Consider the following 144,179-nt stretch of genomic DNA (forward strand, 5'->3'; position numbering starts at 1 on the left):
TATTTTGGACAGCGTTTCTCAATTTTTTTTCAGCAAAAGTTACAACAAAAAATAGTATTATCACGCAGAGATATACTTTTAGGTGCCCTACCTCAAAGGGAGAATGAACTACTCAATCACCTATTGTTGATAGCAAAATATCACCTGTACTCAGTCTGTTTCTTTAACAAGAAACCATCTCAAAATAGTAAGAAATAAATGGAGACTGCCCTTTAACATATATATCAGAGAACCGCGGCTATTATTTCACGGGTTATTTTATTTCGTTAAACACACGGACGATTATGATTTAAAGTCACTGCAATATTTATAGGTCAGGAGTAATGAGAAATGAGTGTTATACTCAGACACGACATTTCATATCAACTCCAAGAAAAAAACGTTATTGCATTCTATAAATAATACAGATTGTACGGCTAGGTTCAGAAATTGGCAAATCTGAAACGCATGCGTGTTATTTTTCTGTGAAATGAGTTTACTGTTGCCTGACGTGCAAAGATTAGCAGAGAATACATTTCCCAATCGTGTGTATAGGAGAACTATTTGTCATATTTTGCATTCAGACATATATTTTGAATTCTATACGTGTACCTGTCACGTGATATGTTGAGATTTTACAACGACAAAACATTCGGTGGTATGGTTTGGCGAAACAAAACAATTTCAAGAGACTGATGCAACCGTTCTCACGTGATCATTTTGCTATCAATTTCACCCGTGAAAGCTAGGTTGAGACAGTTATACCATCCTGATACTGGTTTTATGCAAATCATTTCGTTCCAAATTTCATCCTATACAATACAGGTTCACTCTTGAAACATAGTTTTAAAACAAAATCTTCTTAACATGTAACAAAAAACAAATTATGCAATAAATATGCAGATTTGATTAATCAATATGCAAGAGGTTTATTTTCACTATATATATGCCAGATTTCATCAAGCTTCTACCCACCAATAACCATAATATATCATTGCCATCAGAGGCAGCCATATTGGATTTCGATATTTAACGACGATAGCATTGTTTTCTTGATAGAAAGTTTTTTTTTTTTTACGATTGTAGTGTCACTTACAATTTCCACAGAGTTATGCCATGGATCGAATGAATTCAATTAGTTGACCTATTTATAAAAATGGGATGCTACATAGTATAGAAACATAATTTCATAATTGTTTGAGAAGTAAAAAAATACTGGACATTAAAAGGCATTCAGATCAGAACAGTACACATCGATTCATGAACAGTAAGAAGATGGTGAAATGCAATCATATGGAGTGTAGACGTCACTCAAATAAGCCATTCTTTAAATTTTTAGCTCGTTTATACTTCAATTTTCATCATTAATGTGATGGGGAGTAGTAATTTGACGAATAAGAGACTACGAATGTGAAATCATTCCGTGACTTTCTTTACTATGATTTGTAAGAGAAATTTACGTGCTGTTTACACCTTTAGAAAATGTCTTCAAATGCTAAACGTCATTGTATCTTCGTCTTACATATTCTGCGGATACGTTCGTATTGTCCCCCAAATATGTCATCGGATAAGTTACTCGCAGCAGGAGAATATAAATAATTCTCTCGAAGTTCAGGTTACCACAGATTTTCATTATTTACATCCACGGAGGTAACCTTATGAACATTGCTGTATATGTTAATCCATGTGGCAATTATATCGTCACTCGCACTCTCCGCTAGTAGCTTTGGGTCACCAGTGTTATCAATCAATGTCGAATTTATCTGTCTGTCATCGCTATAGGGGTCAGAAATATGTACTTATGGTGGATATTTTGAATTTATTAAACAGCTTTACTATGTGTTTCGACTTGTGTGTGTGTGTGTGTGTGTGTGTGTGTCTGTCTGTCTGTCTGTCTGTCTGTCTGTATGTATGTGTGTGTGTGTGTGTGTGTAACTTAATGCATTGCAAACAAAATATAAAATGTATAAAAAATTTGTAATTGTTCGTGATTTTTGAATCAACGGATACTTATAAAGTTTGATTTCTTATGTTTACTTGCATATTAAACATCAAAATTAAACTCGAGGCAAGTTATCAAACTATTTATACATGATTGTGTTTTAATATAACTTAGGAGAAACGAACGACGCATGTGCAGACTGGATATGAGGTAGTGATTTATTGTGTCTACATAAAGAACCAGTTCCTGTAAGTACAATTACAAACTTTTAAAATAATTTTTCAGTTGTTGTATTGCATTGCAAAAACACTCACACACACACACACACACACACACACATACATACATACATACACACAAACACACATACACACATACACACACACACACACACACACACACTTAATTACAAATTTATTTCAATTTCTCATCAACATGCCAAATTTGATTGGGGAAAAAGGTGCGATCCATTAATTTAGTTATTCATGTATCTATCTAATGATCTACCTATCTAGCCATACATATTACATTAGACAGAGTTTCGTGATAGATACTGGTGTACTTTGTGCACGAAATAAAACACCGGTACGGTAGTAACAAAAGATGAAGCTCAGATTGCTCCAGAAGGTAGGTAGATCATTCCCTTGTGGTTACATTATTGATAAACGTACGTATACTTTCTCCTTCTCCAGATGGGGTTTATAAGATACTAGTAGTCAGAACTTTTGGAAACCCGTCTGAGTTGAGGTGTGGAGACCATCCAGTTTCCATGTTTATATATATATATATAAATAACACAGTATCAAGTAAGATACACAGAAGCGGTTACAAACTGTGTGTAACGGCTCCTGTGTATTTTACTTGATACTGTGTTATTTATACCGCTCTACACGTACATATGTATTGAGCACTGTTTACTCCAGTATAGACATATTACATATACTGAGTTTATACACACACACACACATACATATATATATATATATATATATATATATATATATATATATATATATATATATATATATATATATATATATATATACACACACACACACACACACACACACACACACACACACACACACACACACACACACACATACATACATATCACAAAAGCGAGAAAACTCCAAGTTACAGCTTATGACATAATTTATTGGAGTACGTATATATATATATATATATATATATATATATATATATATATATATATATATATATATATACATATATATATATATGTGTGTGTGTGTGTGTGTGTGTGTGTGTGTTTAATGATAAAGAAAAAGGTAGATATAAAAATGAAATACCTCAAAATGCGTATTTTCGTAAAATGACATCTTTACACTATTTTAAGAAACGCCGTTATTAGATGTAATACTCTATTTTCTTCTATACCCTATATGTAATAATATGTTAAAGACTCTTTCAGGACATGGACGTACACACAGTAAATAGCCAAGACAGACTGAGACAGGGATATGGACGCACAAACACAAACGTACAAACACAACTATATCGGCAACACACTCGCGCTGTCTCATCTCTTCTGTGTGTGTGTGTGTGTGTGTGTGTGTGTGTGTGTGTGTGTTCATCCACCTGCCTCTGTCTGTCTGTCTGTCTGTCTGTCTGTCTGTCTCTGTCTCTGTCTCTGTCTCTGTCTCTGCCTCTCTCTCTGCCTCTCTCTCTCTCTCTCTCTCTCTCTCTCTCTCTCTCTCTCTCTATCCCCCCTTCCCTTTCTTAACTCATACAGATGGTGGTTGACGAACGCAATTTTCCTACATTAGCCTGTCAAGCATAAACATGGTCTTGGAATTACCAAAAGCCTGCAAATCAGTAGTCACATCCAGGTCGTGTATGCAACTACAATAAAATTTATTCTCTTCCACATGCCAGGTCGTTGGAAGTCAGCTTTTGATCAGACACAGATGTGAGTGATTGACAGGTGTGCCGTTAAAAAGCGGTGTTAAAGATTAATTGGCTAACACGGAAACAAATTAGCTTAAAGGAGTAAGTGTGAAGATAACGTAGAAAGGGTATGAAGATCGAACATTGAGGGATTCTTGTCAACCATGACATATCCTCGTCCATGTATAATTAGATACGAGATAAATCTATGTGTTACATGATCCCTAATCCAGAAAATTGCTACAGCGTGTCTCTGTATGACTATTAATTTCTACAAACGATTGAAACAATACTTGAAACGCGGTCAGATATTAAAAACAAGCGAGAAGCAAAGAGAAAGGTAAGTATATTCCAGTAGTATATACAGAGAAGGGGTAATGTTTGTAATGTACTACAAAACAAAGAGTTTCAGGGACCGTTCAGTTTCTGATGATTATGTCAAGTCTGTCTCTGTCTTGTTAAGTAATATTTCCAGCCCAACATACTATTAATCCAAAAGTGAAAACAGTGCTCAAAGTTGAAGTATAAAACATTTGTAGTAGATCTACGCTAAATTAAAAGACCTCAGTTTTCTCAAGCAGTACAACCGACTGTGAAGTTTTTTGACAATGGCATGTGTGTTCTGTTTCCATGAAAGCTTATCATCGAGAGTCATCCCTAAATATGTATATGTTCCAACTCTATCAACAACTTCACCTTGATCAAAATATATTCGTACACAGACGGCTTTCTTCTAAAATCGATAATCATTTCCTTGGTTTCCTACATTAAGTTCTAGATAGTTCCGGTCACACCAGTTTACAAATGTACTTATTTCTCTTGTCTATACGCTATGTCGTCGTCGTCTGTTATCAGTCCAGTCAGTCTAGTGTCGTCAGCAAACTTAGCAATTGGGCATGTCTCGTGCGAATTTCTACAATCAGCTGTATATAAGGAAAATAGAAAGGGAGACAGTACTGTCCACTGTGTATTTGTGTATGGAGTGTCGGAGAGCACATCTGGATAAACCTTCATGTGCTGTGATCGATTTGTAAGATAGTCCAGTGTCCATAAAACAGTTGGAATATTGAGATTCATATTTAAAGGTTTTTCTGCTAGTAAATTTGGCTGTATTGTATTAAAAGTGATTGAAAAGTCGAAAAACATGAGGCATACAAAGGTTCCTGGCGTGTCTAAATGTGAATAAATTTTGTTTAAGACGAATATAACAGCGTCTTCAATACTGCATTTACTTCAACATGCAAACTGTATAGGGTCCATGAAATCAGACACTATGACCTGGAGGTGTGGGAATATTCCAAGAACTCTTTCAAATATTTTCAAAAGAGCAGATGTTAATGCTACAGGGCGGAGATCATTCATGACCTTGACAGTCTTTTTCTTTGGAACTGGCACAAAAATAGTACACAATATTGAGCTAAGTTGTGCAGCACATTACTTCACAATGACAGGCTTTATTTTATCAGGACCTGCAGCCTTGTTTGCTTTGGTTCTCTTCAAATGTCGCCATATTTCTTCCTCAGTGAGAATGATCTTCGATGGGGGGGGGGGGGAGTATTGAGTAGAGTATCTATAAGATAAAATAAATAAGCCTTACATAATGCTACAAACTGCCTGCAATATGCAAGAAATAGGTTGATCATGATAATTAACCCTGAACGTCAAAGTAAAGAGCAAAGGTCACTGCGTAAAAAGAAAGATTGTATGTGGTTATATGTGGTTAGGCATTTGAATGGCGTCACTGTGTATTACAGTTATTGATATTTACTACAAATATGGCCGCCATTCTTTCAAATTTGCATATATCGCAAAACAAAGCGACGTGCATATGTCACCTTTGTGCCAGGTTTGAAAGAAATCAGATATTGCGTGTCTGATAAATAACGTATTATGGACGGAAGGACGGAGGGAGCCAATTGCAATAGTCCCCCTTCAGGGACACCGTACTGCTTAATTGATATTCTGTACAGTCACTGTGGTTTGGTAGTAAGACTGGTACCCGGCACTGGTAATGTGTTGGTGAATGACGTTTTACTGCAACACTTCAGTCTGGGAGGAAGTGGGGGGGGGGGGGATTTTATACTTGCAATCAATTATGAGTGTGTGTGTGTATGTGTGTGTGTGTGTGTGTGTGTGTGTGTGTGTGTGTGTGTGTGTGTGTGTGTGTGTGTGTGTGTGGTCAACAGATATACAATCGTGCAATAATAAACAACACACAGTTGATGGCTTTGTATGACATTACCAATGCTTTTATCAAATGTATTCAGGTCTTTCCTGTTTCTGATAAGAATGACCTTTCGGGTTTATCAATGCAAGGCTGAATTAGATTGAACATTGATCAAAATTCTGTATGAATTAGTCGCTAAAATTGGATTGGAATTGAAAATCAGCACAAATAACACCTTTACAAAAAACGTATTTGAAGGTATGACAACACTCTAGATCTGTCATAGTCAATTGTAATCTGTCACATATACAAACACATACATACATACACACACATATACATACATACATACATACACACACACATATACATACATACATACATACACACACATATACATACATACATACATACATACATACACACACACATATACATACATACATACATACATACATACATACATACATACATACATACATACATACATACACACACACATACATACATACATACATACATACATACATACATACATACTTACACGCATACATACACGCATACATACATACATACATACATACATACATACATACATACATACATGCATACATACATACATACATACATACATACATACATACATACATACACACACATACACACACATACATACATACATACATACATACACACACATACATACATACATACATACATACATACATACATACATACATACACACACATACATACATACATACATGCATACATACATACATACATACATACATACACACACACACATACATACATACATACATACATACATACATACATACATACATACATACATACATACATAAATACATACATACATACATACATACATACATGTATACATACATACATACATACATACATACATACATGTATACATACATACATACATACATACATACATGTATGCATACATACATACATACATACATACATACATACATACATACATCCAGCCTGCCTATCTATCTATCTATCTATCTATCTATCTATCTATCTATCTATCTATCTATCTATCTGTCTGTCTGTCTGTCTGTCTGTCTGTCTGTCTATCCACCCATCCAACCACCCATCTATCCATCCATCCATCCATCCATCCATCCATCCATCCATCCATCCATCCATCCATCCATCCATCCATCCATCCATCCATCCATCCATCTATCTATCTATCTATCTATCTATCTATCTATCTATCTATCTATCTATCTATCTATCTATCTATCTATCTATCTATCTATCTATCTATCTATCTATCTAAACTTCCTACCTGCCTGCCTGCCAACCTTCAACTTTCAGTTTTGTGGCCCCGTGACAAAAACTAAGTCACATGTGTATATATTTGAGTGTACATATGCTATAGGTGTCAGTATGTCCACGGAGGCTCACTGTACGCTAAGTCGATCAATATATCCATATGCTGTCCACCACTTCATGTGACATCAATTTTTATTGCATTCAACAGTCTGTGCACAGCTCCAGCCCGCTAATCCGGGTCAGCCAACCAGCATCAAACTTTGTTTCCACTGATAATAATGAAACATTGTGTAAAATCACTACGCTTACTGTAGTTGTTGTTAGACGACAAAACGCTAATCGTATTATCCGATTTACTCTAATACCCATCTCATATGACGAATCCTATTTTTTTCTATACAGCATATAAAAGCTTATTCCAAGGCAGAGAAATAAGAGGCTGCAAATAATATAATTGCTTAAAACTTTTACGTTCTATATGCACGGTCACAAGAAGTACAGGATAATTTACAACCAGATTAAAAAAACAACAAAATCATGATCTATAATGCCGGGTTTAATTTGACACTATACTAGTCGAAGATAAATATTGACAAAATCCTTGTGTCACGAGTATTCCAGCTGAATGAAGACAAATATCGGAGAATAATTAATATACCTGCTGACGCTTACTAATGATTTAATAAGATTGAGATAAACATTGTAAAAAAAAACACCTCTCTGAAAGTTTTTGTCTAATATGTTGAGCAACACTGAACTAATACGAAGACACGTTATTTTGTGACATACAACATCCAGTATACGTCGCATATTTTTGTTCGAACGCATTATACCTATTTTGAACGCAGGTAGTGTGGGTGCCATGTTGTAGCATGCAGGGACAAATATCTCATTCCAACTCATTGCAATATCGCACATCTAGTTAACACCAATTTGGTCACACTGACATCCATATTCATATTCATATTCATATTTCATATTTCACATTCGTTGGTAGTTTATTTGGAGTGTCAACTGACAATTGCAGCACTTGTCAGAAAAAAAATCTGTAATATTATGCAAAAATAGGTAGTAACAAGTTCCCATCTGAACTGTCAGCCATTTTACTGAATGTACTAGGTATAGGCAGGTGAATGGTAACGTCGGATATGTTGATGATCAAACTGTAAGAACCTGTTGTAATTATAAAATGACACGTCACTTTTGTTAAGTAGAATGAAATTTCCATGGTACAAATGCATCCCAACACGCCCCTTTGGAAACGGTCGAAATCATGGCAGTCAATTTTGTATGTCATTGAAGGCAGCGTGAGGTGATGACACTGCGGTGGCGCTGTGCATGACCCACACCACCTGGTTTGAACGCGGACAATTAACTTGGCATGTCAGCTTGTGATTGGTATACTGATTGTATTTCGAGAACTAACTACCCCGGATGATTTCGTCTGTTTATGCTAAACTTAGCTACTGATTCACATTCTCATCTGCAGTATTTGGTTCATCACATCCTAGTAAAAAAAGTGTAAAGATTCCATTCCCATTCACAATTACTTCGTTTACGTCGCATTTGTAGTATGATTCAGATTCCAGGGATAAGTCTGATACATTTTGCCAGTACTTCGGGTACTTCCATCTGCGCGGATATCCTGTATTAGTTACTAGTTTGGCTTTACAGCAGGTGTTATATTTATATGGAAACTTGCATCGAGATGTTTATAATTCAAATATCTAGAAATAAAGATCAGTGGAGGCTGGAGGAGGAGGAAATTATTTTCCGTCTCGGAACGGTAGAGTCAAATGAAATTCGAATGAATAAACTTTCGCCTTGTTAAAGATATTCAGAAACGTCGGAGATTTCGCTAGTTTAAGTTTTGAAATGGATTTTATTTAATTTACCGACATTGTGCCCGTGTATAGTATGGAATGTAATATATGAAGTATGGTGTACACTACGCTTGACATCGTGTATACATTCATGAAACGAAAGCGTTGCGATGTTTGCATTTCAGTGCTCTAGAGGAGATAGTAGATATGCCACTAGCTCCAATGTGATGCAATGTGACGCGATGTGATGTGATGTGATGTGATGTGATGTGATGTTGTGTGGTGCGATGTGACGAGATACAATGTGATGTGGTGTGGTGTGATGTGGTGTGGTGTGACTCGATGCGGTGTGGTGCATGGTGTCTGTGGTGTGGTGTGATGTGATGTGATGTGATGTGGTGTGATGTACCACGATGTGATGTGATATGATATGATGTGGCGTGATGCGGTGCAATGTGATGGTGTGACTGATGTGATGCTATGGTGTGGTGTGGTGTGACGTGGCGTGACGTGGTGTAGTGTGGTGTGCTGTGGTGTGCTGTGGTGTGGTGTGGTGTGGTGTGGCGTGGCGTGACGTGACGTGATGCTATAGATGCTAAACTAATTAGATATGTGAACCGATGTAAACAACGTCTACACGAGTCCAAGCCATGGCAGTTGCAATCACCCAAACCATGACAGTTGCAATCACCCAAGCCATGGCAGTTTCAATCACCCAAAACATGAAATTTCAATCACCCAAACCATGACAGTTTCAATCACCCAAACCATGACAGTTCAATCACTCAAGTCATGACAATTTTAATCACCAAAGCCATGAAGTAAATCCTAGCAAGCAAAACTAAAATAAACTTTTGTTTTAAATACACTGGGGGTTTGGAGCGGCTGATCTTTCAGCATGTTAAATACGTTGGCTCTTCAAGGCTTCCAATAACTATCAAATATTTAATAAAAGCCAGAGGCGTACACAGAAGAGAAGACACTGAATACTCTGTGATGGATATTTGTCGTTTACCTGACTAGCCAAGCAATGTCGAATCAGCCTTGAATAAATAATTCTCAGATAACAGGCTTTTGGACCTGCAAGGCATCCTGCATAATGTATGATTAGCAGACGAAAACAACGGGCACGTAACTGTATCTGTTTGTTGTGTACTGCACCAATTATCAAGGACAGTGCGATATAGTGTCTACATGTATACACATATTATCGTGGATTTACACAGCTACCTACACACATATAAATTCTTTACAGTTTCCAATAAATTAATTGTCTCGAGGTAGAATTCTTTACAAGGAATACTTTCCTCAACAGCGTAAATTCTAACTCCATGCACAAGTCTATATTTCAAATACTGAATTGAAACTAAGGGGCCAAGACCTGTGTGCATTACAACAGCTTCTTTTTGCAGGGGCCAAGACCTGTGTGCATTACAACAGCTTCTTTTTTGCAAGATCTCCATAGCTCCCAATTTACTTGATTAAAATAGATAAAAAGCCTTGATGATTTTAAAGTCTTCAAGAAGTTAAACCTATGTCTATGTCTGCAACTGTTTCAACAGATCAGTGATTTGCTTGATATCAAACTGTGTTATACAAGTGATTGATTACTGCAATACCGCATCAGAGATAACTAGTCAACGAAAAAGTCTTTTCGAGTGCAATGATGCATAGCGTTGTAACACTAGAAAGTTTTTTTGACAATAGATAAATAAAATGCCAAAAGTAGATTGAATTGGGTCTATCGGGGATATTTCTAGAATCAAATTTGCACGTCGTGTACCAGTGGTTGACCGAAACCCACAGGTATCGATATCGTAACATAGCCAAATATGTGTGTTTGAATAAATATGCAAATTAATGTGCATTCATATTATGCATAATGCTTGATTCCGGCGTATTCCAGGGGGGCTGTACTCCTGGGTAACCTGACCACCTTTCAAATATATATTACAATGCCTTACCTAGGTAGTCTATGTTAGTATTCTATCCATTCAGTTAGATTTGCTAGGCTTGATTACATTTGATGTCAGATCTTAATTGTAATTTCATGGAGGATTTCCATCTGTTAACTTTCAACTCCTGGTAGATTAAGAAGATAATGTGATAAGTTAGCAAACGTGATGATACCTCTAATACAAGAAGGAAATTAACAGTAACCATCGACGATCATTCAATTGACCGGTCACATGTCCATACCCACATGCAATAGCGATTTGTGATGAGAAACAGGTACAGAACGGTGCACTGTGTTTGGAAAGTAAAGTGACAAGGAGGCGCAGATCACAAGTCTTTCCATATATACAGAGAGAGACACAGATATAGATCTCGGGTAGGTAGGCTGGCTGACAGACAGACAGACAGACAGACAGACAGACAGACACATAAATACATACATGCATACATACACACATACATACATACATACATACATACATATGTACGTACGTACCTACAGACAGACAGACAGACAGACAGACAGACAGACAAACAGACAGACAGACAGCCATGTAGACATGGTGGATGCTTGACGTATTCTCATTTTTAGTTGATAACCTATCACTGTTGTTATCTTTGTGAAAGTCAATGCCATTGTGATGTTCTGTGGATGTTGTCAAAGTTCCTAATCATATATTTGTTTAATTTAGGAATGTTCTCATTCTTTAGACTGTCTATTAGTATTGTTATCTTTGAAAACAACACCGTCATTTAAGTGTTTCTATGGGCTCAGGCTTGGTTGCTAGGTATATTTGTCTCCATTGTTTGAAATGCTCATTCACTTGAGTAACTGTCACTGTTGTTGTTTTTTCTTTGAAAAAGACACCGCTAGATGATTTGTTGATGTTTCCATGGGCTTGGTCTTGGGGCATGACAGTGTTCATTGTTCAAATAATCTAATCTAATCTAATCTAATTTTCTTACATAGCGCATTCCATATAACTATCACAATGGCACTTGACATATTAACCACCCATAAATTCCACTTTGCTGTTGCTATGCCACAATTGTCCCATTGGATAAGACTTTGGTGACAATGATGATGCTACATGCCAAGTTGCAAGTTGATTGCTGCTTTGGAAGACGATGTCGAAGAAAATGCAAGATGGTCAAACGACGTTGACATATTGGATCGTTGCACCAGAACACACGATTCCAAAGCAACCTTTGAAGTTTTAGAGGTTTCTGTGAAAGGATGCTCGAGAAATGTTTAATGAAATATCGGCAAAAGAAAAAGGGGAGGACGAAAAAGAAACTGAACAGACTCGATTGGGGCTAACTTCATTGGCTATCTCAACAAGAAAAGATACTGAAAAGAAAGATAAACACACTTAATCACCAGCATTTCGAAAATATGCCTAATTGATAATATGGTTGAATTTCTTTAGAATACATTGCACTGTGCCTAGCAATTCGTACTACCAAACTATCAATGGAGACTTTGAATGTTATTGCATGGCAACGCATCACAGCTTCTCGCCATTGCTGCAAGACAACTCCAATGACATATTACATGCAACGAACTACTTATTGTACGACTGGAGAGTACAAGGGCTGTCGGACAAGCCGGGTATACCAGGCAAAGAAAGGACAAAGTGAACGGTTCGTTGAACTCAATCATTACAATATTGCGTGCATAGGTCTTGAACTTAATTGAAGAATATTATGAAAAACAATTACGGTGAGCTACGGTTACTCGTCTCCATCAACTAAATTAAAATGCTAATACAGTGAAGTAAGTGGTTGTAATTTATTCTGAACAAGCCCGTCGATAAGGTACCGATTACGGTCGGCTTGTTTCTTCAGATCTAAAGAAGATCGCGATGCTACTTCTGTCGTACGTGTATATGCGAACATGTAAATAATACGAGGTGTGAATTCAATTTGTATCAGATAGAGTATGAAGCACTCGGATTATAAACGTGCGTGTTCGCTTCAATCCCTATCTCACCAGCCATTCAGTCTCTCCAATTTAAATGGAGTTTTTTTTGTGTTCTTCAATGCATGAGTGCTTGAAATCATAGGCGTTGGAGACAGACTCTCCAACGTCTACCAACGTCTATGCTGAAATGTATGTTTACGAGAAACACTAAGGGAGCCATCATTATTTACGGCCGAGAAAGGGGGGGGGGGGTTACAGGAATTGCCGTGAAAAAAAACAATAATTTAGTAACCCCTCTTCCTCGCTGGAGAAAATGTGACATTTTCAACATTTATTCGTAGAGTATGACATCTATTCACTCTTACAAACAGTATTCCACGACTCTGTGACTACAAATATGCTGAGACCACGACTGAACAAGAAAAGACGCTATAAGAACAGTTTAAACAAGAAATATTATGATCTAAACGATACAGTATAGAAAACAAATATAAAATATATCGACACAATGAAATACAGTACCAACACAATTTATGACTGACACCAGGTCCATTAGTTTTGTAAAACAAGACCTCGGACCTGCGCTCGGAAGATTGCCGAACAAAAGCCGAGGATTACAGCACCATTCTAGGGCAAAAGTATCAAAAGTAATGTATATTCCACGGCTAATCCTAAAACGTTGTGTTGCGATGCGTAAGCGGAAGGTTATTATGTAGGTTTGTCTGTCTGTCTGTAGGTTATGTTATAGGTTTGTCTGTCTGTCTGTCAGTCTGTCTGTCTGTCTGTCTGTCTGTCTGTCTGTCTGTCTGTATGAGTGTCTGTCTGTTTGATACATGAAGGAACACCATCATGGGGCTTGCTTTTCTGCCCTTGTAGATGGCATTCCGTGTACATCTGGTCTATAGTGGTTAGAAGGATATGTAAACACGCTCGCGTGTACGCGCGCGCATGTACACGTACACACCGTATAAATTCAATTATGTAACAGACAGACAGACAGACAGACACGCATGCACGCACGCACACACACACACACACACGTACGTACGTACGTACGTACGTACATACATACATACATACATACATACATACATACATACATACATACATCGTTGGATTCATGAAGGTATATCTCCTCTCACACTCCATGTTCCATTCAAGGTACAGGTCTACATTATACTTATACTGTCTGCAGTAGATCGTAAAATGTCAAAAACATTTCATAGCGTGGCTTGCAACATTTCTAGAGATTTTGGTATTCATTGGTGAGTATATTGACATAGCAAGTTTCGTCACCTTCATAATTTCATACAGCTCCAATTCAAAGAAAAACGTGACATTCATGTAAAATATATCGTTGAAGTAACACTTCAATAGTGCCTAGCAGGTAGTTGAAATGAAATTATTGTTGTATTTACAATTTGCGTTTTGTTGTCACTCTTGCATGCAGCAGTACGACTATTCGGCTTCGCATCACTACACATTGCTCTGTGGTAGCTACGGTAAAGCTGGGACAATTACAATAATAAATGACCAAATGAAGCAACGGTTTCTTGAACTTCATTTTGTCGTCTGGAGGTTGTATTTAATAGTGTGGGTAACTCTCTGTCAATCACCCCGTCACACAACTATCATCAAAACATTACTTGTCAATACTCTTGCAACAGAACTTTGTTAATCAAAATGTGATTCCCCATTACAACAGTAACGACGTACAAAAGAACGAGTTTACAGTGACTGAGGGATGTAGATAGCTTTTCATATACCAAATGTTAAGCTTATATTCAATTGGATAGAGTATTGTGATCGGCAAGTTAACGGCAATCAAGTAGCAGGCTATAATGTACATCACTGAGCTGCCTACACGGTAATCATTTTATCATACACATTTATACATGTGATTCGTATAGGGTCAAAGGTCAAACATTGGGGATACTGAAATGCATGCTATCTATCTTTGACTCTTTGACTTCATTTGACTTTTGTATTTATAGCACGTAAGACACTGATTAATGGCAACAAGCAAGCACATTTCACTTTTGCCATGCGGTCATATGTAATTATCGACATACTTGTCTGCCGCTTGAGGGCGGCCATCTTTACGGCATTACGTTTACCTGCATTAAACGTTCGGACTCAGAAAGCTACGTCTCCCTGGCCATGTTTATTAGTGGTGTTTCACAAATTTGTCTGAATAAAAGCACACAATGATTGACTATGTGAAACTAAAAAAGATCACGTACGAAGACAAACTCGGGTCCGATGGGTTTGTAAAAGTGTGGAAATCATGGAACAGCCAAGTCACCAGGTACTTCAAATTAAGATAACCCTTGAGCACATCTCGGTCCGTATATCTAGTCGGCCATCTGAAGAACGATGGCCTACGTACTGCATGTGATAACGTTCTTCGATGGAGGGTATCGCAACGAGTGCGACGTATCTGTTGATGTTATTAGTGCTAGAGGGTTTAATACTTAATAATCTCTTACGTACAGCGCTATACAGTGATTTAGGAGGTTCATATAATATTTACAACTAAATTTGTATCTTTGGAATACTATTCTCTGAAAGTACTCGAGTAATTCTCCGAAAATGGACATTTATATCATTTTTATTGTCCGTGTTAGTAGAACTTGACAGGCTCGTGAGCGATTGCACGGAATTGTCATCTGAAAGTGATTGCTTCGAATGCACCATTATCTTCTGTGGATTGATAATTTCGCGTGCCTAGATCGCCTATCTCAAGGAGTGTGCGCAAAGGAGCAAGCGTCCGTGGGTGTTTTCTCATTATGGACATCATGATCAAATTAGTAATTTTTCATCTCGTTTCGACTTAATTAGGTCTCTTACTCTTTGGGGAGATTTTCGAAGGGCTGGAAATACGAATGTATATACAAACCACCAAACTCATTTAGACCTAAACGATTTAACATTCAACAAACGACTTCTAACTACCCAATGGCATATATATATATGTACATACAACGCCAACAAATACACTGCTCGTCATGCAAACTCCGAAGTACAATGAGAATGCAAGATAAAAAAACACACACAAGAGAAAACTAGCAAAACGTTCAGGCGTCGAAATCGTGCTTAGGTGAAATTTTAGGCAGTCACTCACATGGAATGTTACACTAGTTTCAAAAAGAAAAGACCCCAGAAAATCCTGCAGGTACAAATAGTATGATACCATGCTGTAAAAAAGAATGCAAATTGTGGGTCTCTGCTGTTTATAAACTAGAAGTGAATGCGAAGCCTTTGAAATAGCGATTGAAAAACCCAGACTGCTTGTGACGCCATTTGGGTTAAGAATTTGAAAGACTTCGATACAAACATTCAGAAACCAAATCTAAAAGATGAAAACGAGCGCAATATCAGTATTATTAAGATATTGGTATAAAGCGTAGACAATTTTTCAAAATGGTGATGCGAAAACAGACATTAGCAGATGCACAGAATTTATGTAAATATATGTGAATATGGCATATGGACGTAGCGTGGCAAATCAATCTCTTGAGGTTTTCCAGGTCAAACAAATACTATTATGTATGCCTATTCGGCAAAATTCGATCACAGAGCGAAAATCCTGAGAGGAATGCTCACTCAGGCACCAAAAAAAAGTAATGTGTTTGGAACATGTGCGGTACAAAGTACTGGTATTATCATTTCCATGATTGTGTATGATCTTTTTTTTCGAAAAAAAAACAACCCGCAATGATATCAAGTTAGATTTTCATGAATATTCAAATTGCCATCAGACCATTTTGAGTACTCCTTTAGTCCTGCGCTGTTTGCCAATATATACAAATTTAATATCATATATATATTTTTCAATACATACATGATATTACACACACACACACACACACACACACACACACACACACACACACACACACACACGCACGCACGCACGCACACACACACACACAATCAGTATTTCTGTCAGACAGAAAGACGGCCAGCACTATATACTTTTGATGTGTTGTCAGAGATAGGCGAAGACCTTGAAGTGTCCAGTAGAACTTTGCTTAGATACGCACGTGTAATGTAATGTAGAGGCGCGATATGTAATCCGAATCCTTATAATACACTTCCTGCATGATTACTTCTGCAATCAAATGTCGCCAATACAACTTCACGGACAAAAAGATGAGCACGTTTTGCCTTCTGTAAGGGAAGGTTATGTAGCAGTTATAGCTGTCTGTCTGTCTGTCTGTCTGTCTGTCTGTCTGTCTGTCTGTCTGTCTGTCTGTCTGTCCGTCTGAATCGATATCACAAAGAGTACAGCATCGATAGTAGCTCAGTACAACAAACTGTTTAAAATTTCACTGTTATTAAGACCCATTCTCAGTTCAAATCAAAGGAAAAATGAGGGAGTCCACTATACAAACTTTTAAAATTAAGATCAACTTGACACTCAAAATAAAGCCATTTTAGGATAAAATATGGCCGCCAAGTTGTGTATTGATTTTATGGGGAAATAAAAGATTTTCGCTTTTCTTGAAAACAAGAATGTAAACCCCCATATTTCTTTTCTTAACTCAAAAGAACCAGGAATAAGTATGGCAAAGTTTGGAGAGGATTTAAGAACACTGAGGGGAAATTGGTCCTTGATGCGTGAGGAGTAATCTACCTTGCATGATGGTCCGGAGTCGGGGGCGAAGTGGATAGTTAAACTAACTGTGAGCAATGTGAATTATTTAACACAGCAGCACTAGTGATAACATGAGTAGATTTAAGCCCTGGGAGCAACTGTACAGTTACAGTGGGCTTCACACAACCGTCCAACTTGAACGCATTTGGCGCTACAGCTAAAACGTACGAATGATACTAGTACTGGGATTGGGAGCCGTCTTTCTGTCAGGCATAGCGTTTCTTGACGTCAATCCGGCGCTGCCCATCAATGAAAAGAAATGGTTTGAGTTCCAGTGGTTTTCAAACATTCAATTAATGTTTGGTCATCACTTCTTCCACTAATGGATATCCCCTGAATGATTCATCTCCAAGGTGTACTTTTAATGCATTTTTTGGATGTGTTCTGTGGGTGGTGTGCACGGGTGGTATTTGTAGTATTCTCGTCTAAAAAGTTAAGGTTATCATTCAATCTAGTAGTCTAGTTCCTATACGACGCGTTACGATTACTAACATCATCTCCACGGAAATTGACCGAATTGTTTGTATAGGCTCTGATATCCCTTATTTTAAAGTACTTTATCCTTAACGGCTCGGCGTGTATGCGCAATTTCACAATGATAGATTTTTATGGATTTTACTCAGTAAAAGGAGTCTTCAGTAATTACAGGGGGAGGTCTGAGGGAAATCGGGTTCGGGTTGTTGCGTAAAATATTACCCTCCTCCCCCGATTCCATCGTGCTAAAAAGTAACCATAAATTTTCTTTCTATAAAACATGACCCTCCTTCGTTAAAAATATTTGTAAAATACATGTTTTAAATGCTGTCAGACAGAAAAGGACACTAGTCTAGTCCCAAAATCAGTGGTTAAACCACCGCTGCAACCACGCTGAAAGTCTTAAAAGGGTATTGGTTATTTCCTAACTACTGCCACTGTAGAGAATTTGTGTGAGATCGATACTGTATTAATCAATACCTGTGTTTGGCTCCCATTGGCTGAGGTGAATTACAACAAATACTAGATAGGTACACTCCCGATATTGTCGGGACCAAGGTGAACATCTCCACAATATTATCCCTAATATCTTACCCACCTTTTCCCATTCTACTCTTGTAAGACCTACTGTGACTTCTCTCCTCACATCACACCTGATAATTAATTCATTACATGGTTGTCACCAGTGATTTGATTGACATGGTCTGATATTACGGTACCGAACTTTAACACTAACCTTCACCCTACCCCAACCGTACGCTACCCCGAACCGAAGTGGCATCAGTGGGATGCCAAATTCCCTCATAACATGTAAAAGTAGACAATATAATGAGTCAAAGTAAAATGTGACCCCTCCCCTTATCCCATTTTCAAAAATATGGCTCTTCAAAGAGAACCTATGTGTAAAATGTGACCCCCTAATTCCCCACCCCCTTGTAATTACTGAAGGCTCCCTAACTTTATTTGTATATGTGATGCAAGTGTGAACAATAGTCGTGCCAGGCAGACTAATGAACAAGCCTGTTGGCTTAAGCTTGCTAATGAAGTGCTTCACTTCAGCTCAGAATGGGGGTTAAAAAAAGAGGATACATTTGAAACCGGATGAGCTTGAAATGCGCACAACGTACAAACTCAATCACTTCCCATGTCTGCAAGAAGCAGTATTGCAAAAAATATTTTAACGAAATAAAGGTCCAGCAGATTTTACAATAGTACATATTCAAAGTACAGTAGATTTTACAATAGTACATATTAAAAGTCCGATATTTGTTGCTGAGCTAATCTACTAACAGGTAACGTCAGATTTACTGTCCCTGTCTTCATCTTTCCACGTTTTGATTGCCAAATAACTAGCTCTCTCACTACTTGCTCACTTCTGTAACAATAACCAGCAAATTGGGTCCACCTGTGGCTTAGTGTTTCCATGTACCAGTCTTTGTTTGTCACATGTTGTGACCGGAAAATGTTGAGTGCTTCACGTAGTAGTTGTATGTAACATCCGTCCAATCGTTCTTGTATACTTTTTTTGTGGTGATTGATCATGCATGTTTTTGCGTCATAAATTAACTGATTCAACTACTGCTCTGTAAAATCTATTGTTAATTATTTTCCTGCACAGGTGCAGTCATAGTATTGCGTATTGAAAAAAAAAACGGTTGAAGTATACAGGAAATACAATTGAATAAGTATAGGGTGGTGCTCAGACCACTATTATACGCTCTATAGTGGTTCTGAGGGTGGTGTTAATTGACTCATCTTGCATTGCGCTCTCTAGCTATAGCTTGCATATTGTATCTTTTCACACCCCTTGCTATTCACACATTATGTACCTATATGAAGATTGCCAAGAAGTCCGGTTGATTCCGAAAGACAGTCCACAGCCCTTGAGATAAGTCTCGACTGTCGACGACTGTGGCACAAAGAAAGTCCACAGTATGGGGTTTTGTTTAAAGATCTACTAATAATTGAGATGTTAGTAATATGCATATGCATGATGCCAAGAAAGCGTCACTATACGAAATTATCACGGTTTTCTTGCCGAGCTTACTTTCCTGGTGAAATTGTCACTGTCTAGTCTAGTTCCTATACATTACCATTTACACATCCACTCACAGTATAGTCAAAGTTGTTACTCTAGAAGTTTAGTTATATAAAACCACGTTGGCATCCAGACTGGTCACAGTCGAGCAGCATATCTGCGTCGAACCAAATATTGACGAAACAAGAGCAGTGAAAACCGTGACGATATGAACATGACGCCTATATGACATGTCATTAGGAACGCGATAACAACCCCTCATGCCATTTTAGCACTGTCGAGACGTTTTGACGCAGGAAGTGGAACAACTTCAAAGTTTGAGCGTGTCATGTCAATCATGATAATATGTGTGTGTGTGTGTGTGTGTGTGTGTGTGTGTGTGTGTGTGTGTGTGTGTGTGTGTGTGTGAATGTATCAATGTACTGTAAAAAGTTACTTGGACCCATATGCTAGGCGTGGGTTTTTGTTTGTGCGAATCGTAGGAAGATATTAGTATGAACGTGGGAAGTTGAATATTCCACTGAGCCGGAAGGAAAATTAAAATAATTTACGTTGATCAATAATATACCGGTGACTTTTAAATGACAATCACTTGAAACATAGCCTGTTTACGGCGCTGTCGAGATACATCGTTAGCTGGTCATACCTCCTAGCCTTCGTATTCTCCAAGGAGGTATGATCAGCTAACAAAGTATTTCGACAGCGCAGTAAACAGACTACTAGAAACATTAAACCAAGTGACATGGCGATACAGAAGTGCAGGCCGTAGTGTGTCCGTTGTCATGACAACATTCGTACTTAGGGGTACTTCAATATCGACCTCATAGAATCCCATTTAAAATACCAACTATGTTACTGAGCTCATCCGTTGTGTCCCAGACCACTACATTTAGTGGTCTGAGGTTGTGTTGAATTCTAATCAAACTTCTTGAGAAAGCCCGCCTAGGTGCCGCATCTAGTTGACAACTAAAGCAATTGTTGTTCTCATTTTATTCAGATGCTAGTAGTATAGCTTATCCACTGCCTAGTAGATGTAGTTTCAATATCGAAGGAACGATTCTGCCTAAAGATGGCGGCGGCGATGATGATGATGATGATGATGATGATGATGATGATGATGATGATGATGATGATGATATACTATAACAAATTCATAAAATAACAGTTTGTGTGACTTTCTCCTGTAGTCGTATGTCAAAAATGATGCACATATCGGATCGTTCAAGACCCTGTAACATCACAACATGAGTAAGCTATTTGCTCATTCCCCTCCAAAATTGTCCGCTCTCTGGAAAATAAAGTTACAGGTTTTTGCAAGAACAGCTTCGTTGACTGCACTTGTCTGTATATGATAGATGAGTACATAGAAACAAAACTAAGATATAGAGGAAGACGGTATCGATCGTACAGTAAACAATTTATTTTATATTGTCCTGGTCAATCAAACGTTTATTAATCTATCGTAATGTTGTAGGCTATACTAGACTTTACAGGTTCGCTCAGTGCTTGATCAGCAGTTGAAATAACGTGAAAGGTGCCTATAGGTGGCGCTATACATCGAAGATTGTCCGTCTGTCTCATGAAAAGACGAAAGCAAAATTATCAATAACCATAACTGTAAAAAACAAAAAAAAAGTAACTATGGCAACAGTTTACAATGACAGCAACAAGATAATATGTAAAACAGTTGCAAAAGTTACAAAAGATAGATAGTGATGATTTAATACAGCTCTACATTTCTACGGAAAAAAATTACATTCCAACAAACAACTAAAATATACATTAATTTATTTAACATAATCACGGTGCGTCCAATGTGGCATGTGGAAATAAGAGATGGGGGGGGGGGTGAAGTACGTTTGTGAATATCAGTCATCGTTATGAGCCGTGATATTAGTAGGAAATACAAATCGGATATACTAACACACCTCGTGTTATTTCCTATACTGACATCTAACATCTCATACACTTTATCAGTAGTCAGAAATAGACAATAAGAATACACCAGCTGTTCTGTAGCTACCCAGGCTATATAATAAATGGAAAAAAACGGTACAAAGGTATATTTTACACATGCACCGGCTGCAACTCGAGTATTATATTTTTTTCAATCAGACAACCAACAATATAGTCACTGAAAATTGTTTAAAACACCAGTAATTAGACACTCTACATATTAATTAGGAGTTAGTTTTATCCATATCATGTAGGACACTGTTAAGTTCGTGATCACATTTGGGGTGCGGGCCCAAAAATACATTCGATTGGATTTATTTTACCATTGTGTACAGCCACACACACAAGTTTACTTATAGATGATTCTATACACCCATGGTGTACAATGTTACGAATGAGTCATTTAAACTAAGTAGTTTTTAAAAAATAAACAAACTTAATTTGCAGCTAGTTCAGCTTTAATATCTGTTAGGATTGCCGAGTGGCAAAAAACCAAAACAAATGCCTTTGCCACGCTGTTAATAAGAAGAGTGTCGTTCAGTTTGACTCTACCGAACAATGCAATAGGTTTTCCTCAGGTACTCCGGTTTATATAGTCCATATAAAAAAGTGCACGGGACACGAAATCGCCGTGGCTCGCCTGCATTTTCTGTTGGGATGTACGTCACAATCACTTGCTGATTCGACTCCTTTTCGCAGCGACAATCATCACTTCAAGTTGATTTTGTACATGCGCATTCTCATTTTTAAATAAGTACCGAAATCATCAAAACATGGAAATGTGTTCACACCATTTCAACAAAAGTGCGAGAAAAAAATGCCCTCAAGACAGCAACATTGAAGACACGGTAATTTCTAGAGGCAATACATAATTGTATAGTGTGAATAATGTATCGATGGAATATGTGAATGCTTTTAGATCTCATTTCGTTGACTGAAATTGTACCAAATTGTACCAAAATCGTTATACGTAGTCACGTACTCTTCTTTTAGATCATACACAGAAATATCTGGGACTATTGTCAATCTGTGATTTTTGAACAGTCAAATTCAGATGATTTTTATGTACCAATAAGATAACTTTTCCCCAAAGGACTATTATAGAAAATATTATTCAAATTTTGCACGTTTGATCCAGAATTCACTACATGACATATCTACAAGGACGCAGAGAGGTCAAACATTTACGATAAAGTTCCAAAACAACTGAATCCACGCACATGCACAACGACAGTATTTCAGAAACTAAGAGTTTTTTTAAGTAGCGATTGAATGTTGCGACATGAGAAGATTGGATGATTGCATATTACTGCCACCATAGACAGTGGAAACTCTATTGTCTATGGTGGCAGTATGTAGTATTGGTATGCAGTGAGACGAGGTATGAAGAACGACTGGTGAGGAATCAATATATCGCATACTTATAATCTACTCAAGTTGAAATCTAAAGAAATTGCAGACAAGCGCTTCTTTTCTGGAAAATGTGTGTTTTTCACATCCTGGCAGTCTGAGGGTGAGGGACAACAAGTGTGGGTTCAATTTACGGCAAGTTTCGACGGTGCCGTAAAAGAGGCCGTGGTTTGCGACGATGTATTCCACCCCAGTCAACTGTGGGTGAGAGCAGACCACTTGTTTGGTTCGTCCTGTGTAGGGTCTATGGTCCTTGTCTGTGTTTGGCTGTATGAGATTGATTTAAAGGCCAGGATTTCAATCCCAGCTTCTCTCATTAGTGTTATCTTATCATTGGAGCCATGAGGATTACAGAGCATTATTCTTTTGTTCTGAACCAACTTTTTCTATAACTCTGCCAGACAACTGTTTTTCACACCTAATGTTTAATCCTTTTTCAAAGTGGGTTTTCAATCTCACCTTTCAAACCTCAGGCCCCTATATCATCAGACCACTATCGAGAATTATAGAGAATTCTCTATAGTGGTCCGAGATATCATATTCTGAGTATAGAGTGACTGTTTCCTTATACAGAAAGTCGCTAGCCTCCATATCATGAACCATAGACCCTACGTGGATGAACAGACTGTGAACATGACATTAGCCACGGTCGTTCATATAGCCTACTTTCATGTAGGGTCTATTGATGAAGAAACTGATGACCCAGTCATGGCATAGACCATAGACAAGTAAGAAACTTACTTTGCCTGTGCATATGGAAAAGGATGTTACCAGCTGGTTACTATATATACAAAAGCGGGAAGTCGAAAAGACAAAGACTCGATAAAATGGACGGCTTTGGTCTTGCAACACCTTCCACCCTTCCTGTTAACAAGCTGTTCTGGAATTCCATGATCTTCCATGGAAAACCAGGATGTTCATAAACCGAACAGATGGGGATTACGTGTTGACCCGCCACCCACGATAGTTCCATGCCGAGTTTGACACCGTGTTAGTAGTGGTTTGTGGGTTATAGTTTTATACTTCCATGGCTGTACCAAGCACTGTGTGCACAGTAGAACTGGAAATATAGGGGGGTGACTTGCGATAGCCTACAATACTAGTGTCTTACATTAGCTAACTAAATTTGAGGAAATAGAAGAGCTGTCACCCCTTTCCCTCCCCTCCCCCTCTCTCTCTGGTGAAGCTTGGAGGAATTATACTGTCAGTATAATTCCTCCAAGGGTGAAGCATCATTAAGTTAATTGCCATGATTTTTTAATTTATTTTTATAACAGTATTCTAGAGAGGTTGCGCGATGCAGGGTCGGTTAAAATAATTTTCACGGTTCCCTACGAAACAAATACAGCCACAGACCATACGTCTATGGTACAACTACGATAAAACCAGCCTTACACTTGATTGTTTCAACTCTAAGTAGGTAAAATGATAGTCTTGCTGCTAGACGTTCGGGCTTTCTTTCGATGCTATAACTATAAGCGAACGAAGTTCGCATGTGAGGGCTTGCTTCGGCTGTGTGTCGTATTTTATCGGAAGAACATCCGAGGGCTAGCTGATAGACTAGTAAAATGATCCTGATAAGCACTACTCGTACTACACGGATGGAGGCCTGAGGTGGTTGCATATGAAAACAGCAGCCGATGAGATGATCACGTGACTTTCAGTTTTATGCCGGTACTCATACTATAGGCTCAGACAAAGTTTCTTCCTCAGACCACCAAACAAAGCTTGAGATAGCTGCAATAATTGTAGCGTTTTGTTGCGGTTTTGTGGGGTTTTTCGTCTGTTTTGGTGACTTTTTAAGTTTTTGTGTTTAACCCGCACCTAGGTGAGATTATACTATATACGTGGTCTCCAACGTCTATGATTATACCTCAAACCACTATTAAAAAGAATCATAGACTTTTAGTGGTCCGAGCTTATATGTGTTCTTCATTTTCTTGGTCAATGCTACTACAGACAAGTAAGGCGTAAAGGTGTTAAAATCCGCCTATTGATAAATCTAAAGGATGTACTCCATCTGTGTCCAGACTTCTTTTAGTGGTCTGTGAGGTTCTGGAAACGGATGTACGTACACTGCCATGCATCGTCGCAAAGCACGGACTGTTTTACCACTTTTATTTCGAAGTTTAGCGGCAGAAATAACAGCTGTGATTTGCGAGAATGACTGCCATGTATCTTGTGCCATCATAGATGTAGGGGCTTCACACTTGGAAATTACTAGTAAGTCCGATCCAGGGCTATCGGATTATTAACTCAAACCCCTAAAAGTGGTCTGAGGTAATAAGAACGCCAACGACAACTCTGAACTACACACAACGTGAAATTAACAATACTCAAGGTCATGTTGATGATGGTGTTGAAAGTGTTTCATTTTAAGGCCCTGAGAAAGACGATTAAAATATTGACGTGTTTTAGTAAAAAACAGAATCATACCTCAAGTACAATTTTATCTATCAATCACACGAATATTGTACTAAAGCGATTTTGTCTTGGAAATGAACAATAGGGTGTTTATCCCAACTTCCCGTCCCGTACTCGATCAACAAAGGTGTTTACACCACACCACACCGGTCTTTTTCTGCTAAATTAATGGTTATTTCAGTGTCTCCTGGGAATCCCTTCTCTGCGTGCGTTTTCCCAGTACTTTCTTTTTATAGTTATTTTTTAAAGACTAGTGGTAAACATGTTTACAACACCGCATAACATTGACTATAAATTTAAATACAATCACTAGACCATTGCCATTTTGTAATGTTATTCATCTAAAAATGTCCACCTACAATAAATATATATCCTATGGGAATCTCCCATAGTAGTGGGGGTAATCGAGTCGTAGCAAAGACCCAGAGTTCAAGTTCAATAACAAGTACAGTATAGGGATGAATATAGCTCTGGATGTATACGCTACGAGAGGGGAGAAAAAGTGTCGAAACCCCGCAGCGTATACATCCAGAGCTAGGAGGGGAGAAGATGTACGTGTCGACACCCCACAGCGTATATATTCAGAGCTAGAATGAATACATAAACCTTTAATTCCATTTTTTTTTTTTAAAGTTAGCTCTGGATGTATGTGCTGCGAGGCTAGGTTCGACACGTCTTCATATCATAGCTCTGGATGTATACGCTACGAGATTTTCGACACGTCGTGTCGAACCTCGTAGCATATACACCCAGAACTAAAAAAAAAAAAAAAAAAAAGGTGTGTAAATCGGCACAAGTACTATATCGTTTCATTCTCACTGTAATAAAGTTTCGCCCAAGCGCGATAACTTTGGCAAGTGCCAAGCTATTGTGTACGACATTCAGTCAAGCGGTATGTAAATAATATAGTATTGTTTCCGAGTATTGTTACAGTATAAATGATCACACTCAGTCCGAGGTTCACACCATACAGTATCCACGGGTGTTTTCAGCAATCAAAGTTATTGTACCGGTAGTTTTCACAGGAAGGGTGGAATGCGGTTTCCAGCTACCACAGAGAAAAACGACAAAACTGTTGTCTGCGGCCAACCCGAGGTACCAAAATTACTCGTGAGACAGTATGCGTGAAACCCGCCAATTATTTTTCACACCTGTCGATGCTAGCCAATCAAGTTCGCGCAAAGAAAGATTAAGTCCATTCGATTTCAAAATTGAGAGGTAAGTTCGCAAATGAAGTAAAATCTTAACCACAATTTCCGTACATAAATTATTGAATTTCTTACCACAGAAATGAAAGGGTTGGGCGTACACTATGCTTTTGTTTAGAGTAAACTGGCAATTGAAAATATGACTTTAACAATGTCTCGTTTTTATCCGCCATTATTTTGGACATCACCCCTCTGAAGCTATGGTATAGTCCGATAAGCTTGGTCTTCAAACTTTATCGCGAGATACTGATCTCAGAGAGAAATCCTTGCATGCGTCTAGCATCTTCCTCCCAACATACATAACTACTTGTCAGCTCTGAACAGAGTCAATCATTCCCAAGAAGAAGAACAACGACTTTAAAAAACCGCGATGAAGCGCAACGGTGTTCGCGTGGTAGCAGCCCTTCTTCTGCTTTCCTTGGTCAAGGTTGATGCAGTTTATCGAAATTTGTTTTATTATTTCGGCGATCGAGTGGGTGATCGTGCATTGCCAAGGGGAGATATGGAGACGGCGGTGTTGTCTCTGTCAACTCCAATCAGTTACTTTGATGACGTCCATTACACTGTTTATGTAAGTATTTTTTTTACATCATATTTATCCAAGCATCTACCAGTTGTTCAGATCGATTGTCGGAGAAAGACGAGATAAGCGGTCGTCCGTTCCTACCAAATAGAGAGATGGTCCGGGGAAAGACGACTCACTCTGTGGTTGCTGAGTTATATAGAGGCGCCTTATCTTTGGACAGATAACTTGTATCACCAGATCAGTTCAAAACATAGCAATGTTTCAAGGTCTAAGAACAATTCGTTGTTCTAACACAGTATTTTAAGTTCTTTATTTTCCTCGGTTCGACTTTAAAAAGTGTGAAATTTTCACGTTTGAAAACTTTTTTTTTTTTTTTTTTACACGTAATCGTTATAGCGATTTTACGGTCTTAGTCTAAGATTTCGATTGAAAACATTTCATGCATTGTCGCTTTGCGATAACAGAAAACAACAACAACATTATATAGTATGTACAGAACAAACGATTATCACTTAAAAAAAAAGTTCTGGTTTGACCTCACATTATAGCTATTGTATGGTAATTACCAGTACGCAAACTGTTGACCTGATCTGGAACGGAAGTTCAACAAGTGTTTGTAATGATCCCATGAGGTTGATGAAAGGAAGCCCGATAAGTAGGCGATAAGTACGCGACCACACGAGATACCACTAACAAACATGCAAGATACATTGCATTGGTGTTTGCTTGGTGATGCACTATGTAAACCACTGACATTGTACGCTTTTCATGGATGGGGTCGGGTCGGGTCCGATATTAAAAGTAAAACCCTAGAGGTGGGAAGGTGTCACTGAATGAAAATGTCGATTTCCAATCTACTGATCTGTAAATCAATCACCTACAAATAACCCACCTTTGTAGTAATGATAAAACGCGCCAATTTCAGTCCCTTGTTCCAATCAAGTTAATGGTTTTGTGCGTGCTGCCGCGACTTACGTTGCCATAACAACAGTGTACATCGCTGCGCAAAGTACAAACTATGGCCCAGGCTGAATTTGAAATAAAACAATTCAATCTCTTTACTTTTATGAAATGTTGTATATTTTGAATACCAGTGACATGTTCTTTGTCTGTGGATTTCACTTTGAAAAACAAAAAATAAGGAAATACATACTTACAGCATGTATATATTACATCTTAGTGGTCCGAGATTACATACAATACATCCATGACGATTTACATGTAGGAAATACTGTAGACAACACTGAATGGGTGTCTGTGATATGATATTTCTTGCTAAGGATCAAAGTTCACATACACCATATTTCATTTTTGAATTGTCTTTGTTCTTTGTGTATTCTCCTCCCATGGTCAAGTACCCCCTTATATCGGTCTATTTCGTGTAGGGTCTATATATGCTTATACTTACTTGTTTATTTTCCAACCAATAACCTTGCAAGTATGAGTACAGTGAGTGATATTGACTATAGTAGGAATGGCAAACATAAAGTAAAATACATTGTGTTGTTTACCCCAGCCAGTGTATAGGTATAACTTAAGTTATAACCATGGAAGTATTGCCATCAGTGATGCTTCCATGCATAACAAAATGAAAGAGACAACGACAATGGGGTAATGAAATGAATGCAAGAAAGTATAGGGTCAGGGTATGGAGGTAGGAAGGACCTCCATGATCCAGGTGATATAAACATGGCATCTAACTTACTTCAATGTAACAATGTAATCATTTCTTTTTATATACATCCTTGGTGGTGTGCCAACATAGATTTTATTTGAATAATTTGGCCTTTGGTAATGAACTTGGGTCTGTTATTAACCTTGACTTGACAAACAACAGTTTTATTTATCATTCTTCCCTAGTTGAGGTTTAATTGTGTCTCCTTTTGTTTTCAAAATACTTTAACTATAGGACCTACACAAATGGTGTAGGGAGAATCTTGTAACATTTTATAGTATTTCAATTTGGGTATTTAGTATCCCCCATGAAGTTTGACAATGCCAAAGATAGCCTGAAAATACAAATTGTCAACAATTCATCATTATTGGTTAATACTCAGACCACTGACATTAGGTTAATACATAGACCAGACTCCTCCACCACCAACCAAAACATTTTAAAATTAACAACAATGACTCCCCAGTACCCAGTTAATTGTTGTATCACAGGATAACGGTTAATGAATTAAAACAAAACATTTCATAATATTTACATGTAATGTTAACTATTATCTAAAACAGTGTTTCATGCTACCACCATCAGTTATTTCATTTCTGTGAAAATTAATTAATCAGCAGTGGGTTTGAAATTACTAGAGGGTTTGAAAATGTGATGACAAAGCAAGTATGATGGGTAGCCTTCTTGGTCAAAGCCAAGGGAAGCAGTAACGAAACAACAAGATGCATATGAAGAACTACGGTATGAGTATTGGTTTATTGTGGGGTAGTCAGAATTACTACTGTGGTAAATAGTAACATGGCTGTTTAAAGAGAGTAATATGAATGAAGAGAACTCAATGGGAACAGTGAAAATAAAGCAGGGGTGCAAGACCAATGATAGCAGGGTGTAGACCATCAAAGCATGATGCAAATTATTGGGTGGTGATCAAGCCCTGCTAAAATCTCTAATGGATTAAGTTAATTCTATGTATTGCATTTTTTTGTTCATTTTTTAGTTAAACACCGATGGTATCCTAACCTTCACGCCAGGACTACAGGGTTATGCACCATATCCATTTGGTACTGACTTTGTGGACACCAATATTAAACTTATTGCACCATTCCTGGCAGATTTGGACAACAGGTAAGATGGGTACATTGTTGTGAAGTTGGCAGGTGGCATATTTGACACTCAGTTTGATTTGTTGGCGGCCCACCTCAGATGTGTCAAAAGAATTGTTTAGCAGAGTTGTAGAAAAATTGGTCAAGAGCAAAAAAATTGTCTCATATAGTCCTTATGGCTCTACTGATATATTAAAACTAATGTTATGACAAGAGGATTTTAACACAGCTCTTTTATTGCCTTTATTGAATCAATGTTATGCAAGTGAAATCACACCTTGGTGTTTTTATGTCTTTCATGAGATTTGATTGTGATCCGGAATCTCAGTCTAACAAAAAAAACACTATTTAATGATGTAATCATGATTCTTTCATGAGATTCTGAAAGTGACGCAAAATCGGAATCTTACCAAAAATCCCTATTTTTTAATTCATTCACGCTTTCAAAGTACATACAGCCAAATAAGTCTAAAGACAGTTTCAGCGATAGGCACATTCAGAATGAAATCACACATTTAGTGGTGTAAAATTTTGACCTGATTCCTTACAGCAACGATCAATCAAGTGGTAACATATGGTATCGTGAAACTGACGATCCTAACCTGAGGGACAGAGCAAATCAGGAAATCAACCGCCTTTCTGCTGGTGCTGATGACTTCAAGGCAACGAGTTTACTGATTATAACATGGGAAGATGTCACCCTCTACCGAAAAGATGGAGTCCAAGCTGTAAGACTCTCTACAATTTTATTGAGAATATTTCCTCTAAAATTATACATTGTAGCCGTACAGCAGTTGTATTATATTGTAAACAATTGTTACATTAACCCCCCCCCCCCCCCCCCCCCACCAAAATAAAGATTGAGAAAAGGTTATCCTTAAGTTGAGGAGCATTGTCGTAAACCACAGCCTCTGTCATGGCACTGTCCAAGAGGCAGAAATAACATCTCTGGTTTGTGAGAAGGGTTGAGAGGCTGCTCTGAACTATACTGAATATCAGCAGATTATACCGCCCTCTAGAGGTAACTTTAGAAGTTGTCCCAAGGATCATTGACCATGACAGATTGAAAGTTCAATGTTGTTTACTAAGTTCAAGTGCTTGTATTTCCTAACCTGTGTTTCATTGGTTCAACTACGCCATGGCAATGTGATAAAAGGGTAGGTGAGTTACTATGGAAACAAGGTAGATCTAGAGAATCAGTTAGGTAGCACGATGTTATAGTTTCAAACAGTGGTTTAATGTTATGACTTACAGTATGAAACAAAATACATGACACTGATAATACACACATATCAATTCATACATTTTATCTTGTCTAACCCAACTTTGGATATGTGTCACTGTCAGTGATGTTTATTTGTTTCACAGCGAGATGAAATGTATTCTTGTATGATGACATGCAGGTTATGGGTCTCTGTATGTTGTTTAAGAATTCACTGAAATTAGTGGAGAAGAAAAAATATTGAACTGTGTAATTTAATTAATTTGCTATACCTACCTTGTTTCCATTGTATCATTCTTGTAAGGCAGTATGTCATTTTGAAACACTCTAGTTCTAAGGCATAAAAGAAACTACTGTACATGGATACAATACAAGAATCATGAACATACAGTGGTTGATACGGCCCAATTTTAACATCACAGAGAATGCTATCATATGCATAGCAATAATTTAAATAAACTTAATATATGTTCGTTGCAATATTTTGACTTTTAAAAAAATTATGATTCACAGCGAATTACTTTCCAAGTTGTGTTGGCCAGCGACGGTAGTAATACATATGCCATATACCTGTATGACGATGGTAACCAGTACCCAGACTTGTCAAGACTCAGTGACGTAGATTGGCCACAGATTGGTTTCTATGCTGGTGATGGTAGCAGATATTTTACCCTAGAGAAGAGTATGACAAAAGATGTCTTTGAAGAAAGCAGGTAAAAAACATAGAATTTATTGTGTCTTTTGTTGGATAAATGCCCAGTTTGATATTCACATTGTTTTTTTGCATTGGTACACTTGAGATTACTTGCAGCGGTGTGTGTGTGTGCATACTGGTGGTATTTGCACAATATATCATTTACATATATGTATGCAAATGGGGGCAAGATAGTTTCTTGTACATGAAATCATGTGATTGCATGATATGATTTTTTAATTAAAATTTGCTGTTTTGGATAAAAATATAAATGTAATATTAATAGAACCGCATGATGTGTGGAGTGTCAGTATGGGTTACTCAGGGGTATTTGTACACCTACTCTCAGTGTTACTCAGGGGTATTTGTACGTCTGCTATCAATGTTACTCAGGGGTATTTGTACACCTGCTCTCAGTGTTACTCAGGGGTATTTGTACACCTGCTGTCAATGTTACTCAGGGGTATTTGTACACCTGCTGTCAATGTTACTCAGGGGTATTTGTACACCTGCTGTCAATGTTACTCAGGGGTGTTTGTACACCTGCTGTCAATGTTACTCAGGGGTATTTGTACACCTGCTGTCAATGTTACTCAGGGGTATTTGTACACCTGCTCTCAGTGTTACTCAGGGGTATTTGTACACCTGCTCTCAGTGTTACTCAGGGGTATTTGTACGTCTGCTATCAGTGTTACTCAGGGGTATTTGTACACCTGCTCTCAGTGTTACTCAGGGGTATTTGTACACCTGCTGTCAATGTTACTCAGGGGTATTTGTACACCTGCTCTCAGTGTTACTCAGGGGTGTTTGTACACCTGCTGTCAATGTTACGAGGAGAAAAACACATGTTACCCTAGACAAGTTTGAAATTGATCAAAATATTCCTTTTTTTCCAGACAATCTAATGTAAACACACCAGGATTCTGGCTGTGGCAGATAGGTATGCCAAACATGCTGGATAAGAACATTGTAGATCCATCCATTGTCTCTATTGATGTATCATCTGGTGATAGTGACACTTCTCAGTCTGGTCCTGAAGGTACGACAGAAAGACACTTTAATACTTTATATCCCTACCCATATTTAAATCATGGTACTAGACTAAACAGGAAAGTTTTGAATGTCACTAGACACCCCCCCCCCCCTCTCTGTTACAGGTATTCTTAAACCGTAAACCTAACTTGTATACTGGTGAGAAGATATTTTCCATCACTCTTTTTATATACAAAGCACCTAGTCTGTGACATGACATCACTACCATTCTAGAGACAGCGCCCTCTAGTGATGATGATATTTACAATGTTTCCAGGAAACCAAGACGAGGCTTTTTAGTTGATGTTCAGTAAGTCACAAAAGTCATTTTTCACCACCTCTACATCACACAACTGTACTCTAAAAATGACAAATGTAAAAATTATCTAAATCAGCCTTGAGCAGACCTGATAGAGGTGGTGAAAGTCACTTTTTGTGATGTACTAATCAACATGAAGTGTAAGGCACATAGGATGAAATCAGTGTTGACTTTCAATGTTCCTCTACAACACTAACAAAGCTGTTACATTGTTGAATTTAGTACTCAGTAGTAAATGGCTACTAGATTTGTGCCTTAGCAAGCTTTTCCTCAAAATTTGAATTGGCTTTGTAGTATATACTCCTTGAAATCAATATTAGACAAAATAAAAAATACTATGTTTCAGATAACCAGACTCAACTGACTCTAGTAGTTGAAGTCATTTTTTTGCATCAAAAAAGGTAAAATGGTAACAATTTACTTCTATTTTGCCTTACTGAAGATTTAATAGAAATATTTAGATATCTTAAACAAATTTTTGAATGAATCAATACATTCAGCAATGTTATTCTTTAATATCTGTAAATACATTCGTTCAGTGCTTCATACAATAACATGAATGATTTTTTCTGACTTTCAGTGGATATTTTTGATGTGGATGTCTTTGATATTGACAGTGACCTTGACCAATGTAGTGAATGTCATACCAATGCTAGATGTGTGGCAGGAGGTCTTTGCTGTGAATGTATCGAAAATTACTATGGCAACGGTTTAGTTTGTCTGGAGGAGGGTAAGCACATGATATGACGCAAGGCCTTTTAAATGACCAGTTTACAAAAGGATTAGAATTTAAAAGTGTGCAAGACATGTAGACCTGTTTGTTAGTCTGTAAAGGTACACTGTGATGGTGCGCCCTCACAGTGAGAGAGAAAGACATGTAGACCTGTTTGTTAGTCTGTAAAGGTACACTGTGACGGTGCGCCCTCACAGTGACACATCGGTCAACCCCTCCCAGAGAGAGAGGAGGCCGGTGAGGGTGAAACGACACGACGTATCTTACAGTCAGGCTGTTTGGTAGAGCTATAAAAAAAGTTGGTTCAGAACAAAGGTATAATCCTACTTAGTCTGTATGGTTCAACTGATAAGACAGCACTAATGTGAAAACCTTGCATTGAATCATTGGCCTTTAAATAACAGATTTATATAAATGACTTCTATGTAACATGTACAATGTCTTAACTATTGTCAACTGTTGGTTGTTTGATAAAAAAAATGGTTCTCCAGTTTACAGCTACTAGTGTGGTTTTAATACAGGTCCTCCCCTTTACATCATAGGTGTACCACAACGTGTCAATGGAAAGCTGTCTGGTCGTGTAAATGGCGTTCAGTTAGATAATATAGATCTACATTCATACACTGTGACTAGAGAAGGTCGTGCCTACACCGCCATCAGTCGTGTTCCAGCCACTATTGGTCTCTCCATGCAGGCTCTTCAACCTATCAATGCTGCCATTGGCTGGGTATTCTCCATGGCAACCGGCAAAGGCAGAAATGGTTTTGACATCACTGGTGAGTATGCAGTGAAAGACTGTAGTGACTGCAGTTTCAGAATGAAAAGTATTTACAGTAGTGTAATGCATGTGTGTGTGCTGTATATACAGATGTGGAGATATTTTCCATAAACATTTGACCGCTATGAAATTGTTGGTAACCCCTATGAGTAGGTGGCAATTATTATTCAATTCACAAAATCCCACCTGATTTGTTCCAAACTTTAAATCTTAAAAATATACAGATCACAAAACTGTCATTTGATGTTCGATGTATTTCACGGTCAACTCATTGATTCGTTTCTGTGAAACACAAGTAACTACTCGTGAGCAAATGTTTATCATACTTGTTACAATTACTTTTCACAAGTTACTGTTATAACTATAATGATTATGAAACTCTCTTCATCTGTACACAGACTAGTCTAACAGTAACCACGACAAAATTAAAAAAATTTCAACAAATTGAAGTTATCAGTAACTATACACGCATATAGTTGTGGCACTTTTTTGATCCGACTGTTATCTTTCGCAGTAAGACACGATACAAATTCAGTTAATGAGTCAATATGTTGCTCAAGTCAATGGTTAAAATTTGTTGTAAGAGCACTGTAAGAGCATATTTGGAGAATTTAATAAACTCACTTGGTTGTTATTATGTAGGTGGTAGCTTTACACTAACTGCTGACGTACAATTCGAAAATGGCGATCGTATGACTACCAAGTACCGTTTCGAGGGCGTTGATGACGCAGGCTATAACATAATGAGTGTTGAAGTTGATGGTACTCTGCCTGCCATCACACCATCTGAAAGAATTACAGTGGACGATTACAAGGAGACATATACTCGTACATCTCCAGGTTAGTTCACAGATTATGAGATACACAGCAGTTTTTTTTCCAAATTACCCCTGGAATACACTGTGTGCAGCTACAACAGTTGAACAGTTGAAACTAGTAGCCGACTTGCAATCTGTACGTTCCCATTTCAAGCCTCACCACTATCATTGTTTCTGAATGACTACAACTTACAAGGCAAAGTCCAGACACGCTTATTTCTGCCTTTAATACACTTGTATATTTATCTCTGCTGTCTCAACTTAAAGATGATTTTGGGTGATAGACTATCGCCTCAGTAACTTACTGCACTTGACACATGTTCGGCCATTTTGGAGATTTCTTACAAGGGGAAAGCTCTCAATCTCTTTGTCTTCTTATCTCACTTGTTCTGGAAACATTGACTGTCCACTATACCAAAGGAGGCTTGTGATTTTTACAATGAGGGCAATTTAGCATACATTTCTAGTTTCAACATCAAATGTCATGATGTGTGGGTAATGTTTCATAGACATATTGAAAGTTATGCTTCACCCAAAATAACTATTGACAGAAACTTGTTATTATGCCTCAATCATCAGGTTACATCAAGTGCTACTCAGAGAGAGTGCTACAACTTCCAAATGGGTCTCTCAGGTTTACTGTGGATCAAACCATTGAGTATGAGGAGTGTGTAGGAGATGCACAGCAACAGAGAGAACTCATCAAGGCCATGAGAGTCAGCGTTAAAGATAATTATGCCACTTATGACAGAGATGAACAGATCTTACGATATGCCATGGCTAGTAAATCAGCACCCAGCACAGGTAAAGACACAGTAATCTTACGATACGTCCCGTCTGGAAGTAAATCAGTACCCAGCAAAGATAAAAACAAAGTAATTTTATGAATTCAGCTCCCACTACAGATACAAACAAAATAATTTTATGAATTCAGTTCCAAGTACAGGTAAACACAAAAAACAAAGTAATTTTATGAATTCGGCTCCCAGACAAAAACAAAGTAATTTTATGAACTCTAAATATTGTAAGAATATATGTACATGTGTAACAAAGTAATTTTATGAGCTCAGCTCCAAGTATAGGTAAAAAAAATAATTTTATGAATTCAGTTAAAAGTACATGTATAGGTGAAAACAAAGTAAGTTCATGAGCTCAGCTCCAAGTATGGGTAAAAACAAAAAACAAAGTAATTTTATGAACTCTAAGGATGAAATATTGTAAGAATATATGTACATATATAACAATACTGACAACATAGCATGCTGTTCTGTTTTGAACATGTGACAACCATTATACCAAGCACAAACCAAGTAATTTTCTTTGAACAGAAAATATTTCGTATATACTCTGTCGTTCTACATCATGACAATCCATGTCTACATCAGTGGTTCTGTGGTGCTTGAAATACGAGTCAAATTGCCATTATTTTTCCAATCAATTATGCTAGAGGAAGTAGAATTTTATTATTTCCCAATATTTTTCCTTCATTCATCTGTAAAATATTCATGACCTAAGGGTTTGCCACTACTTGTCTAGTGACTCGTAGTTACAGGGCCCCTTAGGTCGCTCGTATTTTCCTTGGCTGAGCAAAGAAAATGTTATGGAATAATACCTAATTGTTCATTTGTTGTTTGTTATTATATTATTAGGAAGTAGTCAACAATTCTGCCCTTGTATTTGAAAATGTCACAGAGCGAACAAAAAGTTTTGGAATGTTTCTTGACGGGGAGATAAATTCACAAATGATTTGTCTGTAAAATGTTTAAATATGAGACTCAGAAGAATGTGTCTCTTGACTATTGGTGCATAACTAAGAGATTGGTGTTTGTATTAGCATCTATATATTTACTATGATGAGTAAAACTGTGACATTCAGTCACTAAAATGATGGTCAGACTATTCACTGAATTGTAAAGGTAGTGTGAAAATGGTCGTATATCCTTAGGAAAGCTACCAATTTTCCTGTTGACCAACAGACCCTCGATAAAATTAACACCCCCCCCCCCTCCATTCATATCCTGTAAAACATAAATCATAGAAATGAAATAGTTTCTGATAGAACTGACTTGGAACTCGATCTACATTCCTTCTACCATGTATATTATTAACATTTTCTGCTTTCATTTGATATGTACAGAAGTAGTAGAACCTGTTGAGCCAGAAGAACCAGAGATTGATCCATGTCAAACCAATAACTGTCATCGTCTGGCACAGTGTATTAGACAAGATGATGTTTACTACTGTCAGTGCCGTACTGGTTATGAAGGTGATGGAATCACATGTGTTGGTAAGTTCCAGTACTCATTAGATCTTGATTAAAATTCCCTGATTGACGGAAAGAATAGGAGGGTGCTGAGTCAATTTTATGTTGTACAGACAATCCACAGACGTAAACAGTGTTTATTCTTTCACCACTTTAAGTACTTTAAATCTTGTATAAAATCTTTGATTAAGGAAAAGAATGGGGGGGGGGGGGGGAGTCAATTTTATGTCATACAGACATCAACAGTGTTTCATTCTTTCACCACCATTAATGTAAAAACAAGAGAGTCCACAGACATCAACAGTGTTGTTTGTTTGTTTTCCTTGCAAGATCTTAATGAGTGTCGCATTGGTAATGGTGGTTGTCACAACAAGGCAAGATGCGTCAATCAAGAAGGAACCCATACTTGTGAATGTTTGCCAGGTTATACTGGAGACGGAAGAGAGTGTACACGTACGTATATTACATTTTAATATGTGCACTGTCTGTGTTATTTCATATCACCCCAAAAAAGTGTTAGCATACACATCTAAAAAATATCTCCCTCTATACGAGATGAATCAATCCTCACCACTAACAGTATATGTATACATTATTTTCTCTATCCTCAGGTGAGCAAGTAACACCAGGTACCGGAGCTTTCCTGTTGTACAACCAAGGAATGGGAATGTATCGTTTACCTTTGAATGAATATGAAGCAGGAAGTAGGATTTTGCTCAGACCTGGACACATTGCCATCGGCATTGGCTTTGATTGTCGGGAAGAACACGTGTACTGGACAGATTTAACTTCAAGAGCAATCATCAGGGCCAAATATAACGGTGAAGAAGTCGAAACACTTATTGAGTTAAACAGTATGTGTTCTATTTTTTATTTTACTTTCTCTAGACCGATAAATACATGTGGATATACCTCCATAATACAATACAATTTAGGGTGTGCAAGTTTCTCATGATGACTTTCCTAGCTAGTACAAAAGGAAAGGAATTTCTATGTGTTGAGCATAGTCCAGTGCATTACTATGTGTATAGATGAGACTTCATAAGTCACTTGATAACATTTAGGTGAAGTGTGCCTTAATGGTCGCCTCCAAACTCTGCCACGAGTTTTATGTGGTTTTTTTTTTCAATCCTAAAATTTGTACTCTACATGTGATATATACCCTCTGACCAATTGAGAACTTAAATTACAAATTTGTGTTATGGAATAAACTGCTATTGGAATCAGAAAAACTTTGACTGCACTTGCTGCATCTGGAATGTGTTTTGAAGCAGTTTTGTTAAATGTTATTGACTTAATTGTAATAGTGTTCAGTTTTATGTCTGCTGTAAATCTTCTCGACCCTCACAAAAAAAGGCTTTTCCTTATGAGGCTATCGAGTCTGAATGAAGTTTATTATTATTGGACACACTGATCCAATGTAAATTGATTGAGATGTTAAACCTACTCTTGCCATTTTGTTTCATTAGAACAAAGCAGTCCAGAAGGTGTAGCCATTGACTGGATTAGTAGAAACATGTACTGGACAGATTCTGGTATGGATACCATAGAAGTAGCTAATTTGGATGGTCTCAATCGCCGTGTTATTATATCTGATGGCTTGGTCAATCCTAGAGCTATCGTTGTGGACCCTGTTGGCAGGTATGTAATGATTTGTGATTATCATACAGAGTTTCTGGGACCCAGGCACGTTGTGTCGGACCTCTTGGCAGGTATGTAATATGTTACTTGGGTGAAGTGTCTGGGACCCAGGCACGTTTTGTAGGTCCTCATGGCAGGTATATAATGCTACTTGGGTGAACAGTGTCTGGGACTGGGGTATGTAAATGTGTGCATCCTGGGTGCACAGTGTCTGGTACAAGGGTATGTTGTGTAGGTCTTGTTTGCAGGTATTTAATAGTTATTTGGGGTGAAGAGTGTCTGAGACTGGTCACCCATGTGCTTTGTGTAGGTCCTATTAGTGGAAAAGTGTTGCAGTACCATTACTTTGTGTTTTTGCTACACTTACACAGTTAAATCACTGTAATACTGTGTTAAAAAATTGTCCTTGTATTGTTGTGTGTAGTTACATGTACTGGACAGACTGGAACAGAGAAGCCCCCAAGATTGAGACATCCAATTTAGATGGCTCTGACAGACACGTTCTGGTGGAGGATGACTTGGGAATACCAAATGCACTGACTCTGGACTATGTCAACCATCAAATCTGCTGGGCTGATGCAGGTATGTGGATTGATTCATCACTAAATGATTCATCATTGTTACCTCTCCAGGCATTACATAACCACTAGTGAATACAGAAGTGTACACAACACTGCACTGAGTATTGAGACTTTCAAATCAAGACTAAAGACATACCTTTTCGAGAAAGCTTACTTGTGACAGTACTGTAAACCTGCATATTTTCACGACTAGAAAATTTTGCGATTTTACAGTCTTCATGTAGTTCACAAAGATTAATTTTCACTAATAACCATACTGGTACATTGCATTATGCAGAAATATATATTTTCGCTACTACTTATTTTCGCGTTTTTGTTTGTAGCGAAATTAGCGAAAATAAATCTTACACGAACATTTCCAGGTTTACCGTATCTATTGTAAAATACCAGGGAGCATCACTTGATGGATACTAGACACTATATAAATCTCTTTATTATTGTTATTATTTTATGAACGCATTTAGACTAAAAATTTCCAGTCTCGCATAGTACCAGTGGAGCCACAAGGATTAAATTTGATCATAGGAATATTTTTAATTAAGGACCAAATTTTTCTGTACATGTACTTCTACCAGAGAACTACTTTCCTCCACAGGGTCACATATTATTGCTTATATTGTTGTTTTCATAAGGAAAATATCAAATGAATCCTGCTACTAGAAATGTATCAATTTACATTCTGTACAACGTTGAATACTCAAGAATAGTCGAAGCCCAGTGTTTTATACATATGGAAATAAGTATCTGTACATGTACATGGACTATCAAATCTAGCATTACTATTTCTAAACATGAGTATCTTACCGGCAGGTAGTCATTATAGGATGTACCATTCATACAACTCTTCTTTCGATGTCTTTTATATAGGCAAGGGTACTGTTGAATGTATCAGTCAGAATGGAGATCCAGCAACTAGGTACACAGTCACTTCAGAAGCTGAGTACCCATTTGCTTTGACCAATGCTGAAAACAGACTGTACTGGACTGACTGGGAAAGGTACGGCAAAGTATACAATGTGTAGTATTCGTTCTAGCCTGTTACACTATTAGTGTGTAGACTACCAGGTATAGAATAGTTTTTACTATAGCGTAGTTTGTTGACTAAAGTACTACACTGTAAGACACGTCTTGTTGTTCAGTTACTATCAGGGGTTCTCAACCACTGATAGCATTGAACGACACAAGGTGGCAGCATACAATATAACCTTCGTTTAGGTACACTGATCTACAGTGATGCAAAAGTACTGGCCAACTCTATAGACTCTTATTATCAATGGTAAGTAGGTAAAATGTGTCCCCCAAGGTGTTTTATTGAGATTCCACACCAAAATGATTTATACAAGTACAAGTCATGGACATCTGTGCAAGTTTTACCACATATCCCTATCTCCGTAACCAGGGTTCCAAACCATAGCAATAATGCTGATGGTGATTATTGCAGACACTTGGTCATATTCCAAAATATATTCACAGTGAACAAAAAAGATTGCATTTTCCTGCAAACTGGATGGTTGATTGATATAAGCATGTCATCATGTGTGTGTGCAAACACTACAGATAAAATACGTCACAATATACAGTGTGTTGTCAAGATAGTAATCTTTTTTAGTTACAAATCCTCCTGTAAAATATTAGCATGAGACCTCCAGAGACTGACAACATTGCGATAACAACTTATTACTTATCACAGGGACAACATACAGAATGTTAACATAAATGGTGGAAACTTGGGCAGACCAATGCAGCCATTACTAGAAGGGAAAGGAAGACTTTATGGACTCACTGCTGTCACTACGTGCCCCAGTGGTAAGTCGATCATCCAATCATTGATAGTATCACTGCCATCACTTCATGCCCTAGTGGTAAGTCGATCATCCAATCATTGATAGTATCACTGCCATCACTTCATGCCCCAGTGGTAAGTCGATCATCCAATCATTGATGGTATCACTACCATCACTTCATGCCCTAATTATTCATCCATTGACAACCATACTTTTACTTCATTATCTTTATCAAATAAAATGAGTATTTAATCATTATAGACTGCAAACACTCCATACGTACTTTCTATGTGTTGGCATGTTGAAGCCACACACATACTTCATGACAATCGCCACTATAAATGAATATGAGTTCACCTTTGGCTTTTACTGATTTTTTTATCTGTAGGTAGTAATGCATGTGAAATAAACAATGGTGGCTGCAGTCACCTATGTCTTGCCCTACCTGGTGGCCAGCACACATGTAAATGTCCCAGTGGTCAGCAGGTTAATGAAGTGCCCTGTGTGGAATGAAATGTAAGTAACAGCACCATATTCCCCCTCTCCCATTCCCTGCATTGAAAGATGTAACTCACCCCACCCCCATTACCCTCACCTACAAGACTGGAAAACCTACTCATCCCTATCATTACCCTCATATACAGAGGCATTAACAAGACCTAACTTCTATACTGGCACAGAATCAGAATTGCTTCTACCAAAAAGTGAATATATCCCGAACATGTCCCAAATATGGTCACCTACAGGACGGAGATCTCTTGAAATATCTTATAAACTAGTTTGATGTATAAGAATACAAGACATCACTCACTTTTATCATCCTCTGTGTATACAAAAACCGTCCTACCAGAGGTGGAGGCCTGGCACACCAGGGATAGGATGCCCTAGCCATCCTACCAGAGGTAGAAACCAGGCACACCACGGATAGGATGCCCTAGCCACCCTACCAGAGGCAGAAACCAGGCACACCACAGATAGGATGCTCTATCCATCCTACCATAGGCACACTGGGGTTAGGGTACCCTATCCATCTTGCCAGAGGTAGAAGCCAGGGATAGGATGCCCTAAATGTAACCTGGGCTAGTAAATTATTTAGTTTCACAGTGAAATGGGTAGTATACAATACTGATTCGCAAACTCAGCAATAGTTATCAAATACTTACTTACCCCCAATTTTTTTTTTTTTTATCTTCCAGGACAACCTTTAAATATGAACAAGCATGAAGATTTTTGAATATAATGATTTCATTTACTCTATTGAGGTGTTGGTTTCTTTAATTAATTTGATTTGGTTTTTTATGTAATTGTCTTTATTTGTTTGTTTGCTTTTGATGTACTTTTATTACATATGAAATATTTTTAAATGATTTTTTCGAAGAAACAAAAACAAGTCCAAATGTACTTTTGTTAACGAGTCTTGTTCTTTATTTACACTAGCAAAGCTTTACTATCAAACCATAAATACGAGATGTCTCCAAACCAGTGGCAAAATTAATCCCATGTACATGTACATGTACTACTCCAATAAAAAGAATTTAAAAAAAAAGAATTCATAATTTGTTGTCTTTACTGTGGTTGTGTTATATTAACTTTCTTTCAGGATTTTCTTCTACTGAGGCAGTAAGAATTCATAAGTCATCATTGTGTTGGGGTCAATGCCCTTTGATGTTTTAAATGTAAAGGAAAACAAATCCAGTCAAGATGCCCAGAACGTTGATGAAAAATAATAACACTCTTATCGTCCTACTTTTCCGAGTCGTTGATCAGTTTTTGGATTGGCCGTGATAGATTGTACACCTACAATGGTTTCGTTTATTTTAGTTTGCAATTCTCGTAGATCTTGGATATGCAACAATCGTAGAACTTTGGCTGCTTCCAACAACGCAGGGTCTGAAAGACAATGAAATAAAACTTTGCAACCTATTTAGAACAAGACAAATTTTTTTTGATAATTGACAAATGTCCTGAAATGTTGAATTCCTTCTTACTTCAAGTAAGAGCTTTACACAAGAGCTGATGTCTACTGTCAAATATGCCCGAAATAGTCACCCGATTAAAAGAATTGTGTGGTTTTGCCACTAGGAGCACTGTTCAAGAACAACTTTTGGACACTGTCATGACAGAACATCCACAAAATAAATTTTGTATTTTTGGTTTGAGTGCATACAGTTTGGTTTGCGCTTATTATAATATCCATGGTTAAGGTCTTACCTCTAATTTCAAAGCCAGCATCAATATTTTTTAACTGTAGTTGAATTCCCTGTGATAAAAAAACAAAGAAAGACACATCTTTTAAACTTAGCAAATCAGTAACTTCAGTATAAGGCACGTTAGCATACCCTGCACAAATATGGATAAATCGCCATCATTGATATTTGTAGAGTAGGTTAAGATCCTCCTCGGTATTGGAATTTAGAAAAGTCCTTGGCCTAGGTAGCCTTTTGCATGTTAAATTTATCGCAGGAACTTATCTCTCTGGATTTTGTGTATGTACCACTTCCTTTACTTTAACAATTGAATATGTATACTGAATTACATGGGAAGGATACTAAGTACCTTGTGAATTCACATTCTTTAGTAACTTAGATGTTAAATGTCATAAAATGCATTGGTTTCATTCACTTTCACTTATTAGAACAGAGTTGGTTTTTGATCCAAACTTAGGTGGAAGTGACATACAACACTTGCTAGACAACTTCCTGTCAACAGCTTCTATTTCTATTAGTTACTGTAACAACAGTATCGGCATAAATTTAACATTGACTCTGTACTCACTGTATCCTTGTGTCCTGCTTTACTCAAAGCATCTTTTGACAGCCTTTCTTTGATAATAATTGTGATAGCTTTTAACAGGACTAGTGGATCTTCATGCCTTGGCATATTCAACTGTGTTGCTATGGATACCATTCCCGATTTAAATTCAGGACTACTTACTACCAAAGAAAATGACATCAAGAATATACAAAATTAACACTGATACACTTCTCACTGCAATAATCCATTTTTATTCATAGGACCATTCAATTTCATTGACTCTTTTAGTGCCACAATTGGTATGGCACAATATAGAAATTATGAACTGACGGACAAATTTCACTGAAAAGCAAAGTCCCTTTGTAATATGAAAGTTTGCCTCTGGTCACTTTCAAATGATTAAAAGAATTTAGGGATCCACCATCACATTTCCAAATGAAATCGTGAATATTTTGAGTTAGCACAGTATTTGGCAGCCATATTGGACTCTAAATTGGTATCATTTTGATGACTTCTATTTCAAGCATTTGAATGGCGACCCTGATTTTTTTCTTGACATTGAAGGGGAACACCACTCCAGGAAAGAGACGTATAAGCGATGATTCTCTTCAGAGTAAAACATCACTCTCATGAATATTCATTGCTCAACCACTGATAAAACGATGCTCAAATCACAGTTATATCTAAATCATGACAATTATGGTTGGATTTTGCCTAACTAAAGTAGCGTATGACATCAATTCCTTTGTTACGTTCACTGAAGTGTGAGTAAGACAACGTGACCACTACAAAACGGAATTCTTACCATCAATATGATGGAATGGGTCATCACTAGCAGCCTTAGCTTTCCCATCTGGCCCTCTCTCAATGGGCTTTGCCGTTTTAAATTTTTCAACTGAAAATAATGAATAAAGAAGAACAATGCAATCTGATGTTGAGGGTGGTTAGTTGCTTGAATGTCCGTTACAATGGTTATTCAGCAAAAAATTTCGGAGAAAATAAAGGTTAGAAGATACAATTTTTTTCAACTGACAATAACGAACAAAGTCAGACAGTTATTTTAGCAATCTGATGTTCAGGGTGGTTAGTTGCTTGAATGTCCTTTGTGTTACATGATTACTGAACAAAAATTCGGTAATGATATAGGTTTCAAGATCAAATTCACCAACTAACTGCTCAAACCATCAGATTTTAATTTATCTATAAATGTCCACATGTAACTGTCACATGCAAGAATATCTACAACCACTCTCACAATGGCTATCAAAACTTGGCACTGAGGTAACTGAGAAGTATTGAAAACAAAAAATTCTGACTAAGAAGGGTTCTAGATTGAGTTTGCAATCATTTATAGCACTGAAATTTTACAATTAATGTAAAAAATGACGTGGAACTTTTGAGTATTTGAGGAAGTATAACTGACTGCCACCAGTCAGAGAAATGTGTGACAAATAATATCTTACCATCTTCTCCATACACCAATCGAATTGCATGTCCTAGTAGCCAATCAAACGTAGCTGTTCTCTCTGCTGCCTCAATAGGACAGTGTAAATCTTTCAAGTACTGCAACAAATCATCTAACTTGTTGTCAATAAATGTAAATGAAAGCTGACAAAATATTCAAAGAATATGGGTATATATCTTTTTATTGGTTTAAACAGTTACAGTAAATTTCACTGTGAAATGAAAATCTGACAATTACAAGTTTTACCATGAGCAAGTTTAAAGTATTGGGTTTATTTCAATCAATCAATCAATCCATCAATTAATTAATTAAATTTCTATAGCACCGATTTCCAGAGCAATGTTCTGTTCAGTAGTACTGAAAGGCTAAAGCACATATTTGATATGTAACCATGTACATGGTTTAGTCTCCGACATAAATAATGAGATTTCATTTCATTTTTTTTACTCTTTTATCATAGTTAACATTCTACTCAATGAAATACCAATAACTGTAGTCAAGGTGTGTACAACTTCTCTAATGAATACAGATAAAATTCCATCACAAAAGGTAACAAATACCTGTTTTAGTGCTTCTGGCCAGCCACTACTTGATATGTTTCTAAGTGCCTCTCTTTCTTCAATCTTATACAGTCTTATCTTTTGGTCTTCTAGCCAGACAACTACGTTCCTCCACTGTTTTTCATCTGTTAGGGTGAACAGAATCCATGATGAGTAAGATGCCTTACATAAGATTTCTTGCACATACCATGGAGGTAGTATCACAGCCTACCACCACACACACACACAGGCTAGTGAGTTTGGATGAAACAGCAAAGAGCATTTTCAACATTGATAGATAGCAAAGACTACAGATTAGCTGTGGCCAACATGTATGTGTAGCTTAGGTGTTTTTAAAAAAAAATATATATATTTTTTGTTCTTTTTTTTGCTCCGATGCTTAAACGCTAAACTAACGAGTGCAAATCCCAGCACGCCAGCACGGTAACGGTCGTCACGTCGGTAACGAGCTACAAAGCAACAACCCCAAAATAAAAGAAAACTAGCGTTACAATTTTGCAGCTATCAGCTATGGAAATCTATCATTTTCTATATTGACGGAACACACGTTCTTGCTGTAGCACATGACAAAATATACCATGGTGCTCTGCAAACCAGTAGTTTGGGCGTAAGCTTAATTTTAACCGCACACAATATTTATCATGGGGAACTTGTATTATTGCAGACAGCTCAGCTGAAAACTAGCAGACGTCAGCAAATTATTCAACATTCTTCTTCTTAACGAGCACGCATATATGAAAGGCAAATTGTGTAAAACAGTAAAATAAAACTCAAGTACGTTCAATGAGCTTACCCGATAAATCGCATCCATTTGGATCGTTATAAGCTAACGCAGCAAGTTTTCTCTTGAACATCTCTCTCAGTTTTCGATTGGGTGTCCAATATGGCGGCCTACAGTACAACACGCGAATACCCACAATGCTTCACGCATAAGTTTACATCCAGTTTACATCGCAGTGTATCACCCCCTCTGTGTTTGTCTGGGTATAATGAAATTGGCCATGTTTGTGAGAAATGGGCATTCCTTTTGTTTTTAAATTAGATAAAACAAACTTCCAAACACAGACTTGGTCTATCTTGTTTCGCATTATTTTTTCAAGTAACATGTGCGAGGTGACTCGGGTGACCCAATTTTATTTTCTTGATTTTATCTGAGAATGGCTAGGAATTTTCTAAAAACAGATCCTAGAGTTTAATAGCAAAAGTTTAAAGAATTTATTTTCGAGATTCATACTGTATCAAAGTGGCCATACATGGATGACAAATTGGTATTTATGTTGGATTTTTTATTTTTTTTTATTTTGATGTGATACAACACAATACCAACTCCTTCTTTGTAACTAAATAATTGCAAAAAAATTTAAAATGTGTGAAATATTTATATTGACTTACAAACACAGACTTGGTCAATCCTTTTTCACATCGTTTTTTCAAGGAGTAAAACATAGTAGAATTGTTTTAAGAATTACAAAATCCCAAATAAGCCCCCCATTTACCATCCACATGGCCACTTTAAGAGGAAGCACAGATTTATGTGTGTGTGTGTGTGGTGGGGGGGGGGGACAAACTATTTATTATGAATATATCATATTAGCTGCAATTATAAAACATGTAACGATCAAATGTATGATTTTATTCCATTCTTAAAAATACTTGTCTGCAGAGTAAAAGTATAAATAGTATAAACATTAAAAACTGCCATACTTTAAATATTAGTTCAATAAATAACATACAATGTATACTATAAAATTTTGTTACGTCATGTGAGACTTAGTATTACCACACAGGTAGTATAATATAAAATTCCAGGAAAGAACTTGTATATATTGTATGTACCAGGATATCACATTTTAAAATGGAAAAGGTGTCATAGTGATAAAATATTGATGGCAAACTTACAGTCACCAACACTAAATTACATCTAAATGTAAAAATTATGCTCTTCTCTTTCTTATCAAAGCTGCCAAAATGTTCAAATAATTAAAAATCTCCATTTTTTTTTTTTTTTAGCAGTTTCACTTTCAAACCTTACAATACCATTCACACACAATTTTTTTAAAGCATAAGTTGTGGCTTTAAGATTTGACAAAAGTGATGGAAATCTAATTAACATTATAAATTCAAGTGTCAGCCACTACAACAAGCATGCAATAGAGTTGCATTGTCTAGTCTTTCAGTTAGTTGATAACATTAATTTAGGAAAAATGATGGCTTGTTCTTTCAAGTACATAATGCTCAGGTTTCATATCTGTACAGTAAACATGGATATTTTCAACTAAGACTTATTTTCACTTACTTTGCTGGAAAACAAAAACATGAGAATAGGTAGTGACTAAAATGACACTTTGTACATAAACAGTGTACCAGGCTTAGTAATTTGTAGAAATGAATCTGTGAGAACTAGTTGAAGGCTATGAAATCACAGCATTTTATAGTGGTGAAAATATCTAAGTTCACAGTATCTGCAAAATCTAGAAATATTGATCAGTGATCAGTGACATTGATCAGTGATTCAGTAAATTCTGACATTTTCACATTCCCTATTCTCTCTTTTCTACTATGTGGTAACTTGCATAAAATATCATCTACTTTTAAGGAATAGTTAGTAATCACTTAACATCACTGAATCATAGCTGTCTTCATCCATTGCAGTCACTTGGAAACCTTCCTCTTTACTGTACATCATTAATTTGTCATCAGTCTCCAGTCTGATCCCGTACAGAGCTGAATTTACAGCAATATCATAGTTCACATCACTTACTGCAATTATACCGCCTTCTTCTACTGCTGCCATACCAACAATCCATTGAAACAAATTCTTCCAAGAACAGCTTGGCAATGAGCAGCACATGAAATTGCCATTGGAGGTTGGATTTTTGATCTGCAATCAAAGAACATACTTGGTGTTAACACTAAAATTGAATATACGTATCAAAAACAGTTAAAAACATCAAAGAAAAACCCATGCAATTTATACAAATTTTATTTGTCAACTGCTAGTCCTTATTAAGGCTGGATCAGAATTTATGATTGGGGGGGGGGAGGAGCTGGGGGAAAATTATTTTGGTCAAAATTGTTTTTGCAAGCCCCTTCACGCTCTCAAACAATTTCATGCCCCCCCCCCCCCCAATGAACCAAAGAATGTTAGTAGTTCCCCCCCCCCCCTCCCTCCTCGGCCACACATATTTTAATGCATAATTATACAGTAACCCCCTTCTCCACTTAAGAAGTGGAAATCAACATCAGCGTCCATACATAACAATGAGAGATTTCTTTACAACTGTATTATGGGCTTTGCAAAAGAGGTCTCACATTGGCTGTATTACCTATATACTTGGAGATACTTAGCTAGCAGGGTTTTCTCTTTCAGTCTTGATTGTGGGCAGTAACAGTATCCCCCGTGATAGCTAGTGGGGAGGATGTGGGAGCCCCTCCCACAGTAAGCATGTAGGAGGCCATTTAATGGCATAAAATTTCAAACCATACACAATATCGAATTCCATAGACTACTTGAAAATTGTCTTCAATACCCCAATTTTACTTGAGTCAATACATTTTTATGCAACTGTATGGCTATATTACCTACACTTTAACTTTTATTATTATTAAATGTATGGTAGGTAAATGAAGTGTACAATTTTGCAAAGTACAAGGTAAACGACTGCTCATGAGGTACAAATGTTCAAAAAAGTCTTGAGAGAGAGAGAGAGAGATAGAGATTAGAAAGAGAGATACAGACAGAGGAAGGCATAACCAAATGCATTCGCATTGCTGTCACCAACTCATCACTGAATCTAGGTTTTAGAAGGTATTGTGGCAAAGCCGTGAGACATATTTTAATTTACTTAGCTTACTAAACAACCTGCTCCTGAGGTTTAATTAGAGCAAAATAATTTGCCCCCCCCCCTTTCAGACCATCAGAATTTCCACAGCCCCCCCCCCCTTAACCCACAATTTTTTATGCCCCCCCCCCCCCCCCCCATTTCTCCTCAGGAAAATTTCTGCCATAAATTCTTTCTAAAGTAGAGGGACAGATACAGGGATATTTTTGCAACAAGGTGCATGCCCTGGGAGGTATTCCATCATAAATCAATTTTGAGTCTGAGACAGTGTTGTATTTTGTTAGCAAGGTTCCAATTTACATCAGTTGTAATATGTTTTCGTAGCCACATGAAATATTGTGAGGTTGGGGACCTTTGAGTACAGATAAATATGACCCCCCCCCCCCCCCCAAAAAAAAAAAAAAAAAAAAAAAATTGAAGCGAGAAGGTCGTCTTGACAAGTGAGGCATTTTTTTTACTTAAAACAAAGCTATTTTTTGTGTTGTCATGGTTGCTTGGGGAATGGATTTGAATTCTTAAATCATATCTTGGATTACACTGACCGAAAAGTCAACCGCGATTAAACTGTTCCCATGTCATGTAGCAAGGTAACGTTAATGAATAGAGGTGTTTGTTTAAAACCTTACCGGCAGTAATGACCTCTGATTTGAACTTGAACTTGAAGCTCAATTTCCATATTATATCATTAATATCATGCATATATTTTACAGTAAAGGCGACATATACCTTTATATTCTTAGTTCTATCACTACATGATGGGGGCAGATATGATAGCGAATGGTACTCCGAAATCGGAGGAGATTTAGGCTGACTTCTGTCGATACTTGAAATCTTGCCAACTGACGTTTCTGCTTCCGACGATTCTGGCTTGGGAGCAATTTGTATTGGTTTACGGGACTTCAAATTCGCAACACTTTGCTGCATTTTCTGTTCATTTAGCGACGACATTTTCATCGAGGATAACTCTGCTTCTTCTTGTGCCATTTTCTTCATTCTTGATCGCTTATTTTGAAACCAGATATTCACAAAATGCGTTGACATTCCGATTTCTTTTGCCAATGTATCTTTCTTTTCTCTGTTTGGCCACTGTTCCTGTTTATACAAATTTTCCAGTTTCAAGAGCTGGTCAGCAGCAATTATTGTTCGTCGTCGTCTCTTCATTTTCGTCTGTGTGATAGCTTACTGTATTCCGTCTCGGTAACGCCGGTACCTTACTATTTTGAAAAGATATTCTGACTAAATTTCTGTCGTCTGCTTCCACACGACGCCAGCCATTTATAGAAATGGTGACACAAATTGGCCTGTCAATCATGACGTCATAACGGATTGAAAGTAGCTTGCGCGTGCGCGTATGTATGCCTGGCAAAACTTTTTGGCAAGAGGCAGGCGCACAAATAATTTATATATTGCCTACGATATATTACTATACTTGTACATGACGCAAGCTTCAGGCAACTTTTCCTATGTTTATTAATACAGTGGTTTCTCGTATTTCGGAGTTTATATACCCCACTCCATGTAAAGAAATACATGTAGCCTATTTGAGTCCCGGCCCGGATTTGAGTCATCTCGTTGTCACAGTCTAGCCATGAACAGATAGCTTTTTATATCTCAGACTACTAAGGGCAAAGAAACAAATTATTGGTTCCGGTTACCCGACTCCACCTAGTTTTTCACATCGACCCTAATTTTTTTTTCGTATTCGAGAAAAAAATAATAAAATCGCGAAAATTCCCGCAAGAAATATATAAGCTTAGTGGATGCGGAAACTGACATCAACTTAAAAAGACAATATAAAACTGTCCTTCCAATTCGTAATGGCTGTACATCTGATGAGAAGAAACCAATAACACAGAAACCATATGGGAAACAACGGAAATCACAACCACCTGAACTAGACACTGACATATAAAAAAAAATGAAGTAAAAACATCTACTTATCCCACCTATTCTAAAATTGCCAGCGTAATCGGAACCACACGAGTCTCGTAACTGTCAAGTTTGTATAAACAGACAAGGCTACTCGACTAATTAGTGGGTAGGCGGTGAGATTACCATTCATCATTTAATCACATTAGTGCGTTACTGGTCACATGTAAACACTCATATCTCAACAACACGACAGTGTGAGACAATTTTTTTTCTTTTTGTCACAGAACAACTTCTCCTTGTTCAACTTCTCGCGCGACATCTCATCCGCCGAGCTCATTCGTTCTTGTAAAAACATGCACAGACAAAGAATGTATATGAACCAAGAAACCAGGAAAACCTACCCCTCCCCCTTCCCCACATGATGTCACAAGCCGTTGCGTCCAAAAGGATGATCAAACATGGTTCCTCTGGGAAAGAGGCGTACATGTATGTAAACGCAATAAACTTGAAACTACCTGCAATTTTACAAAATGTGACCATAATTTCAAAGATTGTCGTGTCTATTACTGTACAAACGCCAGATGTGGCTATTAAATTCGTTCAGTCCATCATGCTTCGCTATTAAAAATTTCCGTATTTTAGTAAATGCATGTGTAGGCTATATGAAAAATACGGACGGGAATCGGTGTTAGGATTCGATCCGTTGTCAGATAGAATGGGCACGGTGGAATAATAGATCCAGGGATAGGCCAAGTTTTGCCTAAAAATAAGATATTTGTCAATGCTACCTACGAGTATAGCGTTCTGTATCTACCAATACACACACACACACACACACACACACACACACACACACACACACACATACACACACACACACACACACACACAAAATTGATATTGAACACTGCAATAGCCTATACGGAATTTATCTCATGAATAATTCATTAAACTTAAGATCACAATTTACACATTTTTAAAAAAAATCCATTACACCATGATCACAAAAAAAAATGTTCAATACATATATATATTTTAAAATCACCCACCAAATATTTGCCAAAAATAAATTACTCAAAATTCAGGATCTATTAAAAACATATACACTGCATTGAGACAACACACAGGCTGGTGCCATACATACACCAGTACCGACTTTTGTGTTTTAACAGCTGCTACAGGAATGGTGTTAATAATACTGGCATGTAGTATATATGTAGCTAACTAGTGAACTATTTAGTAGTATACAATCCCATCAAATACACAACATGTTAATTTACTCATGAAATAGTTGATTAAATAAGTTCCCCTATTATATGTAATATGTATATATATATATATATATATATATATAAAAGCAATTAGCCTAGATTCTATTCGATGCTTGCCGCTATTATCCACAACTCTCAAGATGTGGATTGTTGACCATAGTCCAATTCAATGACAAGCATATAGGCTATACACCATACGTATGGAGTATCAGGCTCCCATTATACCTCCATGCATGTATATACGTTTTGTTATTGTAATAGTGTACATTCTTGTGTTACCTGTTTACTTATATAAGCTATTATTCTTTGGAGCTTTATAAGACAGTAATCATTTGGACACACTTTTAAAGTTTAACACAACGTGTGTGTACATGATTCGTTATGTACACACTCAAGGTAGCCCCTCTCAAAACAGAACCACACGTGTTCTCTCATGTCGTTCTGGTCCAAATCAAATTAGTCACGGTGACGTAGAATGGAAACCCCTCTCTCACCCGAAGCTAGGGGTAATACTGATGACAATTCTCATCACAGCTTTTTAAAGATACTAGCATCGATGTTATATTTGTAACGATTTGTAACGATTAAAAAAAAATCGGCATCAACAGCTTAATTTGTTATATGTCCAATGTCAAGTAGCGTTTTAATGGGCATGGAATTGGCAGCGAGTCAATTGCCCAGGGTAGTCGCCCCAAACCGATCGATTCTCGTATCCTACAGCGACAAAGGTGAAACAGTGTCATGGGTGATATAAACAAACTTTCAATGTCGTGAATGTACTCATCAGTGAATTTATTCGATTTTAAAATCCGAAACTGTTCTCTAATTCCTTCATCGATATGGACAATGGATCTTAATAACAGGTCAGCGCATTCGTACATTCTTTCTCTGTCCGGTGCCCACTGTGTCCTCGATTCGAACAAACAGTATTCGAGGGGAGTTTTGCCTCTCACATCTTTTACTGTAGGAGTGGCTCCATACATGAGCAATGTTTTAACACATTCAGTGTGTCCCAGTTCGCATGCCAGGTGAATAGCACTTTTAAGATACCCATAGGATCGACATCCTTTGCAATTGATGAAAAATGCCGTGTTGAGTCTCACACTCGGTGGTTTGACGCTCTTCTTTCGAAACGGTATTGGCGTTGACGTTGTGTCCAGACTTGTTCGTTTCTCACCTTGGATATGACCTTGATCTAGCTTCGGACGATAACAGGTTGTTGAGTACAGCAGAATTTTATCTAATATCTTTGGTCTGTTCCATTTCACAGTTAGTAAAATATGTGGACAACATCTACCCTCCATATCCAGCGCTTGGCTAAGTTGATATCTTAACAGATATTCGACGTAATAGATATTATCGAGTTCAATAGCCATTGCCATGGCTTCAGCTGGCGTCGACAATTTGGAATTTTCTCCCGGGTCTTCCCAATCATATGAAACATGTCTTCGTAATTTCTCGATGTGTTGTGTGGGTTTGTGTTCTCTGATAGCATTAACCAGTTGGTAATAATTCGACATCTTCGGTGGGAGCCGTTTACAGTTTCACACAGAGGTCAACAACAGATCGGTTATAATTAAATTGCTCGGCTGTATTGTGACCGTACTAATAGCTTATGAATATTCATTATCCATACAACTGTACTGTTGTGATGACGTAATGAAAAAAAGGAAAGTACACCACTAAGGCTTAAAAAAATAATTGTGTGGTTCCGATTACATTCAATTTTAGAATAAGTAGGGTAGGTAGATTTTTTATATTTTATTTTTTTCTTATGTGAGTGTCTGTCTAGTTCAGGTAGTTATGTTTTCCGTTGCTTTCCATATGGTATCTGTGTTATTGGTGAAAGACTTCATGATTTTGGCGATTTTGTTATTTTTTCTCACCCCCCCCCCCCAAAAAAAAGTTTAGGGTCGGCACGAAAAACTAGGTGGGGTCGGCTAACCGGAACCAAACAACTTTTTTTTATTAGGCCTAATCTTCATTCTCCGATCGATAGAAAAATGATACCCTTTCCTTCGCATTTGCCAACAGTTTTTTGTTAATTAAAATACATACACATGTTATCTTAAAACAGTCTCAATACAAAAGGTCAACAAACCATTGATTTAAAAAAAAAATAAGACTGAGAACCAGAGAGAAAAATGAGATAACATTTAAATCACATGACCACGTATTACTGCTCAGATTGTTGTTTTTCTAAAGAAAATATCACACGAATCCTGCTACTACAAATGTATCAATATACACTCTATATACTGTATAGTGTTCTTTCCATCAAGATAGAAGAAATGTATAAATAACACTGAACCCATTGGCATGGCAACGAATTTTTCACCACAGTAGGTCAACAAATTGACACACAAATTTTAAAAACAAACCACTTCGCATGAATTGTCATAATAACACATGTAATTGTCATAATAACACATTTTAAATTTCACCTCCCCTGACTGTGGCGAAAATGTCCAGAAACTGCTCGAAAACGTATCTGTCAAAAAAAACAACCCACATGGTATCGACGGTATCTCACCTAATTAAAATTACTGGAAGAAGCTGTGGTAATACCATACGAGTGGAAAACTGCAAAAGTTTGTCCTATTTACAAAGAGGGGTCAGCTTTAGACACCTCTAACTACAGATCTATATCATTGTTATCGATTTGTCTGAATACTTTAAAAAAAATTATCCTTGAACACTTGTTCAGTCATTTAATTAAAAGTGATTTAATTAAAAGTCGTTTAATTAAAAGTCATTTTAATCTCCCCAGTGTCTACCAATCAGGTTTCAGTCCATCTCACTCCACTGTAACAGCTCTCATCGATGTCACAGCGTATATGTTAGATAATGCTGACTATGGGTCTATACACAGGTGTTGTCTGTAGAGATTAAAAGGACGTTTGACACAGACAAGCTTTCCAATATCGAATAACGCGAAAACGAACACCTATTTAAAAAAGTATTTTTTTTTATAATAACAGGAACCAATGTGTATCGATATAAATGAAGTGACCTTAGATTTTCAGCAAATTGAATACGGAGTCCCAGGGTTCTCCCAAGCTTGAGAGTAGTCCCGGTCGCTAATTAATATTCATGCTAATTTGCATAATTAATATTCAAATACATGGTGTATGATCAAAGTTGCTAACGAAAAAGTTAAAACCAACTTTTCTTTCTCTACAGATTAATAACTCTAATCTCAATCTTTGCACATCGATTTTTTCAATCACAGTTTTTGATTAGTTTTCTCAGAAAAGCTAAAGTTGTTTCAATCAAACTAAATATCCAAAGACGACTGCAGTTTCAAAACTCTAAAAACATTCAGTGTAAGTTTGTTAGCTCTATTATATAAAGCCAGGAATGACCTGACCTATCATGTATAGTTCAAACATTGGCATGATCACCACCCCTCGGGGATCTGCATATTGGATTGGTGATCTGAGATACTTTATATATTCAACTTGAGTAAATTTGAATGACTAGCGCCACCAGGCGTTGGAACTTGGCAGTAAGATTGTTTGTCACTCAGATCGACTTTATATCACTAACAACAGCCAATCGAGGCAAAACCTTCGATTTCGCCAAAAATTCATCCGAAAATCAATTTTTGACTCAAGATTTATAACATATCAAGTATAAATTTTTGTTGAAATTTGTGTAATAATAATTCTGTAATTGATATCATTTTGAAAATAAGTTATCTGATTTTACTTATTCGTTCGGAACATATATGCCAAATTTTGTTTTAATATATGCCATCACGATTAGCCTAATATGGTCAAAATTTACCAACGGGATCATCACGTGGCAAAATTGCACACAATGTTAATGTAGGGTAAATTATCAGTGTAACTTATGGCATGGTAAGTTAAGATGAAAGATGCTTTCATTTAGATAAGGGATGTAGCAAGAGAGGAAGAACTGACAAGGTATTTTATTCAACCAATAAAGAGAGTGAATATTCAGCCGGAAAAGGAGTCGACCTAAGTTATTCTTAATTCAGGCAATTGAACAGAAAGAAAGAGAAAATTAAGAGTTGGTCCGCTCAAAAAATGAAAAAAAAGAAAAATTCCAGAAAAGAGCATTCGTGGTCAAATCATTATGATCATTGCTTCCTGTTTCCCATACGACATACCAAACCGACTGTAAAGCATGAAAACTCTAACTCCAAAATGAAAATGTTTTTCGATAGCTAGAGTGTTGTGACTCATTCGCATAAATGTGTGCGATATACAAAACAGATTTTGAAGTGAGCCCTCAACGCCCAAAAAGGTACGCGGATGTCGAGACTCTATCCTTTGCCCGGATGTAATTAAACACAACAAAACAAAAAAAACACAGCTTTACTGAGAAATCTGACGTCAGCTGGTTTATGTTTCACTCTTCAAAGTGAAAGTTCGCCGAAGGCTACGATATAATGAGTCAGAATACGAAGAAATACGGGCTCTGAATATTTAATGTCCGCAGTGTGTTGTTTAGGCGTGTCTAGATTACAGATAATTACCTGAAAAAAAAGCTTCGTAGAAAGAAAGCATCAGCTGTCTTACGTGGAAGCTAAACTGAAAATGATAAACATACAGCAAACACTTAAGTTCGTGTTAGGACAACATGAACCGAAAGTTTCATGATGACAATGCTATTTTTTTCAATCTTTTTAACCCGCAATTCATCAGAACTGAAGGCATCTTGACTGAGTCCGTTCCCTGATAAGTTGAAAAAACCATGAAACATATCACTATATGCAGCAGCAGTCTTCCCTGAATCAGTTTAACCTCACAGACTGGATACAGCCGTTGACTAAACTAAACCAAACTAAATTTATCTGTTTTATTCTCTATATGATTGTTCATTTATTGTTTACAGTTACGTATATGGATTGGTTGGTGTTGAACAAGAATTAACACAATTTTATATTGTTGTATACATGTGTGTGTGTGGGGTTACACCAAGGAATGTACATTCAAAAGCAAAAACATAAATATTACATTAATTTCGTGACCATTTCATAAAAAGAGCCAAGATTAATGTTTCCTGACACAGTACTGGAGAGCCACAAGAACCTCATATTCTAAAGATCAATGACAGGGATAGTAGGGGCTGCGAGCACGTATTCTCACGGTATATATTTGAAGGTTGGTCCACCATGGATTCCCTTACTGGCCACTGGTCTCACATCAACCCGTCTCTGCCCTGGTGACGGTTTACAGTTAGCAAATTTTGAAGTGAGCCCTCAACGGTCACTGGAAAATTTTGGCACAGCAGCAGTTGCATCATATGCGCATCACGCAAGATATGGCGAGACTATACTGTAGTTATGTGCAATTTTTTATCAAACAGCTTTACTGGGAAATCCGAAGTCAGAGAGCATTCATTTCATTCTTCAAAATGAAAGTTCACCGAAGGATACAGTGTCAGCAACTCGAATACTGAGAAATAGAACATCAGATTGCTCAGCCTGCTCTTTGCACACGTTTCGATTATTAATGAATCTAGGTACTACTACTAGGTTGCACGTGATGCATTGTTCAATGGTTTCGTAGAAAGACAACTTCATCAGGAAAGGAATAATCTCTTTTAAATGGAAAGCAGACATAGCAATATCATGACAGATTGTTACATCATGTAAATTAAATAGGCGGTACGCCTCAATGTCCTTGGAAGAAAATATGTGTTATTGGGACAAGATGAACTGAAAATTTAATTTGAAAAATGACATCATGCAGTCGCATTTAATACTTAGAATCCCAAAATGAAAACAGACAGTTTGTAGACATTTTACCGACAAGTAATCCAATATGCACTTTCAGGACCATCTTTCGGGTAATGCAAAGACAAAAGATGGAATGTCGAATCTTACCTTGCACCAGATAATTGGGTTCTACTACTACTACTACTACTACTATTAAGAAACAAAATGCCATTTTGGGTTGAGATGTAAATAAATGTTTATGATTTCATGAAGAAAGTTGTAAAACGTGATGCGACGATGTCGTAGCGTTAAGTTTGTCAAAAGCTAAACGTAAAGAAGAAAACCTGTATGGCTATATTTTTTATATCGATGTGACAAATAAGCCCAATGGGCTGTGTGATGTATTAACTTTTTATTGGTAATTTGTAAATGTATATTCACATGTCATGACCACTGTAATAATCAACTCGTACTAAATACTACATGTTGAACTTCAGACTAGTAACTATATATACAGCAGTTTCTCGTCCAAATGCATTTGGCATTATCTGTCGTTAGAAAAATTAATGCATGTGTACTTTTTTTCTTTTTCTTTTTTGAATCAGTGCCCCCCCATCTAGTTTAGTCCCCACGACAGAAATGCAAATACCCACTACCCGTAATAACGACGACACAGCACGATTACACTTAGAGACATTCACAACCATAGGCTACCAGACTTTATTTGAATTGCACACACAGCGTGAACAAAACATTTCCGTTAAAATATTATTTTGAACGGCTTGCATTCTTTGAACAGTTTCCAGTTCATACTCAGTGAATGAATACAGAATGACGTCACAACGCATGATTTTACGAAAACATAAATAACTAAGATTTATTCTCGTAGGAAATGGAAAAACCCCATATCCATTGTTTATGATCTAACAGAGTCATAACAATTTAGAACTATCTACACAAGCTGTAGTATGATAACATTTGAGAAATTTCAAAATGAAAGGAAGGACAAGAAAACATCCCTGTTAACCTATATCTAAATGATGTCATTTATTTATATTAAGCCACCTTTGATTAGATTTATCATAGTACGGGTCAAGAATACAAAAATACAATAATCGGAACCTGATTTTAGCGAAACATAACAAGGTCCCCTTCTGTAGGGCGTTATGTCCCATTCTGTACGAAGTGCGCCCTCAACATGATTATAGCTACAGTGCAGTTTATATATGCATACGTGAACCTGTGAACTCGTGTCAGCTGATATATAAGGTGGTGTTCAGATTTTGTGAAATGAAAGCAGTTTCATTTATCGTAGCGATACAGCGGACACAGCATCACGGTGAAGCAGAACTCACGCCAAGATGTCGAGTTCCGATATTGTTCAAACCATCCTTTTTACCTCCGAATCAGTCGGAGAGGGACATCCAGGTAGGCATAATTACGTCTTTTAAAAATAACACTGTCACAATGATTCATTTACATTTTCATTTACATTTTACAGAGACATGTCATTGCACTTGGAAATTTGCGAATAGATAGTGTTTTTCAAAAGAAAAAAAATGTTTCTTTTAATGAAGCTAGTATGTTATATTATCCAAAGTCTGACTAATAAATTAAGCTAACTAAAGTCTTATGCTACTGATTTACACTTTCTGTTTGATCGTTCACAATTTCGCCGGCGACGTCTTCACTTAGGAGGAACTCACTATAACGTTAGCATTATCATATCAACATATATTAGCATATCAACAGTGGGGATGGATTTTTGAAAAGAAAATACTAGTATATAAATATAATCCCACAAGCTATAACCAAATACTTTTTTAGCAACAAAAAATAAAACGGACACAAAATACATTTATAAGTTTATTTTTCGGGGAACACAAAGATGTCGTGCCTCTGGCAAGGATTTATGAGTGAGTGTGAAATCAGTACTAGTGAAATACCTTGGAAGTCACTTTAAGCAATAACAAATTAGAAAACAAGAATGACATACTTCTCATAGTGTGTTTTTTTTTTCATCTCATGTGATGGGATTTTGAAATTATTTTTTTTTGCACGTTAATAAACTTAAGTTAATTCAAATCACAACGGCAAATTTAGCAAAAGAATGAAAGACATTCATTCAATGATTATGAACATGAATTTCAATTCATTGAATATTCGAAAAGAAAATTAAAACGAAAGTGAAAGTAAGAGACCTCTTCTATCTGACAACTAATTCTCTACTTGCCCTGATGCGTTTGGAGCCTGTGTCGCCACCTATGGTCAGGAATACGTTGTAAATGGCCGCGTACGTGTAATGTCAAAATGAGTTACAATACCTCGAGTACTTAAAAAACGTAAATAAACATATTTCAACCAAGACTTCCCACTTTCGTGAAAATTTAAAATGTGAGTTTGAATAGCCAAACGTCGGGTTTTGTTTTATACACTGTGTCTGTATTTAATACATCTTTTCTTAAAAATTCAAGTGGTTGAAGTTGGAGGCGAAAGAATACCTAAAAGAGAAACAGAAATAGTTTCCTACTTTGACTATACATGTACATCTATATTGAAGTTGAAAAGAACGTGATCATCTACCTTGGTCGATTGTGTTAAAAGTGATTTCTTTTGTTAGCGTTCATGCTTAAATAAAGAGATCAAATTCCTCATGGTTGTCATCAATTTTAAAGTCAACTTATAGTATATTTACTTTTTAAACAGCAATTTGCTCATGGAACCATATAGCTGGCCTGTGAAGACATGAAAGTAAATATACTAACAAAATTCACAAAAGTATGGTGTTCTTCAAAATATAGTTGAGAGATTTCAATAGCTAGTGTTTCAAAACGTTAAAGTGATTGTATGTATTCGTTTCAGATAAAATGTGTGACCAGGTGAGCGATGCTATTCTAGATGCACACTTGGAACAGGACCCAAATGCTAAAGTTGCATGTGGTAAGATAATTTTTGCTCTCAGTTTTCCTGTTAAAAATATAGATGCGTTCAAATATACATGGTATATGATGTTGTGTCAAGTCGATACTGTAGGCGTCAGCAAAGGGGAGAGAGAGAGAGAGAGAGAGAGAGAGAGAGAGAGAGAGAGAGAGAGAGAGAGAGAGAGAGAGAGAGAGAGAGAGAGAGTGTGTGTGTGTGTGTGTGTGTGTGTGTGACTCGTGCGCGCGCGTGCGTGCGTGCGTGCGTGCGTGTGTGTGTGTGTGTGTGTGTGTGTGTGTGTGTGTGTGTGTGTGTGTGTTGTATTGGACTGGTTTTATGTATTTAAATTATTTTCTGTTTAGAATCCTGCACCAAAACTGGCATGATTTTAGTTTGTGGTGAAATAACATCAAAAGCAGTCGTAGACTATCAGAAGGTTGTACGTAGTACAGTGAAGAGAATCGGCTATGACGATGCCCGAAAAGGTGAGTCGCGATACGTTCAGGGGGTTGGCAGTGGGGCGGGTTACGCAGGCAGTTATACGAAGAAAGTAAGTGTAAAATGCGAATGTCATAATCCAGTCTCCTTTCACAATTACGCCTCAAAAGAAAAATTAAAAAAATGAACGCGAAAATAGCGTCATGTTTACCTTTTACAAAGTTATTATGGTCGTTTGTACGTCGCGCTACACAATGTCATCGTAGCCCTACGTATACATACTTACTAACGCGTTAGAATGAAGGGGTGGATTTCAAATCAGGGCTTATTTTTTATTAAGTTTCAAAGTTTATGAAAAAAGAAAAAATATCCCTAAGTTGGCCACACGTATCCATCGTCAAATTACAACCTTTGGATATATTTGAATTAAATCACTCGAATTTGACTATTTTTTGTTATTCGATGTAAATCATCGTAATTGTCATAGTTTTGAAGTATGCATGGAAATAAATAAAAATATAAAAACCTTGTGTATGATTTTACGGTACTAATTTAACTATTTGTGTTATTTACTAATATCCGATGTTGTTCCTTTCTTCAGGTTTTGATTATGACACTTGTAACGTCCTCGTGGCCATTGAACAACAAGCCCCAGAAATCGCTCAGGGGGTACATATCGACAGGAAGGAGGAAGACATTGGTGCTGGAGACCAAGGGCTTATGTTTGGATACGCAACAGACGAAACCGAAGAATGCATGCCATTGACGTTGCTTCTTGCCCATGCCCTGAATCGTAAACTAGCAGAAAACAGACGTAATGGTACGATGCCCTATTTACGTCCCGACTGTAAAACTCAGGTAAGTAGCTTTTGAAAGAGGGTAGTTCAAAAAGTCAACGTGAAAGAGGATACCACCCCAACATACTAACACACCATAGAGTAAATCAATTTGATATAATAATATCTGACAGTACATATAAGAATATAACATCCCGTGAATACTAAAACGTAGTGCAACATAACTTGATAATGAAACCCCAATCAGTTCACGTATGGACAGCGTGTTCTTCATCAGGGTGAATCGTCCTACTTATTGTTAACAGGCTGCTGGGGGTGGGGGGGTGGGGATGGGGGCGGTCAGTTGAGTACAACAATATAAAAGAAAGAAAACAATTTCAATTCATGACCATACTTTTAACAGTTTGCATGCCTTAGGAATAACAATAATTAAAGTCAGAGAAGGAATCTATAAACCATTTGTTTCATAAATGATCACACATTTCGACGATAAATTATATTTTGTCCAGATACGTGTTTGCTTAAAGTGTCGCCTTACCATCATTGACGTTATAATTTTTTTCCGGTCCAGCCGCCATTTTTTTTGTTATTTAGACTCCCAAGAAAATATATGGTTGGTACGGTCATGGGAGTCATTAGAATATGTAAATGGATGGCTGGCCTTACGCCAGGCACTTACTTTCATGCGTGTTCGAGTATATCATGACTATGACGAATCATCCACATTTGGAGTTCACGTGGAGACAGCGTGTTCCAATGATTGTGATTGGTAGACCTGTCTTCAAGGACCCTTTTGTCAACAATTTCCTGCTTGCCTATAAAGAATTGTTCAGAATATTGTTTTTTCACAATTCTTTCTTCTTATTTTCATATACTTTCTGAACTCATCACATATTACAATATACAATATTACATTATGATATCCCATACGACCAGGACGATTTCTGTTAAAAGAATTTGACATTAAATCGCCCGCTTTATTTTTTTCATTATTCGCTCGGACAACGGTAAATTCATGCTGCCTTCTGGCCAAAAGTGAAAGTACTAAAATCGAGAAATATAATTCAGCAGAACACACCATGATTACAAATTCCTGCTTTCCTAGAAAGAGTTGATTTTTCCTAGAAAATTTTGTATCTCACAATTTTTTCTTCTTGTTTTCTCATAATTTCTGAAAATTTGAATTCATCACGTTACAATATATTTATACAATTATATCATTATATATTTAAATTGCCCGCTTTATTTTTGCATTCGATCGGTAAATATTTGTAAATTTATGCTGCTTCTAACCAAAAATGAAAGTGCTAAATAGAGAATTATAATTCAGCAGAACACACCATAATTACAAATGATGACGTCGTTTGACATTCAAATATTTTACATATCACATCACATCACATCATAGTCACTTTATTGTTACAGTAGTCAAAGGCCATAGTCCTAAAATACAATTTCAAGCTTACATAACCTAATAAATTATGTTACAGTTCCATTAAATTATTGACCTGATTTTTAATGAGTGATAAATAAAGGCTGCAAGTCTCTATTTCATTTGTTTGATCAGATGATAACAGTTGAGTAAACTTTTCAAAAGATGGCGGCTGATAGAAGTATTGCGGGGTGTATTTTGATCTAAGGTTTACAAAAAAATTCACATTTCAATGGTATTCGTCCTCGATTTCATTTGAATCACAAAGTTCACAAAAACGTTCAGTTCTATCAATACCTTGTCTTCTTCCTGTCTCAATATACAAACATTTAGACGAACATCTAAAACGTGCTGGCATTGTCCTATGACTAGCAATTCTTACAGTACTTTGTCAAGTATATTTTCAGGTTGAAGTAAGGACCTAAGATTTCTATATGTATATAATTTATCTAGCATTGAAATGTCAGTACGCCATACACTTAATAAACATGATTTAAATCTAATAACACAAGTATCGACAAATGGTTTATAACTTATCCCAAAGGCAACGAAATCGTGTATTATGCAATTCGTTCAGCATGGTGCATATTCAAATTTTTCAGGCAGTTCGCGTTTTTAAAAAAAATATTCTCCCTTTTCTTTTTTACTTTCTTAGTCGAAATCTCAATAATATAAATTTTCACAAAACTCAAGGGTTTCAAGGTTTACCATGCCATTTTGTGTTTAAATAAACTCAAAGGAAATTAAGACAGAGCAAACCTTTGATATAACATTTTCCATGTTTAATTTGTCGGCATAGGAGGAGTCTTCGATGGCGGACTTACATGTACGGGTAGGGGGAAGCAAAGTTGGGGAAAATTGAACATTCCCCGTGAAACTGAGTGTATATGTTACGGTATTGGCCAAAATAACTTAAATGTGCAATTGTTATGGTTCTATTTGACTACGTTGTACAGTGAAGATCATATTATTCTGAACTGTAGTTTTTGATTCAGTAATAGTCGTGTTAAATGTATCCCAATAACAGCATCATCCACCCCCAACACCACCACCCCCACCCCCACCCCCCTCACCACCACCACCACCACCACCACCACATAAATAAATTTATCACTTTACTTTTCTGTACATCACCTAGGTAACTGCAGAATACAAAATTGTGAATGGGGTTTGTTTCCCCCAACGTGTTCACACTGTTGTAATTTCAACTCAGCATGATGAAAATGTCACAAAGGAACGATTACATGAGGAACTTAAAGAAAAGATCATAAAAGAAGTCATCCCCAAAAAATACATTGATGATAATATAAAGTACCATCTCAACCCATCAGGCAGTTTTATCATTGGGGGACCAAAGGTGAGCTTTCCTTTTTTCCTGTTATATCTATTAATCAGCTTTTGTCAAACAAAAATCATTGAACTTTAAATTACCAGTATATTTGTTTCTCCTGATGAACTGTTTCAAACTCGCAAATACTGTGGAAAAAATCATCGAATACTTTAAATGTGTGATCCTTCTGATCAATTCTAAGCTCATCTTCAGTTTCAAGTCTTCTCTACACTCTTCTCTGTTCTCAAAATCGCTTTCTTTCACTAAGCTGTTTTCAAAGCTGTTCTCTTGAAGCCCTTTTTCTGTTCTCCAAGTTGTTCTCTGCTCTCTAAACTGTTCTGTATTATGCATCCTGCCGACACCCTTCCTTACTTTAATAACTAAGGGTACTAAGTTACCTAACTTTGTATTTCCACTCGAAGACACTTTCTTGCATAGTGTTTCACAAAAATTAAAGTATGTGTTCATCTAAATTCTATTTTGATTATCCCAAATAATCATCTTGTAAGACTACGTACGACACTATAGATATCGCCGGAATATTTATTTCTCGTTATTTTGGGTAAACTTGACAGGGAGATGCTGGTGTGACTGGGAGAAAGATAATCGTAGATACCTATGGTGGCTGGGGAGCCCACGGAGGCGGTGCATTCTCCGGCAAAGACTACACCAAAGTGGATAGATCTGCTTGCTATGCAGCACGATGGGTTGCCAAGTCTCTTGTCAAGGCTGGCTTAGCCAAACGGGTTTTGATACAGGTATTTATTTTACGTTTTCTTTTAACGAGTTTCTATCACATGGTGACTTCATAACAAACGGCGAACGACTTCCATCAACACAAATGTTGTCAGATGTCCATTGCAAGCAATAGTCGCCATAGTTATAATTCTCACAAAGTCTTCGCTACTACACCATAGCCGATAAAATACCCTCGAAAGAAGATGGGAAGAGTTGTTAATGACAGTATAATTAATCTAATCAATAACTTGACCTGCACGGTTATGATATACAACGGTCAGACTCAGTGAAACTCTGCAAATAATTGCCGCAAGTTTTATATTACAAAATGAAGTGATATTCTGATCAAGTTATCAAGCCTGTTTGCTAGTACACACAGAAGTTCAATACAAACGGTATTTCCGATTGAGTACCTTTCACTTCCTCACCATTTATATTCCAGCTTTCGTATGCTATTGGTATAGCTAAACCACTGTCCATCTCTGTATTCCACTATGGTACGTCTGATCGCTCCGAACAAGAACTCCTGGAGATAGTGAAGAATAACTTTGATTTGAGACCCGGTATCATAGTCAGGTATGCGATACTTTACATTGAGATATCATTTATTTATAATGTTCACTAAACAAATCAAGTATTATTTTATACTTCATTCTGTTATTAAATGGACTACAGCGATCTGGTGTTTGCGGCCAACAACTTCGCCATGCAACAGTCAGAGATGAGAGGTGAGGTGGGATGAATCAGGACACTGTAACATCTTAGTGATTGTTGACATGAACTTGATGACTAAACATTACCCTACGTAGTGATGATCGAAGTCCTGTTCACTTTAAGTTATAATATTTCATTTTCACTAATTTGAACTGTTAAGATGCTTTGCTCAACTCTATACCCGGATCTACACATACGATGTGTTGCTACAATATTGTAAAAGAGGGTGTTGCTGGAGACTCGTACCATGGTAAAACTGACGACATGTAAAGTGCATACTGCTCGAGATTTCCGAATTTTAATATCAAAAAAGTAAAAAAAACTATGGCAACATATACATGTAGATGTAGAAGCTGTACGCTAAATGGTCATTCTGACATAACCATTGTTCATTTACATTCTCATTACAGAGACCTGAATCTGAAAAGACCCATCTACCAAAATACCAGTGTCTATGGTCATTTTGGACGTCCAGAATTCACCTGGGAACAACCTAAGGAGCTTGTATTCTAAATCCACTAATCTGTTTGGAATACGACTTTTCACAACCTTTCCAGCCAAAAAGAAAGTCACGTCGCTTTTGTTGTTGTTGTGATATGGTTTATGAAGATCCTATATTTTGTGTAATCGTGTATACCTAATCGGACAATGCTTCATAATTATTAACAGTATAAACACTTACAGAGAGATCTTTCAATGTGTGGTGCTACGACTTATTGCTGCAATATCGTTACCTTCATTCACAACATGTTGTGTATAATAGCAATTGCCAATTTGTGTTGAATTGACGAGGGACATGAAGTTGAACTTTTAACGGTCGTGTATTTAGACGAGTCCATCTTGTTTATTTTTTTTTCATTTAAATTTCAATGTTCTATTTTGATTGGTGGTTACTTTAAAAAAACACAACAACAACAGCAGCAACAACAACAACAACAACAACAACAACAACAACAACAACAACAACAACAACAGTGGTTTCTTTGATTTGATTTTAACAATCTTAATCCTGAACATTCGAATCATATTTACATCATTATGTCTAGGATTTAAGAAGTAGAAATAAAAATAGAGTTGCAAATTCAAAGAAAACAGTGATCTGGAAATTAAATTCCAGTCATTTATAATACGTTGGTGAATTTGCTTTAACAAAAAAAAATATGCGCTCTTCATATATTCATGAGTATATATGGATAACATTTTATTTGATTGGTTTATCTAAGACTTATTGACATGTTCAATTTTGTGTAGTAGTTGTAATAGGGTTCATGAGTAGATACGTCTTACCAGTAGAGTACGAATTATGTGATGACATAAATACATTATCTATAACGAATTATAAGCATAATTATGAATATGACATAAAGTAATATGCTATTGTCGATGTCATCTGAATCATTTGATAATGGATAAGCTTAATAAAGGCATCTCCATTTTTTAAAAAAAATTCTCATCAAAATATTTTCGTTGTGTAAATGTTCCTTTCAGCGACTTTTACTTTTTACTTTTACACACAGTGCATGTCAATAATATATGTGGAAGCAAATAAACACTAACGTCCATATAAGGAAATTTGTGTCTCTGTATTTTTTTTTTGTAAGGAAAGGATATTATGGTGTTCAATACAACGACCTTAGAGAATAGGGTAGGTAGGTCGGGATTTTAATTCATTTTGTATCTTTTTAATTTTTATTTTTTAAATTATTGCTTCGACCCAAAAACAAGCAAAATGTTGGTCAGAATACCACTTCTGTGATAGTTTGATGAAATTTGTACAGATATTACTGGGGAATAAAACCAGACTTGCACATGGATGTTTTAAATGTTTAAAACAATGTTTAGGGTCGGCGGCTTAAACTTGGGTTGGTCGGGTAATCGGAAACACACATTTTTGTTGTAATTTTGCCTTTTGGAAAATTTCATCGTGCAATTAAATTTCATATGCTATTCAAAATTAGTATATCAAATTAAAATCATTTACATATCTATAACTAAGATCAGTCAAATCAACGTTTGATGGCCAGTTCATAGATTTATATCACAAATGAACTTGGCAGCCACTCTTCACATTATACTTGCTGCATTCGATTCATTTGAAATTTTAAAATTGGAAATTGGTCAGTTACGATTAATGGTTTACTTTCATGCCCTTTTCTTGTATCTAGTTTGCTATGTGTCAAACGGGTGGGAGTCAGAAATAATGAAGAACTGAAAGAGATATAAAACTGTGGTCAGATAGTCGTAATCAACCATTGACTGACACATACGTACATGCATGCACAGTGCGGTGGCCGAGCGGTTAAGGCGTTGGACTTAAGTTCCAATGGACAACAGTCCTCGTGGGTTCGAATCCCACCCGCACTAGTACTTTTTACTAACACTAGTATATAGTACTCCTGTGTCAGTGAATACCTTGTGGGAATAACAAACATTTTGATGAATTGAATTGAACTTTTTTTCACCAGAAAATGAGAACATAACATAAAATAATTAAATCTTCAAGGGAATACACTGGGTGTATTTACTTGGTTACGTTTATTTTATTTTGAAACAGACTTATATATGTTATTTCGACCGTGATAGTGACCGGTGTATCGTGTGTGGAAATTGAAAGACCTGTCCAAACCTATACGAAAATGTGTGGGCAAACGTACAACTCATGTGGGTAAACCAACAAACATTAGTTCCTCTGGACGCGTCGACGACATTTACCCGATTCTTTACCCCCACTAGATTTTTTCACTGACAATTCAATATTATATCCGATCAAACGTTATCTCCCAAATCAAAAGCACACAAAACGAGTGACGTTATACAACACAAACCGCTATTACTGTCAACAGTTGAATGAAATAACTTTGAAGTTAAGGATTATATTATTTGGAAATATAAAAATATTCCTGTGTGTTGACATAAAATACACAAGAAGTAGTAGTAGTAGTAGTGGTGGTGGTGGTGGTGGTGGTGGTAGTAGTAGTAGTATTTGGGTTTCAGTAATGTTGAACAGTATACGACACAAACCGTGGGCTGTCTGAGTAATCTTGCTTTTTTTATTAGTATGGTTGAGAAACTAGAAAAAAACTGATCTAAAGATGCTTGCTGTCATTTTGGAGTTAATGATTGTCTCATTCAGATGGTAAATTGATTTGTAGTCAATATACTACATGTCTCATAGTACAGTAGTCAATCCACACATTGGAATCTGACACATTGTAACAGTATTGTACATAGCCTCGTGACGATTAGTGGCATGACCGAAACCTTTCAGTTTCGACCATGGTGTCATTTTCGACGAATTTCTTCTGTTAATTCATTTACTTCGAATTCAACGAAATGGATGTACAGTGTAGACGGTGATTATGCTTTGGCATAATGCAAATGTCAGTATAGGTTATTCACCATGGTGATAAAGTGCTCCTAGTAGACCGTTGACATTAAGTGAACCCAATGTGTCCGTATGGATAATTTATACAATTGTGAAGGTGGCAGGTTAGAACAAATACTTAAGAATAGTTTTACCTGGAAATTCAAACTGAAAGTGGACATTACAGTTCCGTCATATTTCACTGACGGTTAGTGAACCCAGATGTCCTTCATGGTATTTCATGTAAAGATTACGATGTAGAACTGATACGAAGACTCCGATGGTCAATTTTTACCTGGAATTTTAAAGTGAAACCATACAGTATTTGAGAGTTCATATTCCCAAAGTATAATGGTTGACAAGAGAGAGAGAGAGAGAGAGAGAGAGAGAGAGAGAGAGAGAGAGAGAGAGAGAGAGAGAGAGAGAGAGAGAGAGAGAGAGAGAGAGAGAGAGAGAGAGAGAGAGCTTGCGTGCGTGCGTGCGTGTGTGTCTGTGTGTGTCTATATGTGTGTGTGTGTGTGTATGTATGTGTGTGTGTTTGTTTGTGTGTGTCTGTGTGTCTGTGTGTGTGTATGTGTGTGTGTGTGTGTGTGTGTGTGTGTGTGTGTGTGTCAAATTGAGAGTTACAGCCAGTTCAAGTGTTTACACATCTAAGACCACCAGCTGTGATGACATTATAATGACACAAGTCGTTACTGTAGCTGTGCTGTGCTGTGCTGTGCTGAGCTGTACTATGTTTTGGCGGTCCGGTGGCTTCGTCGTCAAGGGTCACAATCACACTCACACAATTACTAACTCACAATTATTTCTAAGATATTCTATCACAAATTGTACAAATTTTCTGAGAAAAAATAGTTTTCAATGGAATTCATGCCTATTTGATTCAAAAGATTGAAGCAAAATAGATTGTTCCCTTTTGCTGTTACTCCTAGTACTGTTCGATACGTTGTGATTATGGCTGTGAGGCATTTTGATTCGGCGAAAATGACGTCATGGAAATTCCACTTCTTTACTGATGTCATGGAAATTCCGTGCTATTTTGGGTCATGGCAAATAAAGTGGGACAAAATATTGTTTACATGTCACATGATTACAATATATAAGAGACAAGCGTGTCACTCATTTGTTATAGGCAATAATCTACTGTACAACTTTGTCTCAAGTGTAGACTAGACATCACGTGACCCAGTCATATCCTGCATAATACACACTTACAAAAAGCCAATTCATTCTATCTTTCGTTCGTTCCACCAACTCACTATTACTCTAAATGAATCGCCCATCTTGTGAACGTGACATAGTAAACCAAGTAAACACAGTAAACCAAGTGACATTGACTCAAATACTAGTATATACAACAAATTCGAAGAACATTTTAGGTTACCAACCTCCGGTAAAAACAGGGTTGCAGTTAGACTTCACGGTGTACTGCATTGGTTACATGTATATGCTCCACTTTGCCATCGTTACAGTAAATCCCTAAAAAGAATGGAAGTTTCACCAAAGTATTTGACATAATTTTAAAGGCCATGATTTCAATCTTATGTTCTCGCATTAGTGTTGTCTTATCAGTGGAGCTCTTTATTTCGTTCAGGACCAAGTTTTTCTATAAATCTGGCAGACAACTTACTGTTTCCACACCTAAATTTTAATCCTAATTCAATTCTAATCCTAGCCAGAGCTGTGTCTTTAGACCAGTAGTCATACAGCCATGATTCAATGAACTATCATAATCCAGAAATACTTGGTAATTTCTGTTTTAATTATATTGATTCACCCTTCATTTAGGCATCTCTAGTCTCTACTCTCAACCCTGTGTTATCTATTAAGTCATAAGGTTCCTGTGTACTATACTGTCCATAAAGTGTAATATCAATAGTTTTCCCCATCTAATCTAAATTCCGTGTATACTACACCCCCTGGATATTATCACAGGCGTTGGCATGGAATATGCTTAATCGAAGTGTTTATAGTCTGTACCATTCGTCTGGACAGAACCAAAAATCATCTCTCAACATGAAAAAATATGTTTTCGGTGTTATCAGTTGCAGTTACTGCCCATAAAGCTGTGCATTAATGTTCATTATTGTTACTGCTTGATTTACATATCTCTACTGGGCCTATTGGCATGTCAAAGAGTTGTACAGGACATCTGCATAAAACAGCAAATAAACCGACCTGTGATGTATTCATATACATGTATTAATTAAACAACGGAATCTAAAATGAAGAGTGAACGAGAATTTTAACAATTAAAGTGCACTTTCAGCAGGAGGTCGCAACAACTATGAGAAACATGTCGTGAGTGTACATGGAGAATCAACGATACATAATTCCCAACATCCAGTTTTTTCCGAGTCAAAAGTATGAATACTTATCAGTGCGGTGGCCGAGCGGTTAAGGCGTTGGACTTAAGTTCCAATGGACAACAGTCCTCGTGGGTTCGAATCCCACCCGCACTAGTACCTTTTTACTGGCACTAATATATAGTACTCCTGTGTCAGTGAAAACCTTGTGGGAATAACAAACAACATTTTGATGAATTGAATTGAACGGTTTTTTTCACCAGAAAATGAGAACATAACATAAAATAATTAAATAGACAATAGCTAATAATGTAGTACTTACAATAAATATTTACAATAAAATGATACTATATGTTTCTGGTGAGGACCATGGATATAGTCCACTAGGGACTAATTTAGTCCATACTCCTGACTAATAATTGAATTGATAAATACTAAACAGGGTACAAACATAAAAAAAAAGATGTGAACAATTAACTGTGTAATTAGTTATTGTTTAATGCAATACAATAATACTGATACATTTGTGCATAATTAGCTCCATCATAGTTTCATACCACATATGTTGTCTCTGTCATTGTGCAGAGCCTTTATATTTCGAAATAAGTAATTTAGGCCTAAGGTAATACAGGGTAAAAAAAATTATCTGGCTACTGCTATGTGCTAAATGGTACAGTTAAAATGAAAACAACACTATTGTAACAGAGAGAGAGAGAGAGAGAGAGAGAGAGAGAGAGAGAGAGAGAGAGAGAGAGAGAGAGAGAGAGAGAGAGAGAGAGAGAGAGAGAGAGAGAGAGAGAGAGAGAGAGAGAGAGAGAGAGAGAGAGAGAGAGAGAGAGAGAGAGAGAGAGAGAGAGAGAGAGAGAGAATCTGCTGCACGAGACCGTAATGTACCAACTGGGACATTGCAGAGGTGGTTTCGTTGTCAAAGGTCACTATCACACTCACACCGTGACCAGTTCACAACGCAATTTTTCATAACATGTGCTACAAAAATACTCCATCGTTTTCAATGGAATTCGTGCCTTTTTGATTCAAAAGAGTAAGCAAAACAATTTGACCCCCTCTTTCTGTTATTACTGTTCGGTATGTGATGATTAAGGATGTGTGGCATTTTGATTCGGCGAAAATGACATCATGGAAAGTTCCCTTCTATACTGATGTCATGGAAATTCCGTGCTATTTTGGGTGATTTTAAATAATTATAGTTCATACAATGGGACAAAATATTTGTTTACATGTCACATATTTACAATATCATGAATCACCCAAGAGGCAAACATGTCGCTCATGTGTTATAGACAATTAAAGTCTACCGTACAACTTTGTCTCAAGTGTTACAAAAGTGTTGTTTTCAATTTACCTGTAACATTTAGCACATAGCAGTAGCCAGTTGATTATAAAATTATGTTTCATTATTTTTTACCCTGTATTACCTGAGGCCTATACTACTTATTTCCAAATATAAAAGATCTGCACAATGACAGAGACAACATCTGTGGTGACTAGCACAATAACAATATAACTTTTCACATTATTTTTTAAAGATAACAATTCACACAAAAACGTGAATTTTGTGGAAAAATGACGCTAGTGTACATTGAGAATCAATGATACATAATTCTTAACATCCAGTTTTTTTCCGAGTCAAAATTGTGGATACATATCAGTGCGGTGGCCGAGCGGTTAAGGCGTTGGACTTAAGTTCCAATGGACAACAGTCCTCGTGGGTTCGAATCCCACCCGCACTAGTACTTTTTACTGGCACTAATATATAGTACTCCTCTGTCAGTGAAAACCTTGTGGGAATAACAAACAACATTTTGATGAATTGAATTGAACGTTTTTTTCACCAGAAAATGAGAACATAATTATAAAATAATTAAATAGACAATAGCTAATAATGTAGTACTTACAATAAATATTTACAATAAATGATACTATATGTTTCTGGTGAGGACCATGGATATAGTCCACTAGGGACTAATTTAGTCCATACTCCTGACTAATAATTGAATTGATAAATACTAAACAGGGTACAAACATAAAAAAAAAGATGTGAACAATTAACTGTGTAATTAGTTATTGTTTAATGCAATACAATAATACTGATACATTTGTGCATAATTAGCTCCATCATAGTTTCATACCACATATGTTGTCTCTGTCATTGTGCAGAGCTTTTATATTTGGAAATAAGTAACATAGGCCTAAGAGAGAGAATCTGCTGCACGAGACCGTACTGTACCAACTGGGACATTGCAGAGGTGGTTTCGTTGTCAAAGGTCACTATCACACTCACACCGTGACCAGTTCACAACGCAATTTTTCATAACATGTGCTACAAAAATACTCCATCGTTTTCAATGGAATTCGTGCCTTTTTGATTCAAAAGAGTAAGCAAAACAATTTGACCCCCTCTTTCTGTTATTACTGTTCGGTATGTGATGATTAAGGATGTGTGGCATTTTGATTCGGCGAAAATGACATCATGGAAAGTTCCCTTCTATACTGATGTCATGGAAATTCCGTGCTATTTTGGGTGATTTTAAATAATTATAGTTCATACAATGGGACAAAATATTTGTTTACATGTCACATATTTACAATATCATGAATCACCCAAGAGGCAAACATGTCGCTCATGTGTTATAGACAATTAAAGTCTACCGTACAACTTTGTCTCAAGTGTTACAAAAGTGTTGTTTTCAATTTACCTGTAAGATTTAGAACATATCAGTAGCCAGTTGATTATAAAATTATATATCTTTATTTTTTTTACCCTGTAGTACCTGAGGCCTATACTACTTATTTCCAAATATAAAAGATCTGCACAATGACAGAGACAACATCTGTGGTGACTAGAACAATAACAATATAACTCTTCACATTATTTTTGAAAGATAACAATTCACACAAAAACGTGAATTTTGTGGAAAAATGTTGTGAGTGCACATGGAGAATCAACGATACAAAATTCTTAACATCCAGTTTTTTCCCAGTCAAAATTGTGGATACTTATCAGTGCGGTGGCCGAGCGGTTAAGGCGTTGGACTTAAGTTCCAATGGACAGTAGTCCTCGTGGGTTCGAATCCCACCCGCACTAGTACTTTTTACTGGCACTAATATATAGTACTCCTCTGTCAGTGAAAACCTTGTGGGAATAACAAACAACATTTTGATGAATTGAATTGAACTTTTTTCCACCAGAAAATGAGAACATAATATAAAATAATTAATATACAATAGCTAATAATGTAGTACTTACAATAAATATTTACAATAAATGATACTATATGTTTCTGGTGAGGACCATGGATATAGTCCACTAGGGACTAATCTAGTCCATACTCCTGACTAATAATTGAATTGATAAATACACTAACAGGGTACAAACATCAAAAAAAGATGTGAACAATTAACTGTGTAATGAAAAAAGGAAACAAACACAGAGAACAGAAAACAGAAAACAAGTCAACTATGTAAAATTTGTGATCTTAGTTTTGTTTTGAAGGTATATCGTTTCTGTTTATTGTTTAATGCAATACAATAATACTGATATATTTGTGCATAATTAGCTCCATCATAGTTCCATACATCTGTTTTAATATCTCATAGCTGTTGCTACCGCCTACTGAAAGTGCACTTTAATTGTTAATTCTCTTTCACTCTTCATGTTAGATTCCACTGTTTAATTAATACATGTATATGAATACCTCAATGGTCGGTTTATACGTTGTTTGCAGCTGTCCTGTACAACTCTTTGACATGCCAATAGGCCCCGGTATAGATATGTAAATCAAGAAGTAACAATAATGAACATTAATGCATAGCTTTATAGGCAGTAACTGCAACTGATAACATCGAAAACAAGGACACCTGGTATTTTTTCATGTCATGAGATGATTTTTGGTTCTGTCCAGACGAATGGTACAGGCTATAAACACTTCGATTAAGCATATTCCATGCCAACGCCTGTGATAATATCCAGGGGGTGTAGTATACACGGAATTTAGATTAGATGGGGAAAAACTATTGATAGTACACTTTATGGACAGTATGGTACACAGGAACCTTATGACTTAGACAACACAGGGTTGAGAGTAGAGACTAGAGATGCCTAAATGAAGGATGAATCAATATAATTAAAACAGAAATTATAAAGTATTTCTGGATTACGATAGTTCATTGAATCATGACTGTATGACTACTAGTATAAAGACACAGCTCCGGCTATGATTAGAATTGAATTAGGATTAAAATTTAGGTGTGGAAACAGTAAGTTGTCTGCCAGATCTGTAGAAAAACTTGGTCCTGAACGAAATAAAGAGCTCCACTGATAAGACAACACTAATGCGAGAACATAAGATTGAAATCCTGGCCTTTAAAATTATGTCAAATACTTTGGTGAAACTTCCATTCTTTTTAGGGATTTACTGTAACGATATGCAAAGTGGAGCATATCCATGTAACCAATGCAGTACATCGTGAAGTCTAACTGGAACCCTGTTTATCCCTGGGGTTGGTAACCTAAAAATGTCTTCGAATTTGTTGTAGATATTTGAGTCAATGTAATTTGGTTTACCCTGTCACATTCACAAGATGGGTGATTCATTTAGAGTAATAATGAATTGGTGGAACGAAACATAGACCGAATTGGATGTTTATGCGAGTGTATTATGCATGATATGACCAGGTCACGTGATGTCTCGCCTAGGCTTTCAAAATAGCAACACTTTCTTTGTGTGCATCGGCGAAAGGACAGAAATGGGAATGTAAGCTTCACAATTTGAGAATTAAGTTTCATTGCCGCAGTATTTAATAGATAAAGGAATAATAACTTTTGGGGAGAGAGAGAGAGAGATAGAGAGAGGGAGAGAGAGAGAGAGAGAGAGAGAGAGAGAGAGAGAGAGAGAGAGAGAGAGAGAGAGAGAGAGAGTGAGAGAGAGAGTAGTCATACAAAACAATTAGACCTCGTCTTACCCTAATAGTACAATCGTCACGAGAGAGAGAGTCTGTTGTATTGGACGGTTTTATAAGACAGACAGACATAAGCAGTCACACGCACACAGACGCACACATACACACAATGAACACATAAACAGAAGTAGAACATATTACCAAAACTCCTAACAGAGAGAGGGAGATAAAAAGGGGAACGCTCATGCATGCAATCAAGTCCAGTCAGGTATTCCAAGTCTGCATCGACGGACATGGCAAGATAAAGAAGGGATAAATATAATCAGGTAGCAACACAACATTAACATATGATTAACATTATGATTAACATATTAAGGACACGTCGAGTCCGTTCGATGAGTATATCGACTTACAGTGACTTTATTGTCAAAATCTATCAAGTTTACCAACTACATTACTATTAAGACAAACTATATATGTACGGTTGTGCAGTTCAACAAGATAATAATCACAAGAAGTCAGTGACAACAAATCGATAATGTACAATAATTCGATAAAACAGCATACATACAAAACCACTGTTGCGGGCACTGTTGTACGCGATTAATTGAAGTTCTATTCACACTATTGTTGTCAATTAGACTGTATTCGTCGTTCGGTTTACGTACACTGTCCTGAATGATCTCCTGTTTGATTTTTGAAATAGTTTACGGTGTCAGGGACACTGCTTATGAGGTTAAAAGGTACATGACCTGATATTTTAAGCTAAGCTAGGGAGTCAACCACTTCTACTAGGGTGGCTAGGCCGATATGTGTGGGCAACATTAACCAAAAAAAGGAGGGGTGGGGCTATAATGTTATCTCACATTGGAAAATTTACTCTTAACGTTTATAGAGTTTTTTGATTATGTTATTTTAAGCGTAGTTTAGAACTTTGAAATTGTGTAAATGTATTTTCATCGAAAACCATGTATCGGAAAACTATGACCCACTAATTCTCAGTAGTGATAAATATTCGTGCTTACAGACAGATTGAATTCGTAGAATTCTAAATTGTGAGTAAATTTAGCTGAGCAATAAATGGCACGTAACCAATTATTGTGCTTATACTGTGGCTTTAACACAAATACTTGGCGACCGAAAAGATCATTAACAAATTTAACAAACACAATATATTCAATCTGAAAATGTTTCACATCGCGCGGGCGGGGTGGTGAGGGTGGGGTGGTGTTTATATTTGAACATGATTTAGTCTTAGTGTACATCCACCACTTCCGATTCACCAAATAGCATTCCCTGCTGACGTTATTCTTCTTAACTTGTTCAAAGCCCGTGACTTTCTTTCGCTTTAGATTCTACACATAAACAAACCTGTTAGAAGCTGATGCAACTCATGGAATAATGTGAAACTCTTTTCTCTAAATATACATATCAACAATGCAACATGTTATTGTATTAAATGTTAACCCCAATGAAGCTCGAACGACTTCAAAATTTCCCTGACTGCAATATTGATACATTTCGGCGTACGTTATTACAGTAACTGTAGTACAAATAGTATCACTGCAATTGAATACACTTTTGATGTGCCTTTAAGGTCAAATATGGGCATAACTGTTAGGGCTATGGGCAGATTTTACAACGAAGAGTGTTTGAACCACTGACATGTATTGACTAGCAAGCTCACTGTCGTTTTTATCTTGATCATTCCAACTTTTGAACCAAATTGACTTGTAAATGTATCCAACTCTCGACGCATTCCTGCTTAAAAATTAGCTTTCATCAACAAACTGACAACACTACTGCAAAGTTACTTGCATCTCTAGAGAAATTCCGACACAGAGTATGACCGAAAACGATTCAGATTGATATCCGTGTGGACTAGCTATGAGAACGCTACAATATATTTGATAATAGAATAATCGAATTCTAAACTTTAAGTTGAGAGTCTCATCTAAAGTGTAATTATCACAGATGTGTTCGCAGAAGTTTGATATATACTACTTACTTTTTTGAATTCTTTCAATGTTTATAACTACTAACTTGGCTATGAATATCTAAATGAGCTGATAAATTTTAAAGTTAATAATAATCGACTAAATTAATTCACTACATCAATATACTAGATGAAATACATATAACGTGCTTTCATTACATCGAAATGTTCAAAGATTTATTTCAAAACTATGTTGTTGTTGTTGTTGTTGTTGTTGTTGTTGTTGTTGTTGTTGTTGTTTATCTTCAAATTCTGAGGTCAATCTTCTAAAGATAGTAAATGTTTTCTTCAAGTAGTCCTCAGCCTCAAAGTATTAGGAATCAGATGGTGAAAATTTGCATGCAGACCATCTGGAAAAAGAATGTGTACAGTTAATATACAATACTATGGAATACATGACAAACATTCAGTCATCTGAAGTTTACAACAATTTCCTATCTGTGCATATATAATATTTGCAGTGATTATTTTTCAAGTAAATATCCACCACCCCCAGAACCAACCCCCCCAGAACATGAAAAAACACCCTTTAAGTTTAATGTACGAGAATCTCATTGTGATGATGTCAGGAATGGTGACTAGCTTTTGAGGTTAGAGTGGATACGAACGTTTCAAGACATACGGCAATAGTAAATAGAAAAAAAAAAACGTTTATATTTCGATTTTAAATTCTTCATATATTAAGACTTGGCGCATCAGTTTTCAATGACTGTCTGTTTCCAACAACATAGCATAACAGCCCGAAAACTATTTTCCACTTTCCGAAAAGTACACATTTTTAGATTATTTTCATAAGAAAGATTCATAAATGAGTGTACGGTATCAATTTTGACATTTTTCCATGACAATTTTCAAGATTTTGTTTACTGTAGTCAAACCCTTTCATATACTGCAAAGATTCCAGTGAAACAATGAAATCAACACACTGCAATGTATCTTTCAAAATATTTCCATCAAAATGTGTTAAAATTACATCTGAATTAAGATATTTATTAATTTTAGCAAATTTCCCTCATAATCAGTAAAATTGAACCTGTGTTAGTTGCAGGACTTGTCCTGAAGCTGAAAGGGGTGTGTCAGATGCAGGAATTGTCCTGAAGCTGAAAGGGGTGTGTCAGTTGCAGGACTTGTCCTGAAGCTGAAAGGGGTGTGTCAGATGCAGGACTTGTCCTGAAGCTGAAAGGGGTGTGTCAGTTGCAGGAATTGTCCTGCAGCTGAAAGGGGTGTGTCAGATGCAGGAATTGTCCTGAAGCTGAAAGGGGTGTGTCAGTTGCAGGAATTGTCCTGCAGCTGAAAGGGGTGTGTCAGCTGCTGGAATTGTCCTGAAGCTGAAAGGGATGTGTCAGATGCAGGATTTGTCCTGAAGCTGAAAGTGGTGTGTCAGTTGCAGGATTGAATTGCCTAACAGTTTCTGAAATTGTTGCATAGTTGAACTGCTTATAAATGCTCTGCATGACACAAGGATCCAGTCAATAAACCACACTCTAGAATTGGTTCAGGATCGTGGATTTTATAAAGTAACCTATTATTTATTTGTTTTCTCTTTATTTAGTTGAGTGTTGGGGGGGGGGGTGTCATATACAGGTGTTCTTGGCTTATACCATAGACAACACTGGTGCCTTTGTAGTGCTACCAATCCATCTTCATTACCTGAAAAAAGGAAAGAATATATCGAATTAATGTCCTGTTTGACATATACACTGCGAGAAATATTATATCAATGTGTATGTGACAGATATTATTTCAACAAATTAAACATTGTTAAATTTGTTCACGAGAAATTCTTTACACAATACATGTAGTCTTCCAAAGATTTTCACAATTATTTTAGTCGAATGAGTCATTCCTACTCAACAAGGCAATTACTAGCAATGATTTATGTACTCCAAAAGCCACACACAAGTAGGGTCTGTTTCACATAAAGAATGCACCACAAAAATATGGAATAGACTACCATTGAATATCAGGAACATCCACGGCCCCGCCAGTCAGAGTTCAAATGAGAGTTTAAAAAAATATCTATATTCGATTAATACAAATTGGGCATATCTGTATGCTATGTCATAGTGTGTTAATTTGATGATCCAAGATTTAGTATGTCACATTTGACATATGGCAGTTATGCCGAGATAGTATTTATTGTCAATGTCAAATGTACTGTATTTATATCACTAGTTTAGTTGCAAAACAAATATTTTCATTCCCCTTTCCCCTTAGTTATTGATATACATATTCATCTTGACTAGTAAATGTGTTTTGTTATGTTATGTACATGATATATATTTTTGGAATAAATAATTATTAATTAGGAGTCCAGATTTTGACTAATTGAAATTTGAGAAATAAATTCTAAACTATTTCACAAGGCTATCTTAACTTTTGATTAAAAATGATGTGTGGGATTTTTGTCTTTCAACAGTGAATTTGTGTCTTCATATGATAATATAAGATACATGTACTACTACAGTACTTAGTGCAGTTGGGAAAATGATGCTAAAATATATGTACAATGTATCTTGACAGAATGGTAATGACATGTAAATGAATGCATGATGTGCACCTTTTGAATGTAATGAATTTCCTTTGGTGTGAATGGTTTGTTTACCAATTGATCCAAGCCATTGCATGGAACAGAATAGTAATGTATAATATTTCAGGCAGGCAAACACCGCGTCATAAAGCACCCACGTTTAATACAGAAGTATGATATTTATATCTATAAATGAGTAGTACTAATAACGTCAATACGAATGATAAATACAAACACCGTCAGATAGAACTTAGAACGACTGCAATACAAACAATGGAAGGATTGTCATGATGACTTTCTACTTTGCATAAAACAGGTACGATTTCGCTGATAAAGTGATATGACGTTTATCCACAAACTCAATCATACAACAACTTAGTCCTGCTTGCATACGTCTATAAACAGGACAACTAAACTGTTTGGCATGTTACTTACCGTGCATTTCTCATGGACTCCTCGATCCAAACACACGGCCATCGCGTCGTTTTCCAAAACAGAGGTCACGTATATTACGTAATGCTCACCAGTACCAGCTGGGTTGCATGGTCTGGGGTTGCATATCCGAACAAAAGGAGTCTGGGTAATCAGGATTAGTTCATGTTATGCACAGGTCATATACGAGTAACTGAACATGATAACGCTACACACACTGTGACACACACACACATAAAAATGTTTCTTCCGTGCATGTTAAGACGCGTTTCATGCATTTTGATTCGATCTATTTCAAAGTAAGATTCTTCCACGCAAGCAGTTTTAAGTTATATGTCTTTGGGCAATGACTGCAGTCGACGAGCCCTTCACCCTTGATGCTTGTGTACCTTTGAGAAATGGACTTTACCATTAGGTCACGCAGGGGTTATGATATGAAAGTTAGCCTTTGTGTTTATCAGCACGGCCAGGCAGTTTTTGGTTCATGTTCTGACAATCGTGAAAGTTATGCGTCTTCAATGGAGTGATCATGTTTTATGAAACACACTGTGGTGGTATACCAGTATTCTCAAAAGCCTTGTGGAGAGAGTGAGAGCGATTTATAACGATGGAAAGAGTTTAACGGAGGCCGGCAAACAGTCGTTAGCATATCAACAATGACTGAACACTCAAAACAATCGTCGCTGATAAACGGCGAAGTGCAGTGCAAGGTAAGCCACCTCATTTATGGTTACATGTGTGTTTTAGTTCCAGAAAATGTCGTTTGTACAATTGGAATCAATCAAAATTAACAATATCACCATTGCCATTGTACCATCTCAGATGTAAGCTATTGTTTAGGCTGCTTTCACAAAAACCTGTTGTGTGTTGGGGGGGGGGGGGGGGGTCAGGAGATTTTTTGTAAAACCCTAATTTTTTTTCAATTACCCCCCTGCCATATTCCAAAATTTTTCAAGTACCCCCCCCCTGCCAAAGCCCCAAATATTTCAAGTACCCCCCCCCCCCCACCCGAATAATTTTTTTTTTGGAATACTCTTCCTGTGCGTTAAAATTCCATACCAAGTACAAAACTGTACATAATACACTTAATACCAACTTTGTCCATTATATATATAATCAATTTGTATATTGTGTTTATATATATACACAAACAAAATGTTATGTTAACCAGTGCATTGCCATTCCAAAAAACAACATATACTTGCAGGGTTCTGCCGACGCTGGTCGGCACCGGTCGCTAGCGTCCGGGACTCAGTCTTGCCGACCACCACTCAAAGGTTGCCGACCACCACCTTCAAGTGTCACAATTGGTTTAACATCGACCCCCACGCTCACTTTAATAATTACACATTCATTTTCTGCCCACATGGGCGTATTGATTTAAAAGATAATGAAGTATGAAAATGTCTTTGAGAAAAGAACCATGTAGACGACCATTAGTTACAATAATGACAAATACTCGACTATTTATAAAGACGAAGTGTGAACTGACAACAGCTGACGCTATATACATTGATATCTGCATGTGTACAGTATGTGTGTGAATTACAGGGCAAACACGATGCTGCAGACTTTCGACTAGCATTCTTCAGCGTCGTCAAAAAAGTATAACAGCCTCATATACCTTTTATAAAGTGTTGACGTTGTGTCCGATCATTAGTTTTCTGTTCAATTTTACTCTGAAAACACTTTTAGTTCGTAGTTTGCCATCGTACATAGCACGACGATGAAAACACGTAATTTCCAAAATGGCGGGTTCTGACGTCACAAACTATCGCGAGGTCTCATGTATCATGAGATTTCGTCTAAACGCGATGCGTTTGTGTGGATATACGCAACTTTTAGAGTTTTGAAACTGCAGTCGTCTTTGGATATTTAGTTTGATTGAAACAACTTTAGCTTTTCAGAAAACTAATCAAAAACTGATTGAAAAAAAATCGATGTGCAAAGACTGAGATTAGAGTTATAAATCTGTAGAGAAAGAAAAGTTGGTTTTAACTTTTTCATTGGCAACTTTGATCATACACCATATACTTTGAGTGTACCATTAATTTATTCATGAATATTAATTATGTAAATTTGCATGAATATTAATTAGCGACCGGCACTACTCTCAAGCTTGGCAGAACCCTGTACTTGTAAATGAATTACACTTTGAATAACTCTTGTAAAATGATCAGCAGACCAGCTGAGTCTTTGTTTTCTGTTCAATATTGTATTAGTACATTATACTAGTAGTGTTACAGTTGAATGTCATTTTAGTTGTATTTGCAAATATTGTGATGCACGTTATCTAAATAGAGTTTTATACTGTATTGTTCCAGTTCAGTTTCCTAAATGTGTGCTAAAAGAAATCATTCTTGTTTGATGTAAATTAGTTCAATATAATGTCAAAAGAAAATAAATGTATGACTCAAAAATGCCAGCCACATTTCATCTAACAGAATAGGAATCAAGTGATATATATTACCGGTAGTGGTAATGATAATTAAGATGGCCCTATTATCATAGTAATTGTATACTTAATGAACCTGGTAATACATTTACCTTGTAAGAGCCTGATTATTGGACTGGTTTTGACGTTAAATTACAAAGGTGAATGCAGGATTTTAAACAAAGTCTCAGAATGCGTTTATTTAAATTTTTGATTTCCAAGTGGTAGCTCTCCTTCCAGATCTTGTGTATATAAACATGTCATTGTCATCATCATCATCATCAGACCCAATTTCTCCTTCAACTTCATCAGAGTTGGAACTAGCTGTATCATCATTCTCACTGTCACTGTCATCAGATGACAAATCACTCTCACTTTCTTTAGATTGATAATAGTGGCATCTTACAGCCTCAACATTGTCTACTAAGTATTTTGTGCATTCCTGCCACAGCAGGAATTTCATAGTTGGAAAGGTACTTATCAAGTTCTTTCACTTTCAATTTGGAAATGTCACCGTTTCTGACAAGCGCATCCCAGTCATATTCATCAAATTTTTTTTCAGCATGTTGCTCCCTTTCTTTCATTCTTTTTCTTTCCCTCATAGAGGCAAGTGTTCTCTGTTGTTCTAAATGAAGGATTGCTCCCTTCAATATATCTTGCTTGACACACAGTTTCTTGCTCAATTCTTCAAGTTTCTCAACATTTTTACTTGACACTAACCCTTTACTATACAGGTTCACTACCTCATTCCTGCCATATATCTTCAGGGTAACTTTATGTTGAGAGTTATGTCAAAGTTTATTTATTTATCTTTATATTTACAAGTAATAGTGTATTCATGCAAAGTTGAAAAGTATGTGCAAAAAAGTTATTTTACTTTTTCTCTGTTAACTCAGCTTGTGAGATATTGTCTTCTGTTTCACATGTAGCAGACGTTGCCAATATGCTAATTTAGGAAATATTTAGAATGTGTTATTAAAAGTTTATGTTGAAAATTATAGTCATATCTATAGGATGAAAAAATACCTTGCACAGAAGTTTTTGATACTTGTCAAGTATGTTTTAGTGCAGGTGCACCTTTTACATTTTGATGGCAGGCTGAGATGAACCTTTTCCAACTCTTTTTTTTTTTTTAACTTCCAAGAGCTGCAAATGTAAAATGTTGTCTGTCATATTTGTCTGTCATTTAATACTAGTAAGAATTTACATGAAAAAGTTACATATCATTGTAATAACCACAAATCAAAACATAGTCATGTCACAAAGAATATTTTCAGTACAGCATAAAGGTAATTTCACACATTAAATGAACCAAATTTCAGTAGATAGCAGTGTACATGAAAGACACTGGTATTTTCAGACAAAAAACAATCTGTACCACTCAATTCGCCCATTTCAATTTATCATTACATTAACAGTTTATTAAAAGAAAATTAAAATGTGACTTTTTGTTTTTTCATTTTACTAACTTGTGAGCAACTTTTGTTTGTAGCTGCTGTTTTTGTTGACTTGTTGTTGTTGTTGTTGTTGTTGTTGTTGTTGAAAAAGGAAGACCAACATTTTAAAAGCTTATTTTCCCATGTTTGAAAAGTCATGATGTCAATTTATTTTCAGGTACCCCCCCCCCCTACAACCCATAACATTTTTTCAGGTACCCCCCCCCCCCCCACACACACACACTATCAATATATTTTCAAGCCCCCCCCCCTAAAACCTCCCGACCCCCCCCCCCCCCCCCAACAAGTTTTTGTGAAAGCAGCCTTAAAGAAGAGGTTTTTTGTTAATTATAAATGCATGTTATGTAAATTGATTCAATGTGTTATGTGTTCCTATTGTATTGTGATATACATGTACATTGTATGAATACAAATGTTTGAGATACAAAATATAATGTTATTCTGTACTTATAAACATATAGTATAGAGATATGAAGGGTTGCACTAAAATTTTGTTTACTAGATGTTTAATATAAAATATCAATTTTTTTATCATTTTTATCAAACAAAATCTTCTTGAAAATATTCACCAGGTTGGTAAAACATAGTAGTATAATGGTTCTTATTGCATGACCAAAATGACATTCTGATAAATAAAATCTATTTAACTAAATTTCTCCCAATAATCTAGTTGCTGAAGTTACTTTGATGACAACAATTTCAAAAACAACTGATAAGGTTCTGTGGTATACATGTAGGTCATATGTCTGTATGTATGTATGTATGTATGTATGTGTGTGTGTGTGTGTGTGTGTGTGTGTGTGTGTGAATGACTTAAACTCAAAAAACTGCCAGACCAATGTCCTTGGTATTTGGTGGGGACATTACTTTAGGTTTGGTATCTAGTTGGGAAAGTGTCCAAAGCAAAATAATAGCATCACTGGTGTGTGATTTGGCAAAAATTGTCATTTTTGGTCAAAAGACTTGAAATAAAAATACTAGGTAGTTTTATTCAAAAACTACTCTGAGGATTTGGCTGAAATTTAATGCGGATGCATTTAGGAGTGTAGAGATGAAGAAATGTTATACATTAATCAATAGACCCTCCACCATGGATAATCCCACCAGCAATATGAAAATTAAGTATAAAAACTTAAAAGGTGAATTTGGTCAAAAAAAATTTATCTCCAAAAGTATGTGGTTAATAATAAGACTGACGTTTGGTGAGAGGTTTCTTGAAGTGTTATTCTGTAAATTTCATTCAAAATATTTTGACACAATTGGCCCTAGCAACCATGACTAAGTCCAACAACCAAATGCTAGTGTGTTTTTGCCATAATAACATCTGGTAGGCAATAGAGTACATGTTCAAAAATGAGTGCAATATCCCAAACAACAATGTGCATGCCCATAGGTCCATGTACAACCAAATGTGAGTGTATTTCGTTAAAATTCACCTTTTTATACCTAATTTTCATATTTCAGACGGTTACAGTAATGTTGGCAAGCATGTTTTACACAACACAACACATGGCATTGTTGATGTATGCACCTCTAGGATAGCTATCACTTAGTTTTGAGTTGTTGGTTTCACCTTGTAAATGTGCATGTCATTCATAAAAATTAACTGAAAACAATCCATTTCCCTTTATTTCTCTAAAATTGATATCTTTTTAATTTTCATGAATGGAAAATGATTTATCATCAAAATTTGCCGGAAATACATGTACATACATTTTTAATGTGATGAATTTGAGCTAACAATAACCGAATACGTTCAGTGCAAACGTACCATAACAAACTTGCCTGCCACGTCGGATCTACCTCGTGGTACTATGATTGTGATTCACATCCAAACGTGATCATTAGGACATTAATTTTACGATGGAACCGTACCGGAGTAGTTATTTCTAAAGAACATGTATAAATTTTAGGTTTTTGTTCGTATTCATCAATACAATGTGAAAATTGTCGTGACATCGTACATGTACATTGTATGCAAACGTGTACTGTATTACGTATGCGGGAAGGCTTGGAAATTACCGGGTTGTCATTGATTTACCTACATGTAGCCATAGAAACTACAAACATACCGTCTTCTACTTTAAGACGGTACTACATTTACTGTTTTTGTTTCGGCTACCATTGTTATAATCAAGGCGATAAATGAGTTCATAAATGATGAAAGATGCAGTGTCGCTGTTCACTTCCTTCATTGACGACATTGAATAGAATCTCATGAAGATGTTCACGTCATGGCAAAGACCCTCATGGAGAACACTGGGGTTGCTATAGAAACAAACACCGATGGTTCCCGAAGAGCAACTCATGTGACACTCGGTAACTTTTGGCATATGTTTGAAACTGACGTTCAAGCTCATCCTCCTGTTAGAACCTCGGAACAATACTCATTGCCAATCTGCTTCTTACTTGTCTGTGGCAATGATAGTCTTGCTGTTAGACATTCAGGCTTTCTTTTGATTTGATAAGCAAACAAAGTTTGCTGTAAGGATGGAATGCCCAAACATCCAGCTAAAGTCATTTTTTGTCTTGGCATTCCATTAAGATGATGTATGGCTGTGGGTTGGGCCATGTATGCATATATATGTTAATATATTCAGTGGATGCCTCTGCTGTAGGTTGAGGGGACTCATTATGACTATATAAGTGAAAACATGTTTTTTTCAACATTAAAAATTCCTACAAACAATTAAATTCCTATTTTACATCCATTCAGCAAACTAGAATATACAGAAGTTTGTTCAAATCACCAATTTCCAAAACTTTAACATAATTGTAATATTAAACATGTAAGTCATTGTTAATATAATGTTGTTATCTTTTTTGTTGTTTCATGGAGCGGTTTGGTATCAGCTATGACAATGGTGTTGTTGGGATCGACAAAGATGAAAGGTGCATCAACTTCTGTAAACTGAGATGCGGATCGTTAGCAGATGCACTATTAACCGATAATGAAGTTGACATCGATGGATTAGACACAGATAATTTTTGACTTGTGCAACTTTGTAGTATTGTAATTTGTTACTTGTATGTACAAAGTCAAACACTAACCCAATACCACAACCTTTAAAATTGTTCTTTATAGGTCTCAAAACTAAATAATAATAATTTGAACCAGGCATAATTTTCTGATTGTCGATTTAATTCCTTCATTGCTTTTGGGGTGTAGTCCTTTTACATTGTGTACTACCTGGTCAGACAAAATCAAAACCAGCCTACTGTAATTGTCTGTATTTGAAATGAGAGTGATCTGTAAATGTTTCACAGTTTTCATTGTGGTCTTGTATGTCCTGATTGCGCGCAGGCATCAATATTGTCCAATCATAAAGAACCGAGCAACCCTGATGTAAAATATCATGAACACATCACAACATTTGATTCATTAATTTCATAGACTATATACTTCAGTTCTAATACCATAGTTTATTAATGAAAGTCTGCTAATTCAAATTTAAGTATAACTTAAGTGTATATTGAATCTAATCATTTTCATTTGTATTGCTCATAATGACATCTGTAACATAAGCGTAGTGTCTTATATGGAAGTTCAAATTAATAAATTTCTCTTCCGCCATCCACAGACACAGAGAAAAGTCAGGTAGTGTGGGATTCGTCATTAATAAGACGTGTAAATTGTAATTTTTAAATTTTTGTTTCCTGATGCTTATTATGAAACATTTTTAGCTCCGCTATCTTTCAATTGTTTGTATTAAAATCTTCTCCAAACTGATGGGCTTTTAAAAAAATTTAAAACCATAAAGTGTTTCCTGAACATGTTTTCTAGCAAAGTAGCATTAGTGCTCAGACCACCATAGAGAACAGACTAGAAACACCATTGTAAATAAAACAACTAAAACTTTAAAGGGAACATCTCTTTGTGTTTGTTTGTTTGTGTGTGTGTGTGTGTGTGTGTGTGGAATGTTAATGCAAGAGTGTGGGTTGACTTGGTTCAAGTCCATGGATGTTTTGAAAAACCTTTTATCGAATGTTGTGTGTTTATTGGTAACTTTTTGTCTATTTGTTCTATTTTTATTTGAGCTTGGTGACCACAATATACTGAGTGGTGTCAGAACATAATTCATGTGATTGTGTAATTGCAGACATGTGCAGTAAAACCCATATAATATATCGCACCCCCACTCAACTAAATAAAAAGAAAACAAATAAATAATAGGTTACTTTATAAAATCCACGATCCTGAACCAATTCTAGAGTCCTTGTGTCATGCAGAGCATTTATAAGCTGTTCAACTATGCAACAATTTCAGAAACTGTTAGGCAATGAAATCCTGTAGTTGACACTTCCTCTCTCAGCTGCAGGACAATTCCTGCATCTGACACACCCCTTTCAGCTTCAGGACAAGTCCTGCAACTGACACACCCCTTTCAGCTGCAGGACAAGTCCTGCATCTGACACACCCCTTTCAGCTTCAGGACAAGTCCTGCAACTGACACACCCCTTTCAGCCTCAGGACAATTCCTGCAGCTGACACACCCCTTTCAGCTTCAGGACAAGTCCTGCATCTGACACACCCCTTTCAGCTTCAGGACAAGTCCTGCAACTGATAGCTGACCGACACACCAGTCTATGAAACATTTTATATTGTCCAGTAGAATTGCAGATTGGTGGAGGGGACAATGACTTTTTTGTTATTTCCTAAAAAAATGCCTGATTTGTGTGACAGGGAAGTGAAATTGAAATTCTAACTTGGGAATTTTAGATTAAAACAACTGACCTGAGAGATTTTGTTTTAAACTGTGATAATCTTACAGCAATTGTATGAATTTTTATAATTTCACTGGCAATATTTCACTCTTTTTATGCCAAGGTTAAAAATCTCTGTTCAGAATTAAAAATATATTAATTTAGGTATGTGTATGATCAAGCTGACATTTTTTCATGTAGTTAAATGAATTGATGATTGCAGTTAAAATATGATGTACTTAACATTTTCAAGGTACAAACACTGAAGGAATATTCAAAAGTTGATCAACTGGATTTTACTTCAACAATTATTAAAAAATATTAGATTTTTTGCATTTTTTGCACTTTTTCCTACTACAATTGTGTGAAATACCAGGTTTTCGGAAATTGGAAAATTGTTTTCGGGCTGTTGCATGAGACGTGACCTCATGTGACCTCAAATTGCGAGAACTATACACTCTACAAGCAGAGCGATGAAAACAAATATTGCATTCACATCCTCGTCACACTTACCTGCCTGCAGCCTTTTGTGTCCAAATACAGTGTTTGTATCGCAGTACATCATTATCGGAAAATAACTCTTACCTGTTCAGTCATTTCTGGATTACTGGTGGCACTAGAAGCTGTAACAGTTTAGGAATTCTGAAAAATAATAACATGTTTCATTTTAGCCTTATTAAAATATCAACACAAAGTTAGGTGGCATATTGACGTTAGCATAATTACGGTCCTATATCAAGTTTTCAAAATAGAAAGAAAAAACCCTCCACATTTAAAGTCAATCAACTACTTCACTGAAATAGAAATCGAATCGTGAAGACCAATGTCTGACATAAAATGATTCTTTTATATACGGAAGTCTAAAAATTGTACCACGTGAATATAACATAGCATACCCCATTTCTTGCTGTCTGCTTCCCAGCATATTTCTTTCTGAACTCTGTAACTTTGATGTCCTCAATCTTCTCGAAGAGTGGCTTTGGCTGTAAATGGATACATATTGATGCATGTTTAATTTTGATTTGGGTTTCTTTTTCCAACGTATTAAGTCATGCATCGTACCTATGCAACAATATGTGGGTAAAGAGACGACAGCGGATTTCGATAATTTTGGGGCTTTACATAATCATCACCGCATTACTGTCATAATAATCTCCGAGGACATGAACGCCAGACAAACACCACAACTACAGTATTGGACTATCTAAATTTTCATTACATTGACAAAAGACTCAATACCTGTCCAATCTTGTGTCCTGGTTGCAGGAAACACACAAACCGTTCCGTGATGATGTTACAGTCACTTGGTGCCAGTAATTGTTGTTGTATATTTGCACTTGTTGATGGCATGTAGGGTTGTACTAGCACTGATAACAGACAAGATAAGTTAACACTCAGACCAATTACAGACCCAGCACGAGCCCTGTTGAAGGAACGGAACACACCATTATTGTTCTTACCATGCAGATAATTATTTTTGGGTAGTGTTTTTGAACCCAACGAGAGATGTGTTCTTGATAACCCAAGTAAACCTTCCAGGCAAATTTTATTGTAGGCATATCTAATGTAAAGTCGCAACGTATCGAGTAAAAGTAATACCAACACCAAAAAATTGACTTGGCACCTCAGAATGTTGTATTTAGTTATGTCTCCCATCATAACGTTTGTATTTCACTTAATATTTAGATGAATCAAATATCAGGTAAGTGTGTGTGTATCCCTTACCTCTCCTGTTCATTCCCTTTGATCAGTTTCCATGGCATGTTGGCCTGTATCAGCTGGTTACCAAGACGAGAGATACGAAGAATATTACGTAGGCCATCACGTATCCTGTAAAAGTGACCAAAGAGAGAAAGTTATTATGAGGTAAAACTGTACAGTCTTGTGAAGGTGTCAGCATTTCTACATTCAGTGTGTATTTGTTAGATTCAGTGAACGAACGGTGAACCGTACGCGTGTCACTCAATGAAGAAAACATATTTCCCCGTTGTCTTCTTGTTAGTTTCATATGTCGTCATTTCACTTTGCTTTGATAAACGAACGAACTGTCATAATTTACGACCTTTGACCACAGGTAGGTTGTTACATTAAAAAAGTAGGCAGAACATAAGCTTTATGTATAAAATAGATATGTATAATGTAGTGTGATCATCATAGAACAACATGACTGAACAATGCATCTTTGTATGCATAGATAACGGAAAGTACACAAAACTGCACAACGAAAGGTAAGAAACAAACAAACAAATAAATAAGAAAACATTCACAGTATACAAACAAAGTCAAAATAAAGTAAAATTATGGCTATTCAGTACAAAACACTCAAATGCAATTAAAACAGACCACATGACAACCAAACACACAGTCAATTGAATCATCTCGAGCTCCAGATATTGTATTGTATTACTTACTTGCATTTTTGCAGATTCTGTACATAAGACTTCAGTTCTCTGTTCACCAGTGCTATTATTGCAGCATCATCTTCTGTTACTTGGATTTGTGGCACGAGTCCGTTGAATGTCCGTTCACAGAAAACCAGTGCTCTGAAAACAGAATATAAAAATACACACGTAACATAGTGCATCTCACACTATAGTAACGGATATATGAAACACAACAATTGTCCAACGTCACTATTCTTTACTTCAAAGTGGTCATATGGATGAGGATTAGGTATCTATAGAACAATTTTATCATGGCTTCCTACTTGAAAAATCAAAGTGAAACAACATTATACAAATCCTTGTTTGTAACTCAATAAATTGCAAAAGATTACTAAATGTGTAAACAGATACTGTTTACACATTTTTTATTTACTAGCATTTTGCAATGTATTGAGTTACAAACACAGACTTGATCAATTGTGTTTCACATTGATTTTTCAAGTAGAAAGCATGGTAAAATTGTTTTATGAATTAAAATCCAAAATAAATACCCAGTCCTCCTCCATATGACCACTTTTAATGCAAGGGGCATCTCCACACAAACAATCACTTACAGTAGACAAACCTACCGATTGATAAAGTTTCCAAGATTATTCAGTAATTCTGTGTTTGTCTTCAATGCAAAGTCGTTCCAGCTGAACACACTATCCTGTGATTCTGGGCGAATGAAACACAGGTAAAACCTCCAAATATCTGCAGGTATCCCAGTATCCTTTGCGTCATTACCGAACACACCAACACCACGACTCTTGGAGAATTTGCCATCTTCATAGTTCAAGTATTCTGAGAGGAAAATAAGAACAGAGTTGAGCTCATAATGCAACATTTGAACATGTATGTATGTATGTATGTATGTATGTATGTGTATTAGGTATGTTTGGCTAGTGTGTTTTACCTCAGACTACAGTTGTCTATTGTTTCGGAGTCTAAGGTTACTCTAATGTCATTTCAAAAGAATACAAAAAAGAAGGAAACAACATTAAATAAATTTACAGTTACTGTACACTGACCTGTGGCAATCAAATGATTGACCAGTGTGTAGTTATCATTGGCTCCAATACAGGTGCTTGGAAAGATCACACTATGGAATGGGACGTTGTCCTTGGCCATGAACTGGTACAATTCAACCTAGATGGATGGATGGATGGATGGATGATTGTGAAAGAAAACGTCAACAAATGTACTTATGGTAAAATCACAACAGTACAATTTCGATTGTTGGCAGTCGCGACTATCAGTGCATATCAAGCTGTGATTTTATAAGCTGATTGAGCACTGAAGAAGCATGGATAAATATATGCATACTCATACCTCATCTGGATTCTTCCACCATTTGTCCCACTGTTCACAATAATTAGCCGTGATTGACAGGTACCCGATAGGTGCATCAAACCATACATAGAACACCTTATCTGTAAAGCCTTCCAGTGGCACAGGTGTACCCCACTTCAAATCCCGCGTGATCCCGCGAGGTTTCAAACCATCACGGATCCAGGATGATGTAATGGTCTTCGAATTATTTGTCCAGTTGTCGTCTGCTGCATTCTTCGCCAGAAATACGTTCAGTTCTGGTTCCAACTGGAATAAAATGGATATGTAAACATACAAGGTTAAAACTTAGGTCAACAAGCCAGTTCAAGATAATTAGTGTGGTTATGCATAAAATGATCTAAAATAACTTTTTTGTACTAATCTGAGGGAAACATGAAAAGAAACACTTAGCAATCAGATTTTACCCGAAATATTTTTAAAAGCGAAATTGAAGAACGACGTGTCGTCCATCTGAGCTCACCTTTGGCAAGTCGAGGAACAAATGCTCCGATGTCTTGACGACGGGTGTTTGACCACATACTTTACAGCGAGGTTTCTGTAAGAAAAATAAAGATCAAGAACGGAGAAAATCTTATATACACCTTCCTAAAATAACCAAGTCATGCTGAAAACTTGGTATTGTGAAATTCACTGTATTACGTGTTTTACAAGAAAATGAACCTGGTTATCTTACAAAGACTGTATATGTCAACAGATGATTTTGTACATTTTACATATAAAATAGCAACGAGGTTCTTGATTGAATAGCCTTTGATTTACACTTTTACCTTTAGTTCAACAGCATTGATAAGTTTACCACATTTATCACACTGGTCACCTCTGGCATCATCATATCCACACATTGGACAAGTTCCCTCCACAAAACGATCAGCTAGGTAACGGTCACAGTTCACACACAGTAGCTGATCAACGGTGTCTTTAATAGTGTAGCCGTCATTATGCAGTCTCCAGAAGATGTCTTGTGCTATGCTGGAAATAACAAACAAACAAACAATGAATGAATGAATGAATAAATAAATAAATAAATATATAAATAAATAAATAAATGAATGAATGAATGAATAAATGAATATATAAATAAATAAATATAAACAAACAAACACAGACACACACACACAAACAATACATACATACATACATACATACATACATACATACATACATACACACACACACAAACAAACAAACAAACAAACAAACAAACAAACAAACACGAAGCAATGGGTAAGCAGGTAGTATTTTGGTCAAATTTACTTTGGGGGGAAAAGGAAGCATAAAGCATATTATCGTGTAATGTAACCCATTGGACTTATTGTAGACTTTGTGAAAATCCCAGAAAAGCGAGAACATGCACCTTTTACAAATTAACATTGATTTTACATGTTATCCTTTTTCTCGTCTCGAGTTCCATAAAAATGACGCCCTTGCCATGGTAAGACATTGAAGGTTTCTTCTATACTTCACAGACCTTCAACATTAACATGAGGGTAGCCATACTCTATTCATATATGGAAGGTAGGGCAAAGGGTGTCTGATTACACATTTGTACTCATTTGTACCCCAGCTAGGACTTACGTGGTCTGTTGCTGTGTTGTTGTACGACCAAAGTAATCAAAACTTATCTCAAACCACTGGTAGATTTCATCATGAAGTTTGAAGTATTTGTCACAGATTTGTTTGGGAGTAAGTCCTTCCTCCAGTGCCTTCGTTTCAGTCGCAGTACCATACTCATCGGTGCCACAGATGTATAAAGTGTTATTGTTCGTTAGGCGGGAGAATCTAGACAGCAAAAATGATCGGTAACATGGTTTATTAAAAAAAACAAAAAACCAAACAAATATAACGACAACCTCTCCCCCCCCAAAAAAAAAAAAAAATCAAAAAAAAAATCACATTGTACATTGTACTGTCAATAGATTCACAATTAATATTCATTTCGGCAACGATTTAAGCCAACGAAACAAATTCTCCAATTTTTCAAAAATAAAACACATTTCATGTTCCAATTCAATGTCAGCAATTTGACGACCTCGGCAATTATGTAAATAGCTCTTCGAAGAATGAAAACTGTCCTAATGTGTATCATTCTACAAGACTTCATCATCCACCACACATTTTCCTACCAAGCAAAATCACAGGTCCTTACCTCGCAAATACATCAGCACTGAGTACACATCCAATGATGTTGCCAAGATGTGGTACATTGTTTACGTAAGGTAATGCACTGGTAATCAGAACATTTCTCTTGTCTTTTGCTGGCAATCTGAAATTTGGTAAATAAACGCGCTAGACAGATGCAATAGTATCAACTATTAAGTGAAACTGTTGCCGTAGAGTAGAAATCATAAGGTGCATGTTTTTAAATGTCAATTTGAGACAAACGACTGTTACTGACTGATACCCTTACCCTAGGCCCTAGTCTTGTCTTTTACCCAAGTTTCGAATCAAGTACTGACTATATGCAGTCAATTTTCAAACGTACTAGTATTCTAAAATTCCAGTAGTTTTCCGAATCAGTTTGTTTGTTTGTTTGTTTGTCTGTCTGTCTGTCTGTCTGTCTGTCTGTCTGTCTGTCTGTCTGTCTGTCTGTCTGTCTGTCTGTCTGTCTGTCTGTCTGGCTGGTTGTCTGTCTGTCTGGCCTGCCTGCCTGTCTGTCTGTCTGTCTGTCTGTCTGTGTCTGTCTGTCTGTCTGTCTGTCTGCCACACACACACACACACACACACACACACACACACGCGCGCGCGCGCGTATACTTTAGTTTAGAATTTGCTTACATTGGATGTTCTGGTCTGTATGGTGTAGGAATAGTACTTCTACCACCAACCCACGCAGCTCTAGCCTCGGAGAGTTCAGCGGATGTAACACTACTACCTTCCAACACCTACAATACAAAGAAATGGCTAGGAACATAAGCCAGGCAACAGTACTAGCAGAGGGGAGAAAGGTCTTTGAGAAAACATGAATTAGGATTACGGTCACATTAGATTGTAATCAATCATTTGTACATGTACAATGTATTTACTTTTGATAAATGTGAATAGTACCATACAACAAAAGAATTAACAACAAACAAACAACACTACAGTTTAAGAATAATGGTCACCCCTGTCACGTCATCTTCCGTTCCGGGATTGGCTGTCGACTCACGTAGAACTGCATCATAGAAGACCTTTACACCTTTGCCGCTCGTTGTCTTGGCAACGGCAGCTTTGAATGCCGTTAGGTTTTCAAGCTCTGTGAACCACTTAAATAAAGCTGAATACAAGGATTGGATTTGAGAATTGCCGGTAATCACTGGATACAATGCTGACCAGATAACAACGTCTGCTACTGATACAGCGTCCTGGAAAACAAAACGAGCCATAGGTCATACAAATTTAATGTAAAACTTCAAGTATTGTGCCGTGCGTGTGTGTGTTATTGAATGGTTAAAGTCGTTCGGCATGATCTGAAGCACACTTGGGTCTCGGTCAACCCAGCTGTATAATTGGGTACCTGGTAGGATAGAGGTTGCAATGTGAATACTTTAATCCCATGTACAAGTCTTATGCAGAACAATTGAATGTGACGATCTTTGATATGAAACCAATCCGCAGGTCAAAGGTTATATAACAATTGTCACTCACCTTCACCAAGTATTTCTTTCCATCCAATTCTTTATTCAAATGGCTCAGTACGGAGGACAAAGAGCTGACGTCTCCCTGTGATGATGTTGCCAGAGCAACCAAATATGGTTGAATACCAGGCTAAATTGCAAAAGGTAATAAAATTATGCATCAACAATTGAAAATGACATTGCCTGTAATTTAGACTCCCCCCCCCCTCCAAGTCAGTTCACAATATACAAATACCAAGAACACGCTAAACAAAGTGGTGAAATATGGACAAAGAGGTTAAATTGGTAATTAAGTCTGTGGCGTGAGGGCTTTAAGACTTATTTGTACCGACCAAATTATGTCACAGTGCTCTTTTATGTGATATATGAAATAACAGTTTCAGTTACCATGCACAAATCAACACACGTGTCAGTGGTTTCAGTTACCAGACACAAATCAACACACGTGTCAGTGGTTTCAGTTACCATACACAAATCAACATACATGTGTCAGTGGTTTCAGTTACCAGACACGAATCAACATACATGTGTCAGTGGTTTCTGTTACCATACACAATTCAACACACATGTGTCAGTGGTTTCAGTTACCATACACAAATCAACACACGTGTCAGTGGTTTCAGTTACCATACACAAATCAACACACGTGTCAGTGGTTTCAGTTACCATACACAAATCAACATACATGTGTCAGTGGTTTCAGTTACCATACACAAATCAACATACATGTGTCGGTGGTTTCAGTTACCATACACAAATCAACACACGTGTCAGTGGTTTCTGTTACCATACACAAATCAACACACATGTGTCGGTGGTTTCTGTTACCATACACAAATCAACATACATGTGTCAGTGGTTTCAGTTACCATACACAAATCAACACACATGTGTCGGTGGTTTCAGTTACCATACACAAATCAACACACGTGTCAGTGGTTACAGTTACCATACACAAATCAACACACATGTGTCGGTGGTTTCAGTTACCATACACAAATCAACACACATGTGTCGGTGGTTTCAGTTACCATACACAAATCAACACACGTGTGTCAGTGGTTTTAGTTACCATACACAAATCAACACACATTTGTCAGTGGTTTCAGTTACCATACACAAATCAACATACATGTGTCAGTGGTTTTAGTTACCATACACAAATCAACACACATTTGTCAGTGGTTTCAGTTACCATACACAAATCAACACACATTTGTCAGTGGTTTTAGTTACCATACACAAATCAACACACATTTGTCAGTGGTTTCAGTTACCATACACAAATCAACACACGTGTCAGTGGTTTTAGTTACCATACACAAATCAACACACACTTGTCAGTGGTTTTAGTTACCATACACAAATCAACACACATTTGTCAGTGGTTTTAGTTACCATACACAAATCAACATACATGTGTCAGTGGTTTCAGTTACCATACACAAATCAACACACGTGTCAGTGGTTTTAGTTACCATACACAAATCAACATACATGTGTCAGTGGTTTCAGTTACCATACACAAATCAACACGTGTCAGTGGTTTCAGTTACCATACACAAATCAACACACATTTGTCAGTGGTTTTAGTTACCATACACAAATCAACATACGTGTGTCGGTGGTTTCAGTTACCATACACAAATCAACACACATGTGTCGGTGGTTTCAGTTACCATACACAAATCAACACACGTGTCTGCTCAGTGGTTTCAGTTACCATACACAAATCAACACGTGTCAGTGGTTTCAGTTACCATACACAAATCAACACACGTGTGTCGGTGGTTTCAGTTACCATACACAAATCAACATACATGTGTCAGTGGTTTTAGTTACCATACACAAATCAACACACGTGTGTCGGTGGTTTCAGTTACCATACACAAATCAACATACATGTGTCGGTGGTTTCAGTTACCATACACAAATCAACACACATTTGTCGGTGGTTTCAGTTACCATACACAAATCAACACGTGTCAGTGGTTTCAGTTACCATACACAAATCAACACACGCGTGTCGGTGGTTTCAGTTACCATACACAAATCAACACACGTGTGTCGGTGGTTTCAGTTACCATACACAAATCAACACACGTGTGTCGGTGGTTTCAGTTACCATACACAAATCAACACACGTGTGTCGGTGGTTTCAGTTACCATACACAAATCAACACACATGTGTCAGTGGTGTCAGTTACCATACACAAATCAACACACGTGTGTCGGTGGTTTCAGTTACCATACACAAATCAACACGTGTCAGTGGTTTCAGTTACCATACACAAATCAACACGTGTCAGTGGTTACAGTTACCATACACAAATCAACACACGTGTGTCGGTGGTTTCAGTTACCATACACAAATCAACACACATGTGTCAGTGGTTTCAGTTACCATACACAAATCAACACGTGTCAGTGGTTTCAGTTACCATACACAAATCAACACACGTGTCTGCTCAGTGGTTTCAGTTACCATACACAAATCAACACACATGTGTCAGTGGTTTTAGTTACCATACACAAATCAACATACATGTGTCAGTGGTTTCAGTTACCATACACAAATCAACACACGTGTCTGCTCAGTGGTTTCAGTTACCATACACAAATCAACACACGGCAACCAGGTATCAGGTGAATGACGTCTTTGTTACGGCTGAAATGGAACACTCGTAATTACAGTTCTTTCATTTTAAACTCACTTCATCTCTATAGCAACAGACGTCTCAGTATGTGGCATCAATTTCATGTCATTTCTCAGAAATAAATGGAATTGTCATGATGAAAATAAATACGGGAATCGAAAGTGAAAGGGATCTGGTTTTTAAAGGAATAGCAATTTTTTTCGAAATGACCACGTTACAGATATCGAACGGTCTTAGATTTTAAATCGCGAAGCCGATGGGGATGAAATGAGAATGCCACAATTTTTTTTTAAATCGTGCCATCACTGCTATGGAATCTAAATCACGATCAATCTGAAAGCCAAAAGGGTTCCACATAGTTGCCTGAATGTATTGTTTAGACAAGTGACATTTATCAGATATCCGATGTATTTATGTAAATTGTCAGTCGTAAGATAAAACGTTACAACAGAAACCAAGATAAAACGTTAAGACAGAAACCAACACATATTAGGGCTGGCTAAAGAGGTAGACATTTTGAAACAGAAGGATTCTCATTTCAGTAATGAATTAATCACAGTATTTGTGCCATCAAAGAGCATAAACAATAACAAAATCTCAACCAAATTTAGGACAGCTTCCTTTTCATTTGTCATTTTTGAGACTCGAAAGTTCACCAATCGTACCTGAAGATGTGACTCCTCCCAGGCCAACCATTCATCAACTTTGACGTCCTCAATGTCTTTTTGACCTTTCTTCAGTATATATCTGAAACAATAAAGGTATCACTTTCGTCAGAAATGAATGTGTGAAAATGTGTCAATCAATTCAAAGTGGGAGGGACCAACTGTGATCATTATAACATAGATCAAGGATCATGAATGCCGAGAGTATAACTGTAATGTGTGAAAATGTGTCAATCAATTCAAAGTGGGAGGGACCAACTGTGATCATTAACATAGGTCAAGGGTCATAACTGTAATGTTGCATCATCTGTAGATTGGGTCATTGAACGTTCATGTTTGTCCATTTGAATGGAATAAAATTGTAAGATTTTATTATTGTGTTTAATTTTTTTAGAGTAACTATTTTATATTAATCTGGTCAAGGAATCATAGATGTAACAATCACAAATCTTCAGTTGACAGGTTGCTATACCTTGCTAGTTATGATGGTTTCTAAGACAATTAACAAGAATGTAAAAAAAAAAGAAATTCTTCCCTAAACTGGTCGCCATTATAATTCGTACATTTCCTTACCTTGTTATTACATTACGGCCATGTATAAACTCATCTTTGTTTACTGACAACACCGGTAGTGTTTTCTCTCGCAAAGATGGGGCGATTTGTTCTATAATGAAAATGAAATGATGAACACTTGTAAAAATGGGTGAATTCATCTCAATTTCTCATTTTTGAAAATAAGCACACAAAGGGAACTTGAAGGAAATTACGCACAGTTGTATCTATAAATATAACGAATGTCCATTGGTAATAAGAGACAGATTGATTGCAGTAGAATACAATGAAATACATTCCAAAGTGGTCAGGGGTGTAACTTTTTAAGTTTTCAGTACATGGATTTATTTGATCTATAAATGATCTATAAATATCGCCCAACAAGTGGTAATTGAGATTAATCATAATGAGGTGGGTTTTTTTTAAGAACTCTGTTCTGAACAGTCTTACCTTACGGCTGATATAGCGAACAAGGTAAAGCTAAGTATAAATGGATGCTAGCTTGGTTTACATTGACAATAGTGAGACCATCGAACGTATATGCAAATATGAAAGTCAATAAATTGTTATATATTACATCATATCGAGAGATGGGTGTGAATTCTACTGAACGTGCAGGTTACAATCTATGATACTGATATTGCATCATGCTACTGTAAACTTGAAGAATATGGGACTAGTTGCTAAGCATAAAATTTATCACAAATATACAGTAAATATTGATAAAAAGCAATTTTGAAATGTCGCAGTTTACCTGTTTGCTGTACTTCTTCTATTTCAACAGAAACGCCAACATATTCAGCTGCAATATAAACATGGAGCGCCTGGCCCGGAGACTTACAGTATAGTTTCATTATTGGAGGTGGCTGAGCCAGACAGATTTCGTTATAAACTGAAAGCTTCGCGTTATTGTCTTTATACCATATATGTAGAAGCGCGCCCTCAAAGTCGTTCTTGATTAGTCTTTCTTCCCCTTCCTGAAATGCAAGAGCTTTCAACATTCAACGTTAATATATTCGACAAGCGATTAAGCGATTAATATTAAGATTGACGTATAACACACTCACACAAATCTTACGACTTGTATTTCACTGTGTTCTATATCATACGTGGCCGTAGATGGCGACCTTTATCATTTTCGTCACCTGAAGTATATCTTATATTCAAATAATATACCCATGGCTTCGTCGCTTGTTTATATCAATACATCAACTTGAAAGTTCATTGATGATGATGAACAACAACAACAACAACAACAACAACAACAACAACAACAACACACACACTCACACACGCACGCACGCACGCACGTAGACACGCAAACAGACAGACAGACAGACAGACAGACAGACACACACACACACACACATACACACACACGCGCGCGCGCACACACACACACACACACACACACGGATACGGAGACAAACACACAGACACACAGAGAGACACACAGACACACGTACACGCAAACTTGTCTTTAATCATGGTCTTTAATACACTATTCTATATTTTTCTATGTGGCCGTAGATGGCGATCTTAACCATTTCGTCGAATGCGTACGCCGACAAGGCTTGGGTTCTTGTATATCAATATCTTCAACTTGCATGTTTGAATGAAGAGTTATGCCCAAACACGCCAGCCAGACGAAGTTGATCTTACAAAGTTTGTACAAAAAGTTATACCTTTCCCCAGCTCTATGATATGTGTTCCATCATTGTGACTATCATGTTGAAATCAAAATCGTCATATCATATAAAGGGAGGACACAGATTTGTTTTGTTTTGTCGGTGTTTATTTTGAATATATACATCCATGCCTATTTGAATGAGTAAACAACAACAACAACAACAACAACAACAACAACAGCAGCAGCAGCAACAACAACAACAACAACAACAACAACAACAACAACAACAACAACACAAAACCGCAAATGTGAAAAACAATCAAAATGGCATAAGGAATCGCAGGCTTATTTCAGTAAATCATTTTAGTAAATTTGATGAATTCCTGCGAATGTTTTTTTTGCTGACAGTTGAAATAAGTATTTACATATACAGTAGTGTTGTCCATCACATGTGAAACAAACCAAACAGTATAATCATATTAAAGTATAAACTGTTTCACACCGTTATTTTACGCTTTCTTTTCTCCACATAGAAACGATTATCCGAGTAAATTTTTACTTGTTAAAATTGAAGGGGTGGATTGGGAGTTTAGTTTAGTGGTCGCACACGCATATTTTTTTTTTGCCGAATACATCTGCAAATGTCAAGATCTGTAATAAGTATGAAATGGATATTACTATCATCACAGTTTTCAAGTTGTTTATATCCCGTACTCTCGTCAGTCCCACGTCGTCGTAATCCAAAGCCTCTTTTACGGCACCGTCCAAGCCAAGAGGTTATTTCGCAGTGTCGCGGAAGAAATGTCAGCTCTGGTGTGCGATAATGCCAGGCCCTATGAGTACGAGTTGTGTGTGAGGGAACGGGATGAAATTTGAGTTCGATCGATAGCAGAAGCTCATTTCATGCTAAGCGACCTCGTCTGTTCAATTTGACAAAAGTCTCGACATCGAGTCAAACGAGGACAACTAACAAAATATTGCGCGTAGCGCCCCCACCGGTGACACAATTCCCAACCTTTGTTTTCTACTAATAATTTGAGTAGGTTCTAATTTTTTGTAAATTTATTTCTATTGATGAAAGGCAAAAAAAGTACATACAAATGAGAGTACAGAAAATAAGACAAAACACTAGCTAAAACACCTAAGAAAGTGTCCCATATTTTGTTTAAAATGTGCTGTCTTTTTTTCAATAATATTCTTCAAGACAGTCGCTCCATTAAACATTTTAAAGAAACATTGTTAAAAAAGATTGTTTTATATTGACAAATAAAGCATTGAGTAAATGTGATATTTTGCAATAACTATTATATGGTTTAGTAACTCATTTTGGTCTTGGGACAGGACACCACAAATTATAGGACAAATCTACTAGAAAATGTCAATTTGTAATTATGTCATATCATCTGTCGAAAGTAATATTGAAAAGAACCCAGCTTCTCTGTGTTCCTGAAACACTTGTATTGCTTTGTATGTCCTGTGATTAGCTGCCAGAATGTTTTATTTTTTCTCTGTTATCTGAAATTTAATGTCAGAAATCACAGCTTAACATTCGTGATGCGTTTTGGAAATTAAGGCTTAGTCAATTCAAGACGCTGCTGACGACCAACCAACCAACTAACCAACCAACCAACCAACCAACCATCCAGTCAATCAATTGTTAGTTTGCTGTGAGGATAGGAGTGGGCCTCACAGGAGTGAAAGGGGGAATAGTGTGGTATGATATTGGGGAATAATGTGGTGGGGGGGGGGGCAGGGATGTTGAGCTCCGTCCTGACATTGCCATTAGTAACTAGTCATTTGACGCTGTTGTTAGGTTACGAGGCGAGCATGCATCATCGCATACTACATCAGATATAATATAATATAATTACATGAAATATTGCTTAATTACCGAGAATATTTATTATACAAATAAGTTATTAGAATTAATTAGCTACATCCCCAAGCTTAAGAGTATAATGTGTTCTTTGGTATCGTATGTATACACCAAACAATATGACGTTTGAAGCTTGTATATATTCCTTAGTTATTAACTGATTTACGAAAAATCACTAATTATGCAGATGAATCATTAAAACTACATATCAAATCAAGCTATGTGCGTGTTTATCGTCAACTTATGCTTCCAATTGTATGTCTATTTAGATGCTTTTCTAATCACAAAAAGAACCATTAGGAATTCTTCTAAATAATGTGTGCAATTATCGCCAATGTACCAAAATATATGACATTTGAGGCTAAAACACATAAGATATTATTGTAATTACCAAATAACGTTTTGGCAAACGACTAATTAGAATTAAAGTCCCATTACGGCGCTTTATAAGATACATTCTTTGTGTTATTATCGACATACGTACCAAATTCTTGTATTCTTGACACGTTTCTTCCAAAAACAGACGAATCTTTACTTTTTCGTCCACTTACCCAGCTTACAAGGTACACTTGTACTTATTATGGTTCGAATATAACATTAAATCTTTAAATCGGTGCGAGTTCATTACACAGAACATGGCTCTAGATCCCAATGAAGTGCAGTTTTGGTACCCACGGTCAAATGGTCAATATACGTACACTATAATCAGCCGAGACGTCAGTTAATACCGAAATGTCACGAAGAAGAATATGTAGATATTTCTTAATGATAATGAACTGTCAGGAAATTTTACATACGCACATCAATACACTGGAAATCCAAATTGAGTTTGGTGCATAAAATGAGAAATTGGGATGCCTCTAAGAAATGAATAAAAATGATAGCAAGCGACTTAAATTTCATTAACGTCCTAAACACTTTCGAAACAGAGCCACGACGCAAAAATCTAAGAGTTCAACTAGGGTTATTATACTTCCACCAAGGAGTAGTCCCATAGAACCTCCAATGTCACCTGGAGCAATTAAGAACAAAAAATGAATGTGTAATTGCATTACTGTTTTCACAGAAAACATCATTCTCAGCAATCTACAATTATTATGTGAACGACCGAAATGTTGTATTTTCCCCTTAGTAATTGATCTCGTGTTCACTGCTCACAGAAATGGTGGACTTATCAAACATTTGGTACATTTTTTTTTACCTTAAATTACGTTTTGATTGAACAAATAATCATGGTATCAAAATGACCTCAAGGAACTCGTATCGCTGAGGTGGGTGAGACAGTAAACGTGTAAAGTTGTTCTGAAGATGGTCTAGCATTTAAGAAAGGTGAGCTTATTATAATTACCAAACGATGAAAAAAAATACATTTAATAACACTTACACCATACTTGATACATGTGGTAAGCTTCTTGTTGCGTTATATCCTGGTAACTAAGATCCTCATAGTACATCAGAACACCGGCATAATTGTTTCTGTAAAAGAAGGAAAGTGTGATCATTTTTTAACATGTAATTACTGAAACTGACAGTAACACATTACTCATATATTCAAAATAGCTTCCTGTCTGGAGTATAAAATGTGGAGTGTAACGCCGATGTCGAGACATTTTTGACACTAGAACATTTCTGGACTTATTTCGAAAAAGTGAATAAATTGATGGATAATCATTTGGATTCTTAATTCATAAAACAACTAAACCAGGGTTGTTTTTTTCTATTTGAAACAAAATATACCATATCTGTGTTTTTTGACCCAGAGTGTATACCAAAATAGAACAACACTGAATTATCTATCTGCTGATGCTCACCTCATGTACTCAAGAGTGTAGTTATAATTCGATGCTACACTATTCAGATATCCATTGCTCATCTTCGCTGACGACATACTATATTTGTAGATTGTTCTCGAGCAGGGCACTGGACAATCACACGTCTCTACTCCTCTATTGGCAAAAGTACCTGACAATAAGTAATGTGTATACTCATGTGGCATCTTTCCCTTAAGGTATTAGACCAGCCGAATTTACAATTACAGAATGTAGTATTTCATTTTTGACATTTAATACCCCCCCAAAAAAAAAACAAACAACAACAACAACAAAACATACATATTTTAAAAGCAATGAATCTGATTTTTTCACATTAAAAAGTGAAAGTTGGTCACGATATATTGGAATAATTAGTGAAGTTCAAACTTCGCATCAGCTGAGAGTAGGCGTAACAACTTCGAATTCGTATGTATGTATGTATGTATGTATGTATGTATGTATGTATGTATGTATGTATACATGCATGTATGTATGTATGTATGTATGTATGTATGTATGTATGTATGTATGTATGTATGTATGTATGTATGTATGCATGTTTGTTTGTTTAATTTGACACAAATGCCGTATTACCACACGAACTATATTATGTATAACACTGAAATGGTTGTGCTTATTTCAAAGACCGTGCATATAGATCAGGGCAGGAAATATGGACAGCTGGTATAATTTCAAAAAATGAAAAAAAGATACAGGTGATAAAAAACTTTTATAGCTGGGATTTAACACTTATGTATATCCCTCATCTTCAGTTTATGGATATGGTAAGCAAGTTGAGCAGAACACAACGTATTAATATTTTGTACTTACGCAAGGCAGGTGTTGCGCATTCGTATAGTTCCTGTGGATTACACATGGAAGCATTCCCTGTGAAGATTATATAGGGACAGTGGTGACGATACACAATGTGCATTTTATAAATGTTCTCATGTTTCATGAACAAAGAAATACTATCCGAATTTAAATCATAAACTTGTGGTCGAAATCACTGATATACCACAGTCTAGTCCGAAAAAAATCAAAAGATATGTAACAGTGTAAATAATTGTATATTACCTGGCATGTAGAATTCCCGACAATTACACTGATTTACCAAGTAATCAGTTTCACATTCTGTTTGACAGGCATTTTGAGAGTACTTTGAATAATATTTCAGCTCTCTTTCCCTGCACTGACCATGAGGTGGCGGTAGATTGGTATACTGTTGGCGAACAAACATTTTGTTTCAATTTGTTATGCGTTTACGAGTACATAAATATGATTTAGAATCTTTAATGTATTAATTGACAACGAGAGGAATATGACTTATTGTAAAAGACATTATCATGGAGATTTCTAATTTATATGTATGTATGTATGTATGTATGTATGTATGTATGTATGTATGTATGTATGTATGTATGTATGTATGTATGTATGTATGTATGTATGTATGTATGTTATGTATGTATGTATGTATGTATGTATGTATGTATGTATGTATGTTATGTATGTATGTATGTATGTATGTATGTATGTATGTATGTATGTATGTATGTATGTATGTATGTATGTATGTATGTATGCATGTATGTTATGTATGTGTGTGTATGTATGTATGTATGTATGTATGTATGTATGTATGTATGTATGTATGTATGTATGTGTGTATGTATGTATGTATGTGTGTGTATGTATGTATGTATGTATGTATGTATGTATGTATGTATGTATGTATATATGTATGTATGTATATATGTATGTATGTATATATGTATGTATGTATGTATGTATGTATGTATGTATGTATGTATGTATGTATGTATGTATGTATGTATGTATGTATGTATGCATATATGTATGTATGTATGTATGTATGTATGTATGTATGTATGTATGTATGTATGTATGTATGTCTATATGTATGTATGTATGTATGTATGTGTGTTTGTGTGTATGTATGTATGTATGTATGTATGTATGTATGTATGTATGTATGTATGTATGTATGTATGTATGTATGTGTGTTTGTGTGTACGTGCGTGCGTGTGGGTGTGTGCGTGCGTGCGTGCGTGCGTGCGTACGTACGTACGTACGTACGTACGTACGTACGTACGTACGTACGTATGTATGTATGTATGTATGTATGTATGTATGTATGTATGTATGTATGTCTCTGTTTCTTACCTTGATTTGATTTAGTGCTACATATGCCACCATACCTGGTGAAATAGCAAAGCCAACATCTTGCACCCTTGGAATATCATTGTGATCATGAATAGCAATGCGAAAACCAGCCACGTCAGTTAGGCTTGTCATGTAATCCCACTGCTCAACATCCAAAATTAATCGTAACGCAAAGCGATATCCTGAAAACACAACGGTTATGAAATTAGATGGGAGTTTTTCCCTCCTCATTTAGCATCAATAAATCGCGTTGTGTCATCAGAACCAAACAGTCAGTCCTGAATGCTACTATTCCTCTCACACAGATTGGATAAATGATATTGCTTTCATCAATGGAATGACATCAATGTTTACCTCTTGCTTGAACAGTCAGTGGTTCAGCATCTGCTGTTGATAAGGCATTGAACGTATAACACACGCCATCATCTGTGTACACCTTGGTGAAATTATGGGATGTGCATTCAACTTCTTTCCATGTACAACTTGATAAGAGACAAAAATAACGAAATTTGCATAAATTAATACGAAAATATGTTTTGTGTGAAAATTTATTTTTTAGCAGGCATGATTAAGGAATTTTGTCATTTGTTTAATTCTATACTAGGTGATCAAACAACACCATTATGAAATTCGAATATCAAAAAGCTCATCACATCTACTAACGACCAGACATTGTTAACTATCGAGACATATGGTGTATTAAAATACTTCCACGAAAAGTCTTGAAGCATATAATTATATATAGTATTATATAAACGTATGTATGCCTGTTATGTGTTATTTTATTCTATTGCATTGTACCCCCCCCCTCTCTCTCTCTCTCTCTCTCTCTCTCTCTCTCTCTCTCTCTCTCTCTCTCTCTCTCTCTCTCATTCTCTCCATAAAACCCCAGTTTTACTCACTGAGTCACCATTTCGTCGATTGGATGGGCTAAAGAGTCCATGAAGGCTGCCATATCAAAACCTTCATAATTATAATTTGTGAAATTCGGTAGATGTTCGGCCACAATAGTTGGGTACATGGCATCAATTAGTGTTGTCACTCCATCCCCATACAGTTCATCTACTAATGATTTCCTAGCAAAGAAATTGTTCATAAAATAACCATTTAACAACAATATGCGTTGCCAATGGTGTTGAAATCAATTCTCCTGTTGAAACTGCACTAAAAAAACCCAAGTCTTATGCATTCGAAGACATATTCCCTACTCTATTGATTCAAATTGAGTCTTGGGTGTCAGACATCACTGACCACGCACACACGGACAAAAGAACGGGTAGTCGGACACTGATCATTCCTATAGTCCCTTCCTAGCGCTGACGGTTGGGGCTAATAACCTTTTCAGATGTAGCGTCGAGTGACCGAAATGTATAGCCTGATGATAACATTACAATTTTGCTTGACAGAACGTATGGAATCTCATTAAATATAGCTTTATAGAAATGAAAGTAAAGTACTGGTATACGAAATGCGATTGATATGATATGGTCTGAATTGGCCCGAGAAACGCACTCTTTAAAATTGTATAAAATTGCCAGAGGTGTCAGTTTTTCGGGCAGCGACCAAATAAACCAAAGGCTAGTAAAAACAATTAATGGAGTTTCATGTTAACCAAGAAAAACAAAAAGGAAAAAGCGACTTGGGGCAAATATAAGATGTATTCGTTAATATACCTTGCCAAAGAAGGGTTATTGGGCAAAAAAAGAATTGTTTTTGGTCAGCGCACGCATCACTTAATTACCCTCGTGTCGCTTTTTTGTGTGTTTTTTCCAGCCCTTTCAGTCTGCAGATCCGAGGGGAAACAAAAGAATAACCCTGTCAACTTCAGTGAAGACAACTGCAGAGCCAATCATGATTTAGCAAATGACATCTACCCCACACACTGCTTAAAGTACGAAATAAAAACAGTAAATGCCACAAATAGTAGACTGAGTGACAGATTTGTTGAGAATTAAAACATTAACATTTTTTTTTTAAATTATAAAAATTCTCGTCGTCGCACCACTTTAGACGAATTTTCTGACCAGAAACAATTTTTTTTGGCCTTATCGTGTATGTAATGATACTTACAACAGAAGTTGCTGAAAGAACTTTCTAAAAAAAGGACGTGGTAGTTACATACGTTCAAAATCATCCCCAGCCCTACAATTTTCTCTCAATCTCTCCCCATTACGTCCGACTTACCAATAATGTGAAGGAATCAATAAGAATGGTCTAAATGATAAGCAGACGTTCTGGCTGTGGTCAATGGATAATATATATTCGGGAGTATGATGGAGAGGTGGGCCGTGGAATGTATTTTGAATGGGGAAAGCACTGTTAAGCACCCTGATAATGATTCCGCCTGACATCGACATGTGTATTTTGTATTGGGTAAGATGATCCCCCTCTACTACATGTACTGAGACTATTCCTCGCCCCCCCCCTCCCCTCGTGTCTCATATGCGATATGGGTGGGAGTGAGGGTCAACTAAATGCATACATTCAAGATATAAGAATTTACAGATAATCAACTCTTACATACTTCATTTCGTTGAAGTTGCAAACTGTAACTGCAGGAAAAGTTAAACTTGTGGTGTATATGACATCCTGGTTGGTATTGCTCAGGTAAGACCTGTATGACGTAACACTGTTAGAAATCTGATAGCTGAGAGCTGCAAAGCCTGTCAACACGACCAACAACCAGAAAAGCCTACACAAGCGGAAATAAAATACAAGTTACAGTGAATACTTCGCAGTTCTGTCTGCCTGTCGGTATGTATGTATGTATGTATGTATGTATGTATGTATGTATGTATGTATGTATGTATGTATGTATGTGTAGATGTATAGATGGTTAGGTAGGTATGAATTGACTTAGACAGGCAGGACCTTTAACCGTTTGAGACCAATACTACATCCTCGATCACGAACGTTATATGTCACGTGATAATATTATTGACGTCAGATACATATACTGTCGAACAATCTCAAGACAAAATTTATTTCGAAGAAAACGTTTTGAGCTATACTTATTAAAAAATTTATAAGATTATTAGATTTAATCTAAATATTTGATACTATTAAAGACGGTTAGTTGCGTCATCATTTATGAAGTGTTCATAACAGATCTTACTATTAATGAAGATTAATAAGCTTTTAGCTATGTTTGTTCAATCTTTTAACTAATTGCAGGAGATCAATACTCGCCGTCGGTCGGAAGTCAACAATCAGTCTGTAAATTGTACTATGTAAATGAAAAAAAAGTAGTCATTAACTTAAATATTCAACATTTAGAAAGTTGGTCGAGTCCTAAAAGCATGGAAATATTGGCTTAAACACCAAACAAAGAATAAAAAAAATTAAATTAGCAGTTCATTATTGGCAATCCTTAAAATCAATAGACATACTAAGGCATAATACAGATGAATAACATTTTGTAATATCATCATTATTATGTTTGGCGAGTTGCAACTAACGCGTGTATTCACAAACTTAAGAGCAATCATTAACGTGATCACGTGTCATGTCAACATGTTCTCCATCTGCAGTTTAGAAATTGATTTTAATCCTCATTGATCTGCAGCTTAAACAGTCAATGATCGCCAGAAGACTGTTTCAATTAATGATATGACCAATCAGCAAGTTATGATTGTTGTTTTGCTCACCACATAAGAAGACATTTTACACCAGCAGGTCCTGAACACAATAGAGTTTATGACTGAAGAAGAAGGTTTGTTCAGCGTTTTCAGACTCTCCCCAATAACCACAATGCTTTCTTCAGCAGTAAAATCACAGTTATCTGCCAAGTGAAACATCGACCTCAACTTGCAAAATGATTGAGTGACTCTGATCAAAAAAATGAATATGTTACATTATATACTCTTCTGGCGAACGCTGACTGTTTTCGATGCAATTTGACAAGAATTATGAAACTTCTAGGCCGGGGACACATCATGTATAATAGAGATTTGATTATGAAGTATTATAACCACACTTTAGCACCGTTAGACATTATTACTTGTACGCTCCTATACCTTCTGGCTTAGGCAAAATTTAGAAGAACAAAATTGCATTTGTTTCGGATGATATGACTTCAAAAATTAGGGTAACGTAGGTCAGAATTTTATTTCATTTTACATATTTTTAAAAAAAAAATTACTTCGACCCTAAGATAACTTCTCTATTGAGTATAAATTTCATAGTTGTTAGTAAATTAAATATACAGGATATATCACTAAAATGAAGCATCGCGTTTATGATTTTTAAAAAATATGTTAGCCTAGAAAGGTACTATTTTTTTACAGAAAGGGAGAGAGGAAAACAATTGCCTTACCGTCGTATGATCCCAATCGATGGTTCTCCAATGTATTTGACACCACCCACACTGATTTCCTTGCTGAAACTAATCAGGAAAAACCAACCGGAACGAGGTATCGGGTCATTGTTCTTATTTTCAAATTCTGTTACCCTACTCTCGCTTTTTTGAATCTTTGCCTTCAGTTTACTGATATCATCTTCGTCAGCTGGGTGAACAAATGCATTTGTTGTCCGGAGAAACGGCGGACGCACTTTCTTCTCAGTCATACTGGTAGAGATCTCTCCAGTAAGTTAAACATTCGATATTATGCGAGTACGAGTGATGATGAGATATGTGGTATGTAGAGATGACGAGCTCGTCACTATAGTGTCATACTAGCCGGACGTTTGGATGTTTGTTTTTTCACGGACAGTTCAGGCTATATCCTTGCATAATTCATTATAAGCTTAAAGTATTCTTTTAAGCAAATCATAAACTGAAAGTGCTTCTGAGGTATATATGTTATGTACGGTTACCATGGAAATGTTTATTCAACGCTAATAATTTGTTTGATTTTGATCTAATCACTGGCAGTGATGTCATCTCGTTTACATGTAGTAAATATTGGCATTGAATTAGTTAATCGATACACTGAACATAATATGTATTAGTACAACTGTCGACATCAGACCATTGACGAACAGAGAAAGTAAAAAAAAAAACTTATTTGGATTATTAACACTTGGCACTGCATGTTGTCAAGTACTGGGCAATAAGAATACTTAGTACCTTGAATGAATGAATCTTGTAATTGTTCATAATGATAAAATAATTTGAAATGGTATGGCATGCAACAATATACTTTGAGGATTGTTCTTGGTCTTAGTTTTCTGGATTCAAATTTCAATTGAGATCAGGAAAGGGTATTGTTATCACTGTTAAAATAACATCAGATAGCATTCTTCAATTTAAAACAATTATAATGGTACCTACCCTCACAGTGCTCACTTGCATTTTGATTCAAATCTTACCTCATGGTATTACTACCTCGACATATTAAAATAGCACCAAAAAGCATTTTAGTCCTTGAATTTCAAAATTCTCCATGGGTTCCCCCTCTCACTTGGCTCCTTCAAACTCCTATGCAATCTTTACTATACTGCCTACTTTCCAATCTTACTTCAAGTTGCTACTTTTGGAATATTAAAGCTGCAATCAATGATAACCCCCCCCCCCTCCTCTTCAAATAAGCTACGTTCATTAGGTATGTCTCCTGTTATGAGGAAATTCAATTTTAAAAATAAAAAGTTACACGACACAACGTGACGTAACGTGACGTGACGTGACGCGACGCGACTGGACACGGTGAAAAGTCAAATTTAAAACATATATATGTATATATATATTAAATTGCTGTACCCCTACTTGGCAAAAAAATCGCTATCTCGTAGCTCTCGAAAAAAAAAACCAATAGCTGTCACAGCGGTCGAAAAAAAAATGCGTTGTTGGGGCCAAACCCTCCAGCCCCCCCCCCAATCAAATGGTTTACCCCTTCCCCACAAATCAAATGGTTTATCCCTAAATATGTCTTTAACATATGGTCGTTGGCGGCGCTGTTCAATCTTCTCGTAACAAACAAGGTCGAGGATGGCACATCTATACACAACACTACATATATCAGAGAATGCCAACTGTAAGGGAAAGGGTTGTCACCAATTTTACAGATATTTTTTCTTAAACGGTCAAAATTCTTTAGTTTGAATAGTATAATATTTATAGATACGTTCAGAATTGTCTTTGGACCTAAAACAAAAATTGTTTGGTCCGGGTTACCCGACCCCCACCTAGTTTTTCACTTCCGGCCCTAAACGTTTGTTTATGTATTCTAGAAAAAGGTAATAAAATCGCGAAAATTGTAAAGTGTCGTGAGAAATCGTGAATGTGGAAACTGACATCAACTTAAAAATACAATATAAAACTGTTCTTCCAATCTGCTGTACATCTGATGAGAAGAAACCAATAACACTGAGACCATATGGAAAACAACGGAGAATATAACTACCTGAACAAGATACTCACATATGAAAAAAAAATACACACAAAAAAAATAAAATAAAAAACTGCCTACCCCTAATATTCTAAAATTGAGCGTAATCGGAACCACACAATTTTTGTACTGTGTATTTATAAGTCATTTGTAACTATCACTTGCAATTGACTAAACATAAACCTGGTATGAAGATATAACATAAACTATCTCATGCAGATGTAATTTTTATCGTAATTCGTATAAAAACGACGAAGAATCCATACTCTAGACAATCAAGTGTTCTAACAAAATTAGAAGACAATCGTAATGTCATAGTAGGCTAGGCATGCATTGACACTTATCATAATAGTTCAATCGAGAGTTTATGTAAGTATTTTCACTTGAGAAAAACGTTTATAATCTCAGTTTGTGCCACTTTTAGATCAGAATTGACCTTGATACATTTGTTGTCATAGTAACACACCATCTCATAGAAATTGCACTCTGATATAATTGCCCGTTTATTTTCAAGACAAAGCCTATTTGCAACCATGGTAACAGTTAATTACCACTTTAACATCTAGTGACAAAGTGTGTTTGTAATATAATAACAGGCACACTACATATATATATACACGTTGCAAAATTAAAACGTCCTTTATTTAGTTTAACCGGTCATAATTAAATTCATGGAGGCGCTGGTTTGGAGTTTAATATGTTTTTGTTTCTCAAAATGATCCCACCCCAGCTCCAATGATCGCAACCAATGTCATCCCTGGAAACTTACACAACTTCTTTAAAAAAAATTACCCTTTCACCCATGCATATTTTGACATATCGCTGTGGAACATTAATTAATATTGAACAATTTGACAAATTCCACTTGTTCAGGAGTTATTTCAAAACATCAAAATTAGCGAGCGTTGTCAATTTAAATTTCAAATTGGAGTTGATATACGTAATGAGAAATGATAGAATTAGAATGACTGAACATCGTTTTTTCAATTATTTAAAAAAAATTTCTGTCTAACTTTCGTTGATTAACGGACGTACAATTTACAAATAAATCTTAGCACGATAGAAATCTCTGTATACATATACACGTGAACAACAACTTGACTGAAATATTTCCCTAGTATAATTTTTTTTTGGGTATTGTATTATGATTTTACATAGCACGCCAATAACTTCGAATGAAGACTTATTGATTGTCCAAAGTTCAATTTAACCTGTCACGCGCGGAAAAAGTTCATTTGCTGAAGTGTGTTTTATCGATTCTTGTTACCAGTATAAATTAATTAACTATAACTACAGTTTTTTTCATATTTATTTATTTACGAAATATATATAGCTACTATAGAATTGAACATTTACCTGGCTATGCAGTAATAAATCCACGGCGTACACAAACTCATATCCTTTACGGTATTAGAATAACCACGCTTCACCGACTTAAGTCATGAAAGCATAAAATGTGGAAATTTATGACAGCACTTTATGACTACATACATTATGCATGTTGATTTCAATGAGTCACTAACGTCCACGTCACCTCACAATAATACCGATTGAATCATTGAAAGAATGTCCCAAATTCTTCAATCTGAAAATTTTCTACCAAATTGATTATTAGTGACTGTACTTTTTTTTAAAGATATCTGTTAACACTATCAGTGGCCTACCTGTATACTTGAAGGCCTAACGCTATTTGACTATTACCGCTACTCTATGTATGTATGTATGTATGTATGTATGTATGTATGTATGTATGTATGTATGTATGTATGTATGTATGTATGTATGTATGTATGTGTGTATGTACGTATGTACGTATGTACGTATATATGTATGTATGTATGTATGTATGTATGTATGTATGTATGTATGTATGTATGTATGTATGTATGTATGTGTATGTACGTATGTACGTATATACGTATGTATGTATGTATGTATGTATGTATGTATGTATGTATGTATGTATGTATGTGTATGTACGTATGTATGTATGTATGTATGTATGTATGTATGTATGTATGTATGTATGTATGTATGTATGTATGTATGTAATTGGTGTACTTGGTTTATTGAATGTAAAACACATCGATCTGGCTTCCACGTTTACTGGTCGTATTTCAAGTAATAAAAACTTATAAGGCCTGCGTGGTTTTGGTAGTGTAATCAGTAAAACAAACACAAAGTTGCCACAAAATTAGAATTTATTACATGTTATACCGCTTCAGCAAATAGGTTTAATCACCAGATCCGCAAAGTGACGCCAGAACCCGTGTTTACACCAAATATCAAGACATACCTTTATAACGACGCCGTTAGACGGTGTGTTCATCTACCAGTATTCCAGTAGACTGAAACCAAAGATGCGATCCTTTACCGTCATTACGTTTGTATTATTGGTTGCAGTGTGTTCCTGTGATGATGAAGTCAACGGAGTAGAGACACATGATGTAGCAGATGACGTCAAGTCTAGTTGTAAGTTTCATTTTGTTACTAGACTAGATGTACAACAATTTATTACTTACAAATGAAAATGTCTACTCACAGAGTCGAAAACATTTTTGTAAGCGAATCCCAAATTTTCGCAGACGTCTGGTCAGCATCATTGTTTAAGCTTGTTAAATTCTTTTTCATACGTCGAGTAGCTTCTCGAACCATCAAACCATCTCTCCTCTTGGTCTAACATCATAAACCCCTTCGATATTAAGATACGTTCATGATACTATTCAAACAGCAAGGGGATTGCCGGACGTCGCGGTGTTCAACGAGTCTTGTACCACAGACAAGGATATCTTATTTACCCACTGATTTTCTGTCTTTTCGGGGGCAGTCATAGTCTATAATGTTGAGAGATAAGTGTGAAGACATATAATTATACTGTGTTGTTATATTTTTACTTTTTTTCTCATCACGTGGTTTACATCTGGTGATGAAGATGAAGACATCCTCAATACTGATGAAGAAGAGATAAATTCTTTGGATAACGATAATGGGCAAAACCCAATCAATGCAGATGAGGTTAATCTAAGAAACAATTCTGTCGGAGACGATGTTCCACTTGGAATTCGTAAGTACACTCAGTGAACTCATTACACTCAACTATTGATTTGTGTATATGAATTATGATACGCATAGATTATTTCAACGTATACAAGTCGATATTCTCCTGCTTGTTAAGTTCGTATAATGCTAAAATAATTTCTGCATTTAGGGAAAACTTCGGCACTGATGAGAAAATATTGCAGTCAAATTTGTTCGATTTACACCTGTTACATGTGACCGGTTCCAATATGTATTACGGGTCTCTGACCTATGCCAAGTACTTGACTATTTTACATTTATACATTTTGTCACTTTCTGTGGTTGCACAAAGTACATTCTAGGATCTGGCGACGGTCCAGGGAGCTTGCACGAAATACATTTAATACATTTTTTTTAAAATCTGTGGGTTCCACAAAATACATTCCACGATCTGGTGACAGTCCTTTTCACCGCATTTTTTCTGCACAACCTTTGTCCTCAGCACCCCTCCCCTAAATTCCACTAGTTTGCTTTTTGTAATTATTCAATCTAACCGAATTTCACCAGCTTGGATTATATGTACTCATTTCTGAATGTAAATTGTACTCATGTGAAATACTATGCATAACGTCATAAATTCAAAAAAGTCATAACTTTATACTTTGAACTCTGCTTTGTGTTCATTTCTAGGTAGTGGATGGTATTGTCGAAGCAGAGAGTGTTATTATGTTAACAGGGGACATTACACCTGGGCTGCTGCAATGTTAATATGCAGAACTATTCACAGGGCAGATCTTGTGACCATCAATGATTACTCTGAGAATTATTTCCTTAGATGCAAGTGACGTTTCTTTCTAATCTCATTTATTTATTGGATAACCGTGTCGAAATGTCTATACATTAGTTTGTTAGGAGTCACACAGTTGAACGTTAATCACGTTTATTTCACCTACAAATCATAATCATTATACAATAATAATAAATCGTTTATACTGTCATTTACCATGTTAATAGCAGTCTTTTAATACAAATTTCCTATTTCCTACAGCTATTACGCGTGGTAAAGGTAACTTATGGATTGGTTTACACGACCAAGTAACAGAGGGGCACTACTGGTGGGCTGACGGGTCTCGGGTAGGTGTACACCAACATTGCCTATTTTCTAAGAGTGCAATTACCATGTCGATGTGGTGGTTTTATTCCAGTCAACCAGTATTTAATAGTCAGCTATAAGCACCAGTTGCATGCCGCCGATAATATATCTGCCAACAGCGATTATAAAATGGCAAATTTTAATATATGGGACAGAAAAATTCTAACCACTATAAACGAGAGTACTCATTTATTTACACTGGGTAGTTTTTACGTTTATATAATTTAGCCTTCCTAGAAGTCTAATATTGATGGATTCAGTCATGGTGTTAATGCAGAAAATAATAGGAGTGTCCATGGCAAGTCGACCCATGTTGTTCGGTAGAATCAAACTGAATTACACCATTTGTACTTACAATGTGGCATAATCAAATCCTAACCAGCGCTCAAGGCCCTACCACAGTAATAAAAGATAGCTGATTTCACCATTTGGTCACCGACAATAGGCTGCAATATGTCAGCATCCAGAGAGCATTGCGTTATTTAAGAGAATTCAAAACATTGTTGGCTAAAATTATCTTACAATTTGACTTGTACGTAATTGTTTCACAATCATTCTAATCGTATAATGTTATATTCATGGAATACATGTGATCATCGAATACACACTATCTGTGACGATTTTATTTTTTTGTGTAATTTGACGTGTGGTTCCTACTTAAGTTATTATACTAGCATCTTCAGAAGGATGATAAACTAATTATGTAAACATAGATTAAAATCTTTAAAGAATAAATTAGGACAGACTGCTGTAAAACATATCAACTAATCAAACAAGATGCATATATCATAGAAAGTGTTATAAAATATATCTATACTAGTTCAAGCTTCTGCACACGTCTTTCATCTCGTTAGACTTTGTTGTAATTTTATCTATTTTTAAACATTAAATGTTATTAATATATCAGCGCTTGATTTTATAGATAATATACCAAATTGATTGATTTATTCAGGCGTTTTACACAAATTGGCAACCTGGAGAGCCAAACAATTCAAATGACGAAGACTGTGCACATATCGTTGACAGGCCATACGCTCCTTGGAATGACATACATTGCTGTACAAGAATGGGTTACATTTGTGAGAGGAAACGTTGATTCCAGGCGAGTAGTATGTACTGTAAAATTATAAAATGTGTGTCTGTATGAAATGATGCAATAGTCAATAGTTGATGAATTGGATTTTCTAACCAAAAGAGTGCACATACACCTATGTACGTGTATGCACTGACTGTCAGAAAGACACGAAATACACTTGCCTGCATTACACGTTGACAACATCCAGTATTATATTCAGTAACACCCTCTACAATTGTCTATATGACGGTTGTACACCCAAGCACGGATTTGATAAAAATGACAGATTCAGGACGTTTACTTACCTTTTGTTCTTAAAATATAGACGTGCACAACTTTTATATTCTGCTATGATTATTTCACAGTATTGGTATATGAGTATTACAATATGCTAATTTCACAGTATTGGTCTATGACTGTTACTATATGATGGGAATCAAAGACAAGGCGATTTAACAAGCTATACGATTTTATGAATACTTGAATATTGATATTTCTGTCATTATTTTAATTTATCTATAGATGTAATTAAAGGTTGCTTGCATTAATGAAGGGCATCTCGTCTTAGACTTCATTTATTCAAACTGTGATGTTTTAGTGATTCATCATCTCTATACATCTTAAATCCAAACTACCCTATGTTGAGTGTTGGTAAAACCAATGCCATTATAACTTACATTAACTTTAGCTTTTTTGAATTTATGAAGTTATTACCCGAAAGGCTATAAATAACTTAATAGAGCCAAAAACAACTCGAGATCTGCCAGGAGACCCCTAGGACTCCCTCACCTCCAGATGAATGGGAGGCGCTCATTCAACCAACAATCAGATACACCAAACTTTTACTGTCATAATATTTCAACTCTATTTAGTTGCTAGTTATATACATACTGTCTTGTAAAAAGTTCGGAAATTATTGCCCGAAAAGGTCTGAATAGTCTAAACAAGAGTTAAAAACCTCCGGAGTTTCTAGGGGAGACACCCCTAGAACCCCCATGAGAGATGTGCATATTCCCCAACCAAGCTTTTCCCCTACCTTTTACTGTCAAGATAATTTTAAACTTTTACAAAATATGTCATCCCTATGTAGTTGCTAAGTATGTGACGGTGCTGTCTTATAAAGTATTTGCGAGACATAGGCAAACAGTCCACTCTGATTCATGAATATAGAGAAATACACCCACCGACCGACCGACACCCCCCCCCCACCCCCCAACCAGGCCGGAGAAACAGACCGGTCCCTAACTCATGTGCACACGTCTCTGGTCTACATTCCTTTATATTCAAAATTATAGTTCCTGCTATTAGTGACGTAACCAGGCTTTCAACCTAACCCAGGATAATCTTTGATGGATACAGTTACTGTCTCTTCTCTAACGCACGTGTAAGAAGTATATAACGAAAGTGACGAAAAATGACATAAATCGAATTATATGTAAATTAGGATGAATGAGTAAGGATAGGAGTCTGCTAACGTCATTTTCAATATTACACTATGTATGTATTTATTTATTATGTATGTATGTATGTATGTATGTATGTATGTGTTTGTTTGTTTGTTTGTTTGTTTGTTTGTTTGTTTGTGTATGGCGGAGGGGGGTATTGAAGACCAGCCACTCGCATATTTCGTACATTTAGCTGGACTAAGATAGATTTTATTCAATGAAGTATTTCACGAGACAGCTTGAGTCGACCAGTTTCGGGAATCATCACAATTAGTGTTACATACAGCTATTAATCATAATTTAAAATTGTTAACCTGGTAATGTTAGTGTGAAACCTACTGAGGGTTAAAAAGCCGAAAAAATCACCATGACGCGATTCCGACATTTTCGTTGACATGCAAAGTAATAACTGCGATGTCTGCTACCCCATAAATATACTAATACACTCTTGTCATTGATGGCTTACTTGCATTGCAATGCTAACACTGTTTACAAATTGATTCTATTGAGAGACACTACATATTGAGCTGGTAATTCGAATACTTTTACATTTTACATGAATGCCATTTAAGTTTTACTTTAGCATTCAATTTACCCAGTTGTAAATCCTTGGGTCATATCTCTTCGGTAAAGCTCGATACCTCGAGGCGGCTTTTCAACACATGCAACTAATTTGGTAGTCGTAATATCCCATCAGTGAAATGTGCATACGTTCTGAAGACCATGTTTTCAAATTTCATAAAATGAGCACAAATAACCCAGACATTACCTTTGGATAATAAGAGAAAGTTTTACAGTCACTCACTATGAATGGGTAAAGAGGAAGAGCCTTTTTTTTTTTACAAAAAATACAATAAATCATGTTGAAAGACATTAATTTATTTTTTAATAATCATTACTGCGTCTCATGATACCAAAATAGATATAATTGCATTATTCATTAAGTAAAATGATCAATTGGTTATTTGAAAATACATCATAGAATTATTCGTGCATAAATATAAAAAACATGATGGAAAATTAACGGACCATGAAGCAGAAATAAGACACTGCGTTTTTGTTTGCAATTCAGTTTGTGATGAATTGTATTTTACAAACTGCTCTTACTAGTGATGACTCTGCCAAAGCGTTTACTACAATAGTTGTATCAATGACATACAATTTTTCTATCTATATTGATAAAAGATTTGTAGGTCGACAATGTTATCCCAATGACGACATATGAAGACTAGAAATATGACTCTGTTCTCAAACTAAACCCACCATATATTAAGTGCTTAGCTAATTGTGTCATGAACGATTAGTTTGAAATTTTGACACGAATTTGAAATTGCCATAAAAATAGAAGAAAAAAATATCCAGTAAGCTTGTTGGATATAGAGTTTATCAATGGATGAAAAAAAAAACATGATCTTAAAAAACATACTTAGGTTATGTTACAGGACAAACACTTGAATTGCTGGGAAATTAGCTGCTACTGACATGCTTGGACATACCTCATCTAATCCAGTGGTCGTATGTTGTATATGCCATCTTCAACTATTTGAAAACTTGGAACCTATAATTTCCTCATTGCTATATTGATATTAGCTGCAAGCTATGCCAATCTAACTCATTAAACTTGCCAACCTTTAATAAAACAAACATTTGATGGTCGAAACTTGGAATAAACACATGTCACTGTTATATGATATATAAACTATACAATTGTTACTGTTAACTCCATTATTTACATACATTATTTTGCTAACACTTCTTTACACTGCCTCTAAAAGTGATATATACTTATCCATAAATGGATAAAACTGGATCCAATGGTCGAACAGTTCAATGTATACAAGACTTAAAATGATAGTTTATGTCGATGAATCGCTTCCTGTTGAAAGGAACTATTAAATTGCAATCAGCAGTCATAGAAAACATGATCCAAGATTTTTTATGCATACATAGTGTTGATACTTCCTCTGGTCTTATACATATATATGCTCAGTTCATCCAAGATGATTACACAGACACACTGTTGACACTGGATTAGACTTCGGTGATACCTAGGAGGTTGTACATACAATAGAAATTATGAGTTCAACATTTGATTTGCTACCATCGTTTCGTACATGCATCAATAAATGTTGTCTTAATATATGTCTGACGCAGAAGCAAGCTACAGTTGCTGGACAAATGAAAATTATATTTCCCTTACAAGAAAAAGTAGTAATTTAGTCAAAATTGCGATTTCTGTCAGGTATTGACAGGCTGTGCGAATGGAATATACACAAACTCAACATACAGCCACTTAATATATATGGAAACCTCCAAATGTGATATAAAATATTACAGCCTCCTACCCCCCCCCCCCCCCACATGAACTTTATTGCCTTCAGATTGGGATGTTAAACGCTGTTCTTACCTTACACCCTTTGCTATCCCATTCCTTTCGAGCCTCATTATAATAGGCACACTTATGTTGGGTCAAAGTGATGTTGAAGTTTATTTCGTCCAACTCTGAAATCAAATCAATACATGAATGTCAAAAGTGTATCATGTACATTATAATAAACAACTCATCTCCTTGGGTTTCTAATGTACATGTTAAGCTTTGTTTTTCACGTCATGCACAATTAATAGTTGTTTCGACTAACCTGTTGCAAGAGAAAACTCGAAGATATAATCACCATCATAGATGATTTCCTCCTCAGGAATAAAAGTCTCAGAAAGTGTCCCAGCTAAAGTGAGATTCGTCTTGAATTTAAAACCGTGTCCATGTTTCATAGTAGGATTGCTTGTTTTTACAACATTCATGTATACATCGGTCTTCGTTGTTTCAACAGGTTCTGAACTCATGACCATGATGTTTACAGCATGAAGAATTAACAAGTTCTGTAACAAGATAGAACAGTACGATGTACGATGTACGATGTTTTGAAAAGATAGAGATATTAAAATTTGGAACTTTGTTTTAGTTCAACGCAGTACATTTTTTAAAATTTGTTTACAGTAATTTCCCTCAACATCTTGAACTGATTACCAGACTTGTGTGTTTGTGGAATGAAGACATCGACAGATTCGTTAATTGTCGCCATTTATAGTGATAATCAACGATCTCTGAAAATTTTAAATAACATTGCCACATTGTATACATTATACGGTTGTGTAAAACGTTCGTGAAACGTTTTTTTTTAATTCAATAATAGTATATCTAACGGTAGTTTTCGAAACATAATTTATACCAGAAGAACTGAAAACAACAGGTAGTTCCAAGTCTGGACTATAATTCTTCAAGTTACACTTTTAGCTTTATAAATAATGTTTTTCTTTATTACAACGAGTCTCACAAAGTCTCATATTGTTGTGTGTGATCATTATAAGCGAATTGGAAATGGTTTGCTAAAGAACTACGATGCAATGTAAAACGAACACGAAACCCCTGGTACGGAAAGTTCTAACAAACAAAACACTTACTCGACAAGTAGGCGATGAAATAGTAACATGGCCAACATCATATTATGGATTGCTTAACAATTTGTAAAGGCAACGTGCGTACATATGTATATCATGTGCCTTGTGTGTGTGTGTGCGTGCGTGCGTGCGTTTGTGCATGTATTTTTAGAAACAATACATGTAATTATTTACCTTAACATTCCATTGATAATGGTTAACGTCGTCAACTTCATCATAATACATGCCAATGGTGGAATTGGTCTCTGTAGTCGTGTATACTTGACTGTTTGGAAACGATATTTCTATGTCCTTCTTTGTACTGTTGACTGTGGTTATATACATGCAATCAGTTAAGAGGTAGTGACTCGTACGACAATTGACACACGTACAATAAGTAATTGTCTTAATTTAATTGTCATTAAACATTTGCATTGGCAAAGTGCTTATTTCAAATGAAAATATTTCAGTGAATAAGTTTTGAATTAAAAGCAAAATCTTGTGTGACCATGAAAGTTCCGTGTTGATGTGAAAATGGTGCTTGCGAATAACAGGGGATGGTTGTCTTTGCCAGAGCCCATCTACGGTTGAGAGATTTCCAGCAGCGGATTGACACTGGTAATTCAAGTGTTCATTCATTATTAATGACACATGTATAATCAATATAAGATGACCTGTTAATTATCTTCTGCAAACACAATTTTTCATACTATTAATAATCTAACATTTCTCGGTCACGTTAGATTCCTCTTTAAAATTAATCTAAAATATTAACAACACTATAAAAATAACTGACTTTACCAGAGTCTATCAAACATTCAAAAACAGCTATTTCTGTGCCATTAACTTTAATATTGACCCTCACATCTATCATATATCTCGTCATCACTGTAATGTAATTGGCAAAGATCATGGTAAACATAGAATGCAAATCCATGCCAACTGAAATAACAGTGACTGTTTATAAAACTAATTCCTTGTTTTCAACACCCTTTCTCTGTGTTTTACGATAAATTTAACATTCCTATAAGTGGCAACTGATCATACATACCCTGAAGTTTCTTTCCATTTTTATCCGTAAATGACAGTAGAAGTATACCATTATTATAGCCATTGCTGTCACTGGTTAGATCACCGTAATCACCGCTGACACGGAATATCTGTGACGAACATTCGAAACAACAGAGGTTAGTAGAGGTTGGTAGAAGTTCTTTAAGTGAACTATATTAAGCATAGAATCTTTAAGGTTTGTTTTCCTTCTTGATTTACCTTTCATCCCTTTTAACTTTCTGCAATTGGTCAAGATCAAAATGGTCCCATCAATACCCATGTATAGCAATCATCAATAATGCTGAGCATCATTTTGTTTCGTTTTTCATTTTGAGAATGTGAAGGTTTCTATAGCAACCCACAGTGTTCCTTATGGTGGAACATGCATAGAATAACAATTGAAGCAAGTAGTGGTGAGGAAACTTACAATTGTGTTGACGGAATCATTCGTGGCAAGATTATCGAATATGTACTCCACAGGTGGCATGATGAACTCTGTATTATCTGCCAAGACTACCGTTGTATCGAAAGCTTCTCCGACCGAACTACTTGTCAAGTGCAGTTCAAGTGAGGGAGTCTTCAAAACTACAGAACCATTGTCTATGTCACCTTTACTAAATATCAATCTGGACAGGTCATCAGCTGTTTCCAGTATTGTATCTGTCATAGTTTGGGTTTCCTTCTGTGTTAACACCAACTCTTCATCTTGATTAACTACTGCACTGACATCATTTATGAACTCTTCTATCCCATTCAGGACTTCTGTTATTCCAAAAAAGGAGATACACGTTATAAAACGTTACTGTAATTCTCAAAATAATAAACATTGACAACTTATACTTTTCCTATCATTTCAATTGATTCTGTTGTTTGGTTTGTAAACAGATTTGATGTCCAATGGATGGTAGATACTGCTTATCCCACATCTAGACTAATAATACTTTTCTGCCCAAAGTCAAACAAATTATCTAGGTTCAGTTACATGAATTAAAACTTGCATGAACTCATGTGAAATTATACCATATCAATTATATATGAGCTGTCTGTATAGCATACCTAAGGGTAGAACAGTTCATAGTAAAGTTTGAAAATATATAATAATTCAAATTACCATGGGTACGTGAGAAAAGTCTATTTATGATATAACCATTTGTCCAATTCTTAACATATTTCTTCACTTAATAACGCACTGTACTCTTTTGATAATATTTGTATCTACTAAGTAGTCATCATGGAGCTAAAACACTAAATTCTATCATGTCGAAGTCTTGTCTTCAATTCAGTCATTAACACTTTAAGGTCTGACCAATGTATTCTTTATCTTGAGTACACCTTTGTTGTCATTTAATGATATGCAGCAATTGCTTAAGTATAAGGCTACTGCAAATTGAATATCTTTAGATGAGAACTGGCAATTAGTAAAACTAGCTGTTTCATGCCAGGACTGGAAGTACCTTGAGACAGAATGACACTCTCCTGTTTGGTAATATTCATAGCTATGAGGTCAGAGGTGAAGTTCTGCAAGGTAGCCATCGCACCAATGATCTATAATAGGAAATGTACCAAAGTTTTCAGAGGGTTGAAAGACACTCATATAAGAAATCACACAGAAATCGGAAAGTGACTGGAGAGGGTTTCTTATAATAAATGTAACATTAAACATACAAACCATGAAAGTGTTTTTTGGTTGCAAGAGATCCAATCATCATCATAAGCCCCCAAGTGTATCCGTCATTTGCTTAGGGAATGTGTGTGCTTTCAAGCAGTTCTAAATAGCAATGTTGATAGCAATGAAGGTTGTGATCATAAAAAAGTAATTGTTACTATATTTAATTGTCTTCACCTGTGTCTTGGTATTATTATTAGCTGTTGTATTCATGTACGATACACCCTCTCTGATGCTGGCGATTACATTCACTGAAAAGACATTTGATGAGAAAATAAGTACTAATGCATAGGTTGTATAGTGATTTACAATATTCTGCGTTGGTAGCGTGTAATTTAGTTTTAAAACAAACAATGTCAAATATGGGACACTACACACTTTCAGTGCAGACCACTATAGTGGTCTGAGCTTTTACTGACCAGTCTCCTCTGGCGTATTACAGGGTAAAATGTATCGGCACACAGACTGTTCATTTTATACGTGAAATACATACAAGCATAAATGTGATGTATCTGGAATGGTAGATTTGATTATGAGCGCAAAGTTCGACCGCACTTGAATAGTTCAAATAGCGAGATATAATCAGGTTTGCTATAACAATTTAACATATTAATTTCAAATACAATAGATGTGCATATGCTGTCATCTTGATTTCGAAGACATTGAGAACGCTTTGTATTCTTACATGGACACAGCATGATTTGACAAGTCTCTTCCATGGTTGCAGGGCCTTCACAGTCATTCCCATCATTATAAGGAGTTGGGTTGTTGCATTCACGTACATAAATCATGGTACCATTTCCACATGTTGCTGAACATTCACTGGACGGTGTCCAGATAGACCAATTCCCATGAACTAGTTATAAAACGGAACATAGATAATAAGTTTCTCATTATTTGCTTACATGATTGTATTTGTTTTATGGATAATTCTGTAACTAACAGTCTTTCTGTTGTTCAAGTACAAAGGTAACATAATAATGATAAGACAAACAGATGCATTTCAACTTCATACAATTTCTTGTGATCTTGTGTATTTCACAGCAACATTACTCCTACCTTTGCCTTCACATATGTACCAGTGGTTGTTGTTACAATTTCCACTTATCCAAGTGCACGCTTCCCCACTTACGTTACACCTGTCGAAGTGTATACACATAAAACAGCGATAGTGAAAAGATGTATGGCGTTTGTGTACATAGAATGACAACTAGGCTTAATAGTATATCTTTGAAATGTGTACTATTTTCAAAATAAAGTTATATAAGAATTCAGCTTTGTGTTACTGGATGAAAGATTGGATTGGATTGGATTAAATTTTTTACACCACCTTAGGCCTGAGGTCATGACCTTTGTTTAGGCCATTACCTCATTCCCAGATGAAGATGGCTGATAGTCGTTGAAATATTGGAAGACTGATATTTTGTTGCGCTGTTAATTGATGAAATGAAGTTTTGTTGATTAAAGATCAATTTTTAATAAGGGCTAGCTTTTTTTGAAATTGTTGCTTCGTAACAAGTAAATAGTGTCAATTAAACTTTAGGACCCAATGAATAACGATATATCATGGACCTTTGTGATGACTTTTCTATTTAAGTCAATTCACAACTTCCTATTATGTATGCTGCATGAGTGCTTCAAAAGAACTGCTCCATCCGTGACACCCCAATCCCAGTAATTATCCTCACCAACTAAATATTATTACAGTAATTAAGTATTGTATTTTTAGGTATTGTTACTGCTATTTTTCATATTTGACATTTTACTTTTCCTGTTAACACATCTACGTGTTAAGTACATACATACATTGTTTTCATAATTGCATGCATACATGCATGCATTCATGCCATTTGTTATTGTTTCTGACATTCTGGGAAGATGGACTTTGACAATGCCAAACTTTCATAATCCTTAGCCATAATTATAGTCACACACATATGTAAAATATACCAAATGCACTTGAATGTTTAAATGTGCTGGTTACTGATGGTTTGCTTGTTGATCTAGTTCCGTTAGGGGACACATAGATTTCTTGTGTCACTGTTAAGATAGGAGGCTATCTAAACATACATGGTAATAAGGCCAAATAAAAAATAGTGCGTTTCCAATAACCCGACAAACCATAGTTTAAGCAGTCGACCCTAAACATTTGTACATGCATGCCAAAACGTAAAAATGCGACAATTTACTTCCATTCGCCTTGTAGATTTTCTTGCCAACGTATCTTTGTTTATTTTGTTTAGAATTTCATTCCAGAGAGAAACGATGTCTCGTCAGCCTATAATAGTACAGTCTGCATATTGTGTTTGTCTACTTCCGAATCACATAATTAATTGTCTTCATTTACTTCTTTTACACCTCATCAACTGCAACGGAAGTATTGTGGCCAACGAGTATCTTGTCTTTGGGTCAAAAAATATAATCCCAACCTACCTACCCTATTTTCTGAAGTCATGTTATCGGAAACAAAATATTTTATTTTATATGTTTGCCTGATCTAAGATAGTATGTCCTCGACACATAATCAACAGGCAAAATATACGTACTGCAACTTCGCACACTCTCCCTTTCTGTCATTCACATCAAAACTAAATGGATAATAAGATAAAACTTCGCCATCGTTAGTCTTCACTTGTCCGTTGTACATAATTTTGGCATCAATCCAAGCATTATAGTACAGACTAGAGTATATTATTGTCTCGGCCGCCACAACTGCCTTTTCAACCTCGTGTTCCTTTTGCTCATCTTCGACTGTAACCAATGTAAAACCTAAAGCTATACAGTGATCGATAGCCTCGTTCCGGGATGTCAGATCGTAGGTATGAAACGTTGAAGAAGCTATCGTCCAATGAAATATTAAAATATGGAATATAATTATTATACATAAATCACACGTGTGTGTTAAATAAATATTTCAATTGTCGACTCGCAGTATGATTGTACATTCTGCTGTCAGATAAGTAATATAATTTATTAGTGTGAAAGGGGTCGACATTGTAAATAATGTATAGGAGAACTGTAAGACTGATGCAATACTATCATACTTTGCGTAGTTAGCATGTCATACACAGTATCACATCTGAACAATAATGATAATTAACATCAGTGTCAAAACAAGCAGATGAATCTGAAGGTCAAGGTCTAAATGTCTCAAAAGAAAGCTTACACGTCATATGGGTTTAACCCATAATATGTAGACACTTGAATGGAGTCTGTGTATTATTGAGTTATGGAATAAAGTAGTCACGAGTTTGTTAGGACAAATATTACTTCAATTAAGTAAAAAGTGATATGAGCACTAAAAGTAATTCTCTTTTCCTATGTTACCTGTGAACATGTATTAAAATAATTGCCATCTTTCAAATACTACAAAGAGTCAGGGATACGCACGATAGGGCTTAATTTGGGTAATCGACCCCGACTGTCAAGGTCGAGGTCAAAGGTCAATATCTGTCACTGAAAGTTTGTCCCAGATAATATGGTGTAGGCACTTGAATGGAGTCTCTATATTTTACATTTTTTGAGTCGAGCAGTGAAAATTACTTTTAACTATAGATAGGGAGCCATTCGGCCAAATTCGGCCAAATTAAGTGACTTGCATATGTCCCATAAGATGTGTCACTTTTTTGCTAAGTTTGAATGAAATTGGATATTGCATGTCAGAGGGACGACCTATTACACACGGAAGCATGGAGGGAACCTCTAATAACCCCCCCCCCCCCACACACACACACACACACACACACACCCTCCCCAACTTCGGGGAACTAGATTAGATTGGTGTTAAAAATAATGATTGGTCAAATAAACATTTCAAGTTTTCAGTCGAGCAGATTACAGATGCATACTTGCTTACTTATACATGCACAGAGATTCTCACGGACAGAAAATAAAACGTTTAATATAAAATACTGACGTACTTGAATTTTCACATATATAACGTTTTTTGTCTTCGCATACATCGTTCAGGTAAAAACACGATGTATCACACCTGTGTTTAAAAAAATAAAAATTTACAATCAATGTGCATTATACCATTAAAGGGTACATCTGTCTGTCTGTGCCTGTCTGTATGTATGTATGTATGTATGTATGTATGTATGTATGTATGTATGTATGTATGTATGTGTGTCTGTGTGTCTGTCTATGTCTATCTGTGTCTGTCTTCATTATGAATGACTGAGTGAACGCGTTTTAAGATTATATATTCATCATTGTCCAAGCGTTATCCCATGCCTTGATAACCAACCATAGACACAGTTAAACGTCGTGTTACGTTGTACATGTATAGTAAAAACTGTTGACATTGAAAACAAACGCTATCTATACTGCAGACCTATACTGTACTCACCGATAGAACAAACACGACCCAGAAGATTGGTCAAAGTAAAAGGATCTATAAGTTATGGTCTGTCCAGCCAATGTTTGTATCGTTTCATTATAGGATATCACGGCGTCTATCCAGAAAGAAAGTCCAGTTCCGCTGATATCATTGATAAAGTTTTTCAAACTTTGTTCTTTTGGCTCACTATCGATCTGAAGCAACTTCAGACCAATGCTTTGGCAGAACGAGAACGCTCCAGCGTGATGTCTCGGAGCAAACACTTTTATGTATGGCGATGAACCTGTTTGAAATAACAATAATTCACAGTGCAAGCAAATATGAAGAAGAAATGAGAAATGAATATTGAAATAATTAGGCAGGGAACATAAGCTAACCAGAAGTACTGACTGATATGGTGGATATGGCAAATATAAGAGTAACTTTCGCGAACGTTAATGTTTGAATATATAACCACATATCCGTGTTACTTTTTAAAACCCACTATCTATTTTGAAAAGGGGTGTTACGGTTTACTTTACACTTAAATTATAGAAACTGTGCGTACAAGCATTTTAATAGCTGCCTATATATTTTACGTCGTTAGCGTATTGGGTTGAGATGGGAAAAGTACGTGTGTTCAAGTTCAAAACTGAACTGAAGTTAGGCTGGAAATTGCGTGTTCTGTCCCTTGTCAAATCACCGAAAATATTCATGGACATCAACAATGCTGGCGGTAGCAATTTGAACACAATGTAGAGGTATCCTTACTAAGCCTAGTTAGGGCGGTAACATGTCAAGGTTTTCACCGTTATTACAATTCTATCTTCTGGGTTGAATTAATAAGACCTGAACTCATTTTCATACAATAATTAATGTTAACTTATTACATTAATTTGCTATTTTCTGGGTTTAATTAACAAGATGCATATGTGGAACATTCATTTGCAGATACAATGTCACATGCATAATGAACTACTATAACAGCACTTGTTCAAGTTCTCAATCGAACCGTTAAGCTTACACTGGAATAATAAGACAGGTCCCGCCGTGAAAGTTGTCGATGAACACGAAAATACGCGAATATGAATGAATGACCACAAGTAATGTCCATGTTCAAGGTTAAATAAAACTACAAGGGTTTTAAGATAGTAGTTTCTAAATTTAACGATATCAAGAACTTGTAAGGGGTGAGATCAATAGTTCAATTCTTTTACTTTGGGGTTGGGGGGTTTTTTTTTTGGGGGGAGAGGGGTGAGCCATTTAATAAATTTCATCCTACAAAAATGATTTTACTTTTAATCGATCTCTTGTGTAGCCCTGAATACAAATATTTCTAAAATGTCAAATTGAGAAATGGAAGAACTTTCGCTAAATGCGACACACTAAAATACAGGAAAGTATCAACAAAAGAACTTTCTTTTCCTCGCTACATATTGGCTTTGTATTCATAGCACTACATACTACTACATACTGATTTGAAATTGTGCTGTCTGAGACAATTTTCAATTTTGGCCAAATTAGTTTGAGGGGGTGGGAGGGGGGTCTCAAAGAATTTAGTACAATCAGCTATTGATCTCACCTCTTAAACTAACCCATCTTTTCCTGATCAGGAATCTCGTTATTAGTAAAGTTGACATATTTCAGTGTTTCATTCGTGCTTTTTCATCTTACGGTACTCAAAACATCCTTTGCATATACGCAATAGTCATTGGTGTTAGTTTCGTGAGACAGACTTTCTACTGGACATAGGAAACGTTTGAACTTGAACTGACTTACCTGACAGATGTACGTACAAAGCAATTACTAAAATATGGGCAGGCAAAATGTGTCGCTTTCCCCAGAAACGCGCGGATATTTCCATCATATCTCCGTGATATTCGATGTTCAAGAGAAATGCGGAATATCGCTGTCAACCTCAGCGATCTGTAGATCTGCGATATGACGTACTGTTTATATACTGAACCGTTAACCCAAAGATGACGATTATGCAAATTGATTTGAAATTAAATTTGCAGTGAAATACTCTAAATTGATGATTTTTAGATTGCTTTTGTTATTTAATACTATGACACAATACAACAGGATTGTTCAAACGCAAGTCTGTATTTCCTTAACGTGTTATCAATGGATATGTTTATCCTCAGAAAAGATTCTCATTTCCAAGGGCAGTATGTTTGTATTATAACAATTCAAATCCCAGATCGTGTCGTCATGGCAAAAACGTTCCATAAAATTAATTACTCCAATTACAGGACTATGAAAACTACAAACGGCCAAAACAATCCCCTAAGTACCTATACATTTTACAAGAATGACAGAATTTATCACTTTATCATTTTGCTCGAATACATTATATTACGACCACAGTAATATGAAATTATGAACTGTATTATTAAGGACAACAATTGTAATTCACTTGGGGCCGAAGTATATCCACTTAGATAAATATTTTACAAAGGTGAACGTGTGAATTATATTTTCTAATTCCCAAGGCTCTACTCGTGCATGAAAACCTTATATGTATGACGAACAAGATGAAAACAAAATATAATACCAGTAGTACACCTCGTGAAACAAATAGTGAATAAAGTTCATTTTACCAGTGATGATCAGTAACATTTGAATAAAAAAAATGCCCATAATTAAAATAAACTTGCCTCCTAATGACATAAATATGCCTTGCTCCAGCGTGACATAAATATAGGCCTGAACCCTTAATGACACACGTGGGATTTAGGTCAAGTTATATCAATTTAGGAATATCCCACACCTTATAATAGTGAGATGCTATTCCGAGCCGGGGAGTCCGAGTATGGAGATATTTGTATGGAATTGTTTGTTATATGTTACAACGAAGGCTACTACGATAACGATAACCCAACATCATAACTTGTTGAGTGAATTTGTGAAATTAAGAGACTAGGTATTCACCAATGTCCTTGTGCCTGCATTTGACATGTTCTGTGACAACTTAAAACACTCAAGTGAAAATGTAATTAATTACGCCTTGAACTGGTATACTAATAATAGTTACAGTGAACTATCACTCCTACATTACACATGCTGAAACACATGCTGCAGCTAATACATTGTAGTATAAACTTATATTTAAGCCTAGCATTTATATAGACATTCATGGAATATTGCAGCTTTTCAATCGATATGTCACTGTTTTTACATTTCGATATTGGTGATGTTGAGAGCCGTTTGATTGAATGCTTCAGTACTTGATCCTGACAGAAGTTCGATGACGAGATAACACTTGCTTCTGACCATAGCAAATTGACAGTTACATACACGTATTTCACACACAACTTGAAAATATACTTAGTATGTATGTATGTATGTATGTATGTATGTGTGCGTGCGCGTGTGTGTGTGTGTGTGTGTGTCTGTGTCTGTGAAAACCTTGACGTCTAAAACTGTCTGACCAATTGCCTTGATATATGATGAGATGATTACTTAGGGTGTGTTCAAATGAAGACACTTGAAATGAGTCTCTATGTATTAACATAACAGTAAATCATGATTGTTCTCTACAAATACGGTTGTCATTCAGTAAAAATGTATATGAACACCAAAAAGTAATGCATGTGTATCGCTCTGTATTACATTTAGACATGATCTAAAAGAAATTGGTCACACACAATTGCTAATTTGTGTCTGTAATATACAAGAAATGGCTTAATTTTGATAGTCTGCCCCAAAGGTCAAGGTCAAGGTCAAAAATCGCTGTCTTACAAGAAAGCTTACACGTGAATATTTAGACACTTGAATGGAGTCTCTAGGTATTAAAGTTTTTGAGATAATTATGCACTAATAGATTGATTTATACTACTAATATGACCATAATTCAGTAAAAAGGTATGTGAGCACCAAACGTACAACTTGTGTATATTTCTGTTTTTGTATATTACCTGTGAAAATGATTTAACAGAAAATGGCAGAACAGAAATACTTCAAAGATTCAAAGAAATGGCTTAATGATAATCAAACCTGAAGTTCAAGGCCAAAGTCAAATGTCAAGATCTCCAAAGAATGCTTGCACCTAACAATATGGGGGTAGCCACTTAAACGAAGTCTCTCTGTCGCAAAACAGGGTGACATGCGTATGTCCCATATGATATGGCTTTGTGTCAGGTTTTCGGGAACTAACAATAGGAATGGATAAGCATGGAAGTACTACACACTTCCATGGGATAAGCAAGATGATAGACATTCAGAAGATACACGAGATAGACACATATCTACCTAGCAGCACGACCACGCCCATACCAACAGCCAAATGATGGTACATATTACATTGGTAACAACAGGATTGGATAGAAAAGTGATAGACATTCAAAAATAAATAAATAAATAAATAAATAAATATATATATATATATATATATATATATATATATATATATATATATATAAATAAATAAATAAATAAATAAATAAATAAATAAATAAATAAATAAATAAATAAATACAGATATGCCTATCAATATACCACATATTATGCTAATTTACAACTTAACTGAGTAAACAAGTCTCTATTAAGTTCCATAGCTAGTAAACAAGTGTGACCGTTCAACCTAAAGTCGCTGACCCCGGCCAATAAACTACTAAAAGCACCACTTTGTGACAGTGTGGTCACAACGAATGGGGTGTTGAAATCTGAGATAATTGTTTCATTATTACAAATCTGTGTGATATCGTGTCGTCAGACAATCAGGGAACCCTGATATGCGCCAATACACGTACTAACCATCCAGTAGATATGATTAGAACAGCAGTTTTTAGTGATAACTCGTCCAGTCTGCAGAGATATATGTGTACTGTCTCGCCGTCCGACTCAAGTTTGAAAGCTGTGAATGGGACTAAAGATCGTTTGAGAGAATTGCTATGCAAGAATTTATAACGTGGTATAGCTCAAAGACAAACTTGACACCAATAATTATAGACTTATAGGTACAGTGACGTGACTGTAAAAGTTTTTATTTGACGCCTCCCGTGCCAACGGGGAATAACAAGTTGCTTTTCGTTGTATGCTATTAATGATTAGTGTAAATTGTCACATTCAAGAGAGCTTGCACGGATAAATTCATATGCCATTTACATATTTGAAGATTCCTAAAGGAACATTGGCTTGTGAAAAATCTCTTTAAACAATGCACAGTGATTCATAACCCAGCCAATCACATTCTTGTCGATTGAATTTAATGTCCCATTACTACATTCTGGCATATGAACGTTTTAACACAACCGTTTTTGGTTTCCGTTAGCTTGGTTTGGATTTGAAATCGTGTCTGAATATCCGAGTATGCATGCCAAACGGTCGTCGAAACGTTGTATGTGGTTTATCGCAATTGCTGTTACATTGGTGATTGGGTTTGTTATTGGAATACTGATCGGATATTTTGGAATAAGTCGCGATGTCGATTCAAAGTGTGGTGCGGCGTGTGAGCAGCCAGTTGATGATAAAATTTTCAACGACCTTGTGGCTGAAATGAAAGCTCCTAACATCGAAGAATATTTGAAGTGAGTACATATACGTTCGCCAACTTGCACTGTTCCCAACAGTCGAGCTAGCATGATGCTTCAGATTTTGACTAGTTATTGGATACGGGGTCTATCTTGCTATAGTACTGAATTGAGTCGCGAAGAAATATAATATGCTTTGATCTTTTATATCATGTTTCTAAATGGCATCCTACATATGTCCTGGTTTTCAAGGAATGTTGCCATAGATTTCAGATTTGGACTTGTGTTCCCGCCAGGAGATGTTCTGCACTCTCATGAGTAGACAAGTGTATGTACCATGGAGTCGGGCTTGTAATTGTAAGTCTCTGAACCATATTAGAGACCCAGTATGGGTTCTACACATGCTCTGAAGAATGCAAGATTTGTTGACCTTGTTATGTTGGACTTCCAGATGGTATGTCACTTGTAGCAGGCATTTACTTCGTGATCTGAATGTTAGCCGATGTTACGTTTCATTGTCATGGTTTTAACTGGGTTTAAATTTTGTTTTATAACTTGCATGTAGTCCACACCAATGTCGGCTGTTGGTTGACTGTCTCCACCCATCTTATATATCCCAATAACTCAACAGGCTGTCAGAATGATAGGATTCATGTACAAGGGTACATGATACATGGTCAGTATTCTGCGAACGTCATGCTGTTACATGTAGTATGTTAGTCGAGACGGTGCTCAGTCACTTATGAGCTAAGAGTGCAGTCCATCCATAGTCCCTGTACACACTATTTGTATAATTCACCATTTGAAGAACATTTACAAAACATCGATACCATTAGTTGTCATGGAAACAAGGACTCATTTCTGTGATATAAACCACGGATTTTCTTTTTAAATGGATAATTATTTTGCACTGGGACATCCATTCGTTAACTCTTATCTCATAATCGACTTTGAGGCGGTTATATGAAACCACGACGCGAGCCATATGTTGACATGGTGCAGACACTTCGATTCTATTATGAAAGAGTAAAATGGTCTCCGAGTATTTCTACATCCTTCATTTTCAATATTTACCACAAAAGTGGTACTCATCGTGTGTTGTGACATACAAATTTGACCGATGTATATTCTGTAACTGATTTCAGATTGCTGAATAAACTTGCACTAGCTGCAACTTGGGTAAAAAAAATTCAAATAACCAAAAGTACATTCACTAAATATTCGTGCATTATTTATCTTAAAAAAACAACAACATATTATTAGTTACTTAGTGGTCAATATTATCTAGTGTGGTGGCAAGATTAATGTTTTTTTGTTTTGACACCTGTTGCCATGTCAACACTGTACTGGTATAACTGGTGTATATCATCTTTCTATCAGACGACCACAATATATTCACTGAAAATTGTTAAAATACCTAACTAGACATTGTAACCAGTGGTCGATGTTATCCATAAGCAGTGCATAAACAGGTTGAAATCGTGATCATCGTTGAGGGCGCTGATTTTGGGTGCGGACCCAAACTCAATTTGATTTGATTTATCGTGTATACAGCTACAAACATACCGTTTACCCACAGGTGATGCAATACTGTACATAACAAACATTTTCAAAAAAATCCAATTGCAGCTAGTGCAACTTTAAGTTGAGGTAGAAGTAGTCGAGAAATATAGTCGTTTTCACAAACATAATCGAGAATATGAACTATTCATGTAAATGATTGGTAAAGCCTACTTTTAAGCAGTCCCGAATCTCAGAAACGTCTCACAGATCTACAGAAATGACAGATTTATATAATACACAAGTGCTCAGACCGTCACCACAAACGAATTGTTACGAGGTTACATTTTGAGGTGACCACCGAAATTGGCCCGTATTAAAAATGATACATGTATATTGGTATGTTATTTCTTCACAGGCGATTGACCAGTACGCCCCACTTGGCTGGGACACCTGCCGATCTCATCAATGCCGAATACGTCAGAGATGAATGGGTCAGTCAGGGACTGGATTCGGCCAATATTTATTCCTATAACGTTCTATTATCCTACCCCGACCCTGACCAGGACAACACGGTAATATATAACCCTTTGTCAAATGGAATAATTGTTTTACTTTTCCCCCTCTATTGGTTAGGGATTTTGAAAAATGATGCTTGACTTTAATAGTGTGTGTCATTTGAACAATCAGTAATTTGAGACTGCGTGCCATGAAATGTGAACTCTATTCTCATGATCAAAGTAACAGGTTTCACTGCGAGGTTGTCTGTAAAATACGGAGGAATGCAGCCAATGCAATTGTAGTGAATTATCGTCACATTCAAATTATTGAAAACAACAGCAATAGTCATAATATTTGTAAACACATTTCCGTCTTAACGGAACTTACGATTTCTGTCGTGCTTTTTAGTTTAAGAAAAAGACCCATTTCCTAATTAATTAGGTTAGCATACATATCAAAGTGTTTTTACGTCCACGGCCAAAATGGGAATAAGCAGCTGACACTCGGGAACTGTACATTACGCACACTGAACAACACAAACCCTGCACAGATATGCCATGGCAATCTAACAGAAGAACCCTATATAGCCCGTAGAATATCTGTACTTTCAGATCTATTTTCGTTCGGGAACATCGACAACTAACCCGTAGTATTTGCTAACTCTAAAGGTAAATGCAGTGGAACGTCTCAAACTGTCTTAGGCCAAAAATATATATATCTGGTTCTGGTCAGGGTAAACTTTCTAAAAGTGGTGCGACGACGCGAATTTTTTTTTCCTAATTTTTTTTTTTTTGCAAATTAGTAAATACACATTTTTTGACACTTTACATACTCTGTTCTATCATATTTATCTCTTGAAAAACTTCCTTTTTCTTCGAAGCAGTTTAGGGTTTGTATTTAAGCAGTCTTGGCATGTAGGGTAGATTTCAGCTGCTTGTTCTCCTGATATCAGGAATAAATAAGGAACATGAAAGCAAAAATTATCGGGGAAAAAAAGGATCAACGCGAGGGTATTCAGGGCACGCGCGCGCTGACCAGAACCAGATATATATTTTATTTGGCCTTATCAAACAAAGTATTGTCTTTCACAGGTCCAGCTGCTAAATAAGAATGGTGACGTCAACTTCACCTGTTCAATCAAAGAAAAGGGGCTTCGACCAGAAGATGATGCAGAAAATATAGTGAATCCTTTTAATGCATATTCAGGTCAAGGCGATATTACAGTAAGGAAAATTATATTTCGTTTTATACAGGCTAATATATTATGTCTATATGTAAGGATTGTGGATAGCATTAAAAACGCTTTGTTATCGCAAAAGAATATACCTGAAATTAAAGATTGAAACCTTACGAAACTGCCTAGTAACAAAAAAAAAACAGATGTAAACTGAATGTCTGCCGTAATTACGAAGCCTTTAGATTTTTGTTCCTACACACAATAATGGTTTGAGAGTAAAATTCTGAGCTATAGCTATCATATATGATATATCCAAAATTTGGCAAATTAAGAATACCAAACTGTCTGCAATTTAAAGCTTATATATTTACATATTGCCTAATTACCGAATGCCATTAATTTTACTCATAATCCTTGTAGCTACTTCAACACGCTTTATAGCACATGAGCGCTATGTTACTATCAATGTATGCACCAAATTATGAAATAAATTATTAGCTTGCATTCTTTAGATGTTGCCTAATTAATGAAAATAATTAATTATGCAAATAAATGACAACTAAAAACTATATCACCAAGCTATATCAATGTCGTGTGCTTTATCATCATCAATGAAATTACCAAATTATATGGAATTTGAAGCTGTGCATTCTTAAGATATAATTAAATCAATTAAAGAATTTTCAGGAATCTATTTGATTGATTGATTGATTGATTGATTGATTGATTGATTGATTGATTGATTGATTGATTGATTGATTGATTGATTGATTGATTGATTGATTGATAAATTAATTCATTCATTCATTCATTCATAATGATTTTAATAGCAATAAAGTTTATTTGTTTAGTGTATCACTCATTAACAAAACCGTTCTCCTTTCTATCACAAGGGCGATCTTGTGTACGTAAACTATGGCAGAGTTGAAGATTTTGACAAATTGG

At 36.2% G+C, this 144,179-nt stretch overlaps 7 protein-coding genes, 1 long non-coding RNA gene and 4 other non-coding genes across 13 annotated transcripts in view; 8 read left to right on the forward strand and 4 right to left on the reverse strand.

Annotated features, from left to right (window-relative positions):
* Window positions 1–27,559: 27,559 nt before the first annotated feature.
* LOC144444547 (nidogen-1-like) lies at window positions 27,560–42,871 on the forward strand. The gene is made up of 17 exons (XM_078134000.1): window positions 27,560–27,760; window positions 30,388–30,515; window positions 31,044–31,221; window positions 32,229–32,428; window positions 33,306–33,439; window positions 34,341–34,490; window positions 35,036–35,269; window positions 35,914–36,111; window positions 36,669–36,893; window positions 38,251–38,376; window positions 38,683–38,805; window positions 38,964–39,210; window positions 39,829–39,993; window positions 40,418–40,575; window positions 41,442–41,571; window positions 42,265–42,380; window positions 42,747–42,871. Exons 1-17 carry the CDS (start codon window positions 27,560–27,562, stop codon window positions 42,869–42,871), a joined length of 2,838 nt encoding a protein of 945 aa, XP_077990126.1.
* Window positions 42,872–43,778: 907 nt separating this feature from the next.
* LOC144453442 (RNA transcription, translation and transport factor protein-like) lies at window positions 43,779–48,030 on the reverse strand. Its single transcript, XM_078144737.1, has 7 exons — window positions 47,931–48,030; window positions 47,138–47,262; window positions 46,576–46,675; window positions 45,918–46,007; window positions 45,134–45,291; window positions 44,570–44,618; window positions 43,779–44,248 (listed from the first exon to the last, which is right to left on the reverse strand). The coding sequence occupies exons 1-7, from the start codon at window positions 47,989–47,991 to the stop codon at window positions 44,094–44,096; spliced, it is 738 nt and encodes a 245-aa protein (XP_078000863.1). The 5' UTR covers window positions 47,992–48,030; the 3' UTR covers window positions 43,779–44,093.
* Window positions 48,031–54,739: 6,709 nt separating this feature from the next.
* On the reverse strand, window positions 54,740–55,642 carry LOC144444557 (ankyrin repeat domain-containing protein 9-like). Its single transcript, XM_078134012.1, has one exon. The coding sequence runs from the start codon at window positions 55,640–55,642 to the stop codon at window positions 54,740–54,742; it is 903 nt and encodes a 300-aa protein (XP_077990138.1).
* A 5,440-nt stretch (window positions 55,643–61,082) lies between these two features.
* Window positions 61,083–69,111, forward strand: LOC144448819 (S-adenosylmethionine synthase-like). The gene is made up of 8 exons (XM_078139127.1): window positions 61,083–61,239; window positions 62,674–62,751; window positions 63,093–63,215; window positions 63,770–64,026; window positions 66,536–66,754; window positions 67,303–67,485; window positions 67,908–68,041; window positions 68,590–69,111. Exons 1-8 carry the CDS (start codon window positions 61,173–61,175, stop codon window positions 68,690–68,692), a joined length of 1,164 nt encoding a protein of 387 aa, XP_077995253.1. The 5' UTR covers window positions 61,083–61,172; the 3' UTR covers window positions 68,693–69,111.
* A 1,349-nt stretch (window positions 69,112–70,460) lies between these two features.
* Trnal-uaa (transfer RNA leucine (anticodon UAA)) lies at window positions 70,461–70,543 on the forward strand. Its single transcript has one exon. It is a non-coding gene; the product is annotated as a tRNA-Leu (tRNA).
* A 3,379-nt stretch (window positions 70,544–73,922) lies between these two features.
* Window positions 73,923–74,005, forward strand: Trnal-uaa (transfer RNA leucine (anticodon UAA)). Its single transcript has one exon. It is a non-coding gene; the product is annotated as a tRNA-Leu (tRNA).
* A 1,512-nt stretch (window positions 74,006–75,517) lies between these two features.
* Trnal-uaa (transfer RNA leucine (anticodon UAA)) lies at window positions 75,518–75,600 on the forward strand. The gene has a single exon. It is a non-coding gene; the product is annotated as a tRNA-Leu (tRNA).
* Window positions 75,601–76,872: 1,272 nt separating this feature from the next.
* Window positions 76,873–76,955, forward strand: Trnal-uaa (transfer RNA leucine (anticodon UAA)). The gene has a single exon. It is a non-coding gene; the product is annotated as a tRNA-Leu (tRNA).
* Window positions 76,956–80,980: 4,025 nt separating this feature from the next.
* On the reverse strand, window positions 80,981–104,468 carry LOC144450056 (methionine--tRNA ligase, cytoplasmic-like). 2 transcript variants are annotated; one of them, XM_078140625.1, is made up of 19 exons: window positions 104,344–104,468; window positions 103,611–103,701; window positions 103,038–103,119; window positions 99,726–99,845; window positions 99,203–99,442; window positions 98,874–98,980; window positions 98,245–98,361; window positions 97,674–97,877; window positions 96,866–97,067; window positions 96,559–96,633; window positions 96,078–96,344; window positions 95,777–95,894; window positions 95,336–95,549; window positions 94,734–94,865; window positions 94,048–94,152; window positions 93,562–93,745; window positions 93,219–93,305; window positions 92,908–92,964; window positions 80,981–81,115 (listed from the first exon to the last, which is right to left on the reverse strand). In XM_078140625.1, exons 1-18 carry the CDS (start codon window positions 104,441–104,443, stop codon window positions 92,956–92,958), a joined length of 2,454 nt encoding a protein of 817 aa, XP_077996751.1. In that variant the 5' UTR covers window positions 104,444–104,468; the 3' UTR covers window positions 80,981–81,115; window positions 92,908–92,955. The 2 variants fall into 2 exon arrangements, with proteins under 2 accessions (XP_077996751.1, XP_077996759.1); XM_078140633.1 differs by lacking the exons at window positions 97,674–97,877; window positions 98,245–98,361.
* Window positions 84,164–91,053, forward strand: LOC144453806 (uncharacterized). The gene is made up of 2 exons (XR_013482431.1): window positions 84,164–84,437; window positions 90,458–91,053. It is a non-coding gene; the product is annotated as an uncharacterized LOC144453806 (long non-coding RNA).
* Window positions 104,469–107,997: 3,529 nt separating the features above from the next.
* Window positions 107,998–115,659, reverse strand: LOC144444561 (acid-sensing ion channel 2-like). Its single transcript, XM_078134027.1, has 10 exons — window positions 115,409–115,659; window positions 113,618–113,785; window positions 111,996–112,169; window positions 111,448–111,575; window positions 111,094–111,275; window positions 109,984–110,128; window positions 109,738–109,794; window positions 108,907–109,057; window positions 108,480–108,571; window positions 107,998–108,107 (listed from the first exon to the last, which is right to left on the reverse strand). Exons 1-10 carry the CDS (start codon window positions 115,657–115,659, stop codon window positions 107,998–108,000), a joined length of 1,458 nt encoding a protein of 485 aa, XP_077990153.1.
* A 24,236-nt stretch (window positions 115,660–139,895) lies between these two features.
* LOC144444566 (putative N-acetylated-alpha-linked acidic dipeptidase) overlaps window positions 139,896–144,179 on the forward strand; it is a 15,140-nt gene continuing 10,856 nt past the window's right edge. The window contains exons 1-4 of the mRNA XM_078134040.1: window positions 139,896–140,113; window positions 141,975–142,131; window positions 143,149–143,280; window positions 144,128–144,179. The exon at window positions 144,128–144,179 is cut by the window's right edge and continues 71 nt beyond it. Of these exons, the coding sequence (XP_077990166.1) occupies window positions 139,896–140,113; window positions 141,975–142,131; window positions 143,149–143,280; window positions 144,128–144,179 (559 nt within the window). The remainder of the gene's footprint in view (window positions 140,114–141,974; window positions 142,132–143,148; window positions 143,281–144,127) is intronic.

This window comes from Glandiceps talaboti, chromosome 2 (assembly GCF_964340395.1).
Source record: "Glandiceps talaboti chromosome 2, keGlaTala1.1, whole genome shotgun sequence".
Lineage (NCBI taxonomy): Eukaryota > Metazoa > Hemichordata > Enteropneusta > Spengelidae > Glandiceps > Glandiceps talaboti.

Bases quoted from the DNA above. Each gene is read 5' to 3' on its own strand.
- LOC144444547 (XM_078134000.1), top strand. From the start codon at position 27,560: ATGAAGCGCAACGGTGTTCGCGTGGTAGCAGCCCTTCTTCTGCTTTCC. The intron at 32,429-33,305 runs GTAAAAAACATA...CTTTTTTTCCAG, and splicing joins GATGTCTTTGAAGAAAGCAG to ACAATCTAATGTAAACACAC. The intron at 39,211-39,828 runs GTGTTCTATTTT...ATTAGAACAAAG, and splicing joins CTTATTGAGTTAAACAGTAT to CAGTCCAGAAGGTGTAGCCA.
- LOC144444557 (XM_078134012.1), bottom strand. From the start codon at position 55,642: ATGTCGAATTATTACCAACTGGTTAATGCTATCAGAGAACACAAACCC.
- LOC144448819 (XM_078139127.1), top strand. From the start codon at position 61,173: ATGTCGAGTTCCGATATTGTTCAAACCATCCTTTTTACCTCCGAATCA. The intron at 66,755-67,302 runs GTGAGCTTTCCT...TAAACTTGACAG, and splicing joins TTATCATTGGGGGACCAAAG to GGAGATGCTGGTGTGACTGG. The intron at 68,042-68,589 runs GTATGCGATACT...TTCTCATTACAG, and splicing joins AGACCCGGTATCATAGTCAG to AGACCTGAATCTGAAAAGAC.
- LOC144453442 (XM_078144737.1), bottom strand. From the start codon at position 47,991: ATGTTCAAGAGAAAACTTGCTGCGTTAGCTTATAACGATCCAAATGGA. The intron at 46,008-46,575 runs GTAAGATATTAT...CATTATTTTCAG, and splicing joins ATTGGTGTATGGAGAAGATG to TTGAAAAATTTAAAACGGCA. The intron at 44,619-45,133 runs GTGAGTACAGAG...TTTTTATCACAG, and splicing joins AAGCAGGACACAAGGATACA to GGAATTCAACTACAGTTAAA.
- LOC144444561 (XM_078134027.1), bottom strand. From the start codon at position 115,659: ATGACTGAGAAGAAAGTGCGTCCGCCGTTTCTCCGGACAACAAATGCA. The intron at 112,170-113,617 runs GTATGTAAGAGT...TTTCTTTGCTAG, and splicing joins TGCAACTTCAACGAAATGAA to GAAATCATTAGTAGATGAAC. The intron at 109,795-109,983 runs GTAATATACAAT...TAATCTTCACAG, and splicing joins TCGGGAATTCTACATGCCAG to GGAATGCTTCCATGTGTAAT.
- LOC144450056 (XM_078140625.1), bottom strand. From the start codon at position 104,443: ATGAAACTATACTGTAAGTCTCCGGGCCAGGCGCTCCATGTTTATATT. The intron at 97,878-98,244 runs GTAAGGACCTGT...TTTGCTGTCTAG, and splicing joins AGTGCTGATGTATTTGCGAG to ATTCTCCCGCCTAACGAACA. The intron at 96,345-96,558 runs GTGAGCTCAGAT...ATTTTATTCCAG, and splicing joins TGTTCCTCGACTTGCCAAAG to TTGGAACCAGAACTGAACGT.